The 144,179-nt window shown below is 38.8% G+C and overlaps 1 protein-coding gene across 1 annotated transcript; it reads right to left on the reverse strand.

The window, feature by feature from the left end:
- Nucleotides 1–47,374: 47,374 nt before the first annotated feature.
- KITLG (KIT ligand) lies at nucleotides 47,375–92,139 on the reverse strand. The gene is made up of 10 exons (XM_072146532.1): nucleotides 91,945–92,139; nucleotides 74,544–74,645; nucleotides 67,631–67,693; nucleotides 61,866–62,027; nucleotides 60,182–60,338; nucleotides 60,035–60,100; nucleotides 53,835–53,950; nucleotides 53,360–53,433; nucleotides 53,205–53,263; nucleotides 47,375–51,921 (listed from the first exon to the last, which is right to left on the reverse strand). The coding sequence occupies exons 1-9, from the start codon at nucleotides 91,957–91,959 to the stop codon at nucleotides 53,224–53,226; spliced, it is 795 nt and encodes a 264-aa protein (XP_072002633.1). The 5' UTR covers nucleotides 91,960–92,139; the 3' UTR covers nucleotides 47,375–51,921; nucleotides 53,205–53,223.
- Nucleotides 92,140–144,179: the final 52,040 nt, after the last annotated feature.

The raw sequence follows: 144,179 nt of genomic DNA on the forward strand, positions 1-144,179 counted from the left end.
CCTCTACACCATCCCCTTTCCTCCCATGCCTGCTCATTGCATAAGACAGGAAGTGGGGGGAGGGAACTGGATGAGTGTGGAGAACACAAAGAAAATGAGTGGAAAAATATATTTCAGAAACAAGGTGATACAAGCTATCATAAAAGCAATAATTCACAAGTAGAGAAAGATATATAGTGTCTTACCAATTTGTTATGTTGCCTGAAGCAATGGGATCCTGGTTTGAAACTGGCGAAAAGCAGATTCCTAAGAGTCAAGGAGCCTCAGTGATAGTTATGTAATTTGGCTTCTTAGCTTTTCTTGCATAACACTAATGTCCACCAGCTGTACATTCTGCGCAGCAGGTGGAGCGGAGATGAAACATGTTAAAGATAACTTAAACCATTTATTAGTACCATCAATTTTTGTCCCAGAGACTTGATTCACACTGCCTGAAAAATCCACACAGAAAATGTTAGCATTGTGCCGTCACATGATAAGATAGGAATAGCATTTGAAAAATGTCAAATTTTAAAAAATAAGAAAAATCTGATCAAAAATAGAATAAACCCATGAGAATGTTTGATGTCACCCTACTCCTTTAACCCAGAGACAGGTGGCCTCATTGCTTTATTGGTAATTGTTTTTCTGTCGGTTAGAAGGCAGGGTGCTATTGTTCTAACATGCTAGATTTTTATTTTCAAAAAGTTTCCCCAACCCCAACTAAAATAAGGGGAAATCTAGCTAAATTAAGATGCAGCCTTATAGTACCTATACTATTGGATAGACACAGTATTATCTATCTAACTTTGTCCAAACACCCTTACCATTTGCGACTAAAAGAGTTATCCCTGCCTCAAAAAATGAAGAAAAATCCCTGATGTGTGATCATTAGGGATCTGGGCAATTAGTTTTGTCATTTATATAAAAATCTAGAGCATGTTCCCATCCACAGTGAAGACAGATAGCGATACTGGTTAGTAAAAGCCACTATAAAGCATTGTTTCAACCCCTACAGTCTCAGGATAGGAGGGGTTCCATGCGCTACACCTTTACTTTTTGTGATGAGTATAAATGAAAGTGCTTAATTCATTTAAAAGGTTGTTTTATGGAATAAAGTTACATGGGTGCCTATTTTGCAAAATAAATGATTGAATAAATGATGTGTAAATATTCCATTACAATACTTATTATATATATAAAACAAGACTTTCTTGCCAAAACTCATTAATAGTATCTTAAACCGTGGCAGACATTTGTATGCAGTCAGCTTTAATGTAAGGGGTTATCAATCTCTTATCATTTGTTCCAACAAGTACATTTATCACAGTCTCTGAAGTGCCGGTTCCTGTCCATGTGCATCTGGATTTGCTGTGTTAACTATCAAAGGGATTTTTTTACTTCTCCTGCAATTGTCACTCCCTAAAGGCAACCAATCCCACATCTCCATCTGTGTTTCTTTACACTGTGAGCTCTGAATCTGTTACTTATTACCTGTGCTTCCTTCTTGACTGATTGCTTGACCTTTTCTTTTTTTGCAGTCCTGACCCTGGACTTTTTGATATGGCATGCTCTTTACATATATTTCACTATACAGTTTATCTAATGCTGCCAGGGTCGGATTAAAACTGCCATGGTCCCTGGGCTGTATGAATATTATAGCCCCTTCAGGTATGTACATATGTTACTAGAATCGGGCTACTTGGGGGATGGAGGATGTGTTTCTTCTGCCTGCTTTCAATCTTTGGTTTCCGGAACTTTGGAGGACCTTCAAAGATCCTGAAATGGCTCCTGTGTATATTGTCTATTGAGAACATAAACAGATATATGAGGATATCATGGGTGAAGACCCTTTAAAAGACTTGGGCCCCGGGCAACCACCAAAATTGTCCATATTAAAATCCACTACTGAATGCTGCTTGTGTGTTGATGGTTCTGCTTTACTTTTATTGACTTTGTACTATTTCTTTGTCATTTGGTACATAAATAATAATTCTTTATTTATAAAGCGCACACAGATCATGCAGTGCTGCACAAAGCATGACAAATTGGTCCTTGTCCCCATGGGGCTCCCAATCTAAACAATCTACCAGTATGTTTTGGAACGTGGGAGGAAACCAGAGTACCTGGAGGAAACCCACGCAAACATGGAGAGAACATACAAACTCTATGACCTGGGTGGGACTAGAACCCAGGACTCCAGCGCTGCAAGGCAGAAGTGCTACCCACTCAACCACCGTGCTGCCCTTAAATAAAGAGGTCACTCTTCAGATATTATCTTATAATGTGCCTAATAAAGAGACCTAAGTTGTCTTAAAATCTTTCTTTTACTATCATCATCTAGTAAGTCATTAAAAACTATACTACTGAAACTACTGCCATTTTATTGCAATATTAATTTATTGCTATTAGAAATTTTTAACATTAACACAAAAATTGTAATTTTTTTTTTTTTAGCATATTAACACATGAAAATCTTATATTAAATATATTAGATATAAATTCTAATATACAATTTTGTAGAACTTGGGGAATCTGCAATACTTTTGTATACATATGGAGTAAGCTAAGTCAAAGTCATTTCAGTTCAGAGTTGAATAGCATACTTTATCATGTCCGATTAGCTATACAAACTAGAAACGTGTAGAAAGACTGCACTTCTGTACCTGTTGGATAATATGTATTTACTGCAATAAAAGAATTGTTTTTAACTTAGATGAAACTGCATGATCGGAGGGGAGTTGAATTATTTTCCTTTGAACAGCTTTCCAACATAGCCATGACTATTGTCCGTATTCACATTTCTAGTACAGCGAACCCTCTGATGTCCTGCATTGCAGATGCATTCTTCTATATGGACTGTTTATAGAGTAATTTAAATTACCTACCTACCAGAAGTGCACATTTTATTTATCATTATGACTTGTTTTACTGTTTACCGAGACACTGCTATCAAGTACTAGCAAACAGAAATATGTTAAATTATTATATCCATTAATTTCTGTCTTTTATTCTACCGTTCTCATTTTGTGGTCATCTAAAAAAGCTGGTAAACATCTTTTTAAACACAGTGACCCCATTATTGATAGAAAGTAGAGGAATGTAACATTCATGCAGCTATTTAGTTAGTCCAGTGATGGCGAACCTTTTAGAGACAGAGTGCCCAAACTACAACCCAAAACCTAATTACTTATCGCAAAGTGCCAGTATGGCAATTTAACCAGAAAACTGATGGTTTAGTTTAGAATCAATTTACACAGGACTGACTGAGCTCTGATTACAGCAGTCCTATACACACTGAAACACCACTTTTACACCATTTTACATCACATAAAAGAGTAATAAAAAGTTATCAAAAGGTCACGCAGTCCTCAAAATGGTAGCAATGAAAACAACGGCTCATTAAGGAAAAAAATCACACCTCCCCAGCACCGTGCACTAAAGTTATTAGCGTCACAAGATGGCGAAACTATTTTCTTTTTCGTACACTGTTTTAATTATTGAAAAAGTATTAAAACACAATAAAACCTACAAATCTGGTATCACTGTGATTTTACCGAACCAAAGAATAAAGGAGACAAATGATTTGGAGCGCACAGCAAAAGTATTAAAATCCAGCTTCCCAGTACACGACATGGAATAATAAATGAGAAGTAAAATATGTTACGCAGAAAATAAGCCCTCACACAGGTATAAATATATAAATGCACATACAAATATACAATATAATATGTATATACATAAATACATACATAGAAATACATATGTTACTTGCTCTTTGGTTGTCCAAGGTGGCGGCCATGCTGGCGGGCAGAAGTTCAGGTGTCTGTTGTTCTGGGGGTGGGGGGGGGGGGGGGTAGGGTAGATGGGCAGAGGGTGGGCGGCCAGAGTTAGGGCTGGGAGGGGCGGGGTAATGCAGCATCTGGAGTTCTGGGCAGTGGGGCTATGAGGCATGAGTTCCAGTGGAGGGGATGATGGGGGGGCAGTGTAACAGGAGTTGAGGGGGTAGCCAGAGCGGCCGGGGTTCGGGTGGGCGAATTGCAGTAGTGGGCAGAGTTCCGGCAGTGGGGGGGGTTTGGTTGTGATAGCGGGCAGAAGCGGGCTGGGGTTCAGGCGCAGGGGGGGCTTGTGGTAGCGAGCGCAGTGAGTTTCGGGCCAGTTGCTTAGGGGAGGAGCGGGAGCAGGCAGGAAATCAGGCTTCCTGCTGATCTAATATGCCCTGTGGATGCCCTGAATAAAAAAATAAATAAACTCACCTCAGACTCCGCCTTCCTCCAGCTGATCACTGCAGCGCACACGGAGTAAGGTGCCCAGCGCTGGCAGCGTTAAGACTTCATTACTCCGCCAGCACTGGGACGCTTACCTTCCTGTGCGCTGCAGTGATCAGTGTGACAGAGAAGGCAGTGTCAGCCATGACAACCAGGTGTGGACAGTGGTTGTCCGCACCTGGCATTGGTTAGGAGGATGGGGCACGTGCCAGCAGTGAGGGCTCTGCGTGCCATAGGTTTGCCACCGCTGAGTTAGTCTATACAGGCTTAGAATACAGACATCGCCATTTTAGGATCTGTGTAATTTCCCTTAAAGTTTTATGATACAATTGATTTATTCCAAATATCTTCAATATAAACAACTGTTGATAGGGTGGTAAAGGCACTTGCTGAACCCCTGACATCAATAACAAATTTATTGTACTTTTTGGGGGTACTGATTTAAATGTACCCAAGGACCCTCTACCGCTACAAAGTTAATATTCAGGCATTTTAACTGTCCAACAATAATCAGGACCTTGCTGAGTAAGATCACTCTTCAGCACTCTTAAAAGCAAGAAAATCAATAAATATGTATATTACTAGGTTCCTGTAGTAAAATAAGATTCACTTAACTGTTCACTTAACTCACATGGGCCCCCTAGAAGGCTTGGGCCCTGGGCTACTGCCTAAACTGCCTATGATTTAATGCTCTATGATATTATCATTAGAATGCTTGGTGAGGGCCCAAGAACATCTGTCACAGGTGCTCCCGCGATCCCTGTCTCGGATCGCGGGTGCCCCCGTGCCTCTCCAGGTTCCGGTGCCCAGCGGCACTCACCTCTCCCGGCTCCAGCGGCGTCCTCCGCAGCTCCCGCGGCTCGGCGCGCGCGGCCCTGTCTCCTAGGGCGCTCGCGCGCTGGCTCGCTGAGATTTAAAGGGCCAGTGCGCCAATAATTGGCGCTGGCCTCATTTAAATTCCAGCCTCTTCCTTCTGCCCTTGCTGGATCTTTATGTCTTCCCATGAAGTGAAAGCTCTCCTGTGATTCCTGCGTTCCTGTGATTCCTGCGTTCCTGTGATTCCTGCGTTCCTGTGATTCCTGCGTTCCTGTGATTCCTGCGTTCCTGTGATTCTTGCGTCCTGTGATTCTTGTGTGCCAGTCCGTACCTGTGGCCCTGCGTTCCTGTGTGCCAGCTCCTGCGATTTCTGATGTGAGTGGTGTCTCCTGTATAACTACCTTGGCAGCCACCGCGGGCTAGTCGCACCTGTGGAACGACCTGGTGGAATCCCGCCGCAGCAAGTCCATCCAGCTTTGCGGCGGGCTCTGGTGAACACCGGGGTTCCACTTAGACTCCGGTCCCAGGTCGGCTAGTACCACCTCCCGCGGTGGTCCAGAGGGTCCACAGACTCCCGGCCCTGACAGTAAGATCCAGCGATGAACCCCGCCAAGGAGCCACGTCAGATACTGGCTGAACTTTCCGCTGTTGTCGCTCAGCAGTCGCAGCAGATTGCTGCCCAAGGAGAACTTTTAGGCCAAGTTGCTTTCTACTCTACAACAGCTGCTTGACTCCAGGCCTCAGCATCCTGTTCCAGTGACTACTCCTGCAGCAGTTTCTTCGACTACTCCTGCGACTTCGCCTGTCATCCTGGGTTGTTCCCCGGCACCAGAGCCTAGGATGAGTCTCTCTATGCCTAACAAATACGATGGCGATCCCAAACAGTGCAGAGGATTCATTACCTTGTGCTCGTTGCATATTGAACTTATCTCATCTCAGTTGGTCAGCGAACGTTCCAAGGTGGCCTTCGTCATCAGCCTCCTCACCGGGAAGGCCCTGGCCTGGGCTACGCCTCTGGGGGACAGGAACGATCCAGTTACGGCCACCCTTACCAACTTCCTGGCAGAGTTCCGGTCCGTGTTTGAGGAGCCAGCACGAGCCTCATCTGCAGAAGCAGCATTACTGAACCTACACCAAGGAGACTCCACCGTGGGTGAATACGCTGTCCAGTTCCGCACTTTGGTGTCTGAACTCTGTTGGAACGAGTGCAACCTTTAAGAAAGGCCTGTCCTCACGGGTTAAGGATGCTTTGGCTGCTCATGATCTTCCGTCTACTCTGAGTGGTCTTATCACCTTGGCCACCCGGATTGATGTGCGGTTCCTGGAAAGAGCTGAAGAATTGCGGCACGAGCGATCTCTAGTTCGGCTCCCACGTCTGCCACGGTTGGCTCTGGTTATCCAGAAGCTATTCCAGCCTCCCGTTACTCAATCTGCTGGTGAACCTATGCAGGTTGATAGAGCCAGACTTACACCTGGAAAACTAACCAGACGTTTCCAAGAACGCCTTTGTCTATACTGTGCCAGTCCCAAGCATCTCATAGGGACTTGTCCAGTGCGTCCCCAACGTCCGGGAAACGGCAGCACTTAGGGCTTTTGGGAGAGGCGTCCCTTAGTGTGAATTCAGCTTCTCCACGTCTGATTATTCCGGTGCTTCTCAGTATTGGCACCGGTGCTCCCGTGCCGGTTTCAGCATTCCTGGATTCCGGTTCGGTGGGGAACTTTGTGGATGCCGCTCTCGTTTCCCGGCATCACATTCCAGTGGTCCCTCTCAAGTCTCCTCTCATAATTTCTTCCGTAAGTGGACAGCTTCTTTCCGATCCGATTCGGTACCGCACGGAAGCTATCTGACTTCAGGTGGGAGTCCTACATCAAGAAGATTTGGTCTTCTATGTCTTGCCTCGCTCCACATCAGCTCTTCTCCTGGGTCTTCCCTGGCTCCAGCTACATGCCCCGATTCTCAATTGGAAGACTGGTGAGATTCTACGTTGGGATCCTGAATGCCAATCCCGATGTATGGTGGTTCCACTTCCGGTCTTATCCTCTTCTGTGTCTTCCAACTCTCTGGAGGGTTTGCCAGCTTGTGACCAGGACTTTTCTGACGTTTTTTCTAAGAAGCAAGCAGAGACCTTGCCACCACATCGTCCCTATGATTGCCCAGTGGATCTCCTGCCTGGCACTACCCCTCCCAGAGGTTGAGTCTATCCACTTTCGGTTCCAGAGATGGCTGCCATGTCTGAATATATCAAGGAGAACCTGCAGAGGGGATTCATACGCAAGTCCTCCTCTCCAGCTGGTGCAGATTTTTTCTTTGTCACCAAGAAAGACGGCTCCTTACGTCCCTGTATAGACTATCGAGGGCTGAACAAAATCACAGTTAAAAATCGCTACCCTCTGCCGTTGATTACGGAACTTTTTGATTGCCTACGCGGTTCCAGGGTGTTCTACAAGCTGGACCTTCGGGGTGCATACAATCTCATCCGGATCCGCAAAGGTGACAAGTGGAAGACAGCGTTTAATACCCGTGACGGGCATTTTGAATAATTAGTAATGCCCTTCGGATTGTGTAACGCCCCGGCCGGTTTTCAAGAATTTGTGAACGATATTTTCCGGGATCTTCTCTATACCTGTGTTGTGGTCTACTTGGATGACATTTTGGTATACTCTCCAGACCTTGAATCCCATCAGAGACACGTACGTCAAGTTCTTGGTCGACTTCGTGCCAACCATCTGTACGCCAAACTGGAGAAATGCCAGTTTCACCAGCATAGACTTCCATTCTTGGGTTACATAATTTCCAATAGAGGCCTTCAGATGGATCCCGCAAAACTGTCTGCTGTTCTTCAATGGCCACGCCCTGAGGGTCTCCGAGCCATACAGAGATTCCTCGTGTTTGCAAATTATTATCGACAGTTCATTCCCCACTTCTCCTCTGTCGTGGCTCCCATCGTGGCACTCACTAAGAAGGGTGCCAATCCACGTGTCTGGTCTCCTACTGCTGAAGAGGCTTTCTCCAAGTTGAAGTCCGCATTTGCCTCGGCACCAGTCCTCTCTAGGCCTGATACCAACAAGCCTTTTTATCTTGAGGTGAATGCATCCTCCGTAGGAGCTGGAGCAGAGCTCTCCCAGAAAGGGCCTAAGGGCTGAACTTCTACATGCGGCTTCTTTTCCAAGACCTTTTCCCCAGCTGAAAGAAACTATTCGATTGGAGACAGGGAGCTCTTAGCCATCAAGCTTGCGCTAGAAGAATGGCGCTATCTTCTGGAAGGTGCTCTCCATCCTGTGAGTGTGTACACTGATCACAAAAACTTGTTATACCTCCAGACAGCCCAGCGCCTGAATCCCAGGCAAGCCTGGTGGTCCTTGTTCTTTTCCCGTTTCGACCTGCTGATACATTTTCGTCCCGCTTCGGATGTTGTCGGAGAAGAACCAGCTCCTCGACACATAATCTCTCCAGACCAGCTTGTTCTTGCAGCTCCTGTGGATCTTCGGCAGCTACCTCCCGGCAAGACGTATGTCAGACCTGCTCCCCGGAGGAGGATTTTATCTTGGGGACATTCTTCTCGTGTGGCTGGGCACCCGGGGGTGCAGCGCGTTGTGGCCTTCATCTCCCGCTACTACTGGTGGCCAGACTTGGTCAAAGATGTTCGGGAGTTTGTGAGATCCTGCTCCTCCTGTGCCCGCAACAAAGCCTCCCGTCTCAAACCGGCTGGACTGTTGCTGCCGTTACCGATACCCAGTCGCCCGTGGCCCCACGTGGCTATGGACTTTGTCACCGATCTGCCTGTTTCCTCGGGCAATACTGTTATCTGGGTGGTGACGGACCGGTTTTCTAAGATGTCCCATTTTGTTCCCCTTCCTGGTCTTCCGTCTTCTCCACAGCTTGCCAGTTTATTCTTCAGACACATTTTCCGGTTGCATGGCCTTCCATTACACATCGTGTCCGATAGAGGAGTCCAGTTTGTATCAAAATTCTGGCGTTCCTTATGTCACCAACTGCAGGTCAACTTTGACTTTTCCTCTGCCTACCACCCGCAGTCTAATGGTCAACTGGAGAGGGTGAACCAGACTTTGGGCTGTTACCTCCGTCACTTTGTTTCAGCTCGTCAGGACAACTGGGCTGACCTGCTATCTTGGTCTGAGTTATCCTACAATTCCCTGGACTCGGAGTCTACTGGCCCTGCTCCATTCTATGTGGTCTATGGACGTATTCCTCGCCCCCCTCTTCCGTTGTCTACTTCCTCTGATGTCGCTGCGGTAGAGGAATTGGTACAGGACCTCCAGTCTATTTGGGATCAAACTCGCCAGTCTCTTCTACGTGCTATGGACCGTACTAAGACTCAGGCTAATTAGAAACGTCGAGCTCCTCCTGTCTTCTCTCCTGGCGACAAAGTATGGTTGTCCTCCAAATATGTCTGCCTTAAGATACCCAGTTACAAACTTGGTCCCTGGTTCCTTGGTCCCTTTGAGGTAATCAAGCGCATCAATCAAGTGGCCTACAAGCTCCGCCTTCCTCCATCTATGCGCATCCCAAACTCCTTCCATGTCTCCCTCCTGAAGCCAGTCATCTTGAACCGCTTCTCCTAGCAATCCCCTCCTCCGGCTCCTGAGGCGGATTCTCCAGATGTCTATGAGGTTAAGGAAGTTCTGGACATGAAGTTCATTAGGGGTAAGCGGTTCTTTCTTGTAGACTGGAAGGAGTTCGGGCCCGAGGAGAGATCTTGGGAGCCCGAAGAGAACATTTTGGATCGGACTCTCCTCCAGAGGTTTCTTGGGACCAAGAAGAAGAGGGGGAGGCCGAAGGGGGGGGGGGTACTGTCACAGGTGCTCCCGCGGTCCCTGTCTCGGATTGCGTGTGCTCCCGTGCCTCTCCAGGTTCCGGTGCCTGGTGGCACTCACCTCTCCCGGCTCCAGCGGCGTCCTCCGCAGCTCCCGCGGCTCGGCGCGCGCGGCTCTGCCTCCTAGGGCGCGCGTGCGCCGGCTCGCTGAGATTTAAAGGGCCAGTGCGCCAATAATTGGCGCTGGCCTGATTTAAATTCCAGCCTCTTACTTTTGCCCTTACTGGATCTTTAAGTCTTCCCATGAAGTGAAAGCTCTCCTGTGATTCCTGCGTTCCTGTGATTCCTGTGATTCCTGCGTTCCTGTGATTCCTGCGTTCCTGTGATTCCTGTGTGCCAGTCCGTACCTGTGGTCCTACGTTCCTGTGTGCCAGCTCCTGCAATTTCTGACGTGAATGGTGTCTCCTGTATAACTACCTTGGCAGCCACCGCGGGCTAGTCGCACCTGTGGAACGACCTGGTGGAATCCCGCTGCAGCAAGTCCATCCCGCTTTGCTGCGGGCTCTGGTGAACACCAGGGTTCCACTTAGACTCCGGTCCCAGGTCGGCAAGTACCACCTCCCGCGGTGGTCCAGAGGGTCCACAGACTCCCGGCCCTGACAACATCAATGTCCAGATCATTCAAAATGCCCCTGCAAGCCACTGTATTTTACCAGCAACTCAAGCCAACTAATTTCTGGTAATAGTTTTAAATGTATGAGAACGAGATTACAATGACAAACTTGAGTATTTGCATCATTCTTATAACAATGTGTCAGTTATCATATCATATTGAAAATACTGAAATACTTTATGATCACATGTGTTTAAGTTATATAAGTAGAATACTTCCTGCAGTACCATGCTGAAAACAAAAAATAGCATTTGTGTCCCCCATATAAAAGGTCACATCCTCCTTTCACATAATGTACCTTAATTTGGGAAAAAAAACAGGCCCATGGGCTTCTTGATAGTCCGAGTGAACTGAAAGAGCATCTAAAACTGAATTGTCATGTGATTACTCCAACTTAAGTCTAAAATAGTACTGGGAAAGATGAATCTATATGACAGATAGGGGATAGTGAGGGATTTTGGATGTGTAGCTTCATTGTTAATATTCTTTGTTGTCACAGTGACGTAAAAAGGGTTAGGCTTAATGGGTGGGGCATCAATGCAACATAGACAAATGAAAATGTGATACTTCTTGAAATTAAAAAGACAAACAACTTCTCATACATACACAGATGATTTCATAATTCCTACATTTAAAGCCACCTTAAAGACATCATCGATCTCTATTACAGCTGCCAAAGTAGGGCAGATACAGTGAGTATCTACCTTTGTAGATAATTTTTTTGCAACATTTATGCTCAGTTCAGACACAAATGTATGTAAGGATTTCACATCAAAGTGATAGTGATCCAAGATATTGAACTAAAACTGGGTTGTTGAATTGTTTTTACAATTTACCTAATCTCTGAGATTACTATTAGATACGCTGGTCATATAGCCTGTAGGCAGTTTCCCCTGCTTTTGATTTATAACTATGTTAGTTCTTGTAAGTGCTTATTACCTGTCATTCAAATGAAGAAGAAAATCTATAGCAATGACAGCAGATTTGCCTGCTTTGTCAGTATTTTACTGTTAGTAATCAAACAAATAGTCTTTTCGGGAAAATAACATATTATAGATTTTTTGTATACGTGCACTGCTACTGTGCGACTTTGAAGTAGTTTTACAATCAGCACTATTCATTTGACTATAAAATACAATGGCAGTATAAAAATTGAGATGTTCATTAGATATGTATAAATCCAGAAAAGGATGAAGATAATCCAGCACTGTATTAAAAACTTTTCAAGATTTATTCATCAAACATAACCAAATTCTTGACACATAGCACGTATGACTGGCGCGCTTCTAGCACTTAAATGGCCCTTAGTCGTAGCCTAACTAGGTACACACGAACAAACAATATATACACATGAGCATCCAATGTAAAGGTTATATACATCAACTGATGGATGGTTCCCAATCACATGATATTCACACCTCCTACGTAACATAAAAGGGGAAGAACCCAAGGTTTAAATCTGTGCTAATACATATGCCTTATAAAAACTAACTATATTTAGTGAAATGGAGGGAGAAAACTACACACCTACAGGTAACATGCACTCCTCAGATAAAGACATACAAATATATTAAAAACATAATAAATGTATAAAAGGAACAGCGATTGAAGTCTTGTGTTGGTTGGTCACATATCATTTATATTTATGTTTCTATCTGTACATATATATATGTGCACCCGATTTAGTGAGAAATAAAAGAAAGGAGACATGCTATAACCATGTCTCCATTGGATCTGTTCATCAGGGTCATAGGGACACACTCGTATATTTGTGTTTGGTGTATCCCCATAAGACTATAAGCTGCACCAAAAAAAGGACCTGAATGAAAACCAGCTACACTGTATCAGCCAATAGTTTGGAACAAAGAGAACCCCCATCTCAAAAGACTTTATTGGAGAAAAGGATCATCCCCAGCCATATAAAGAGGGAACATTCCCTTGACACGATGAAGAAAGCTTAAAGTAGACAATTCCTCATCAATAATAGAGGAACAATTTAACCTATGGTTTAAACCCGACGAAAACTAGTGTTTACATGGAGAATCCAGAAGGCACATCTTTGTAATTACAACTTCCACCTCTTTGCGGTCAAAGAACCTTCTCTATTCGATAAAAGCTGTTGATGCAACCCCCATAATGATTCAGGAAATATTTGACAGCTCCTGCTATGCCTTTCTTAGAACCATTGGAGCTGTCACTGACATGTTCTCCAATGCATACCTTTAAACGTCTTGAGGTACATCCTACATATTTTAAATTGCATTCAATAATATAAACAACATATGTGCTCTCACGAGTGATGCAATTTTTGGTACAAAAAACTTAGTTCCTGGTTGTATTCTATTTTAGATTTATTGAAGTGCTTCTTGTTTGGAAGGGGAGGGTCTTTGTCAAGAGGAGGTGGGGATGGTGGGGATGTTAGTATCGTGTGCTAAGATCGTGTGCCAGAAATCATTAATCTGGCACTTCCCTGCATTGGTCCAACAGAGATCACCATCTTTTTTGTGGTGCACCTTGAACAAAGGGTGTGAAACCCAATTTGAAAGTTAAATACGGCACTGGGTCTGAACTGACCGAAGGCATGAACACTAATTTGTGTCACAGGGAAGCCAGTGCAGCTGCGCAACAAAAGGGCCACGTGCGACACAATCTCAGCGCAGACACTTTAGCCGTTTTAGCAATGATGAACGTGCACGGTCATACAAAAGTGCCGTGAGTGACCCTTGGTAAATGCGCGCCATAGTTTCTAACTCCCTATAGTCTTATGGGGATATACCAAATGCAAATATAGGAGTGTTCCTATGACATCGGTATGTTATGGAAATTCTCCCCTCTCTCCTTTTTCGTCCCCTCGGTTTTTCCTTCAGGTCCAATGGAGACTTGGTTATAGTATGTTTCCTTTCTTTTATTGTTCACTAAAGCAAGTATTGTAGATATATACAATACAGACCAAAAGATTGGGCATACCTTCTCATTCAAAGAGTTTTCTGTATTTTCATGACTATAAAAATTGTAGATTCACACTGATGGCATCAAAACCATGAATTAATACATCTATTATTAAATACTTAACAAAAAAGTGTGAAACAACTGAAAATATTTCTTATATTCTAGGTTTTTCTAAGTAGCCATCTTTTTGCTTTGATTACTGCTTTGCACACTCACTCACCAGAAAAGGTTTTCACATCACAGGTGTGCCCTTTCAGGTTTAATAAGTGGGAAACCTTGCCTTATAAATGGGATTGGGACTATCAGTTGTGTTGCGCAAAATTCAGGTGGATCCACAGTGTACTGAATAGACTGTTAGAATTTGTATTATGGCTAAAAAGCAGCTAAGGTGACCAGGTGACCACCTCTTGAAGCTCATTAAGAGAATGCCAAGATTATGCAAAGCAGTAATCAAAGCAAAAGGTGGGTACCTTGAAGAACCAAGACTATTAGACATATTTTCAGTTGTTTTAAACTTTTTTGTTAAATATATAATTCCACATGTGTTAATTCATTGTTTTGATGCCTTCAGTGTGAATCTACAATTTTTTTTAATACATGTGTATGTCTTTGTCTGAGGGGTGCGTGTTTCTTGTAGGTGTGTAGTTTTCTCCCGCCACTTCATTAAGTATAGTTAGTTTTTATAGTGCATATGTGTTATAGAGCAGATTTAAACTGTGGGTTCTTCCCCTTTTCTCTTATGTAGGAGGTGAAGCATCTATTAGATGATGTCTTTGTAACCTTTACATTGGATGCTCACGTGTATATATTGTTTGTTCCTATGTAGCTAGTTACAGGGCCACGGGCTGGCTCATATATTCACTTTCTCTGTTACCCTCCAGCAATACGTTTTCTGAAGAAGGTCATGAATTGACCTAAATGTCAAAATTGTGTGGATTGCTTTTTGATTAAATAAAAACACAAATCAAGTTATCTCTTTACTATTTCTGCAACTGCCTTCAGTTGTCGCTTCTTTGTGGGTCTATATTTCAAGTTTTTTCTTAGCACTTCCAGAACAGAGGACTTTTTCCATTTTTTTTTGCTAGATTCCAGAAGACATAACTTTTTCTTTTATAATCTGACATAGGCCTAATTTTTTGGGTAATATAGCATAATGCTAAAAAAAGGTATTAATTGTTTCCTGCTGGGAAACAGAATAAAACATCTATCCCGCTAGTTGTTTTTTATTAAAACATTTTTGTGGTTATTTCTTGTTTGGTAGCAAATGTAGATATTTTAATGATTTAAAATGATTTGAATAAAAAGTATTTTTTTATTTAAGAAGAGGACACTGAAATGTTGTCTTCACGGTATGGTTATAATAACATATCCTCTTGGCCAAGGTCACTACGTACACAGCAATACCATTTTGTGGTATTTTTTTCAATTTTATTTTTTAACCTACATACTTATAATAGGGCAATTTTGGGGCTGTTTTTTAATTTATTTATTAGGCTAATAGGCTTCTATAGTTGGCAGACATGGAGGTCTTATTCAGGTCTTATTGCAGAATAAATCAGTGTTTTAATTGGTACTACTTCACAATTTTGAATTTTTTTGTTTTTATTTTTTATGCTCTTCACAGTATGTCATATAAGTGAGAAAAAAATTTAAAGATCTCTTGTTTGGTAGCAAATGTAGATATTTTAATAATTTCAGAATAAAAAGTATTTTTTTATTTAAGAAGAGGACACTGAAATGTTGTCTTCACGGTATGGTTATAATAACATATCCTCTTGGCCAAGGTCACTACGTACACAGCAATACCCATTTTGTGGTATTTTTTTCAATTTTATTTTTTAACCTATATACTTATAATAGGGCAATTTTGGGGGTGTTTTTTAATGTATTTATTTGTTATTTTTTAAAACTATTATTTTATTTTTTTTTACTGTCCCTATAGGGGGATCCCTGTTACAATACACTACTTAACTTCTATAATGCAATGTATTATAACTGTCAGGATTGCACTCTGTCCCAAGCTTGGACTGGGCCTAATAGGCTTCTACAGTTGGCAGACATGGAGGTCTTATTCAGGTCTTCGGCTGCAATGGTAAATTCCAGGAGGGAAAGTGACAGACGAAACCCTTTTCCTCAGTCTCTTTCCTTAGCTGCCAAGATCAAGCTTCCTAGTTAAGGGTTTTAACTGCAATGCACGGAACAATCTCTGCTCAGGGCAGATGCAGCAAGGACTGTATAACAGTCTGTGCTTGCCCAATTACCAGGGCGAGTATGCTCGTCTTAATGTGTCAAGTCACTGCTAATTAGGATGAGCATATTCATATTTTTTCCTTAAGCTGTTAGCAAGTGAAATGCATGCTTGATCAGGTTGAGATCTGGTGAATGACTTGTCTATGGGAAAATTATACTTAAAAAACTCCTGGGTTTTGCAGTATGTTTTGAGTCACTTTCCATCTGTACTGTGAAGTGGCATCCAATCAATCTGAGCAGAAAGTATATCCCTGCACACTTCAGAATTTATCCTTCTGCTTCTGTCTTCAATCACATAATCAATAAACACTAGTGATCCAGTATCATGCCCAAGCCATAACACTTCCTCCACCATGTTTTACCCAGGATGCGGTGTGCTTTGGATCATGAACCATTTCATTATTCCATATACTGTAAGAAATTGGTTAGGGATCACCTTTGCTGGAGTCAAAGGTCACGCTTCTTTTTCCATCAATTCGAGGCAAACAGCAGCAGGTAGGTATAAGCTGACTCTGGGTCAGGTTTATTGCAGAAGATTGCAAGAAAAGTATCAAAAAACATTCACAAACAAAAATCCTTACCTGTCCGGCACTGACTATACAAAGTACAGCCCTAACTAACAACTGGAGGGCTTCTCCCTGCCAGCTAACAAACACAGCAATATTGTGCCTTACTTGCATGTGTCTCTCCCACAGACAGGCCCTGTGTCTCCAGGTAGAGAGAGAGAATTTCCCACCTGACTTTCCCTAAATACCTTCCTTCTGAACACCTCATTAATTAGGCAGCAGGTAAGTCTCTGGACTGCTACTTCACATATGAGAGGAACCTTGGAGAAATATACCTCCCCTCCACAACCTGTCCTGCACAGGTATCACAATTCTTTCTTTTCCCCATAAGTCTGGTTTATCCAAAGAATTTTAGACTGGCTTCTTTAAATATTTTTTTCCCATTGAGATTTTCTTTGACTGCATGTTGTTCGTTGATAGCAACAGCTTCAAAATGCGATTTCCACACACTAGAGACCTTTTACCTGTTTAATTGAAGATAGATTCATGATGGAATAGCCCATTAAGTTGCATTTGAGATAATTGTCCAATTACTTTGGGTCCATTGAAAAAGAGGTAGCTACTTTATTAAAGAGTTATAGTTCCAAAAGCTGTCGTATTAGCTATTTACCAAATATCTAAAATGTTAAATAGCTAAAATTCTAAAAAAAAGTATGTCATTGTCTGCATATTTCTTAACTGTCTAAATGCAAGTTAAAGCAGGGTATAAAACAGTAAATATGGCACATATTTCCTACAAGTAATAAAGTTAATGGAATTTTCTACAAAACAAGCAATGAATGGCCTGTCTAGATTATGCTTGGCATGTATTCCATTGCTGTCTATGGAAACTATTTGCTTCCAGTAGTTAGAGTACCTATAAATGAATTCTACTATACATCACACACTAGTTAAGATTGCAATTGTATAATACATACTGCATAAAAGCTAAATCAAAGAAAGAATTTACATATAAAAAAATAAAATAGAGTTATTTATTTTATTTTTCAAGCATACATTTTTCCACATTTTCATACTTTGCAGATTTGTCTCACTCACCAGATGTTACTGGCAGTCAGAGGCAATTTATAATCTGGTGACAAGCAATGGTACACTGGAGCTCTAGACTCCATGGGAGTAGCCACACATAAAGCAGTCAAGATGCTAGACACATGCAAGGAAGTATCGGGATTCAAGGTGTACCTAATCTGTAAAATCTATGCAGCAGGGTCTTACTTGAAGTTATATGGATTTGCAGTTCAGCCCTTGATGATGGTATTTCTAAGTCTATGTTCACAACAGTTCAATAAAGAGAATTCTAAAAATGTCTAAGTAAATTGACTAGTGGGTGCCTCTCTTGTCATAATAACGTGCACAGACTTCCCCATCTTTAAAAAAATACCTAACTGTATATATTCACAAACAGTGCAGATTCCTTTTTTCTATCAGGCGACACTGATTATATATCCTTTCTCAAAGTTCTTATGATACAGGGCCTTTAAATGGGTTTTCCCATGAACATGACCATATTTGAATTTGTAGGCAATGTAAAAGTTGACATTTTTTTCTCAAATATGATTACTAACTTTGCAGAGTTTCAAAATTTTTCATTTATCATCTTTTGTCTTGATTGTTTTCAATGGAAATGATCATGAATATGGAAGAGCTGGATTGCTTTTTAAGTTTGGGGTATGGGTTCAGGTGCATCTCGTGCAAACCGGATATATTGCCAGATTGGCGCCTGTGGAGCCAATCTGGTAAATTGACGCCTCTACCTACTAGCCATTACTTTGATTGGCCAGGGCTTTGATTTAATTCGGATGCTTTTCACAATAAACATGTGACTTTCCAAGGACCTGCTACAATCGCAGCATTTTTGTGAAAAGTGAAGATGCCAGGAGTAAGGTTGACCAGGAGGGGTTTGGCCCCTTTAAAGCCCCAAATATTTACTATAATTTTCACTGGAAAGGAATTATTGTCAGGTGCATCTGTCAGATCTAATTTATTAAGTGCTATACACCTTTAAGAGAATAAAGTGTATATTCTAGAGAGAGAGCAAAGCTAGTGTTAAAAGAGCTAGAATGCTCCCCATTATATTGTTGTTTTCTGCACCATCTGCATCAACACTTTTATTGCACAGGAGGGAAGAGTGGATAAGGTCATTTTTCATACTCAAATCATTGACCTAGTTTTTTGTTTGTTTTGCACACGCGTTGAAAAACAATTTATTTACCTGTCATAGTAATTGTCTTGTTCTCATTCATGCTGTGTGAGCATTTCTAAAGATTTATTAATTTGCTGCTGCCAAAATCTCAGAATGGAAATCGAAGATACTGAAACAAATAGCTGTTAGTTTTAGGTAAGTCTGGATTAACATGTGTTAGCACTATGGTATTTATTCCACAAATTACAGTAAAAAATGATGCAGTTATGTAAAAGCACATCTTTTAATTTGGTACTGTATAATGGAACTTTTGTAGCAGATTTTATGCAGCAAAAATATTGCCAAGCTCTGTACTCGGCTATCTCCGTCAGCTCCATAGAGATTAATGGAGCAGAACGGTCATGCACAGCCGTCTGCTCCATTAGTCTGAAGGAGCGTTTTTGTGATCTGTGGGGGGTCTGTGGGGGTCTCCACGGGATAGGGCCTAACTTTTCTTTGTGGGAAAACCCCTTTAAGAAAATCACAGGTTGAAACATCTTTATGATGCAAAGGACAGTGGCTCAGGTCTTTCTTCTTTGTACTGATCATAGATTTTTTGACATTGTTACAAGTCAAAGAAATGAGGGGTGGTGCACATCTGCCACTATGGAAGTAGTATATTCATGTTTGGCATTGTCACAGCGGCACCATGTAGTTGTTCTACTATATGGCGAACCTTTTAGAGAGTGAGTGCCCAAAGTACAACAAAAACCCATCACAAAGTGCCAATATGGCAATTTAAGTAATAACATATTGCTCCTTGCTTTGTCACACCTTTCAACTGTATTGGCATCCTGAGGACACAATAAAGTGGGAAATTATTATTTTTATTGTAGCCACCCTCCAGGGTTCCCTAAATAGGAAGAATTGCAAGACCTACAACTCCAATTATAATCCAGCCCTGTCTACCACTTTTCCCTCCTCCTGGAATCCCAGATAGCCAAGGATGTTTTGCTTTAAAAGCATTAAGCTGTGTGGAGTGGGACTGCAGGAGAAGGACATAAGTCTTGTCTTGTGAACTCTATGCTGGAATGAAGACCTGAGTGCCACCCCTGGCACCCATGCCATAGGTTTGCCACCACGGGTATATACTATACTAACTATAGTAACTCAGATGGTCTGAAGGTGATTCACATAATAAATATTTACAGGGCATCATTCATTCCATGAAGTCATACATCCAATAGAGGTTTGCATGCATTACATAAAAACAACACACTAGATACAAATCTAGACATAACTGGCACAAGTGGAAGGAAGATCTTTCCCTTTAGTGCTCACAGACTGTATGACAGGTTTTTAATCTTTGCCATGCACTGACCACTTAAATGTTGCATTATCCATAACATAGTGCATCCCACAGAGAGTAAGACATATTTTTTTACATTCTCTTCATCTGTAGTTGTCAGCAAAGAGCTCAGAGTTGGATACACATCGGTGATGAATGCCATGCATAAAAGCCATCGTTAGCAGCTGCCAGTTGAAACTTTGGAATGTGTTTCTAGCTTGTTTTAATTTGAAAGAATTATGCATAATACTTTCCAAGAATCTGCAGAAATATAATACATGAGTTCTAAACAAACTTTGTCATACATTGAAATCAAGTATTTACCTGACAGCTAGCTAACAAATGACCCACATTCATCAAAAGACCCAAATTCATCAAAACTGGTGCGTAATCCTCATTAATCTGGTGCCCCCTGCACTGCTCTGGAAGTGTGCACCAACTGTTTTTGGGGCACTTCGTTCATGTTGCAGAATTATGGCGCAGACGCAATTGGGGCGCGCGTTGGACAGAATTGTGGCGCATGGTTCAACTAATCTCTTCCACACCACTTTTGGTGCACATTTTTTCTGTCTTGTCAGACGCAGAGTAGCCTCCACACAAAACTGGTACAGACACTTTGTAAATACATGTGCACGCAGTTTACTTTTCAATGCAAAATCAGTTTACTTTTCAATGCAAAATCAGACAGAAAACTGGTGCAAACACTTTAGTGAATGTGGGCCAGAGTCTTTTAAAATACATTAGTTTACTACATTTAATCCTTATTCTAGAACTGCAAATTAGTAGCTTCTATGTGCTCACCCTATGACTTACACATAAACTTGACTACACTTTGAGACTCAGGTTTTCTGCTAATTAAACTACAGCACGGTTGAGGAGGCGCACCCCATTCCATGCGATCTACATGGCTCTAGGGGCTGTAATAGGAAATGTTCTTTCACAAGCTCTTGATAGGTATCATCATGAGGCCAATCGTGAATAACAGCTTTCATTTCTGTACTGTACAGTATCTGAAAGATGTCTCTTCTGATCCTAAAGGATTGCAGCACAAAGTTGAAAGATTGTGAAAATATTAGAAGAAAAATGATTAATTTACAGCAGTTACCAATTACAGAATCCATACTAAGGTTGTACACCGTAGACAGCTGTTGTCCATATAGTTATCTCAGTTCTCAATAGGGAAAGGAGAGTAAGTTTCAGCCACACACATTTAGTGGATTACAGTATCTCCTCTGAGAACAAAAGGATGGAGCTAGTTGAAATTCCACTGACTTATCCTTTAACATCTGTTCCCACACACTTTAGATGTTCAGATAGTCCTGATAAAATTTCTGGGTTTGCCTAACATAAATCTGTGATCAAAAAGATTTAGTTTTATAAACTTGTTTTTTGAACAGAATGTACCATAAATGCTAAATTATTTCATGTTTTTAGTTATAGGCCACATTTGTGATACAAAAATCAAATAAATCTAAATGAGGCAGAAGAAAATTTTTTATGGTCAAACTGATATAAAAGACTGGACACTGGACTAATAACTATATAAACAGGTCATATCTTACTACCATAATAGGTCATACACTGTATGTAAATATTTTTATATGTCAAGCCTTTCCTTTTTATTTTCTGCACGGTTCAACATTACGTTTGCAGTTTAAAAAATGGAAAGCTCTGATTTAAATTGGCATCTTAACTTCTTTTTATACACAAATAAAGGCTATGGAAAGAAGGAGGACAGAGAAAGCTCTCATAGGGTTATACTGTGTGGTCACTGTGGTACTGTCATGTGCGTATACGCTCACCTGGGGTAGTTTTGCTCAGCGTATAACCACTTTGTAGGTATATTGATGAAGGATTGCTGCCGGCTTGGGTCTGCTCTGCAAGTTACTTGTCAAAAAGAAGTAGAGAATACAGAGCACTCCGCGTGTGCACCTCTTTCTAATTAGCGTAGCTTTAAGCCCTTCATGCTCTGCAACGGATATATCTGCCGCAGAGCCATGAAGGGCGTATGAAGAGGGATCACGGGCTGAGCCCTCTTCATACAGAATATTGCAGCAAAGACCCATCACTGTCACCGGGGGCACTTAAACGTGGCGGCACATGGGTGGCGCCATGTTTCCTCCGATCATCACTCCCCCGAATGTCATCATGTGGCGATCGGTTGCCATGACAGCCTCGGGTCTGCATGGTTTCGAGGAGATTCGTTACAATGAGCCAGTGGCTCATTGTAATGAATCATATGCAAAAACTCATTATACTGCAATACAGTACAGTAGTATTGCAGTATATGGTAGGAAAGATCCAACTATCTAGGGTTAATGTACCCTAGAGGGGCTAAAAAATTGTGGGAAAAAAAATGTAAAAACTTAAAAAAATTTATAAAATATTAAAAATCACCCACCTTTCCCTAGAACTGATATAAAATATAATAAACAGTAAAAATCGCATTAGGTATCGCCGCGTCCCAAAATGCCCGATCTAACGGTTATAACCGGCGGTGACCTCCGAAATGGGAAATGTCCGAAATGTCCGAAATGAAAAGTGATCAAAATGTTGCACAGTTTTCAACATGGTAGCAAAGAAAATGTCGGCTCATTTTGCAAAAAATGACATATCACACAGCTCCATACACTAAAAGTATGAAAAAGTTATTAGCAAGTTATTATCAGAAGATGCCAATTTTTTTTTTCCTTTATCGTACATATTCGTTTAATTTTTGAAAATGTATTAAAACACAATAAAACCTGTATAAATTTGATATCACACCGAACCAAAGAATAAAGTAGAGGTGTTATTTGGAACGCAGAGTAAAAACTGAGCCCACAAGAACGTGACGCGCATGCATTTTTTTCCCAATTTTTCCACATTTGGAATTTTTTTCCTGCCATTTTCCCAGTACATGACATGTTATAATAAATAACATCACGTGAAAGTAAAATTTATTACGCACAAAATAAGCCATCATACAGCTCTGTACAAAGAAAATGAAAAAGTTATGGATTTTTTTTTTAAACAATTTTTATAAAATTTTTTATAGTTGTACTTATATACTGTAGCATAATATAAGTTGCCATACATATCATAACTTTCTTTAAGAACGTCGTCTCAATGTGGGTAAAGTCCATCTTCTCAGCTGTTTTATAATAGTTGTGGAATCGTAATGGAGAGCGAGAAATGAGCAAAAAAACCTTGACAATGTACTGCTGCACAGCAAGCTTCTGTTTGAACACTTCAGCAGTTACTCAGTGGAAGTGGCTCTGCTGTGTTCACAGATATCTCACAAATCAGTGCCACAGAGTAGTCTTAATCCGTCTGGAATACAATATTGTAACACTGATTACTCCATGGTTGCAATTTAACACTGTCTTCAGCTTTGTATGGTCAAAATTTCTTACTTAAGCCCTTGTAGCCCCTAAGCTGTCCTCTTCCTTTTCATTGATCTGTGGTGGTACTGCTTGTTGTATCCCCCCCACCTCCCCCATCTAAAATTGAGGAGCTATCATTATGATGAATCATCAATACCTTCAGTTTGGAAATACTATTTAAGTCCTGTTTGTAATTTGGTTTATAAAGATAAAGATTAAGATATATATAAATATCAAATAGAATTATGCAATAAAGCAACTTGACCATCTTACAAATCTCTTTAAGTGAGTTAGGGATTTCTAATGAGGTTAAAAAACAAGGACAATGAGAAATACAACATTTCTAGAACCACATGATACTTATTGCAGTGTTTGATTGATGTCTTACATAGCGTGTTTAGTATGCATTGGCAAGAGATAAGAAGTGATGGTGAACTAGACTAGATCAAGCAAGTTGTACAGTAAGTCATCTGATAAGCCTTTAATGATTTTTAATTTGATCCAATTATTTTCATGGTAGACAGAATTCTTAATGATTTTGACATAATGTTTCATATTATTTAACCGCTTCACGACCGGGCAACATATATATCGGCCAGAGGGGTCTATGGATAGGGCTCATGTTGTGAAGGGGTCTATGGACAGGGCTCATGGCCCGAGCCCTCTCCATATGCAGCTGATGTCAGCTGTATTACACAGCTGACACCTGCTGGTAACTGCTGCGGTCAGTGCTGACACCGATTGTGGCAGCTAACCTGTTAGGTGTTGCAGAGGGACCTAACCGCAAAATCTAACAGTGCTACATTTAGGCACTGCCAACTTTGATGGCTGATCAGCACCTCTTGTGATGTTATGACAGCTGGAAGTCCTCTAAAGGTTTCCATAGTTTCCCTGTAATGCAGGAGCAGTATATTAAAGGAAAATACCACCCAAATGTCTGAATCACCACTTTTTTCTGCAATTTTGCCTCCATTAAAATTTGAATAAGTGATCAAAAGGTCCTACAGTTTTCAAAATGGTATCAATGAAAACATTGTTCCATAAACATCATCATATAAATTAGGGAGCTCTGTACATATGTAAAATCATTTGGGATGGTGTGTATATGCATGTAGGGATTGGGGACGGGTCCTGGTTCTGTGTTTTTACATGAAGCTCAGTTCTAGTAGTGTACTTATTTATTGAACTCCATACTGGTGGCATATTTATGTATTAAGCTTTGTTCTGGGGAAGTATATATGTAAAGTGCTATTATAATACTTCATGACAGACACAATATTATAATTTGAAATACATAGTATAGTGCATATATAGTGCAACTGTGTTTTATTCCAATTCCAAATTCTTTATTTGTAATTTCTTTCCAGAATGCATTTGTGGGCAGAGGTAGTGAGGGATTACATAGATAGGAGGATAAAACCGGGCAAAAGTTACATGCAGTTCCTAATTGTAATAGGCCTACTGGAAGAAATGGGATTTTAGGGCACATTTGAAACTTTGGTTGTTGAATATTAGTCTGATCATCGTGGAGACTTGAGTGGGAGGTTCATATTGTAGAATAGAGTAATCTTTTATTAATGGCAGATTGAAGAGCATGGGTGGGTGATAGTCTGAGATGAAGAGAGGTGGGGTGGTGCATTGTCAAGAGATTTGTGGATGAGGGTGCTTTGTTTGAATCAAATTCGAAAGGTGGTTTGTAATCAGTACATTGACTGGCGCATAGTTAAGGCATCTGTGTTGCCTGATCTCGGGAGGTTTTTTTTAAATAACAAGATTTTAACAGCATGTTTGAAAAAGGTGAGCAAGGCACCAGATGTACGAGACAAGTGAAAAATTTTAGTGAGGTGTGAAGGGACTGTTGGGGAGAGAGACTGTCTGAAATGTGAGGGGATGGGGTCACTGATGCAGGTAGTGAGGAGAGCTGAGGAAAGGAGCTTGGACACTTCCTTTGTGACTGGCTCAAAGAGCAAGGGCAATCATAGAGCTAGTGTATTGGGCAATTTCCTGTTGGATGCAATAAATTTTGTCTGTAAAATCTGCACTTTTGGGTACTTTTGACAATATGATCATAATGGTTAATAGCCAGGTTTTTACAGGTGAAGGAGGAATTTGTTACTTCACAAAAGAACAAGATAGGTTTATACGGTTACATAAAGTATAGAGTGTGTGAGAGGTGTACAAATGTGAGTGAAGAATGGAGGTATTGATGTTGATAGTCATTACTCCTGGATTAGATGGACAGTAGGCATGTAAAAACGACAGCAAACATTAAAATGGTAACAGAAAATATTTTTTTTTACAAACATAAGTGTTAGATCTTTACCAACTTACCAGTCTACTGCCCAGTCTAAGTGCAATTTTTGACCTATTCAGAATATGGCACTTCTTCAGAATACCCTGTGCAAGCGCTAGATGTACGCAAGCATCCAATACTACCACTTAAATTATACAGAGTAGACAAGAGAACTAGTTCAAAATAACTATTAATTTAGAAAACACATGCTATTAATGTAGTTATATTTTTGAATATCCACCTCATCTTAGTTGAAGCTTTCACATAAGTAATAAGGTAGCAATAAGTAGAGTAATGGGTAAAGCATTGTTGCAGCTAGGATCTTTTAAATATTGATTTGTTTTGCTCCTCTCACATGTTGCATATGATCTTCTAATTCCAGTCTGCAGATCCTGCATGTACTCCTTGTGGAATTGTTTCACCCTGAAGAGCTACCTGTTTACCATGCAGATCTGCTTTATATCGTCTCCAATCTGTTTCAAGTGATAGCTGTAATATACAACCAGAGGCCTACTACAGAGCACAAAGAAGGGGCTGTGGAGTTGCTCAGTATAGGGAGCAGATTGCTCTTCACGATGAGACACCCCCCCAAGTAGCAATAGCAGAACTCCTTGGATTAAAAGTTAATATTCACACTGCTGTTTACTACATATACAGTGAGCAAAATAAGTGTTTGTAGCAGTGCTGATTTTGAAAATTTTCCCACCGACAAAAAATGGAGAAGTCTGTAATTCTTTTTGCTGGTACACTTCAACTGCGAGAAACTTAAAATTATCCAGAAAATCACTTTGTATGATTTCTAAATAATTAATTTGCATTTCATTTTAGGCGAGATGTTGTAGTTTTTGACAAAGTTTGCATACACTGCACCAGGGATTTTTCCATACAGATTTTCTCCAATTCTTCAGATTTTGAGGCTGTCACTGATCGACATTGAATTTCAGCTCCCTCTCAAGTTTTTTTATTGGGTCCAGGTTGGAAGACTAGCTAGGCCAGTCCAGGACTTTTAAATCCGTCTTATGGCACCACTCCTTAGTTGCCCAGACTGTGTTTTTCAGGTCATTTTTGTGCTGGAAGACCTAGCCATGACCCGTCTTTAATGCTCTTGTTGTTATTGGTCAAAGTCTTGTGAAACATGACATTATTCATTCTTTCTTTAATATGGTCCAGTCCTATCATTTTGCAGAAAGTATGATGTTTCTAATCCCATGCTTTACGGTTTTCTTCCTCCAAACATGGTAAGTTAACCCCTTATTCCCTTTGCACCAAGACCCTTTTTCATTTTTGCGCTTCTATTTTTTAGTTCCCCCCCCCTTCAAAAATCTATAACTTTTTTATTTTTCCATGTAAAATTATTCCGTGCTGTGTATTGGGAAGTGGGTTGAAATTACAAATGCAGTTAAAATGCTAAAAAAAAATGCATTTGCACCATTTTCTTGTGGACTTGGTCTTTATGGCTTTCAATTTGTGCCCCAAATTACATGTTTACTCTATTCTTTGGGTCAGTGCGATCACTGGAAAACCCAATTTATATAGGTTTTATAATGTTTTCATACATTTACAAAAATTTAAACCTCCTGCACAAAAAAAATCTTAATTTTTGTCATCTTCTGGTGCTAATAACTTTTTCATACTTTGGTATACGGAGCTGTGGGTAATGTAATGTTTTGCAGCTTTTGATGATGTTTTCAATGCTACTATTTTAAAGACTGTACAGCCTTTTGATTACTTTTTATTGAATTTTTAATATTTTTTACTCAAATCCCCACTTCCCTCCAGCCTCATCCCAGTTAGCAAAATGGAGCTAGCTAACATTACTAATGCTGCAGAGGAACTCTGGCTCTGCAGTGCGTAGTGATTAACTAACACTTTATGCAGCCATGGCATCTCCAAAGGCTTGAACATATTTTTTCCCCCATTTTGAAACAGGAGACAATGGGGCACATTTACTTACCCAGTCCTGTCCCGATCCCCACTGTGCGTTGTCCGAAGATCATGGACTCCGGCGCAACTCACTAAGATCGTGCGCCCAGTGTGGCTTTCCCGCTGAGTTCTGGCGTATTTTACCTTCTTCTTCCTGGTGCATGTAAGTGTATGTCTTGCCACACAATTTAAATGTTAAATCCCAGTCCAAATCTGTCGGATCGTCCAATGGCCCGCTCCCCGATTTCTGTCACATGAAATCCTATGCGCCAAAATCCGATCGCGTGCAACACAATCCCCTTCTTAATTCCTGTCCCTTAGAAAATAAGACCCAATATGTCATAAAACTCTTAGACCAATACATTGATTAGGGACAGTTATGGTCTATCTCAGCCCAAGGGCAACTACATTTTTGGATTGTTATTGTCAGGAGATCACAGTGCCCCAAGTTCCAAAGCTATAGCATCCTTGGGGCAAGATATATAAATATCTCAGGATGGGACCATAGAAAATGGGTCAGGTTTGGTATCAATACGATCCAGGGATTCACTCAGATCCAATGATACCAGAATCATGATCCTACAACCTTCCCTTGAGAAGATATTGCTTCTCCAAGGTTCTGGACTGAATACCAGGTAGGAGGGACCCATGACCCCTCCTGAGGGTGGGTAGAGGTGTGTTGGCACCTGATATAATCAGTCACCTCTGCTGCTCCTTGTCTTTTGTCTGGGAATCCATTTATCATCAAGTTCAGAGGAAGATCTGAAGGTGTGGACTATCAGGTTCCATTAGGCCCAAACACATGGTAACTAACTTACTGAACTGCTAATACTTGTAGTGCTACCTTTGTATTTCATACTCTAACTGTATATATCTCTATTGCAGTGATGGCGAACCTTTTGTAGACAGAGTGCCCAAACTACAATCAAAATCGACTTATTTTCCCGTGAAGTGCCAACATGGCATTTTAAGCAGTAACTTTTTGCTACCTGTTCTTCCACATCTTTCAATTGTATCGCCCCTCTGAGGCAACCAATACAGTTGAAAGAAGGAGAGCAAATTCAAACTCTCATTGTAGCTTCTCTCCAGGGTCTCTCCATAGAGAATGAATGGTGGGTCCAGCAGGAGGACCTTCAAAGATATTGCAGTTCTGTCAACACCTTCTCACTTTTCCTGCAGTTCCTAACAGCCAATGAAGTGTTGCTTTAAAATAGCGCTGAAAGCAGCATCTCTTACGTTGCCTGGGACTTGGTGGATTTGGTCTTATTTGGTGAACTCCGTCCTGGGGTGATGGTCTGAGTGCCCACAGAAATTGCTATGAGTGCCACCTCTGGCACCCGTGCCATAGGTTCACCACCACTGCTTTATTGTATATATTGTTTTGTCTAGTGTGTCCTTAAGGCAATTAAATATAGCTTGGATATTTTGGGATGTGGTGATACCTAATATGTATATGTTTTTACTGTTTATTTATATTTATATGAGTTTTAGGGAAAAGGGTGATTAGAATTTTTAGTTTTTTACTATTTTTCAGACCACTGAGATACTTTAATCCTAGGTTGTTTGATTGATCTTACCATATACTGCCATACTACTGTATAGCAGTATATGGGGATTTTCCTCATCCTTCATTACAATGTGTCCACACGACAATGGGATTTAAGTGCTTCCCGCAGCTTTTCCAGCACTGACCGCGGTTGTTACCAGTGGGTGTTTGCTGCAATTTTCCGTTAGCCTTCTCCATACACCCGCAGTTGACACGTGACGTAATAATATGCCACATGTTGGTAAGGGGTTAAGTTAAAACTAAAAAGGTCTATTTTGGTCTCCTCTGACCACAAGAGTTTATCCCATGCCACGTTTAGATCATTCAGATGGTCATAGGTGTACTTCAAATCGACCTGGTGAGGGGGAAATTGCATTCCCTGCAGGATTTTAATCTATGATGGCGTAGATCCTTTACAGATCCCAGCATGACCACAATTGAAGCTTCAGTTAGTGTCCTGACTGTCATAAAAACCATCCAACTCTCATCTATGGCTTCAGTAGGGAGTCTGGCCAGATCCAAGATGGTGGCACTGATGCAGTGGCATCACTTAAGTGCTGTCATCACTTAATAACCCCACACATACGGATATGTCACATGTCATTATAGTGTTAAACAAAAATGAGGTATGAGAGAGACAGAATTATTGCTGGTTGATGTTAAAACAGCTAGGATTTACAAGACCCGAACATCCCAAAACCTCTGTGCCTGACTTCTTCCTCTAAATTGGAGCAACAACTGGGCAATATTTCCTATTTTGGGTTCATGCACAGAACAGAAAGCTACAGAAAGCATACAACTAAAAAAGACAGACTAAGCAAAAGTGAGATCAAGCAAACTGTGTTAAAACCAAGATGGTGGTGAGGTACAAAATCATAAAGCAAAGAAGGGGGAAATATAAATAGCAAAGCAAAAAGAGTATAAAAATAAACAGAGCAAAAAGATTTGTCTAACAAGAACTGAATGAAGTGATCGGTGAGTTGAAATTAAGTGCTTTGAAGCTGCCAGACCAGCGGATTTTGCATCCATCCATCACCACGACTGCCACCTATGACATATACGCCCAGCTCTGACATGCAGCATGATGTTATTCACTGTGGTACTCATCCATCAGAACTCTGGACCTGTATCTTATGGAGTGGGCTTGGGGCTCAAAGCATGAAACTTCTTGAAACAAGGACCATGATCTCTAGAAAGTACCAATGTCCTGGTATGTACTTATGAAGTGTATTGTAGATTCTGATGGACCCATACATTTTGGGGATGATTTACCTGAGGACACTTTCAAATGCAAATTTTTTGTGGAAAGCCATAACTTTTCCCCTTTCATAAATCCCGACCCATAAATACATTTTCTTTCCACCTGTTTGTGGATAATGCCTTGGGCTTTCAACAGGCTCTTGCAAGCCTGAATGCACATGTGGGAAACAACAGTTTCAGACTGAGGATTAGTAGACGGAATGGTAGACATGAATGAAAATGGAGGATTAAAGCCATAATTACAGAAAAATTGAGACATGGCGTATGATTGTTTTATGTATTTGTATGATTATTATGCACAAACTTAGCCAACATTAAATATTTTCCCATTTCATTCTGGCAGTCAGACAAACAACACCTAAGATAATACTCTAAAATTGACCAACCTGCTTGATCTGCATGTTAGTCTCAGGGTGAAAGGCCAATGAGAATTATAGCTGAACTTCCATCCTCTTACAAAACTCTCTACAGAAGTACAAATTGTACATTGCAGTCAAATACTATAGTCTTAGTCTTAGGTGCCCAATGCAGTTTAAGGACATTATTAGGACATTATTTTATATTTCATAAATATGTTAGTTTTCTGTGATCAGTGAGGACGACAAACTGAAGTTGAGATCCTTGCAAAAAGTAATGATAGTTTTCAAATATCCACTTGATGGTGAGGAGTTCTTTGTTCCCAACATCATAGTTTTCCTCAGCAAAAGAAAATTAATGAGAGAAAATATACAAGGTCTAAGATTAGTTAGGACAGCATACCATTGATACAAATCAGGAATTTGTTCCTGGAACCAGATCAATGGCACAATCAATATCTGAACGATGTGGAGCCGGACCTCAGAAGCCTGTTAGAAAAATCAGCAAAATAATCTGGTACTGTATTTTCATAAATCCCCAGACAGCAAGTACAGTGGGACCCCCATATAATCAATTTACCTGTTCAGCAGTCAAAAAATGGCTTATGGGTCCTATAATGGATCCTTCATTATAAATAAACAGCATATATGAATATGATCAATATGAAGTAAGCCTACTGACATACAAACCTCATATAAACATTAATCACTACTAGTCCCACCCAATGGGGCAGCATAGTCACCTGGATCGATTTGGCAGGTGTTGTAATGTAATATAACCAAAGTGAAATTCTTATTAAGAAAAGAAAGACGTCTTAAGATTTTGTTTGATTACAGCCTAGGCGGTGATACCGCCACACTGATGCTCTACAATGTGCCCATCAATGTCAAAGGGGGCTCAAGAAATGTCTCTCCTTTTCTGAATTGAAGAACTGTCGGTGGAGACACTACATGTTCATGAGAGGTTTTTGCAGCTGTGGACACAATGGATGATATTCAGAGACTCTCAAGACTTAGGGGATCTCTTTAGAGGCTAGACCTACTGATTAGCCTATCTGTTTGCCCTCACTATTGCTTCAGAATACTCTTTCTAGCATGTGGGTGTCCCCACCTTTCCTTCCTGATTCCATCGGAGGTGCTATATAGAGATTCCGTCCTATCCTTATGTTTCTTCCCTTATGTGTGTCCATTCTATTCTATTGTATTGATCGGGTGCTGAGATAGCTACAGGTTTTCAGAAATCAGGAGATCCCTCTTATGCCCATGATTGGAGTGCAGGATCTGATGTGGGGAGCACTAGTGTCCAAGAGATACTATTAGACATGTGAACAGGCACAGGTGGGTCTTGGATGCCTTTTGAGCTCACTGATTTTATGATTGCATGATTATTATTCCTCGTTAAGGATGATGCTTGTTCCACTTTCTTTAGTTAGGTGGGCCTGCATGCCCTGACATACTTATTTCGATTTACTACTGCTTGAATGCAAATGGATCTAATGTTATATAATGGTCATCTTGTGATATGTTATATGCTACTTGTGGGAAATATGGGAAATGAGTATGTAAAGGAACTCTTCAGCCCAATCTGATACACTATTATACTGTTATGCCCAGTACTCCTCAGATTATGTAAGTGCTAAAGTAGCTGCCTGTGCTGACAAGCCCTTGAGACCCTCCTATAAACAACGCTACAACAAATCTACAGACTCATAATAGGGGAGGGGCAGCTGCTCCATGTTCACATAGGAGAAGATCATGTGACAGAGCTCTCTGTATGTGTAGCAGAACTCAGTGGGGCAGATTTACTTACCCGGTCCATTCGCAATCCAGCGGTGCGTTCTCTGTGGAGGATTCGGGTCTTACGGCGATTCACTAAGGTATTTCCCCTGATGTCCACTAGGTGTCGCTGCTGCGCTGAATTCCATCGGAGTTCACTGAAGTTCACCAAGCCAGGCTGGGTGCAGGTAAGTGCGTGTCAAGCGACACTTCTCCGATATCCGTCACGTGCATGCCGGCATCGATGCGCCACAATCCGATTGCGGGCACCAAAATCCTAGGGCAATTCAGGGAAAACCGGTGTAGAACGGTAAAATACGGGAACCCGATGGAAAAACGCGATTCGGGCCCTTAGTAAATGACCCCCGACCCCCAGTGTGTTCAGAGCTATGGATAAAGATTTCTCATATATAGAACAGTGAGGTACAAGATCTCCCCTGTTCCTTATCAGTTCCTCCATTCAAGTCTGTGATTCTACAGAATGTTCTCTGTCTCTATATTCACCTTGTGCTGCAACCCTCCCCACTTTGTACTTGGCAGTATAAACTCTATGCCAAGAAGCTATCAACCCTTAGTGATCACACAGTACAAACATTACACTTTATTTAACTGTTTGACTTATGATACACTTATTACATGTTCCATGCTCCTCGATGTTATGAAATCTGCAAGGCTAGTCACCATATACATCCTGTATGTACTCTGTGCAGTGTTCAGTTGATATATTTGTACTTACAGGATTTGCTGCTAAATTACTTTGAGAGAGAACAAAAGCTACCATGGGATCTGTGGGGAAAATAATTAAACTCAGCTTCAGGGCGGATACAGGAAGACATTAGTCTCTTCCCACTTCAACACTGGAGAGAAAGATTTTCGTAAAACACTTTCAGAACAGAAAATGCCATAACTATTCTATTTGTTCCATTTGTTTTTAAAGGGGGAATCATATATGAAAATTTGGTAACATCATTATAAATTTACAGTTATGCTTCAACTACCTATGTGAAACTGGGAACCTCTAACGATTATCTATTTTTAAATATATAATTTTAATAAAATAGTTTTTAGAAAGTGCACCTGTTCAGTTAACCAACAAACTTAACTTTCTAACAACTGCTAACAAAACACACTACAAGCCTATTGTTATAAATGTCTTAAAGACAAACAATTTGTGCAGGATGTTTTATGTTTCCCTGATGTTAATATTTCTCATTGGAAAGAACAATCTTTTATAAGGGTTCTCTTCTTTGGACAATGTTAGGGAAGTCCCAGCATATTAATAGAAGCCCCTGCTGAGACCTATGCAATCATCAATAATCTATATGAAAAACTGGCAGTAAATATTCCTTTTGAGTGAAGTGATAATACATTACATTATGCATATTCTGTTGTGTGCATATTCTTTGTATGATGCTTTTATTAGTCATTGTTGGGCAACAGAAAAGGACTGGTTGGTATGGACAGTGATTATTAATTATATATAAAATTAGAGTAACAACACCTGATGTATGAGATGGAAATAGGTACATGAAAGAAAACAAGCTCTTTAGGGCTGTGTGGTAGCACTAAAAGATTAACCTTTTCATACTATTTCAGATGACAGACAAAGGTCGAGCTTGTTGATTCTTCACTATCCCCCATCCTTTTTCCTGCTCCTGAGAAAAGTAGCCTTCAAAGCTGCCGCCTGACATAAGTTTACCATGCTTCCCTTTAACCCACCATAGATGTGTTTTGAGGAGATTGGAAAATATTACAGCTATTAATAGTGCATGGGCTCCTTAATACTACATTTGCTTGCAGAGAATGTAGCAGGAGAAATATTAGCTCAGTGCCAGCACTTAAAGGGGTTGTCCACATTCAGCAAATAATTGATATGGTTTGTGCAAAGAAAAGTTATACAATTTTCCTATATACTTTCTCTATCAACTCCTCACCATTTTCAAGATTTTTTGCTTACTCCCATTCCACAGAAATCTGTCCTTGGTCAAGTCAGCAGATGCACGTTATTATCAAAGGCTTGTTATCAGAGCTTTGTCTTATTATGGCAGTAAATTAATGAACCAGAAGATTCTATACCAAGCATGGAAACTGATTGCACTACACTGCTAACCAGAAGAATCCTGTCTTCCATTCAGAAAAATATTCCTATCACGGTAATTATTTTAAAACATTAACTTAAAAATGGAGTGGATGTATGTTGAGTTTGCCTTCAGTATCCCTCCTTGGGGAAACCACCTTGTTGCTACAATATCTGGGCTATTGAAACCCTTAGTGCAAATTATGTTAGGTAACTAACACTACTCTTTGGGTTGGGCAGGGTTAGTGCCCTTGATTGCTTGCTCTTCCTAACTTGTGCCACGACACGCTTCGCTCTCTTTTCTGCAGCTGTGTGGAAGGTTTTTGCTTGTTTGTGCTTTTGTTTGTTAGTTGCAAAAAACTTCAATAAAAAAATTGAAGTTTGAAAATTCATTCTACTCAACTACTAGTAATTTCTAGTTAATTACTATTACTATTGACACTTCTAGCAACAAAAGATTATATCAATATATAAAAATATCTCTGTTTAGGCTTATCTTTAACTTACATTTTACAACAATGTTATATGTCTATAAACACTTTATGTGCTATTGGAAATACACTTAAATTATGGTTCCTTTTAAAGCCTATTGGGCTTCTGTTTGTACTAATTGTTAATGTGATAAAATCTGATAAATTAAAATAATTAAAAAAATTATAAAAACTGTTTGAAAGGAGAAAACAATACATCAGACACAACTCAACATTTTATGTGATCTTAGAAACACAATTGGCCAGTATCCTGAAAGACCTTTGGCACACAAAAAGGTCAAACCATACCTTTATCCAAAAAAGGCAACTCTTGAAATCTAAACCTGGCATAGATATCTCCACATTCCTTATTACAATAGGGGCATATATACCAGCAGACCTGCATGACTTCCATGTTCCTTTCATGCAGTGACCATTATTACCCTAGTGTCAAAGATCAGATGATACTTTCTTTTTCTAAACTTATCTTAAATTCTAGTGTGAATTGTCACACACACACAAAGACAAGTTTACATTAACCACAAAGAAATCTTCAATATGTGCAAAAAAAGTTTTCAAATACTCTTTCAACTTTGGAATCTTTGAATTTTGTTCAATTTAATTTAGTGCTTAACAGGTCACACAGCCCTCAGTTCCCAAAGATCAGCGTGATACAATAGACTTGCTCAAACACATCTTTTTCTTACAAAACCAGTCAAACTTACTGAATTATTGGTGTTTCTTTCTCTGCAGTAACCACATATTACACAAAGGGAATGAGAGTATTTCATTCATATTCCTCTTTTATTTTTCACTCAAGCACACACTAAAAAGTGCTTAGCTTTATTATCTTTTGTAAATGCCTACTGTCCTATTTACCATTGATAATGTTAATCATATTAGGTTATATCTTTATTTTGCACAATGGCTTTTAACATTTGAAAAGTGGGAATAAAGATCACTAAAGCACATCTTTCTCCACAAAATACCTATACCAGTCCAGAGAGAAATTGTGACAGGGGTTCAATTATACCAAGTTTATGCATTGATCTGATAAGTAGCTGGACACCAAATTAAAGAAGTTGTCTGACTCAAACTCAAAAGTTACTTTAAAGCTATTGAGTTCAGTCAGTGATGTGTCATGGCTACAATGTTGACTTCTCTTCCCCTCCTGGCATCACATTACCTAACTGCAGCTTAAGAATCTGAAACAGGTAAGTTTATTCAACTTATTTGAACCCCTTTGCACTCCAGGACATTGTATTAAGCCCTGGTTCTGCGGGGGGTGTATAGGGAAAGCTCACAGGCTCATTGCTGGCAACAATTCATCAGTTAACCTCGTAAGTGTCGTGGTCGAACCCAACCGTGGCACATAACGGAGCTGCCAGTGGGCACCGCCATCTTGAATGGCCGATTGCCACCCTATGATGTCATAGCATCATAAACATAACTAAATCTCATTTCACACTGAGTATACTATTTCATAGCAAACAACATTTTATAGGGTTCAAGGTGGTTTTCAAATTCCTCAGATTTCAACCTGATTATGGTACATGAAACCTACACAATAGGTCCTATGGTGGAAAGATGACTGACCTCTTTCACCATATGGTCTTTACTTTGTAAGTCTATTCACAGTATATTTAATGGTTATTAATGGACAATTAATTTTTTTCTTAATTTTTTCTTTATTTTTGTAATTTTGTAATGAAATGAAATCTGTTAATACTTAGACTGTTACAACATATCACAATGGCTTCTTTATTCACTGACATTACTGTAGGTCTCTGTATTTCAGAAGTATTTTGCAAACCAATCTTTCAGATGAACAAAAATCTCTAGGCTACAAAGCCAAAACACTATTATACACAACATCTAACATCCGTTGTAAAACTGAAGAAATGCTTAGGGGGATTTGATTCAAGGGATATCTGGATCTGCTTTTACAACTTTAATTTTCACATTGGTGATAACTGCCAAAATACAATTAAGAAAATATTGCCTTATATAACATCAACTTTTCGGAAGAGACTTTTTTTTTTTGCATGTGTTACATGGTTAACTATACAGATGTAGCACATTTTCTCACAATGTTATATTAGTGTTTTACATACTACTGCAGGATAACCTACAGGATTCTGGGTTTTAATCCCACATGGGTCACAGTTCAATCTTAGGTCTGTGCTCTTGGATATATTTGTTTTCAGAGTTTGGAAATCTTTACTCCATCCTTCCAAGATTGCACAACTTGGGGAAACAGAGTCAGGACTATCCCTGTATCTGGCTCCTGGTGTCTGCCCACTCTCCATAAACATACTGCTTGGCTAATTGGTTTCCTGAGAGTGAGCTACTTTATAGGAAAATTAGATTATGCTTCCTACTGCTTACATGGATTATGCGCTGTATGCATAATAGTGTGTAGAGAAGAATTCTTTACAGCATAGATGACTTCCAAATGAATTCCCCAGTCACTAAGAAACATTAAACTATAGCCCATTAATGTGTTTGAGTGATTCCTTCATGTTAGCATAGAGTAAGTTTCTGATTGACTGTGTATAATGGGTGTCTCAGATCAGCTGACATCCAAGTCATGTTTTAGGGATTAAAGGGTTATACATTGGTGAAATTAGTACATTTCTGCATACATTTACCAAAAAGAATCTAATTTTAAGTACCGTAGATCTTTTTGAGGAGAGTAATTTCATTCAGTGTTGCTGTGGTAGTATATTTCTTTATTTAAACCATGGAAATAAATATTGCATAAACCGTAATACTAACATACTCTATTGAAAAGAAACACCATAGACTAAATAATCAAGTTAATCTCTAGGACTCAAAGTCCATAATGTCAATAATGCTTGAGGAAGGAATAGGCAATGCTCATCTGAAATAGTCTTTTATTATTTTATAACTTCAAAGCAGCATAGGAGACATCAACATCCTGGCCTAAGGCTTTGTAGCATTGACCTGTCATGTTATTAAGGCTCTTCAAGACCATGGATGGTATCAGATAGACATTTGAAAATTAGCGGCTGAGTTGCTGATATTTTTCCTATAATACTTTGAAACTGTGTGCCCAACATGCAAACATTGAACCTTTACTTTTACCAGCGTTGCTACTTATATTGCAATTCTTGAATCTCAGAACCTTAAAAAAACAAGTAACAAGAAGTAACCTTCTTGAGATTGTGATACCTTTTAATGGCTAACTGAAATATAAGATGTTACAAGCAAGCTTTCGATACGAAAGCTTGATATGAAAGCTTGCTTGTGACATCTTATATTTCAGTTAGGCATTAAAAGGTATCACAATCTCAATAAGGTGACTTTATTTGATCAAAAGCAACAGGAATTTCTTCAAATGGGTTACAGAGTACAAAACTTTTTTTCTTGTGAAAGATTTTTTAATAAAGGTCATCAGGAGCTGACTGATTCCACCTTAGTCACAAGGATGATACAAGTGAGGTCGACATGTCTAACTGGATTTTATTTTCAACATGAATTCCATCATTTGTATTTCTTGAATTCATCCAGTGACCAACAGTGTTCAACAGTTACCACTCACATGTTTCAGGATATGCAATATCCATGTATCATAAGGCTTTCGAAATAGTATAAGCAATAGATGTGCATCTGGTAAACATGTGACCCATGGGCATACTAAGTAGAAATTCTGTGTTCATATTTTCCAAATCCCAACGTTGATACATTTTGTTTAACTGTGAGGAGGTGACTTAAGTAGGTCACTGTAAACAATGAACTGTATTCTAATTTTCTGGCTCATATCACATCATATGGATGATGTCAGTCAGTAAAGATTAGGATGGAGCTAGAGATTGCCATTTAGACATTGGCAGAATAGGAAGCAACAACAGATTACAGAATGTCCAGGGGCATTTTACATTTAGCTAAATCATCAAGCAGACATGCAATGACAGCTGAATGTTCACAGTTCTCCCACCCCACATAAAATACACACAATTCAAACTACCTTGATGCTTTCTATATATCATGATTATGATTTATGATCCTAAATAACTCATGAATTCCTACCATTTATTATTGCAGAATAAGAGGAAACAATTGAGAGGAAAATGCATATTGGTTGTTATATTCTTTCTTTTCAAATATATATATATTTTTTTTATTTTTTTAATCATACTAATAAAGAAGTTATGGTAGTAGCTATACATAGGTTGGGAGCAGAAGTAATGACAACGATAAAGTTTGTAAGCACAATTATGACAAAAACAATACCAGAAATGATAACACTCATAAAGGAATAGGCCTAACACCAATAGAAGATGGGAAGGGGATGAGAGTCATGTTTGAAGAGGAGATTACATGGAAATGGAGTCAAAAGGAAAAAGTGATGGAAAAGTTTTGCCTTCAGATACTGAGGAGAATGGAGATAAAGAAAACATGTTGGGGGAGTGGATTAACCCCTTACTGACATGGGATGTACTATTACGTCATACGGCTGCAAGTGTATGGATAGGGCTCACGGGCATATTGCATCAAAAATCCTCCAGTAACACCTCGGGTTGGTGCTAGTGGCCATTCACCCTGTAAATTCCCTGGCAAAGCTGCCGGAAGCATTTAAATCCTGGTGGCACGTGGGCAATGCCATCTTGTTTTCAATTGACGCCCCCCTCTGAGGTCATCAGTGGCGGCGTTCGTTTGCCAAGACAGCCCTGGGTCTTACAAGGAAATGAAAACCTCAGGTCTTACGATGTATGAAAACTTTATAAAACCTATACAAATTTGTTATCCCCGTGATGGCACTGACCCATAAAGTAGACATGTCATTTAGGGCGCACAGTGAAATCCGTAAAATCCAAGCCCACAAGAAAATGCCATAAATGCATTTTTTTCACCATTTTCACTGCATTTGGAATTTTTTTCCTGCTTCCCAGTACATGACATGGAATATGAAATACCGTCACTATGAAGTGCAATTTGTTACACAGAAAACAAGCCATCACACAGCTCAGTACATGGAAAAATAAATAAGCTATACATTTCTAAAGGTGAGGAGTGAAAAATGGAACGCAAAAACAAAAAGGGCCTTGGCATTAAGGGGTTAATAGGGACAATAATATTATGTTTTTCATATTGTGGGCAGTATTTTAATTTGTCTATTCCATTCCAAGTATGGAATTTCTGATCTCATCTGCCAGGGATTAAAGGGGAATATGCAAATATTCCTGGATGAGACAAGGAAAATCACGCCTCTATTGCTACCTTGTAAGGCAACCCCCTTACTTAATTGACATTGTTTCCATAAGAAAAACTCTTATTCCCTGACACCAAGGATTAAAAAGGTCAATAAAAGGAGTAAGAAGTGTCTAGGTCACGGTGCTGTAAGGCAATGTATTCTCAGTGCACCATGAGCTAGTGTCATAGATCTCTATGGGGGCTGTAAAACAGCTGGCAAATGTGTGGTCATGGGGCTTAAGACAACATTAGAGTTAGTGGCATACAGCAGAGAAGGATAGACAGGGACTTCTGTTTCTAATAACTGAGTATTTTAGTTGTATGTTGACAGACAGTGCCAGATTGGTATATGCAGAGATCATGCAGTATTTTATTAAAAGCCTTCGATGAACTTCACTGCAGACTACTCGCAAGTCTATATTTTTAATTTTTTAATTAATATTATTTTTATGTAATGGAATATAATAGCATATGTAGATAAATATGTCTCACAGGGCAAGTACAGTTTTGATAATCGTACTTATGCAATATATTTTATGACACATCATATTGTAACAAATAAAAATTCAACAAAGGAAAATAACATTAGAACATAACTTTCGGTTATTCCTGTCTTAGTGTTGTCCATAAGTATATGGTTAATTCTGTGAACAAGGATAGTCCATGTCTTAAGATGATTGGTTAGGAGAGTCGTACTTAATCCATTTAGACCAATACATTATTAAGATTGAATCTACTATAAGTTGTTCAATTTTAAAGTTGTATTTAATTTTCAGCATTAGTTCCAAAATAGTAAGGCTGCATTAACTAAAATGGCCGTATGTTACCTGTACTGTACAGTTTTTTTATGGGTTACATATGGCCACATTCATTTCAATTGCAGTTACATTGCAGTTGTTTACACTGTACCATACCGTACCATATATGAGTCGTTCAGTTCCATATGCCCTTAGAAGTCTATGAGAACGTATAAATACAAGTTAAATACATGCTGCATATGGATGAAAAAACTTAATGTATGCACTCATAAGGCACGGAAATACGGGACTGGAGAAATCACGCGTTCATGTGAATGCAGCCTAAGAATATATGTACACAATTTGTCCACCATTGAAATCTTGCCTACTGTGAGCACATGGGATATAATGATCCTTTCTGATATGGGTTAGTAATGCTAGGGAGAGTAATGCTACCTCAGGTCCCCAAAAGAATCACTAAGATGTTTTTTGGAAGGTTATACATTTTCTTTTATTGAAATCAAAAACCAACAAGCCAGTCAATAAAAGTATTTGACTGACTGATGATCTACTGAGAAGTAGGGTCCTTCAGTATTGGGAAACGACCCATTGTCGTGGGAAGTTTTGGCTTCTAGAAGTTAATACAAAATGAATGCAACATCTAAATTATTGATTATTGTGGCTTTGCCCTTTATTGTTATCAATCATAAATCATTCAACTCTACTACTCTTCAGCCTTGTATTATTCGATTTAGGTGAAATTTAAATAGAAATGCTTCCTATTTTTTTGAGAATTAACTGAACTGTCTGTAACATGGAAAACAGATAGATATGAGCTATTATTTACTTACCAGATGCTGGATCCTCCACCCACTCCCATGGGAAGTGACCAGGGAACAATGGCATTTCCATCCTTAACACAAAGATGAAAGAGAAACAACAATTGCTGCTTCTACTATATTAGTCCTCCTCAGAGATTTGTCCTCATACCTTACAGTATATGACAGTTCTATTTTGTTTAGCTTAGAAATTAGTTACTGACCACAATGTAAATCAATCTATTAACACCCAATTTCATATAAAAAACCCATCAAGGCCTATGTTATTGTGTTAGTAGATATGTTTTATTATTTTAAATTGAATACAGTTGGGAAAAAATATATATTTCTTTGTAATTTTTGAAGAATTGTGAAAGAGAATTTTAAAGAGAAAAGAAACTTAATGAATCATAAGGTTTAGTGTTATTAGAAACACAGCTTAATATCCTTTGTTACATCTGTTTAAATAACATCAAATCAAAACTTTATACAGTTCTAAGAAATCTATAAATAGTAGTTTTTTGTGGGTTGGCTCTGAGGCTCAATGCACAAAACAATTGTCTTGTCATTGCTAGTCCTCGGCTGCTACACAGTCCTAAAATTTTTGTGTTCTCATGTACACAACCATAGTTTACACCGCCCCATGCATGAACCAACATCCTGAGCAGTAAAACTCAGCGCCAGTCCTATTCCTATCCAAATTTTGAACTTTGAACAGTTTTTTGTGGCTATCATCAGTATGTGATGGGGATGGAAACATCCCCTGTGTGATGTGGAAAGCTGGGATCAGTGGCAGATTAAGAGTCCCATGAGCCCTGGGCTGTTCACATGACTAAGGCCGCCCAGCGTGCAAACCAACATGTGCTCGGATGTTAGGACTTAAGTACTACATTATATACTCATTATATACTTCAATCACGCTCTTATAACTCATCTATCTAGGAAAGCCAATCACATTACCTAACTGCATGAAACACTCCACCCTACAACCGTCCAGACCAGATCTGCCAGACAGTGTAGGAGATGTTTTAATGCTACTCCTAGCAAGGCCTCTGTGCATTCTGCAGATGACAACCCCCCCCCCCATACTGTAAATACTTGCTAATAAGCCGATTGGCCAGAGAAGAAGCCAAAAAGTGAGTATAGATTTTATTTCTTTTTTAACCCCTTACCGTCATGTGACGTAGTATTATGTCACATGCAAGGCGCGGGTGCATGGAGATGGCTCACGGGCTGAGTAAGTCTTCCGATGACCTGAGGCTGTCTCATTTTAACCCCTTCATTACAATGTGCTATCAGCACATTATACTGAAAGAGGAGGAAAATCCCCATATACTGCCATTCTGTAGTATGGCAGTATAAGGTAGGATCGATCAGACAATTGTAAAACAATAAGGGTTAAAGTAACCTAGGGAGTCTGAAAAATAGTAAAAATAAAAATAAAAAAAGTTAAAAAAATTATGATAAGAAAACATAAAAATTCAAATCACCCCCCTTTCCCTAGAACTGATATAAATATAAATGAACAGTAAAAATCATAAACACATTAGCTATTGCTGTGGCCTAAAATGCCTGATCTAACAAAATATAATAACGGTTTTTCACTGCGTTTAAACCCGTAACGGAAAACAGCGCCCAAAGTCGAAAATGGCACTTTTTGCCATTTTAAAAAATATAAAAAAATTCTATAAAAAGTGATCAAAAGGCCGTAAAATGATAACATTGATAACATCATCAAAAGTCACAAAAAAGGAAATTTTGGAAAGCTCTGTACACCTAAGTATAAAAAAATTATTAACGCCAGAAAATGGCAATATCCCAAAAAATTTTTTTTAAATGTATGGAAACATTATAAAACCTATACAAATTTGGTATCCCCATAATCGTACCATCCCAAAGAACAAGGTAGACATGTCATTTGGGGCGTAGAAATCCCTAAAATCCAAACCTACAAGAATATGGCGCAAATGCCACAGACCACAGGTTCCTGAGATAATTGATTTAATAGGCAATATATAGGGCTACAGAAAGAAAACACAGAGGTTGCCATCCTTAACATGTGTTTAGCAGCTATTATAAGGAATAAATAAATGAGTTTTGGGCCTGAAAAATCCCTTTAATACTTAAAATCACCAGCCCCCTCCAACTCCAGCTAACTCATGTGCACTGTAAACTTGTTGGGTAAAAACTGTAACAATAGACATCAGGGGAAGATGTCCTGAATGACCTAACATGTGAAAGGTAACTTGTTATTAACTGTGTGCTATAGGAACCTCTTGCTGGGACCCCCTTTTAAAGATTTTATGTTTTATTTCATTTTCTAGGGTATAGAAATAAATATGTGTTGAACGTAACACTGTTTTGTGACTTGAAGAGATATATATATATATATATATATATATATGGGAAATATGAATATTGAAATATGGGAAACACTCAGAGACATTATTTTTTTCTGGTTGAAGTCAAGAAGGGGTTAAAAGAGTGCTCATCTCCAGTACTCTTGATACATCGGTAATACACTTGTTTGTATTTTTTTTTTTAAACTATGCTTTATTGCATTTTAACCTTATTTTTCTTGCTATGAGTATAAATATGAATAATCCATTCTATTTCATTAATTAGCAATTTTATTGCGGCAGTCAGACTGAAGACAGTGCACAGCTTTGTTAATTTTATTCACATTTGGGGGGGAGGAATTTTCAAAGGTCTTCACTTGATGTAATAGGCAGAAAAAAAGTGATAATAGCTGAAGGCACCACCAACATACTCTATACAAAGATCCCTATTGTAGGCAGAAGGAAGTGCCGCAAGACTTTCCATAGCTGTGGCTGTCTTCTTCTTACTGAGATCTACTGTAGGTGCTAAATCATTTTACAAGTGAATCTTCATCATCAACAATGTTTTTATACAGAAAAATAATAGATACTCCATAAGTGTTTTGAAAATGACTCCAGGATAGCACTTGACTCATCTTTACCAAGGAATACAATATATCTCAATTAAATTTTGTGCCCTTACCAATGAATAGAACATTTCATGCCTCCCAGCCATGGATGTTAAACTGGCGCCATGTCATATGCTGTTGTTTAGGATGCCATAACTTTGCACAGAGAATAATGAGGCCTTCATCCAGTAAGACTTTTTTTTTACATGCAAGCTAGTAAATGTGCAGTATAATTTATGACTATGCCAAGAATAAATACAAAAAAAGATGTTCCTGTTTCTAACTGGCTGAGTGCCCATTCTGCTTGACACTTATCTGGATATTGTCCTTTTTTGTTTTGGATCTCTATTGATTTTCACATAATATTTTGCAGGAAGACACAGCTAGTTCTGGGTGGTTAATGGCTGCTTTCTCAATTAGAAAATGTATTTTTGTTGGCTTTAGAAAAATGTTTATGCATTATTACGCAGTCGGATGGAGTTTATCCTTCTTCCTGCTTCTTTTATTGTTAAAATTTCTAGGTTAATTGGAGAGTCATTCATTAAAGGTGACACCTGTTAACAAAAAAATATTCTTTAGTTACTATTAAATTCACATTTTTTGGGGAGAGTTGTGACCTAAAGTACCTGCAAAGACTAAACAAGAACAAATACAGGCAAAGACAAGTACAGGCAATTTCCGGTGGGAAATTCAGACTGCCATTTAAAATATTTTTTCACATGTGATCTAATATTATTTGTTTTCTGATTTCATTCACTTGCCTATAGACCTTTCATGCCTATGCGGACAAAAATCTGCTCATCTGCTGTACATAAGTGACAAGTTGACATGCATCACACAACAATTTCTGCTTGGAATAAAAAAATTCAACCACCTACATTACTTTGGCAAAATTACATTAACTCGAATGCCACAGTATTACAAGGCACGGCTTCTACTTGTAAAGCCATGGATCAATGCAATAGCTTCATCCTAGCATGCATGCTTCATTTATAAGTATATTAGTTAGAATTCATTTTTAAGGCTTACAAATAACATTCAAATCAAAATATTGGTTTACAGGTTCTCCAGAATGTAGTCATAATTTTTGTATTCCTTTTTTTTGTCTCAATTAACACATATTTGAATTTCAGGTGAGATAAATAGAGCATAAAAAAGTAGCACAAGAAACAAGACAAAGTAGTCCTGAAAAAGTTCAGAAATGATAAAAGCTTTAAAAAAAAGATAGTTTACTTTAATGTAGCTACCTTATTTTTTTAAATTTTTTTAAAATCTACATTTATTTATATGTATATGTTATACTTGCATCCTCACATGATGGCTGTTATGTTGGCTAGACAAAAGTGTTAATCCACAAAACAAATATTGAAACTAATGTAAAGGCATCTGATGTGAGTTGTCTAAGGGTGTGTTGTACGTCCTTTACTTACGGGCACCTCGGAAATTTTTGCCCTGATAGGCAAGCTCATACATAGGACCATGAAATAGACTGCCGTAAGCGTGAGGCAATTGACATACATGGATACATGCATACCATTCTTGTGCATATAGCCTTAGTATCCTTTTTCTCTGGAATGGTGGAGGAATGGAAGAGGAAAAGTGATGCAATTACAGATTTCATTGTATTTCTGGTATCCTTTGGCAATCCAGCCCAACTTGTTGTACTTTGTGGTGGGAGAACTAGCTGAATCAGAAAGTACATCCTGCACAACTGATTTATATGTAAACCCACCCTAATATACACTATATACTTTCTATATCTGTTACTGTTTGAGATCTCTGTTTGCTGTCCTTCTACAGAAAGCTTCTGTTTACTTCCAGTGGACAGAAATCTGATCATGGTCACACAGGTTTGCGGCTCGTTAAAACCAGCCATGCACCTGTGTGACCATGGTCAGATTTCTATCAATTGGAAGTAAACATAGAAGATTTCTATAGCAGGAAAGCAAGCAAAGATCTCAAAAACAGTGAGGAATTGATGCAGAAAGTATATTGGAAAATTGTTTAACTTTTCCTTACACAAATTATATCAATTATTTGCTGAAAGTGGACAACCCCTTTAATTATTCATTTGCCAATATCTCAAATAATTCATGCATATTAAGCTTAAATAAATTCTTCAATTTAGAGAAATATTTTGAAACATTTAATGCGAAAATATGGTTACATTTGTAACCACACAAATACAACTTGTCCAACTTCTGTTCAATTCTGTGTTAGCATTTAATCTGTGAGCATGAGTTGTGACCAAAAAAATCAAATCATTGTCTATGCGGAAAAGACCAAAGTGCAACTGTCTGATATGACAGGTCAGGAAAAGTTCAGGTCATAAACATTCTAATTCATAAAAAAAACTTGCTGTGGCTTACTGTTCCAATCTGTATAATGTCTGCTAAATGTGAATAGAGTTTCACTGTAGACATAGCTGACATTGCTAGGATGTCTTACAGACTTGGTTCATAAATAATGCAGAATAAACATATGGAACTCTGAACCATGTTATATTATTCATGAAAACATAATTGGTAGGGTGGCTTTCTACACAGTAAAGCTTCAATGTACCAGAGTTTGAAATAACACTCTTTAAAGAGATCTGCAAAGCAGCAAGTAGGACCTCAACTTTTCATTAAAGCCGGGCTATTTATTACCTCCAAACAGGAAGAAATGCCACTGATGGCTTAATGGCTTATTCCATTCAAGTAGTTAAAAAAAAGTTTTCCAATGTATGCACATGGACTGTGTGTTTAGCTATGTTGTTGAAGCTGGTAATAATAATTGTGTGGTACTCCCATAGAAATACATTTACAATATTATATATAGTTATGATGAGATAATACACCAGCTTTATGGCAGTGCATAGAATTCTTTATTTATAACAATAAAGTATATGTATACAAAGCAATACCAAATTCAAACCAGTAAAAAATAAATCAGGACATACATAAAATTTAAAAACAAATATATACATATCACAATATATAAAAGATTGACATTATTTTTTTTCTTTTGGCTTGCAGTCAGAATATAATTATCCAAACCATAACATTCAATGGTTCTACTGCTCATACCTGCACTGTTGCTGTAAACATCCTCATTATTTCAAGTGCCACAAAACATTTAGGTTACCACAAGTAAAAATGGCAATGTTTTGGATATATATATTACCATCATTCCACCAGTAAAAAGAAAAATGGCAACATTGTGATTATAGATGATCATGCAGCCAGTAGACAATTGCCATTGCTTTGGATCTGCTAGAATACCTTACTTTTGCTTAAAATATCTCCGTTATAGAAAATAAATTGTAACAAAACAACTAAAATAGAAAGGGATAGGATTAGATGAACACAGCACTCTTTTCAAAGCAAAAAAATGAAAAAAATCTCACAATTTCACAGATTCTTTAGTTTGTGTGTTTTTACATTGCAGTAAATCGTGTATCTTGGCACTTCTCTTTTAGAAGCAGTTTTTAAATGACATATCCATACGGTACTTTAGACAGCTTATGCATTTCGAGCATACAAGCTATGGATCTATGACTAAGAACGCGTTCCCTGGGCTGTGCATGTCAAACATACAAGGATCACTGTGCAAGGTTTGCGTGTGCGGTGAGCTGATGTCATGAGGGGGAGGGGAAAGAAAGGGATGATGTGGGAGGGGGTTTGGGTGAATATCGATGACCGGGACGGCCAGTGGATCAATTATGGAGACAATCACGTTATGATTGGAAATGCACAACCCCTGGGACTTGGCTGTAAGTACTGGCAGGGAGAGTCTATTGGAACCTGTCACCAGTGAAAAATACCCCTCTGGTGACAGGATCCCTTTAAACCTGCATTGATAAAGAAGTTGTTTTTCAAGAGTGCTGTGATTTCCTATTTTCTGCCATTGGATACCTCTGAAGGTTCAACAGGCTCCCCTGCTGAACCTCTGCGATACTACTCACAGGACTGTTTGATTCATACTGCTAAAGCATCTTAAAGTTACAGGGATGAGCTGTATCTTACTTTTTTTTTCTTTTTTGTGTGGTTTTTTTACGTTCTTTTTAAACAAACAGTCTTAACTTTTAATAAATGTTACTTTGGTACCAATTTGGTTTAAAGTCATATAAAATGAAAAACTTGCTTTGAAAGTTAGGTTTTTAATATAAAAAATATGGTTTAAGTTTTTTAACCTCATATTTGTTTGCCTAGTTGACAGGAATAAAACGGAAATGAAAAAAAGGATGCGGTTGTATATTGTGATACAACCAGAGGGAAAAGGCAGTGTACACCAATGTATACTACTAATAGCCATTTTAAAAAAAGTATTGCATGCAAAAACATCCACACCTTCCTGGCTCAGTAATAATGACTGTACAAACCTATATAAACTAATCTATATTCTTCCAAAAAGAGCAGCACAGAAGTAAATGGATTGTGTTTACTGTTGCAGTTAAGCTCCAGTGATATACATGGTGATGATGGCCTACAACAATTTCCGAACAGGTGTGAGTTTATTTTTTGTGAAATACTTTTGTAATTCTGTACAAACCTTTAAAACTCTTGATTATATTCTGTGTTGTTCCAATATTTTGGGCAAAGAAAATCTGGTACACCATAGCACCTTATATTTAACACTGTCCACAGGTTTTTATTGAAAAACATTTCAAATTAAGCTCCATGTTTTTATCTATTCTAATAAAACTGAGCTATGGGTTTATGCTCAATATTTTATTGTTTTGAATATAAAAATTTACAGTAGACGTTCTTGATGTATGATTATAACCAAATCCAAATTAAAACAAAAACTGTGATCTGAAATATTACATTTGTATCTGAATATTTATAAATGTTGCCATGTGCTAAACATTTTTCCACAGAGTTACAGTTCAAAACATTAAATGGATGTACAAAATTTCCTTTCTTTGGTGTTGAAATAAATACAGATATTATGAGAAACTGTACAATATAGATTGTACATGGTAAGACCTGTTTTGGTAATCATAAAATGACCCTCTTTTGTGTACGACGTCTTAAAGGGAACCTGTCAACCGTACCTGGCTCCCTGACACCAATGTATGGGGAGTCCGGGGAAAAGAAAAATTTAAACCGAGAATTGGTTTTGGAAGTGAGCTGATGTAAGCAGGGGGAGGGAGAAGGGGATAGCCTGAGGGAGTGGGATGGAAATTAGAGAAGATGAGAAGTGAAATGGAGGAGAAGACAACTTGTGCCAGAAACAATTAAAAACCAGGGGAATTATTGAGGTGCACCACAAAGGCATATTTGAAATCAACGTGCTAGAGGCTATTGGAAGCTGTCATCATGTAAAAATGACTTTCCTAATGACAGGTTCCCTTTAATGCTCAGCCTCCCCACACTGAAACTTGGTGAACTGAAGGCAGAATTGAATAGAACAGAGCTGCAATACCAAACACTACCTGTAGACATGTATGGCACTGCTTCTGGGCCAAAACAGCCACATTTTTCTTTAAATTTACATCTGCTGAAGGGTTTGATATAAAAGTAAATTAATTTGGGTTATGGCTATGAGAACTGGTTCAATAAATGGCTGGCACCATTATATGTTATTATAATACAAATGATAGCTAAAATGTAATTGGTTTGTGTGGGTTTTAGCATGTCCTTATTTGGACTAGCTTGTTATAATATGATGTATTTTCAGCATTACCACATATTAACAGTAACACAAACTCTACTATAGAAGTCATCTAGTCTAGTGTGAAATTGTAGTATTTGTTTTAATTAAATATTACAAAAAAATTTCACCTAGTGAAGCCAAAAGTTTCCACAGGGCCTGTTTGGCCTTTAGACCGACAATGAACATGAAAAGAAACAAACTCTGAACATTTGGCTGATGCATTTTATATTTACCTATTATCTTATTATATCTCCGTATATACCCTTATCTTCTGCGATGATGGACATGATGATTTGGATAATTATACAATACACTGTTTGTTATTGTGACAGTTGGATAAGTAATCTTGATTTTTATCGTCACAATTGAACTTTTTTTTCCTGCTACTACAGTGACAAGTTATTGTAAAATAACTTATTGTTAAAAGTGAAACCATAGAAGTTGCATACAGTGCCCAGCTAGGAGGTGCACAGTTAAAAATCTGATACTACTAGGACGTGGTAAAACTCTGGAAAATTGCTATGCAATAGAAAAATAGAGGCACGAATATTTAGAATTTAAAAGTTAACACATTTAGAACATATTAACACAAAATTAAGAAAAAGATGATCATTGTTTTCATGTTGTGGTTTTGGTATATGTGAAAGATGAGCAAAATATAATAACAGATTCCATTGAAGCACTACAAGCAAATGTTACTACTGGCATATGTTGTCAAATGAATTATTCATGTTATGACATCAGATTTGTAATAAAGTATTTAAGATCATAATTTCTACTATAGTAAATGGTTGCAATAAATAATTTAAATTGTATATAAATACAGACTACTTTGTTATGCCATTCAATGCATAACCAAATGTATTTTTACACTGTCACCAGCTCCAGCACTAATTTCCCATGGTACTTTGCTGAAGAAACATTCTTGTGGCAGAAATACTGTCATTAATCCTTTGTATGACTGCAATCAGAGCTATGCCACTATGATTCCAAGTGAAATGGATTTAAATAGATGATGTAATGTCTATCTGGTTATATTATTACTAACTATTTTGTATTCAATTATATCTAAAAGGCCTGTTCAGCCAACAGAGTCACCAACTCAATGTAAGTGGTACATATTATAATACTTTATGTACAGAAATGTGAGTCCAATATAAAAAAATATATTTATTATGTGAACGTTAAAAAGTATATACGTATATCCTGACTCTTGTGCTAGGAGAACTTTGCCCTATATATATATATGCTGCTATGAAAATTTCTTCATTTTTCTTTATGGTACTGTAGAAGGAATATATTGAGACATTATTCCAGGAATCAGGACCAAACGGAGCGTTACATACTTTCATCAATCTATTATATTTTCTGTTCCATCAACAATGGAAATGGTAAACTTAGAAAAAGGACAAGACAGACTAAATAATCCAGTAATCCTTAAATCTGTTGGCAGGATAATGTCTCTACCATAGACTTGTTCCCTAAGCAATAAGTGTTTGGCATAGCTCTGGTTCTCCATGTATCTTCAGTTGCAGGTTCTCCAGAAGTTCTAGCTATTGTCTTAAGCAGAGAGATGGGGCAAATGTGCATGGTAAACAATCCAGTGAGGCACAAACTCTTGCAAATGGTGTCAATTCAGGTGGCAATGACTGAATTCAACTCAAGGTAGTCCATATAACAGTTTGTTCGATCACAAGAGTAAGAGTCTGTTTTGACTGTTCCAGATATAAAGCTAATTGTGTGTTGACCCCTGGAGAGAAAATGGAGAAATAAAATAATAATAATTGGTTAATATTTTAGTTTGCACGCTATGAATATACTTTGGTGTCATCTTTATGTATCTGTTTGCAAGGTCATTGAAGCAAAACTAATAAACTAGATGCAGACTGTGGACAAAGGCCCAGGGCTTCTGGGCCATGTCAGTGGCATCAAAGCCCTGAAATAATTGTAAATGCTAGCTTATTGCAAAAAATCAGCGGCGGGGCTAACATACACTGGCGCATGAGTGCCGTCGTATGATAAATATCACCCATTTTATAAAATTGAGCAAACTACAATCAAGGGAGTCTACCAGCCAACAAATAATCAGAAGAGTAAACAGCCCTTTAGAAGGTTTCCACTTTTACATTTGTCCATCTTAAGCATATTATTTTTCTTTTCTTTCAAAATAAAAAAGCATTCATTTAGTCTCCCCAGATACTGCAAGGATTGCATGCACAGATTGATAGAAATGTAGTGCATGCAGAGTGCTTTGTCTCTTCGCATTGTAAATTCCAGTCCTGTACTGGACACATGTTGGAAATGCACTTATTGGCGCATGTGCCAGATTCCATACAAAACAGCGGTGATGTTGGCTTCTAACTACTATGTTTCCCCAAAAATACGACTAGGTTTTATTTTCAGGGGATGTCTTAATTTATCATGAACAAAAAAAAAAAACAACAACTTCTCTGACCATTTAACACTAAAAACTCTGTATTTCATGCTGAATTTCTTGAGACTCCATTTCTATTGGAATCATGGACCCCAATCCCTCATGGTTAGCCTTAAATGACTACTCACTGTCTGGAAGCTGATCGTATCGCATTTGCAATGTAACAATCAGTGATTTTATCCCATGAATTCTTCCATGTCACAACTTCTTGCTGTATCAAAATGATCAACTAATGTTAATGTTTGGTGTGTAGGGGACTGTAGCAATGACTGCCGTTAGGTCTTATTATTAGGGGAGGCCTGAAGCTGAGCTGAAATATGTTAGAAAAATTGTACTAGGTCTTATTTTCGGGGAACAGAGTAGGTTGCCAACATTATTTGAAGAGATACAGCGGCTAGTAGGTGGCAATGAGAGCCAATAATTGATGTAGCAAAAGATAAAAAACTAATATTGTAGATTTTGTTACCATAGTCCACTTGGGCAATTTCTCAATATTGTAAGCAAAATTTTAACCAATATTTGCTGAAAACAACCTTACAGTATCTGTACAAGTATTTATGCAGAATGTATAATATGACATGTAAAGAGTAATTACTTACCAGATATTGCTGAAAATGTCTATATTACAGAGACTTCTCTTGCTGTCTGCTGTAGCATGCTAAAAATGATATAACATGAAATGTATTAGGTTAAATATATTTTAGGAAATATGTATAAGTGTTCTATAAAATTCAGGAAAGATTATAACACATACTTTTCATTAGCCCCTCTTTGATCAACGCAGATGTCAGGGATTTCACTTTCTGAGTGACCACTTCTGTGCTTTACCTGAACAAATAAAACAAATAAGAGACTATAATGTTAATAAGAAGATAAAATACACAGAGTTTTATTTTTAAATCAGAACCTAATTCCTGAAATTTTACTCTATGAAAAATTATATCTTTATTCAGTTAAGAGATACACAAAACAATGTCATACTCAAATTATTCATTATGGGTTAGTCTTGAGCTATAAAGAAAAGCTGCTCAATAAGTGCTTGCCCTCTCTTCACCGCAATAAACATGGCCCGGGCCAAGGTTAGTAAGTATAGCTGTCGGACAATAGCCTAGAGCTGCATTAAGTGTATAAGCAGATTTAGACATTAAACACTAGTAATATTTAGACTAACACGTCTATAAATTAATTCTTGATCACCACCTTTAAAGGAATTAAAACTGACAACTTACCTTCCAACATAAAACACCAAAGGCAAATCCAACAACTAAACTCATCAATGCTATTGATGCTATGCTTGGCCATTGTAATGACAGTCTGCTGTTCATTTCACTTGGCTCTGTGTACCCTGTAATTAAACATAGAAAATAGTTCACACATGAAAATAACAGCAACCCTTAAAACCATAAACTATAATAAACACAACTGTACAATTCAAATATTAAAGTATATCTACAATCAAAATGATAAACCCGGGGATTTCTCATAGATCCAGGCACCGTAACTGTAATAATAATAACCATTGGCAAATAGATGCCCTAGTTTTAAATGACTAAAAGGCAATCTGACAAAGGGACATCCCTAGCAACTAGTCATGACAATGATTGTTCAGGGGGGTACCTGTGGCCAATCATAGTCAATAGGGGTTTCCATATGCAGCCACCAATCTGGCAATATGTCAGGTGGCGAACCCTGAACGCCAAACTTTAACGTAGGTTCCGTTCATCTCTACTCCACAATCCTTGTCTGCTGGGAAAATAAACATATTTCAGCCCTCTAATACTTGATACTTGAAAAGGCTTTAAAGATGTAGCACCTTTTGTGTTGTAGCAGTTTAATAGCCGTTACTTTTTTATTTAATGCACTTTCAAAAAATGTTTGCATAGTTTTTTCATGAAACATGGGGCTACTTAATAGCTGACAATGAATAGACCTATGAATGCCTATGAATATATAGTACCTGAATTTTCATAATGAACATAAAAATAACATCAAAAATTGATTCCATGTTGTGGTCTGGTCCTTCTGATATAATATATGTATAATCCTGTGCTAAAGGGGTGACTATTTGTTTTGCATTAGTTGGAGTTGTTATTTTATTTGAAAAAATGTTGTAACTTTTATGTACTGTATGTGTATGTGTGTTTTTTTGATAATTAATATGGAAGAATTTTAAAGTGCTAAATTTGAAGTGGTCTTCATTTATTAAATGGGTTATCCAGAGCCAGGATAGGGTCTAACTTGCTGATAGGTGAGCATCTAACCTGTTGTCACTGGAGAAGCCTTTTAAAGTGATTTTCGTGTTTACCCATTTTAAATGTGTTGCACATTACTGATGAACATACTAGAAAGGATATTGTCCTGAAATAATCATGGATTACAGACACCATATTATACTTCGAAACATCACTACCATGCAAAAGACAAAAAATGGAAAACAAGTATGGATATAATTTTTGGTACTTGTGAAGAACTGTAAGGTTAAAGTTATTCTAAGGTATAGATAATCTAATCTTGAATATGAATTTATTCCTAAATTGTGTACTCATTTTTTTCTAAATTAGATTTCTTCCATTAACACCTTTTATAAGCTAGCTACATTTTTCGTCTACAGCTATTATATGCTCTGGAACAATGCTGAACGTGTCAGGATAGCTGGAGGAGAGATCATCATCATATCTAATTACATCCGGAACTAATAAAGCATGGCAACGAGAGAAGCACAGACGGTTTGAATGAGATCAAACTAAAGATGAACCTTTAATGAGGATGTAGGTTTTACAGTGAAAAATATCCCTAGTACTTTAACTATATACAGATGCTTAATAACAACCATCCCATACAGAGAACAATATGGCTCTTTTATAAGACCAATGGAAAGAAATGTGGTGGCCTCACAAACATAAAAAACCCAGGGCGGACATGGGCGACATCGGACTTCTGTGCTACAAAATACGTAATGACCTGCATCTTCACCAGTGATGATGAGCCATGGCTGTCAATCATAGAGAATAAATGGCTTGCTTTAGATATTGAGGAACATAAGTATTCCCTTTATTATTTATCAGACACAGCACTGCACAGTTTGTGGTGTCTTGTATTTCAGCTCACAATTACTGTTAAGGGGATTATGTTGAAGGGAACTGCAATGTCAGACACAGCCACTATAGAAGGTATGGCACTGTGCTTAGTGATAGAGACAGTTGATGAGAGCCAGACCCCACCGATCTGATATTAATAACCCATCCTATCTGGGGAACAAGCAGTTGAGCCCAAATGCACAGGTTGACCAATTGAAACACATTCCCATTTCTGAGCTTACTGAAGATGAAAATACCCTGTGGAGTTCACATTCCACTATGTAACAGCGGGAACACCAGGTCCAAATTAAATACCAAACATAGCAGTAAAGTGGGAGCTACACTATGACACTACATTCCATCCTTGCCAACTAAAATTCAGTGTAAATATTTTATAAATAAGATGAATAGATATAAAAGATTGCCAGAAGTATGATGTCAAGTAACGAAAGGAACCAAAGGGAAAAAAACAGACTTGAAAGTATTTGAAGTACTGCAAATGTCTCTGTATTTAGAATGTGGAAGGTGAAGTGTATAGCACAGGGATATGCCACAATGTAAATATTTGGAGTAGGTTAATCTGATATAGAACACTGCTTATTAAACTGGATAACACTAGTACATGGAATATAAATATCAATAAATTCACAGGGTTTACAGACACATTAAAAGATGTTTTGTCGAGCAGGTACTTTGGGAAAATTGTGTTGGTATGATTAATAATTGTAGTGGATATTTTTCTGTGTAACAAGCTGGCTGTAGTTCTGGTTTTTTAGCTATGTATCCTTAACGTTATAGGGGTTTTCCCCTTTCAGCAAATAATTAATATAGCTGGTGTAAGAAAAAGTAATGCAATTTTCTAATTTTTCAATCTTTATATATAAATTCCTCACGGTTTTCGAGATCTCTGCTTGCTGTCCTTCTATAGAAAGCTTCTATGTTTACTGTGAGTGGATCTGACCCTGGTCTTGTGATGGACATACACGCACAAGTTGTTAGCAGAGAGTAACCAGAGCCGTGCTATACCCATAGCCCATCACATGACAGATTTCTATCCACTGGAAGTAAACAGAGAAACTTTCTACAAAGGATGGAAAGCAGAGTCCTTGAAACTTTGAGGAATTTATGTAAAGAGTATATTGGAAAAAGGTACAAATTTGCCTTACACAAACCATTTCAATTATTTACTGACAGTGGACAACCCCTTTAAATATTGTATATTAGGGGATTGCTATTATATCCTATTATATCATGTATTTATTACAGATATTAAATCTTTTGCACTGGTCTACTTGATATATATCATATAGAATAACCAGTATTTGGACTGAAGTTAATCATTCTTCTTCTTTTTAGTTTAGCCTGAATTATCAATAAGTAAAAAACCCTAGATGTCTCAGAACATAGTACAAGCTGTGTGTAACCTCCAGGGAAGTGGTCTGTGTTGCTCATCGATGACTTTCCTATACCTGTAATGTTTATGATGGCTAGTGCCTAGAGGTCCTTTCCCTAGCATGTATTGCTGTATTTCCCCTCATTATGCAAATCTCATAGCATTATACATTAATACAGGAAAATATACTTATATCAACCGATGCTCATGGCAATGTCACACCTTAACTGCGCTAAAATATTTCTATTCTAAAAAAAATTCTTTGATGTTTATAGCTTGAACATGATGAATTGATTACAGACAAGTTCATAAATGTGTCTGAAAGGCAAATTATTCACCTTAAATAGCATTCATGTTCTTTAGGGATATTAGGAGGATATTATCACAAACGTATATTCGCTAATGGAAAAAGTTGCAGCTCCTAGGTTACAGTGAGAGAAAAAGCTGCACAATGGGGAAGATTTCATAGCCTGTCTAGGAGGAAAACTGTCTGTCCATAGAAACCAATGACTGTGCAGCTTTCATTTCATATACTGTGTTTGAAAAAGGAAAGCAGCAATTTAATTGGTTACTATGGGCAGCAAACATAAATTTTCTTAGTTTGCCTAAATGTACCATATTGTGATGTACTTTAAACCTTAGGGTGTAAAAGGTATGACTGCGCCTCTATTCAATGACCTTATAGGGCCTATAAAGTATCTCTTTCCCATATAAGACGACTATTGTTATAAGGTTTTATATAATATTATAGTTTGCAGGTCCAGATTTTACATTGGTGACTAGCAGGTTAAAGGAAATGTGGTGCCAATTTTTAAATCAGATAACAAATTGCCGGATTGTAGATTTGTTGTCTTCCATTTTCTCACCATAACTGCAGGGGCTGCCATCTTGCCTTAACTCTGGTCCCAGCCTTTCATGATAGCCATTAGCGCAGGCTTAGGCCTCATGCAAGCGAATGTGTGCTTGCTTGGGCCGTAACAGCGGTGCCAGCACACATGAGTACTGCACACCCCGACACTCTCCATAGCCAAGTGGACACTGCTGCTAAATGGTAAGATATAGGACATGCCGCAAACTTTGCCCCCCGCGTTCATCTGGCCAGGTTCGCCGTGCAGTGAGAGAGTCCTCACTGCACCGTGATCCAGTACCATAGACCTCGACGGGGGCTGTGATCTGGCCGCCAATATTTCAGTCAGATTACAGCCCCTATAACGGTCATGTTCACGAAGCCTTATAGTCACCGGTAGCAATAGTCTAAAGCTCACTTATCAAAGTCTTTGGAAAAACGATCAAAAGATTAATTTAAAATCTTTTCACTAAAAATAAGTTTAAAAAAATAAGTAATTTTCTGGTGATTCCTTCACTGCAATGGTGAACCTCTGCCTGCCTTCAGCACATTATTAGATTGCAAGGGGACATTTTTAAACTGTTGTTGATAACTTATAATTTTATTTGTGGTATTGATAACAAATGATTACTTAAAATAACCAATATATAAGCATCAGTTTACTTTATATAGATATATACCGTGATATAGCTAAAGCTGTAATATAGCTAAAGCTGTAGGGGCCCTAAGTACCCAAAAGGAGTAATTTATAAACACAAAGAATCTAAAAGAATTTTCAGCATTAAACGATTGTCTTAAAGTAAATATAAAAGTTGTCACAGCTGTGTAATAGGCTTTTTTTGGCAGGGAACCTGTAAGAAGTCATTTATTTTGTACTGCAATTTGGAATGAATAGTTTATAGTATTAGAGCACAGACAATACAGTGAAAATGTTACAAAATCCTTTTTGTTATATGCCAATATGAAATTTACTTTTACAACTTATAATATTAAATTGCATTTATGTTTGCCAAATTTAAAGTGATGTGCAACTAGTTATAAGAAGGGTTTACAATTCTTAACATGTGCAAAACAGAGAGGTTTTACTTCAATTTCATCTTTTCAGATATTGAGGACTCATTCATTCGATATGTCATCAATATCCAAACTGTGTTAAACACTTACACCTCAACAATCTGCTGATTCTGGCACATAAAGGGCAGAAAAGTACAGCAGTTTTGTGTGTCACTGTCAGCTCAGGGAACTACAACTAAGCTCAAATACATGTAAATGGATACGTCATCAATATCTCAGGGGAGGAAACCCCTGTTCAGGAGGGTCTCTGATCATAGTGATGGCCATGACATGCATGTCAGAGGTGACACACCAAGACATTTTTGATGACATGCAGCAAGCTGACAGCATCTGGAGGCAGGGTTGTTTTTCTATTGTGAGCGCATGCAATGTCCTTCACTAACAGAGGTAAGATAAAAGACACTGGCTGATTGCTGCTCTATCTTCACTACCTGATAGTATCACCATCCAGAGGTGGGGCAACTCAACTGCTGTGAGTTCTGTGCAAATGGCGGCCATCTTAACTCTTTTAGCAAAGACAGCTTGACAGACAATGAAGCCACAGCTTCCACCCATAGTAAATTATTATTATAATTATTATCTTCTAGCAGCTACAAATATCTCACCCTGTTGCCAGTGTACCCACCAGATTTACCGCTTGGCAATACTGGGGGAAAAGAAGACCACATCAGAGACAGTTAACCCTGCCAAGACCTCATTGCGCTGCCACTCTACCCCAAAACAGTTGAGCCATCACTGTCCTCTTACAGTATGATGCCCCTCTTCCACATTCTCCCTACATTGTATGTATGTAAACAGCAGCAAGCTGATATCCATTACCGGAAGGGTCATGCGGGCTCGCACTTTTGTCATAAATACACTAAAGTCATAAACCATCTGTCTAGTAGTGTCTAATAGTCTAGTACTAGTCTTTAATAACACTTAGAAGCAGCCATATATCAGCAATTCTTTTTCATGGAAAAGATAAATAAAAGTAAAGGGGTTCAGAGAGTGGGAGAACTGTCTGACCTTTAACATCAAGCTACTCGATGTACTTACCAAGTCTAGTATTATTTCGTAAATGACTCGATGCATATTGTGTGTTTCTATTCGTGACATAATCCCCTAAAACAGGAAACATGTATAAGATGTCTTTTTTATTATCTGGATGAAAAAGATACATCAACCAATTTCAGCAGTACTCACCTAACTCAGGATCACTTGTAGGCACCACACATGTAGTATTATAATTTGTATTGTTTATATCCTTGAACACATCAAATGTGCTGGTCACAGAGTTAAAAAAATCTCTAGGTACAAATTCCCCATCTGAAACATTATCTAAATATTCTTCTACAAATTCCTGTAAAGAGAAAAGTAAAAGTTACTATACAAGTCCACTTATGTTTCTGAATTATAATACTTACAACCTGGTAGACTGAAAATGTAAAGATTTGAGAACCTTCTATTAATCCTCCCCAGCTGGGTCATCCACCCCCCTCAGTTTTAAACATATTTTATTTATAGAATGAATTTTAAATATTTAAGTAGAATATTCACAGAATGCATATGAAGTCACAAGAGGCCATGTTTTTGCTACTAGGTTAAGTTCTTTCACCTATCTGCACACGCAAGGAAGAATGTGCTGCTTATTCCAGCAATTATGTCTTTGCCCGCAGCTACATTCTCTACTCTGTGGGGGGCCCTCAGATTTCTTCATATTTTTTCAAGGAACATCTATTACTGTTGCGTTTTAGATTCTTTTCTGGTAAATTAATGTTGAACTTGTCCTTATTGTATTCTCTTGGCTTGAAGGCAGAAAGGAAATAGAGCACTGAACCATGTTACCCATTGTTAGAGACAGGAAGGGGAATCTTATTGACCTCCTTAGTCATAACCGGAATAAACTGAAATCTATTCCTCCAAATCCTTATCTGTATATATGTCATACCTGAATATGAGACATGACCTCAGAGGTTTTGAGAAGTTGCCATACAAGACATCACTTTAAGTTAGCTTTATTTTGCGGTAAGGAGCCTGTATTTGGCGTTAGTAGATGAATAAATATCTACTCAGCTTGAAAAGCTGATAGTATCACTGATTCTATGTTCTGTTAACTTGTCAATAGAAAGTAAAATATATATTTATACTAGTGAATGTAGATATGAATAAAATAGAAAAGATTTAAAGATTTACTGCTAGTATACGGGACCAGCTTTATGTCTGCATTACTTTTTCCCAGTACACGGGGCACTATTGTTGCCAATAGAAATAAAGCCCTGAGGGGATTATATTGGCTTTTCCTTTCTCATAAGAACATCAAACATCAGTGGCCATGAAGTAGTTGTGGGTAAAAACAGTTTCAATAGTAATGTGGACATGGTGCCACCATTTCAGTAAGGCATTTGTCCTATAATGGAATGGAGGCCAGTTAAAAGGGAACACTCTAAAACATACTGGTAGGTTGATTAGATTATGCGCTCCATGGGGACAGGGACTGATTTGGCAAGCTCTGTGTAATCTGTAGGCAGTATATAAAAATAATTATTACTATTATTAATAATAATAATAATTATCATATATGAGTGGGATTGCTTATGGAGGTGAATGAGGATATTGGGGAACTTCTCTAGGGGAAAGATGATACCTTGGATGGATGAATACATGATATTGAAGTGTTTGGTACTTTACCGCCACTGAGAATTTATAGCAAGGATGCATAGGCACTTAATCCCATGATTCATCTAAAAACCATTTTTACCAATAGATATCAAGCTGATAATATGAATAAATTTAATACTAGCAATAATATGAGCTTCACATTGAAGACATCAATAATAAAACAATAATTTACCAACTATTAATAGAAACATATGCTAATATTAATTACCATTTGCTCATTGAGATGGACACAGTTCCTGATCTCTCGAAAAATTAGGGACAGGTCTCCTAAGATTCTATAATTTTGTGACGTAGTAGAGAATTTGTATACAAGTAACTCAAGGCGATTTGACAATTCATGCACCATCACGTATAACCAGCAATGTTTTGCCTGCAACAGAAATAAAGAATATAACTATGTACAGAAACAGTCATTTATAAGAGAACATACAATGTACTTGTTAATCTAGCTCTCATAATTGTTTTAATAACAAAATGATGTCGGCTCAACATTATGTCAGAAAAGCCAAATTACATTTCAGCTCAATTGTCAGCATTTTATCTAGTACAGATGTTCATTATTGATGTTCAAATGCCAAATCATTTACCAACTCTGTACAGTATTTTCAGGTAATGAAAAATAATCAGCAGGTTCGAATTTATAAATAGCACATATAAATATAAAACAAGGCATATCACCTATCTACACTATGTATTAGATGAGCCAACTGTAGGTTAATCAACTATAGAAAAGCTTAATGTTGTGTGAGACACTGAAGGGGTTAACTGTGGATGGGCGGTATGTTTCCCCTAGGTTTTCCTACTATGCAAGGCCTTAGTGCTGAGGTTGTGTTGTCCAGCACTTTGGACACAGGTGGTGGGAACAGCCTAATCAGCCTACATAAAGCCGCTGAGCAGAGCTGAGAGTGTTGTCTCTGACTGGAGGCTGGAGAGCACGCAGCCTTGACCTCTGTGCCTGGAGCAGCAAAGTATTTTTGTTAGCGGTGAGTTAGAGAATCACTGTATAGTTAGCACCCTGACGGGTAGGATATTATTTGTTTTGTTGCCTAAAAAGGGAAGGCTGTTTTATTTTGTTCTTGCTGCAATAAACACAGGCTAGACCTGTTTTGGACTGTACCCTGGTGTCACTGTCTTGAACTGCAACTGAAGTTCTTACATATTTAACACTTGCCCTCCTCTGTAGTTACGCCTAATCTACATATGAAGGTCCATCATTTGAAAGGTGTGACATTCAGGAATTCAATAAACTTGGTGACAAACATAGTGGGAATTTCCCATCTCCTCTGACCCAAAAAACAGATTAATGATTTCAATTAGCCTATTTTTACTACTAAACCCACTACAAGAGACCATGGAATGCAATATTTAAATATAGTTTTTTGGGCCATTAAATAACAGTAAATAAATAAGACTTTTGAAAATAATTCTTCAGCTTGGTAGGCAGAGGTGAAACTATAGGAGGTACAAAGGGTACAGTCACTTTTTAAATAAATCTTTCTTGATGCTTCTATTGCTGGCCTCACTATGTAGATAAACATTTAGGCAAATAATTCTCCTGAAAGTGTCCCAAAGGTAGTCCCTCATTCTGAAGGGATCTTGGAGCTCTACATTATGCTGCATGAATATTAAAGTTAGCTTTTTACAGTGCTTTCATTAAAAAACACCCAAAAAGATATATAGGCATAGCTCGCACCCAGTACAACGCTGACAATACTACCTTTACATTTATTTACAATAGCTAAAGAGTAAAAATAAGCTAAGCGAAAGAGTGATTATGTGGCTTTCCCTATGGAAAGCCACAATAAAATGTAAATTTATGGTCTGTTAGACCTACAGTAGCCGTCTGCAAACCTTTGTTCACTGAACAGTGAAAAATGCCCCTATAAGAAGGTTTTGGAATTTTGAGAACTGCAGGTCAAAAGGAAAAGGAATGTTTGTGAATTCCACTTTAATTGGCCTATTAAAAAAGTTGATCAACTCGCATTTCAAGTTTAAAGGTTTCAAGATTTGCATAAGACACATGTCTCCATTTAGACAAAGCTTTCAGTGTTACTATAATAAACATTATACAATCACATATAAATAAAAAGCATGAACATTTGCATGTTAATTATATGTATCACTGTTTTATCATTTTACATAACACTGGGGATTTCCCTGATTATAAATGATGAAATAACAGAAGTTGTGAAGCGAGGAAACTTTAAGGCGAAATGGGTCACACATACAGTAACTTCCCATTGGCCTTATTAATGTACTGGTGAAATATATAAAATGAAAGGGTTGCTTCAAAGAAATAAATGGAAATGCAAATATAGTGCTTGGTTGTATAACTAAAGGAAAGGTATAATATGTAAACACAGGGAGATTTGATGCCAGGGATTTTGATGTGCTTTAGCGAGAAGAGTCTTCTACTGCACCAGATCAAACAAAATGTTCCCCCATTTATCTTGTTTCTTTCTAGTTTTCCTGTCGTTCTAGTCCCTTTTATGTCTGGTTTATTAATCTAATTTGTCTTGCATGGATTTTTCTTGTGTTACATTGAATCAGTGCTGTAAGGAGGTTGAAGGATGCAACTTTTTAAAAAAGTTGCAGTTTTTTTGGTAAAAAAAAAAGTAGCAAAGTTGATTGTCCAATTTATTCCTGCCAAGTTTGCAACCTCAGACCAGATGAGCTTTCGTACTTTTTTTCAGACTTTTAAACATCTGAAAACATAGCACCAGTTGCGAAAAAAGTGTAAAAAATTTGCAAATTCACAACTTCTGAGAATTCTTCAGTACTGAGAAAATGAAGAAAAATAAAGATAAACTTTTCCCAATTTCTAATGCTAAATGATAAATCTGACAAACTTTGCACTTCCTATAGATATGCTCAGATTACACCAAAAACACAGATTTTTTGTCCCAAAGCACTTATCCCAAAAACAATGCCCCATTTCCCAAGGACAAGCCTTACTGGTTGTCCCAGTCATAAAAAGGGTCTAAAAAGTTAATTTAACCCTTGATAAATGTGGCCCATGGCATTTAAGATAGTTTTGTGGAACAATTTACAGCTGAATTCTGTCGCAAACAGACTGCTTAACCCTCCCCACTATGCTCAATTCTGGAAAACCAACAAAAAGGCATTCATGAAACATATTAGGTTCAAATACAGGCTTTAAAATTATTGGAAGGCCTTAGGCATAAAATGTCTCAGGAAAGAAGGGAAAAGATCATGAATGAGATATGTCAAAAGATAAAATAAAGTTCATGTGTTGACATGAAACTTTAGAAACTATGCAGAAAGATGTGTAGGAACGAAGAGGCAAGTGTTGGTAATGCAGAAAAAACTTGTGCCATTGGAACGTAAGACTTGGTTGAAAATGGAGTACAACTTCGTACGGCGGAACAAAACCTATAATATTTCTAATGTTATCCCCAAGGGGCAGCTGAATATAAAACACTCAGTAGATTTTATGCTTATTGACTACCCTCCCCCAACCCCGTCATCAGGTTCTGTTGGAGTACATACACAGACATAATGAACCATTACCGAGCGACTTAAAATTGTAAATGTGGTACCTTCTCACAAGTGGTTACATTCTATGAGAAGAAGTAAAACAGAAGGTAAGTACAACAAACGAGAGTTGTTATTCACCAGATAAGCTGTATAGTTTACCAAGATAACACAAAGATAACTGAAAATCTTTTAAAAAAAACTTGAAGTCAGAGCAGAAGAGTTTATATTTTTGGGGAAAATGATGAGGAATGCATTGTATTACCATTTACCTAATCTGTATTCAGAATATAAATTTGTTACTAAATAATAGTTCACATATTAAATTATCCTAAATTGTAGATTAAAATATAATTTGATATAAAGTGTCAACCATGGAAGTGGAAATAGGACAAATGACAAACGGCTTACAACACAAAAACTAGTCGAATGATAAGTAGAGATTGTGTGGCTCTTTGGCCATGGGCGAGGTTGACAGATATGCATATTGTTATATCCCAGGAAATATCAAGAATTAAGTCCAAAGAGCAAAAGTCACATTATTAGTGTGGGCACTTAACTTGCTTTTTCTTTGGATATGCCCTAGTCATTTTCTACATTACTTTATGACAGTTCATGGTACCATTTGCTAGAGGTGCCACAAAGAAAGGAATTCCTTATAAAAACAATCACATTATATATAACTAAAGTTGTAATTAAAAAAAAAAAATCATTCGTAGATCATAACTGTAGGTTAACCATCAAATGACCTTGTACAAAAAATACAGACATTTCTAAGAACACAATAATCCATCTGCATTGACCTGTTGGCCTCTTTGGGTATAAGCATCCTAGACACCACCATAAAAACTTGTGTTATTTATTACTAGTCATGCCCAGATATAGTACCTGATATATTGGAGACAGACTGTATGTATAGCGGAATATATGATGTATATAATTGTAGTAGGTCTGAGAGTATAGACTAATGTGACAATTTAGTGATTAAGAGCAATGACTTTTGATGATACTATCGACTATACTCACATTCCACAATTTTGCTAACATATGACCTTTTGTTCCTTTTCTAACACGTCTGTTTTAGCAAATACATTTCCAAAGAGGTCACTGAAGCTACTTGCGTGTTACTACATATTTCTTTGTTCGTATGATCCCTACCCTTCATACTCACTAATCTTCAAGTAGCAAAGCTAAGGATCAAATACATTAATAGATCAGGACGGAATATGGCCAGATTTTCATTTCATGCTTTGAACAACTGGTTTTAATGTAATGTAGTCTATCACGTAGCACCCAATGAGGTTGTACATTATGCTTGTAATAGAAAAAGTAATTTTGATAATTTTATTTTAAAAATTGGAACTAATCATCATCAATGTTTATTTATTTTGAATTAATAGAGGACACTACCAGTCTCCAGAGTGCCAATTTTTTTTATTTACATACAAATCATATGTAGCAGTAGTATGAATCACATGGATGTCTAATTGAATTCAAGAGAAGTTATGCTTGTGGTGGTACCCCATGGAACCGAAAACTTGGTTCTCTCACAATTTCTGCAGATTTTAAATTGATGCTGTTGTGTATGTATTTAATATATGGACACAGGTATGGCAACCAGAATGAAATATCTATTGCTCACAATGCTGAGACATGATTGATAAAAATAATAAATGAGTTTAGACTACCACAAGATACTACAAAATGTACAACTGGCAGGCTATGCTGGCTGGTATGACTGGTATGTAATATGCAGAGTATAAAATGTTATTTTCCACCCCTGTAATCTCAACATCCAAACAGCAGATAAATCTAAATTTTACACGCTAGCTCTCATATCATGTAGAAATAGCTGTTAATAATTGTTAAAAAAACTTTTGGAAATTTGTAACACAAATATTACAGATGTGTTAGAATAATATGGTTATTCTACATGTGATATCACCAACATTTGAACAATGACACCCAAGACGCATAAGGTATTACCCACAATAACTGACCCCAAATCAAATATATAAAGCAGCTTGATGTTATTAAAAGGTGCTGTTGACCCATAATAAGAGGATGTGAAGTGAGGTGTCTTAGGAAGGCAACCATCAGACAATCATTTACAAGCCACATTCTCTCCAACAGTGGTCAATAGAATGTTGTTGGGCAAACTCTCCGATTTCAGCTGCAGTCTCAAACCATTTAATGTTCATGGCTAACCAATGATGGTGGAGGTTGGTTTTGGGAAGGAGTAATACATGTCCTATCCTTTCGTTTAAAAGGACATTAGCCACTAATAGTGAATTTCCTAGTATAAGGAGAGGGAGGAGTAGTTGCAGACCCAACACTGTGCATGTGCATGGAATGTCTTAGCCAGAATGAAGATTTGCCAAGACTTAGTTTTTCAAGGTCAACCTGCAACACTTAACAAATAAACAATTCGACAAACAAACAACTACAACAACCCAAATACTACCAGATAACTCTTACCAGATGATCCTTCGCTGGAACACGTTTTAGGCGCATAATGTAATCATTTGGGAGATTTCCAACCTGAAAATGACAACAGAATTAGTTAGCGATAGTAAATAATTTTTTATTGTAACTCTAAAAATATTGAATAATGAAAGAAATCAAAGGGAATTAAGTGTTTATTTTTGGAAAATGCTACCAATGTCATGGCTGGGAAGCTTGAAAGTTCTACCAGAAAACTTTCAACATTACAACAAACATCCGGCAAAATTTTAACATGAGGTAAACAGATGGCTTGCCATATAATAAAGGGATCGCAAATAGGTACCAGGGTGATTCTGTAGTCTGGATTTTAGCGTGCTAATTTAAAGAGGATAGTAGGAGGCACAAAGCACCATTTTATAGGAGATGCAGAAACTACAATAGTTTCTACTGTACTCAGTAGTTACTTGATGAAGCATCAACAACTGGTATACAATACGGGATTCGTTTTCCTTCCTAGTACAGGCAGTCCCCGGGTTACATACAAGATAAAGTCTGTAGGTTTGTTCTTAAGTTGCGTTTGTATGTAAGTCGGAACCGTATACTTTATCATTGTAACCCCAGTCAAAAATTTTTAAGTCTCTGTGACAATTGGATTTTAAAAATGTTGGGTTGCCATAAGAACCAGGATAAACAATAAATCTTAATTACAGGCACCATTGATAACTGTTAAAACTGTTTATTGTAGCCTAGGACTAAAGTACAGTAAATTACCAAAATCCAGAGGTCCGTTTGTAACTAGGGGTCGTATGTAAGTCAGGTGTTCTTAAGTAGGGGACCGCCTGTAATCCAGAATGCTATATGCCTAATATAATGTATTATTTGTGAGGGAAATTAGAGTTAACAACTTTTACTGCTGTCCTTCCTGATGCGTTCTGCAAGAGACTTCTCCTGGAACTTGAGTTTTTCCCATCTCCAGACAAGAATACATCTGCTTTTCCTCTGATTTTGCTATTATGTTCCAAAGTTTCACCTGAACCTCATCACATTACTTGCCTTTGTTTATAGAAGCCATGGAACAATTCTGCTGTCCATTTTTTTGGAAAAACTTTATAGTATGGATTTTAGTGGGAAATTTAAGTAGGACACACACACCATCCATCCCATGACATCAAAATGCCCTAATAAGTCTGAAGACAACTCTTTGAAATCACTGAATAGTTAATATAGTCTAATGCTCGCCATATACACAAGTATCATATTTTTTTACAGATGTAAAGAAAGGCACTAGATAGTAGGAGAGGTCATCAATCTCAGTTTGGTTGGGATTCATATCCAACACACTCATGAGCTGTTTGACAATGCAGTCCTAGTAATTTCCTCAGGGAAATTAAATCTTGTCACTTGGCCATCCTAAAGCTCCTTACCATTTTAATATATGTACTATATAATGTACAGGACTATACTAAGTATGTAGTAAAATAGCCACAGTATTCATTTTTCTTTGGATTCTTACTTTTGGGCTACAATTTTCTTTAAAAACCACATCAAGGCCAATATGTACACGCACATGTTTAGTATAGATTAATGAATAGATGTTGTGATGATTAGTAGATGTGATTAGAAATGAATTACACAGAAAACCTGTCACTCACACATGTAACCTTACTGGTTTTTTTAAGAAGAAACATCTATAGGATGTGCACACAAGGTCAGCCTGCTGTCTTTCTTCTTATCCCTATCATATACAGATCAAGCACCAGCATATTGCAGAGCACTTTACAACTGGAAATATTTTGAGCATGCAGAGCTGAATAAGCCCTAAAGTCAAAAACAGATAGGTCAAGCTACAAAGGTTAAGTGATTCATATCAAATTACATTTTTTAGCCAGTCTAAGCGTGGAACAGCTTGACACTGAAGAAAAGCATGGACATGATTTACTGTATGATGCAAATGTAAAATAAACGCAAGGTGGATTGTTGTTGCAGAGTTAAACATTTCCATAATTCTAACAGGATTTTCATAAAGATGTCTTCATTTTAATGACATAAGGATTGTAATCAATAATGAAGATTATTTGAATAGAGAATATTTGTTCTCTATCCCACCAAATCGAAGTGGTACTTCAAAGATAAACTCTAATATATCAATATGCAACTGATCAATGCAAAGCAAAATGTGCATGAAACATAACTAATTAATCACAAATAGTGTACTACATGGGTTATTAGTATGAGCTGTTAAAAAGGACCTCAATTGACTTTGCTTCTTCAGTTCTTGAGTTCATTTTCTTCAATTTCTGCATTGCTCAGAATGCTCTGCATTGCTCAGAGATGTATAAATTGTCTCTATGCAGTCAGGTACAAACTGTCTGTTTTTATGGTGTGAGTGTGTGCATCCAAAGTAATAAAACTCCGGGTTAATTTATTCATTAATTTCTTTAAAGAGTAACAAAAGAAAGTTACAACACAATTGTTAGTTTTAATAAATATATAAATATTCCCCATAATCTGACACAATTTTAAGTAATGAAAGGTAAGAATTCATTATTCTTTATGCCATTTCACCCAGCAGTATTTTGGCCAGATAGTGATGCTTAAGTATGCATCAGCAAAAAGCCGTAGGGGAACATAATCAGGAAGATAGAATATTTCAGCCAAAACTTGCAGTAGCTACAAATTACATATGAGGTGCAAATCTAAAGCAAAATGTACATCAAAATACACAGGTGTGAAAGTGACCATAGTTTATATGGTGTCTCACCGTTATGTGGGTGACAAGTATATATCTAGTATAATAACTTTTTTATAGGAAACTTTTGTGTTACATTAAAGCCTCACTCTCTCTCTCAACTCCATAAGTAAAATGGGCAACCATTCTTCATTACGTTTTGTAATGCATGTAATGTTTTAATACTTAATGTCAAGCAAGCATATAACAAAGTTGTTTAATCAACGGTTATTCAACACAGTCCATTCATGTGAGTTATAGAAGAGAGCCAAATTTCAGGATTAGGATTTTGGCTCTATTACCTTCATTATGAATTTGTGTTTGCAATGCTATTTTTTTCAAAGAAGCTGGCAAAGCTTGAGGAGTGGATGCAAACAAACCGTTCCAAACCATATTTATTCACCAAACAAGGCAAATGATTTTGATGGCCAGGTAACTTTGTATAGCTATGTTTTAAAAAGGTCTTGTGCAATGCTTGCAGTTCTACTGTCATGTATACAAAGTACAGGTAGCACTTAAAATACTAAGTAAATATTTCCGAGAATGCCTAACGTCAATTTGTAAAAACCTATCTTTTAGTAACTATATGTTCACTGGAAATCAAAAACCAGTTTGACTTAATCATTGCTTCATATTAAAGTCTGAGTTATACCTATAAAAGAACAGAAACTCAAAAGACTGTGTTCTAGTACATTGTAAATGAAGACTCCATTTTTATGTTAAACTTCTTTCTCGACAAGTGAACCGTCTGTTTTATCTGGCAGTCAACATTGCACTGCAGAGAATTCCCTAGTCAGCTCATCATAGTTCCAGAGTCCTTATTTTAATGGTAAACCCCTAAAAGCCATGACTATAAAACTGAGGAGAATCTGGCATGTAATCCAATGCTGTTTTATTTCATGGATTGACTGCTTTGACTGGGTCTGCAGGTGACTGTGTATCTAAAACAACTCTTGCTCTTTCAAATATTTGTTGTAAAAACACCCAGTTAACAAATGTTTAAAAACTAACAAATGTTACAAATGTGGCACCATATTTGTTTATCTTAAACTTTCTAAAAAACCTTGAATATTGTCCTTATCTGTTCTGAATGGATTTTGAGGGATCTAACAGAGTAGACATAGGATGAAAGAATCCATATCGTAAAAAGTTAGCATGAGGTCTTTTTGGAAACTGCTAAAATATGGTGACATCTTCAGTTTTAAACGACAAACCAAACCCTATAAAAAGAACATATTTTCCACAAAACAAAATTCACTTTAAATGAAAAAAGGATTTCTATGAATCCAGGTCCAATGCTTGCAAAACTAATGTTCTATGTCTAATGCTTAGGCAGACTTTTGTCCTACAAATTTTTCATTGATTTAAGGCTCCTTTCACACAAGCATTGTGGAGCCAGATGCCATGTGTGTCACTGTACCATCGCCAGGAAAAAGATAGAGCATGCTCTATGTTTTTCGTTAAGTAAGGCTGGGCAACAGACTTCCCTATAAAGAGGGGAGGGTTAAGCAGCGCTTATCCCTCTGCCTCTCCAGCCAAATGTGTGCTACGCCTGGGTCCCAGCCCAGGCGTAGCAAATGTTCTCGTGAAAGAAGCCTTAGACTTTAGAAATTGTAGGCACCCTACGGAGTGTCAGCAAACCAACAACTTTCTTGTTTTGCCAAAAGTCTAGGCTACTAAAAAAATCAAGCCCCATAAATATTTTCTACAAAACAAGATCCATTTTTTTGAAATTAACAAAGTATTTCCATGAATCAAGGCTTATATAATACTAGACTTTTCAAGCAACGGCCATGAGCAAGTAAACCTTTAAAAAAATAGGTCCCTTTTTTCATACATGTGTTCCCTTGCATAGTGATAGAACCAGGAAGATGCTTTAGCTTTTATTCCCTACATTCTTATCATAACAACAAAACCCCTAACAACTGCTTGGAAAATAAAGGTCAATGTCATAACTTTTTTCATTTCAGAGGAACCGACTGTTTTGATGTGTTTAAACAAATTCCATACTAAGCTTGATGTATTGATTCTGATCTATTGCTCTCCACACCATGTGATTTATCCTAAGACAATAGAAGGACCTGTCATAGGAGGCAGGATAAAAAGGAGCAACAGTTGTCTATAACATGGTCGTGTGTTTAATATAAACCAATCAACACTATGCGTACTGGAAGAGAGTGGGTACCCACAGGATAGGTGCCATAAAATGTTGCTAAATTAGTCATACCAAAGTAGACACACCAACTGTTTGCAACAACTGTCTGCTATGCTATACTAATGTTGTATGTCTAATGCTTAGGCAGACATGTGTCCTACACATTTTTTATTGATTTAAGACTTGAAAAATTGCAAGCACACTATGGAGTGTCAGCAAACCAACAACTTGCTAGCTTTGCCAAAAGTCTATGTTACAAAGAAAATCTGAGCACTCATATCAAGGCTCGTAAAGAAAACCTACCAATAAGCAGGAACATGTAACCATTTATTGTATCAATAAAGTGAAGCAAAAACTAAAACCAGCAACACCTGCAATGAAGAAAATCAGGAGTGATGTTTGATCCACACATCTGTTTTTATCACAAAAAGTGAAAAGAAAAAATGTTGTAACGGTTTTGTTCCAGTCAAGGTAAGTGCAAACAGCCATAAAATAAGTCAAGGGTAGTTGAGTCCATAAATTTCCCTTTAAGGACTAAATAGAGTGCAAGAATATTAAATTACATTAAGTACAAACACATGGAAATTATTCTTGGTAAATCCTGAGATATGGAAAAATGTGCTGCTAATTTACAAATTTTAATCAAACAATATAAAAACAAGCCAGCCAACTTAAAGAAAGGTTACATCTGGAATTCAATCGTTGGAGAAATATTGCCTACTGTATACAGGCAGTCCCCGGGTTAAATACAAAATAGGTTCCATAGGTTTGTTCTTAAGTTGAATTTGTATGTCGGAACTGTATATTTTATAATTGTAATTATACAATTTATTTTTTATGACAATTGGAGTTTTAAAATGTTTTGCTGTAATGGGACCAAGGATTATCAATAAAAATTCATTAAAGACACCTTACAGCTGATCATTGCAGTCTGGAACTATAGCAAAGCATCCAGGGAGCTTCACCAAAGGGTCTTTAACTAGGGGTTGTCTGTAAGTCGGATAAAGGTAATACCTTCTTCTTTTTATTTATTTTTTCAATGCATTTTTGCACAAAATATGTGCTTACTATTGGGGTGATATAGAGAAGTGGTGGTGAACCTATGGCATGGGTGCCAGAGGTAGAACTCAGACATCTGTGTGGACATCCAGTGACTCAAGGCTTCCTTTCCTCCTGGGGTCCTAGATAGCCCAGGAAGTTGTTGTTGTGTTCAGCTCTATTCTAAAGCAACACTGCAAGGACTGCAGGATGAGCAACAAGGTGTGGACAGGGTTGGATTATCATTGGAGCTCCTATTCTTTCTGTTCAAGGGTACCCTGGAGAGAAGCTACAATGATAACCCAAATCCCCCCCTTCTTTCAACTGTATTGGTGTCCTCCAGATTCCAATATGATTGAAAGTTGTGGCAGAGAAGTAAACAATAAGTTGCTGATTAAACTGCTGTGTCAGCACTTTGTGATTTATATGAGGATTTTTGGCTGTAGTTTGGTAAATTGGCCTATAAGAGGTTCATTGTCATTTATATAAGGGCTGGGAAACTCACTTTAATATTATATAGACAGAGCCCTCTTCATATACCCTTCATAGCTCACCGGTGGATATAACCGTCACAGAGCGTGAAGGGGTTAGTTGGGTGTTTAATTTAAACTATTATCATTTCCAAAACATTTATATACAAAAGGCATTTTTGGATGTAGAAAAATGTAAATAGATAAAGTCGAATTTTTAGATACTCTTTGATGTTCCTGTTTGTTTTAATACAACCTGCTGGACACTGTGGACATGTAATCTTGTCCTTTTATCCAGTTTCTGACATTCCATCCATATACATATTACATTGTCTAGAAATGGTGGCACTTTTACACTAAGGTCATCTAAAGGCATGCTAATGCTAATGCTGACCTGATAAAACTAATAGTAGGGTAATCTGACATAAATCTAATGTGTATGGGCATCTTAAGAGGATGATGTTGCTACATTATTATTTCATTGATGCTGTAGGCAATGGTTTACATATTATTAATTTTTATATGGACAAAGTACAATAAAATGATAAACCTTACCAGTTTTTCAATGTCATTCACAGCATCTGTCAGAGGATTTGTACATGGGCTTCCAAAACATACAAAAAATAGTTGAAGATAAATACATGTGATAATCCAAGTCTGAAAGAAAATAGAGAAATGACTGTCAGGAAATACAGAGCCACAAAATAAGGGTTTTTGAAAAAAATTGATGCTGGTAAATAAAATAAAAGAACTCTTGACAAGTTTCCATGCCCATCACATCAGTTTTTTTTCCTTAACATTTGCTTTCATACAATACATGATTCTTCAAATATAAAAGGAAAGAGAAATTCACATTATATTATTGTTCAAAGGGTTGCACGAAGGTTTGTTGTTATTTTGTGTGTATGGGGAATAACAAACAAGACACATATTCAACATGTTGCTTCATTCAATTTTTCAGAATGGGACCCCTGATCTCATGAATGGTGGGGCTGCCAGCAGTCTGGCCCCCAACAATCAGATTGTTTCTTATGGATGTGCGATAACAATAATAGTTGCTACAACACATTTAAGCACGTTAAAACTCCAAATTAGATAGGTAGCCATATGAAATAAGCAACAAAACGTTTTGACCGTTTTTAAACAAAGTTTACATGACTTTAAATGTTTATATTATTAATAAAATACAATAATCTCTCCTTATGTGCACTTTGACACCACACGTTCAATAATTACCCACTATTATATTTAAATCCCTAAGTGACAAACCTTACATAACTTCCAACAGATTCCACACTACATTATTAGCAATCTTTTACGCATTTATGAACACTTTCAAGTAAATTATAATTCAGAGCCTTCCTCACATGAATTGCATCTAATGAATGGCCTTTAGCTAATGCTTGATGATGCTTCTACTACATTTTTCTGGCACAAACCACAAAATCATGGCTAATCCACAATTTTCTTGAATTAACCAGATGAAAGACAAGTGGGTGTCTTATCTAGGGAGGAATGCTTTACTATGTATGAATGAATGTGGCTTGCAGCAGAACGAAACTAGGAAGGCCTGGAGGAAATACCTTGTCTCCTGTTGGAACAGGGTACTGCCCAGCTGCTCACTTACTCAGTACAGACGTGACTTTTGTCACTTTGCTAACAAAGGAACACGTTTTTAATGATGACATTAAGATAACTTATTATGGAGAGGATTCTCATTGTTCTCACAATCTATACGACATATCACAGTTTATTTGTAAATATTTGGACCCCTTGAGGAGGAACTCTAGAATAAATTCATAAAATGGCCTGTATTTTAAAATATTGTACATGCAGGGAGATGCTTTAAGTCAACAATGATAGTTGTCATAATTTAAAATGCTCTGTAACAACACTCAGTCTTTAGGAATGAAACTATATGATGGAGAGGTTTATCAGCTTCTACCAGTGATGACAAACCTTTTAGAGACTGAGTACCTAAACTGCAACAAAAAAAAAAAACATATTTATCGCCAACATGGCATTTTAAGAAGTAACTTATTTCTCCCTGCTCTGTCACAGCTTTGCATTGTATTGGCGTCCTGAGGACACAAACACAGTAGAAAGAAGGAGGAGAAATGTGGAATATTATTGAAGGACCTCAAGGATCCTCTGACCAGTAAGAATCGAAGGAAACCAAGCAGGAGCTTCAATGATAAACCAGCTCTATCCACATCTTCTCAGGCCTCCTGTAGTCCCAGGCAGCCAAGGATGTGTCTGTTTAAAATAGCACAGAGAATGGCATGTCCTTGACTAACTCAGACTGCAGAAAGAGACCTTAAGTCCTGTCTGGTGAACTCTGTGATGGCCTGGATGCCAACAGAAAGGGATCACAGTGCAACCTCTGGCAGCCATGGATTGGCAACCACTGTACTAAAGTCTGAAGTTTAAGAGGGCCCCAAGTCTGCTTTACTACTAGATAAAAAGATACCAGTAGTATCATCAGAGCATGATTGAAAGGGTTTCTATTACAGGTTTTGTATTTGGGACCAAGGGGCTTCAAATTATTGGTACACTAATTCAAAATGGGAACTGGAAATGCTGTCATCAGAATCTCTCAATGGTACAAGCTAAAACTTTAGGTAACTTAAGTTCATAAAATCACTTGACACATAATGTTCAGGTGATCGTGAGACTTGTTTAAAGATAAGAATTTATAGTTCATTATATTCTGTATGCCTGGTTTGTAACATACCTGGTTTTCTATACGTGTTCATCAGTTTATATATTATGAGTTCATTTCTCTATGTCCTTGCAAGGTTATCTACAGCCATATGTTTTTAACTTGAGATTGTTGGTGGGTAGTTTCGCTTGAAGATGTTTCCAGCCATGTCCTCAAAACAAAATATGCTCTCTAGATACACCGAGCAAATTGCTTTTGGCATTGTTAGGTACAAAGTGAACAACACATTTTTGGGGTCATGGCTAAAAACCCCTTGGACAAAGATCTAAAGATCAAGAGCAATATCAATTATTTCTTTACTTGTTAAAAAATAAAATGAAATAAGCCCTAGAATATATTGTATAGCATATACCATTTGTACAGAGAAATGAACAGTGATGGACTGAACAGTTGGACTCTGCCTTATACACATTTCTTCTCTGACCAGAAAATAAAAGGCTAACACGTTTACAGAAAGCAGTAATTCTTCACTCAGACTTTTGAACCTTGGCAGTAGAATTTCCATTAACATGACAATCGCTTGTCTATTACTACACTTTAGATTTCTTTATTAACAAGGGCTGCTATTGTCAATTTATGAAGGTAATTATGTCCATATAAATAATTGATTTTTATTTTAAACTCACAAAACATTTTAATATCTAATTCAACAAGATTCTTAATTCTGATCACATCTCTGTCCAGTATTAAAGGGGTTGTCCGGGATGAAAGAAATAGCTACAACAGGTTGTAACTGGTATTGCAGCGTGGATCCAGGTATTTAGATTATTTTCATTTTAAATGATAATTCTTGTTGTACTTTTTTTAAATTAAAAATTATTTGCCTAAAACATTCGTAAACAGAAGAAAATTTGAAGAAAACATGATATGTTATCGCTTTAGTTTTCTAAAGCAAATGCCATGCAAATTGTAGTTTGCATTTGAAGTATTATTTCAACACAACCCACATATCTGGATAGGTTCAATAAAAACAATGGGAATGGTTTCAGTAACATTGCCATTTGATACGCAAAGCTGAGCAAGGCGACTGACAGCTGGTTGGCCTTCTCATTTAAATACTTAAAGAGGTCCTCTTGAAATGACGATTCACAAATAATGACAATAAGGTCACAGCTTTTCTTATTAAATATGCCCTTTCATGGCGTTTCATAATACAATACAATGTTTTAGAGTCATGAAAGGATATAGCTCAATAAATTATAAAATCTTTTTGTTATAAGTTGTTCTAAGATATCAACATAGTTTTCATCAAAAGCAATAATTCATCTGTAAAGTTACAACTTATCACACATAATTGGTTGAATAGTACTGATAATATTGGGCAAAGTATCAGCACGGATTCATAGTAAGACAACTATAAGACATTGGTGGAACTGGTGAAGTGCTTAAGTAAAAATATTGAAGGCTACAACACATATATATATGGAATTGAATAATGGGTAAATGACATAACATATTCCAATACATACCACCTGTAAACATTATATGACTGCTACAAAGGATTTGTATTAGAAACAATACACTATCGTTTCTCTACAGTCTGTATAGCATCATTTTTAGATTCAATGGGTGATCTTGGACCTTGTAAAAACATTAAAATATATCCTAACATGTAAAAGTAGCAGCAAAAACCAACTACATATTGGAATTGACCAACAGATTAGTACTACTTTTTAAGGCTACAGTTGAAATAATTGTGATTCCTCTATGGTTATTATATTGCCATTACTATGCATTATCCATAACTCTTTCCTAAAATTTCATTGGGTATTTGAAAAAAATCTATTAAGTCAGTTATAATTATGAGCATTCCAAGACTGTCCGTAACTATACCGAGAAGATAATACCCATATATATTATTAGTTAAAATATAGTGTGATATAAAATAGTAAGGTACAATCTTATAGACAACAACAGCAACTTACTCCCCTATCCCCTATGAGAGGGTGTGCTTTAAAAGGGGTCGCAAACCGGGGGACGTTTGCAGCCTGTTGCAGACTTCATAGGGTCCGGGCAGTCTGCTCTATAATTTGTATTGCAACCACACAGTTTGGTCACAATGCAGTAAGACAGGATATGCTCACCGTGAACGTGTATGATGCAGTTAATTGTGGCCATGAGCCGGCTGCAGTTTAGGCCTCAGAAATGTCTAGTCTCCTAACATAAGCCCCTTAGGCACATTTATATAATTTTACAAGGCATTTTTCTAAAAAACTAAGCTATTAGAAGCCAAAACTAGAATGGATCCTGTTTAAGGAGGCACTCGCCAGCAGTGTACTTGGTTTAGAGGCAAAGCACGTGGTAGATTTTAAGCAAAAGCAGTTATGGTTGATGGTGCAAAGTCCTGAGTCTACTTACAGGAGGCAGAATTGTTTAGCAAAAAGATATAAAAGTTGATAATATGCATAGAGAATTTTCCTAAAATGTTTACCTGTTATTATTTTTTTGTATAGATAGTATATGTATTTTTACAGAGAATACCAGTTGTATGATACATTATATTGTGTTGAATGAGTGTTTCTTAAACATGACTTTAGCAGTAGAAAAGCGTAACCAAATTATAAAAAGTATCACTGCACAGAATACAGTGTGTTATTTCCACATCCACCTGAAAGTGGATAGTTGCTGCTTAGTTTGCCTTGATTTGCAATGAAATTGAATATTCTATGTTTGGCCAGGAGCCTTTCCTTGGAATATGACAACTGAATTTGATGAATTCCATTTGCAAGCCACTCATATAAAACATACACACATTGGGGGAGATTTAGCAGTACTTCTAGCACAGTTTTCTGGCATAGAAGCACTGAAATAATCACAATTGCTTGTGTACTGCAAGACATTGCAATTATTCTTGCAACTATGCCATCTTCATACACACATGCAGCCACCAGCAGAGAGGGCAGGTGTGGGGCATTCCTGCCCAGTGTCTGTGCACTTGGTAAAGTTGAATGTTTTCAGGTCTTTACGCAAAAATATACCAGGTTGGGCCTCGGGTAGCATTGCCCACCAATGCAGTCCCCCAACGGATACCGCGCAACGGAGTGCCGGCTATGATAAATGTACACCACATATACTTTCATCTTAAAGCATTCAAGTCTGATGATTTAGTATATCTTTATACATAAGTATTTTATTATGTACCAAGCATCTTCTTTTTCTACACAACATTCTTAGTTCTAATACTCAAAACCAATGAAAAGCTAATTTGCATGTTTTTAGTATTGAACTCTGCCTACAAGTGAGCCTCCATACAGCAACATTATGGAACCAGAAGCATCCATCGCACAATATGTCCACAAACCTAACATTACATAGTTGTAGAGCTATTATCTCAGCAACAGAAGATCTATGAAGTACTAGATTCTGAAAGAAACAAGGCAACTCCTTTAGTCATTGTGCTTTTCTTTGTCTTGCTGCCCCAACCTGTAATTCCCAGTTGCTGCTGGAGGTGCACATTCCGTGTAATGAGTTTTCTTTGTCGTATGACAACATGGCTTTCCCCCCCTTCTTTAAACTTTCATTGTTCTTAAGTTACACATTTTATTACATTTCTTACAGGTGCAACTTAAGAGACCGTACAATGCTTTAAGTGGAGTTACTTCAATCATCACACTTATTCCCAGGACAGCTAATGATGAAGAAAGATATGAGATTTGTAACATGAAATGAGCCAAGACAGAGCTGCCTATTTAATTGAAGTCAGCTGGAACAAGTCATTACCGCCATTAATGTCAGAGTTGCTCTAGTGGGTGTACATTTCCCAGTGTACTTATTAAGGTTGCCACAAACCCATACTTATTTCCAATTTCTAAGGTTAATTCCTTAGGGAGGCTTAGCACTCAATTTACTACAATAAAAAATCTTCAATTGCATTCACAGATCTTGCTCCCCTTTTGTGGTGTGCATTAAGCTCATATAAATAGAAGACCGTCTTCTTACTAATTGCAACAGACCTAAACCTCCTGGCAAATACGACTCCAAGGCCAAACACTTGTTTTATGGTGTCACTGAAACCCACCATCATAAAGCAATGAGATAAGTGCATATGTTTGTCTGACTTCATTTAGAATGGGTTTAACACATCAAAAGTTTGATTTAAAGTCCAAATGACATAAATATTAGACTAAGTTCCTCAGTAAAGGTTAAAAGAGTGTTATTTTCACTTAAATTATGTTCCCAGTTGATAGTTTTATTTAATCAGTAAATCTAATGGTGGTACTTGATGTCACTTTAAGACAGAACAGAAACTGATGTGGAAAATGTTTCAAGATGTTTGCTTTTTTCATTCCTTATAACAAATTTAAATGATTCAATGCAATTTTCATCAGAATATCACGGCTCTGTTTATCCACATAACACATTGACTTTAACATTTAACAGACCCTCATATAATGTCTTCATAGATCTGACATTCATGTTTCCTACAGACACCCTAATCATATAAAGAGGGCTCGTACCAATTAGGAGAAATGTTCTGCTGTTTAATGGCCAGTTTTTTGCTTCATAAATGTGATGCAGACAAGCTAACTAGGCTTAAAAGTCAGTGGCCTAAAAATCAAAAAATACTTACCTATATTTAAGGTAATACCTGTGATTATTGGTTGAGCAGTCTGAATATTATGGTCAAAACTGCATGTTATTATGATACTAATCATCTATGTGTTTTTACAATGTCTACAAATGTTGGGTTTCAGTTTACTACGAAAAACTGGGCAACATTTGTCTAGTGTTTTTTAGAAGGTTTCAGACACTTTTACATCTTGTATAACCTATGAGGGAATAGTTTCACAGATAGGGACTCAGTTTCAGTTGAAAGAGATGTGGCCCATATTGGTACAACATTCATGCCAAATTTTTTATGTTTTTTTTGCATAACTTAAGGTAACAAATAGGAGGTGCAAATTTTAATAGGACATTTAAACTTCAGGATAGATGTAAAGATGACGTGTTCTTTAAGTTGGCTTACTCCTACCTCCTTTCTAATTTTGTGGTATTTTTAACAAGCTAGAGTCTGGAGCTAATGCCACTTGTGAGGAATAACAGTGAAGAGGAACACCTGACACCTTATAAAAGGGATAGTAGGACATCATAGGTATGAGGGTTCTGTTTTCGACCCCCATTATTACCATGTATTACTCATTTGCTTATTGAAGTGAATGGGCATTGTGTAATATAACTTTTCCTCAGTGCCATTAAAAAAATGTCTTCCAAAAACAGGAGCTGCAAGGGATCATCTATTGAAAGGCAACTTTTTTTTTAGAATAATTACATCTATAAAATATAATAAAAGGTTATTACAGCTGGCCATAACATACAATAATTTGAACAAAATAGTTGAGATGCTTTTTTTCTGAAAGGCTTTGGAAATGGTTTTGGTTGGCTCAACTTCTGTTTTAGTGGCTTGCATACTGGGTACATTAAATATGTTCTACTGTTGTAATGGTTCATGGCAATGGAGCGGCAAGGTTTAATAATCCTTCATTATGACAACACGTATGCATAAATCAGTAAAGATATGGACTGAATTCCACTTACAAATTTCAATATCACAAACATAATGGTTTACTTTCAAATTGACATTTATATAGTAATCTAATTTCCATTTAAAAATGCAGATGTTATATCATTTATTCAGCTTCCCTTAGGTTGCCAGTAAAAATGTAGAGTAATAGTGTCTGTCAAATTTGTCTCTGTGGATTTCGGATGCTTCCTTTTCAACTACAAAGTGGAGAATGACTCTAGGGAAAAGCATTTGCTTTCTACCAGCTGAAATCTGTGTGTGGGAGTGCTAGCGGTACTGCTGCCAATTCATCCTTCAAAAGAATGCAATTGCTTACCCTTATACTTGGCACGGTTTTAAGAATTGATACAATCTTAAGTTTTAACTTGGGCATGGCAAAACATGCTCCCAGCAGTATGCACTGCACAACAGTAACAGCTTGACAGTCTAAAAATGAACTACTCTGTACAACTATTTAGTAGCGATCAGAGTGGTACAACATACCAAGTAAATGTGAGCTTTACTCCCTTTAGTCAAATAATTTTAAATTCACAAAAGTTTTGTTTTCTCATATATTCTGGAATACCAAATCTGTGTTTGGGGTCCTTACTACTAAATAATAAACATACCACTATGCTCTACAAATTATTATCTAATATATATCTATATCTAAAAATAAAAAAATGGTGGCACTCCAAGTTCTTGTGAAAAAGGAATTCTTTTATTCCAAAAGTGCTACGTTTCAGCTCCCATATCTTGTGAAAGGAATTCCTTTCACAAGAACTTGGAGTGCCACCGTTTTTTGATTTTTATATGTGAAAGGATTTAACAAACCTGAAGGTTGAGCACCCGATTTTTCTTAACTGGTGCAGCTGAATTGTTTTATTTTTTCTATATCTAAAATATATATCTATATATCTATATATCTATATATATATATCTCTAAAATATATCTATATATATTAGGAAAAGATACAGCAACAATAATCCAAGATGGTGGGTGCAAGTTCAATAGAAACCGGGCAAGGGTCCTTCAAAAAATATGAAAGTGGAAAAAACAGCACTCCCACAGGCATGGATGAAGAAAAAGTGGATCCTTTATTCCATCAAAATTGCGACGTTTCAGCCCCTTGAGAAAATCTCCATAGGGGATTAAACGTCGCAATTTTGATGGAATAAAGGATCCACTTTTTCTTCATCCATGCCTGTGGGAGTGCTGTTTTTTCCACTTTGAGATATATATATATATATCTCAAAGTGGAAAAAACAGCTCTTGAGCTTGAAAAAGGCTCTCTCAGGGCCGAAACGTCGCTACTGTCACCTTTGATGGAATAAAAGGACCACACTTGGTTTACACCACTAACAGAGTGCTGCTCATTCTCTTGTATATAATATATATATATATATATATATATATATATACATACACACACACACACAAAACAAAACTAAATTAGTGGGATGATTTATTGTGTGGTCAATTTTTCTGCTATATATTACCTAAATTTGCACCAAACTTATCAAATGCCGAACAGCATTTGATACATTTGTAAAGTCTGTTTATACATGTGACTTCTGAGTGTTCTGTGTGAAGCTTCAAAATGTCACAAAAGTTTTGTACAGGTAATCTCATAAAATCACAAAACCCCATATTGAGACTATTTTCTGCCAGAATTGTGATAAATCCCCCCATTGTATGCTCTATATCAAAAACTTTAGGATTTCCCCACAAAAAGACCATGTATAAACGATATGTGAAGCTGTTACAAAGGAAACCAAATGAATGAACAATGGTGGTCAGACAATAGGCAGTTATGTTGTTATCACATAGAGTCACAGGCAAAGGCAGTTGGGAAACAGGTGCATCAAAAGTTTTATTTTTTTTTTTTTTTACTAAATTGTACTGGGTTGACTCACTTGGGGATATTTATTATTCCACTTACACCAGAATTCTGGCATTGTTCACATCAAAAACTAAAGTTCGACAGTCTTGCACAGTGATAAATCTGGCACAGTAGTCTTGTCTAACTATGCACTGACGTACCCTCCGGCACATTGATAAATTCTTCCCAGTTTTTTTCTTTTACTCAGCTCACATTGGGTACTATGCCATTTATTTGCCACTGCAGAATTTATCTGCCTTGTGTTGCTACTAACACAGCTAGTGATGACCAAACAGAGCTGAGAAGTTTGGACACATGACACAATTGTACCACCATGGTTTATTAGGTACCTAGTCTAGAGTTGGTTTACTTGGTTCAAATGCGTTACTGGGTGACCTGATAAAATGCAGGTAGGGGATATAATTGTTATTTTTATGAGGTTATTGACATCTTACTCTCTTGTGACGTACTGCAGCATTCTTATCCTAGAACACATATGGAAATCAACATGAATAAATCTGAACAAATGTGTCCAAAAATGCTAAATCTACCAATCTAAGTAAAATTAGGTGAACACCATGACAAAAAAAACCATCTTTCAGTCTAAATTGTTGGATTTTCACCATTTCATCACCCATAAAAATTGATTAAAAAGTGATTCTAGAGATTGTACATTTCCCAAAATGGTACCAATGAAAACAGCAGCTCATCCCACAAAAATACGTCTTACATAGATCTGTACACTGAAATGTTAATAGATTTCGGTAGTCATAAAATGCCAAAACACCAACATTTGATGATAGAAAATATGTGAATACTTTTTCATCTATATAAGTTCAGAAGCTCGGTCATCATTCTGACCCATGGTCATGTAGAAAGTCATAAAAACAAAGCTGTAACAATTAGCAGTTCTGTGTATTTTAGTCAATGCCTCTGCATTTAGAGCTGTACTACAGTTTTTTGAAGAAATTATTAAATGGTGCCACTGGGAGGTACAGTTCATCCCACAAAAAACAAACCCTATTATGGTTCTCTAAATGGAAAAAAAAATATTAATTATTAGGCATAAAACTCCTGATAAAGGACCTCTGTGCACTGCATTTGTCATTACCTATTTCTACAATGGGTCACATTGTTCAGATTTTACATAAAGTACATCTTATACTGAACATGTTTAACAGCTACTACCATACAAGCTTTGTAAAAAGTTTATTAAAATACCAGCAACCTCTCCTCCATGTTATTTCTACCTACACAATTTACCCGTATATTCAATTTATTCAATGACCTACAGCCCATTCAGATATTAATAGTATATTATTAAATAAGCATTAACATGCTTGGTGCCTCTATTTCATGGTCAGGGAGTGAAAGCTTTTACCCAGATGAAGCATTAACCAGATTTTAAATACTCAATAAAGTACTTAATGCATTTTCCAACCTACTTGAAGCTTTGTCAAGGATCTCTTTACCATAAGTCTGTACGTACAAGTTGATGGGAACAACGCAGTGATCTTCCCATTAATGAACGGGAACATTACAACAAGCATTTTAAAGCAATAGACAGTAATTTCCATGTTTTATGTTTGCCTTTTTGTGTTACGACAGTGCTACTATGTAAACAGGAATGGTCTCTAATCTACTGTAACTAGCGACAGCAAGAAAGCTTCCGAATTACAAAGCAGATACGGGAACAGAGATTGAAACAGATTCTATAAATGGTGGATTGAAAAATATCTTTAAACAAATTTCCCATCAACCATCAAAATCAAGCATGATACACCAGGGACACTTATTCATAGATGTGGGTACTGTGGCTGTTTTAATCAGCTTATATTTTTACTTCTAAAATCAAGTTTTAAAATTATACCAAGTCTGTACAGCTCCAGAGGGTGTTACCCCCTCCGTGCTGCTGCTTCATAAAAGGTTGTTAGACTGTCTCACCCTCCCCTCTGCTGCCTCAGCATTTCCCCCCTCCCACTGCCTGATGTAATCTCACTGTAGAACAAGAAGTTTCAGTACACAGTGGGAGGAGGGAAGTGCTTCTTGTAACAACCTGTGAATCTGCAGTATGCAGGGGCTCTGGTAACACACCTTGGAGCCCAGCAGGTTCATTAGCATAATTGTAAAAGGTGGTTTTAGAACAAAGGAGGCCATGGTTAAGAAATATAAGAAGATTACCACAGTCCCAATACCTAGACCTATGAGTAAGTGTCCCTGGTTTATCATGCTTGATTTTGATGGTAGATTTCCTTTAAGAATCAAAAAGGTCAGCATCCTAGTCTCCAAATTCCCCAATCACTCCAATTTGCTACAATAAGATTTTCTCATATCTAATGCCAAACACATGTATTCTATGACTGCCAATATAACTAGTTATTTGTCAATAGAAGCCACAGTTATACAAAATTCTTCACAATCATTGGAACACAAAGCAGCTAGAGCCAAAAACAACTTATTTATTAATTAAAGTAATCAACCTATCCATTATATTGAATGTGCCACATGTATCCTAATGTATTTGGAATGATTTTCTAACTAAAACCTGGATGTTCTCCAGGGCAGCTCAAGAAGTAGCACATGGAAAACTATGCTTTTTCAATTTAATTCATGTAGCTCCTCCATTGTGTTTTTGTTAGCATAGAAAGCGTCAGGTGAGGATATTTGATACCTGTTGGTTGGGTTAAGCAGCATTAATACATCCTCTCATCATGTCCCTTGAACAATGCCGCTTGAACAATAAATGTGGGTTAAAGGATTTATATTCACAAGCGAGTTTTACATTTCACCTTAATGGTCTGCATTCTTTCCTTGTATACAATGTCATTACAAAAAAATAAAATAAAGATAAAAGTTTATATGCCCTTCGGGATCATAATCTAGCTTATGAGAAAGTAATAGATTTGGATAACAGTGCAGCAGGGGCAGATCTAGGGTGGGAGTCTGGCAGGTCTGACTACTCGGCATCCATTTACAAAATAGGTCAAATAACCATTGAAAATCAGGTTTTATAGGAATTTTGATCTGTGAAGACCTGGAGCCATTCACAGTCAACACCTTCTTTCATCAGACCTTTCTTCAGTACACTCACAATTAATTATCATGTACTTACAGTAGACATGATAAGACTCTTATGCAGATGAGCTATGAGCTGATTCCAGACAGACATGGGCGTATCAACACAAAAAACCCTGAGGAACCAAGTGCTAGGGCAGCTAATAATGGGCTGGTAAATAAAAGGTTTAAGTTTTTTTTTACTATAGAGTAATGTTTATTGGAAAAGTATTTCCGCCTTTATCCAAGAAAACACATAATTAGATACTATAAATGGATTGAATATATTTATACCTAGATGATGACACAATCATTGCGGAGTCTCGAATTTCCAAAACATGGAACGTTTTGTAAATAGCAATAGGCCAAACTGTGGGCCCCTCCTCTTTGTCCTAGTAGCATGCACGCAATATATGACATTTAGCTTGGCTAACACTTCCTCAAACATAAGCACATCATCTAGTTTAAGGTTCTGAGCACAGATTGCCATTTCTGTCTACCTCAATTTTGAAAACATAAAGCAGTTTGACCAGAAACTTAGCCTGGTGATTTATGGGATAATTATCCACAGATGCAAAATGGTGACTGCAAAGTTACAAAAAATAAATTAGTAAATGTATAGGAAGTAAGCAGTGAATGGAGACAGAGCTGTCCAGGGTCATTTAAATTTGACCATTTATTTCTCTTATAATATAAAGGTATATAACATATAAAATGAATAACATAAAATAGCATATGGTTTCATTGGAAAACATGCCTTATCACCCAAAATAAGGAGAGGTTATGTTAGGCCTGAAATATTGAGAAGCACATCATAGGGAGCTGCCTCATCTTCTATATGTGTAGATAAGTCACTGATCACATGGAGAAAAGGACTGGATGGCCTACTACAGAGGCAGCTGAAAAGTTGTAGAAAATAGATGAGGACACCAGGACAGGAGATGCACTGGGACATAGAGGGGGAGAAACTGGCACCTCCCTGTGACAAAGCTTCTCAGCTTTCCCATAAAACTACTAAACACCTGGGAACACTTGATGGCTCTTCCATATGGGTGATTACGGCATCTCTACTAAAGGAAACTAATTTGTGGTTTACTTTAATATTATAAAGGCTAATGGTCAGATTTTATGTTCCTCCAGATAACTCCTCTTAGATAAATGACACACTTAGATCTTATCATATGGGCAATACTTCTTAGTTCCACTAAGACACCAAACAGGATCTTCTGCCATGTACTTTGGAACTGCCTACATATTTGGAGTAATGTCTGCCAGATTATCACATTCCAGCTCAACAGGAGGCATTTTACTGAGTTTTCATGGACTGCACTTTATTAGACCAGTATGACCTCTTCTTGTGAATACCTGCTCCTGGTTAAGATATTTTCTAAAGATACAGGCCGCTCTTTTGTGTGACAAGACAGCAGAGGTCTGTGTGTGTCTCAGATGACTTCAATAACCCTGAATGATGTGGAACTCTACTGGGAGTAGAACCACAGAACCATACAGAAAGGACAACCAACGAGTAGTCATTACAACGGCATCTGTGTCCATCAGTCACTAAAGTTTTTGTAAAATGTAACTGGTTTAATAATAAAGCAGTTACAATAATTTCCGATACTTTACGTACATGTACACTCCAGATGTTGTTTCATATTAATGGATACTGTTTGACAGTGCTTGCTTAGGCCTGCAGGCCACAATTGTAAACTTCTTTAGAAGAATTATGTCTCTGGGTTGTCCTACCGACTTAAGCATATTGCATGGTATATACTACGCTGGGATATGCCATAGCAGATATCTGCCTTAAAAGATGACAGTGAGACTAAACATTTTACATACCAAATGTATGCTCAGCACGTATCTATGCATAGCAAAGGTCACGATTGTAAGTCTAAGCTAGATGGTTGCAAAAAAAGCTAAAATCATAATGATGGAAAAGTCCTTGGTTCCCTGGGAGATGAAGTGTTCAAGGATTACTGTAAATAAATTATCTCTATCTGAAAATTGGTGACAACCTGGGCAATGTCAAGTTGACTATGTGAGACACAGCATGGGCCTATTTCACAATTATGAACAGAGCCGATTTATAGAACTTTAGCGAGTAAAAACCAAGTTGGATATTCCACGATCTGGCATGAGTTTCATTGATGTACAATGTACGTAAAGCAGAATAAAAGTGGAGTAACTATGGGATGGGCCTGTTTATTGAACACATCCTAGTGGATAGTTGCTTTAGACAAGGACGATTACTGTTTTTCTAATTAGGTAATATGCCATCGGGAATCATTTTCCTGTTTAATACCACACCCAAATGCTTTGCGAAATGAGAGCTTGACCACCTCCAATACCAAAATAGTCATCAGGAAATGTTATGTAAACTGCTTCTCATTCACAAGACTAGTCCAAAGCAGACATATTATTATCTATGGATGTCACATCTTAGCAGTGGGGCATACACTGTCATAGGCATTGCTGAAACATCATTCGATGACTAGTAGTCTATTCCTTAAGCTTGATTTGTTCAAAATTCTAGGACTACAGTAGTAGTTTGTTACATAGCTTAATTTATTCACAACTGCAGGAGTAGTAGCCCTTACATAGGTTTAGCTTATACACAATTCTAGGATAAATGGTACTGCACAGAAGTCGAACTTATGTACAACTCTAGAACTAGAAGTTTATAACATAATCATATCTCTTATACCATTCTAGTACTTCAAATGTTAAGCTTAGACTCTTATCAATGACTAGTAGTTCCTCACTTAAACCTTTTCAGATATGTAGTTCCTTACATACACTTAGATTATGTTCCATTCTATGACTAGTAATCCCTTGCACAGGCTTCATTAATGTGCAATTCAAGGACTAGTTGTTCAACATTTTAAGACCAGTTATATTTTCTCTCATAAGACTAGTTGATATAACATTCTAGGATTAGTAGTTCCTTGCATAGACTTAGCTGATACAACCTTCTAGGAGAAATTGCTTTATCAAGAGCATATTTCCAGTGCATTGCATTTATCTACTACAAGGACATGAAAAGAACCCATGACTTTGATAACTGATAAGTTCTTTGGGCATAACCAAAGGAGTTTAACTCGTTATGCACACAAGGTCACCCACCAGATGTGGGACAGAAAATATTTTTGGTCATTATATACCGGAGGTGAATTTTACCTCTCACCTCTGCACATTCCTGCTTTGATGGTAGCCCTGGCAAAGTAGCAAAGTTTCATATGTAGATGCAACCTTTAATCCCATTTGACTTCAAAGTCATACTGGGCTAATGCTTGTTCAAGTATTATAAAATCATGTAACTTATTACCAGCAAGGTCTATAAATCCAGGGTGTATGCAGCTTAATCTTCCGCAAAATTCAGATATAGTTTCTTAAGAGGAAATCTTATCAGCTAGGAAATGTAAATCATAAGCAAACACACTGTAGATCGGTGAAGGACTGGCATGCCACTGTTTATTTAATAAAATCCCTGCACCCTAGAGTGTTGTATGGGGATGGCCTTGCAGATAGTTTTATTCAGAAGACATCAGACAGGGCTTTCAGCCTCCTATTGACACAGATTACAGTAAACATCAGTCACTGCCTGAAATCAATGCCACTGCCAGCCCTGCGCACCATGCAAGTGGGAGCAGGACCCCTACCTATAACGTACAGATACACTTTACCCTACTTGACGTTTTATATTACTGACTTTTTATGAACATAGCTATATACTTAATGCTTTATTATAATATTAATATTATGTCATCTCTGCCATTTGAAGACTTATAGAGAGTGTAAAAAGTACATTTTAGGTGATGAATGCTGTTCTCATACATTTATAGCCACTTTATACCTAATAAAGATGCATGACAGCATGTAACACAGAATAAAACACATCATCACCAGCTTTAAAAGTTTACGTCAATGTCAGTCAATGGCTACCCCATTTCTATTCTGCCGCCTGTGTACAGCCACTCCACAATGAGAATCGATATTAAATGCATTCATATTTCCAGTATCACTGTAATCTACAGAAATCACAAGTTTACACAACACAGAAACACCCAGGGAGTTCTAATTTACACACCTCTGGGTGTAAAGTCTCCCAATCTCATGAAAACTTTTGACACATTAATTAATACATCCACATATAGCCACAAGTCAAAATAAAGTTGCTGACACCATCCAGCTTCGTACTAAAAAGAATCCATACAGTGCTGAAAGTGGCAGGTGCTGCAGAATTTCACAGCATACTTTAGCATATATTAATTTATGGATTTATCCTACTGCAATGCAAATACATGAGATTTCTGTTACAATGCTGCATGCATCTGGCTGTATACTGTATATGCAATGTGCAGATTATATATGACTGATGGCTTTCCACTATAGTCATAATAATCAGCTGACAGCCCAAGGTGCAAGAATCATTCCCAATAGGAACATAGCCAGAATAAAATCACAGGAGCAGAATGCAAATAGCAAGACCACAGTCCTTCCTTGGGGAAAAAGTCCCCTGTGTCTTCTTTCCATGATGAGATTGCTGTGTGACTGGACACCTAACTCCAGGTGCTCCTTGTGTCCATCCAGCTGCTCCTCCAGGAGGCTCTGACATGCAGATAAAAGGAGCCCTTTAACCCCGGACGTCTAGGCTTTAGCTGTCCAGGAATATGGCTATGTTCATATTAATGTTAAATGACAGGACAGCTATGTAAAGTGCACTTGTCCAGAACATCTCCACTGAGGACTGGCTCCTTGTGCACCTCTGCTATATGTCAGTGGGCAGCTACTTACTTTTGTCTTCTTCATAAGGAAAGGATGGAGCTCTCCAGTTCAGGTAGCTTGTATAATATCCGTTCAGCTGTTGTGGAGCCCCAGCATATTTCAGCTAATCCGTGCATTGGCTTTCCCTGTCCAGGAGTGATGATAAGCACTGAATCACTTTGCAGTAATCCTCTCTCATAGTCACTTTGTGGGATTGTGCACTCTGATCCCAGTCACTAGTTATATAGCAGCCTTCCCCCTCCTGCTCCTGCCGGCCCCGCCTGCTGCCTGCTTATTAACACATTACAATCCTAGGCTGGAGATAGATGACTGATCTGCACTACTGTACGTACAGTACTGGAGGACAGGCAATTCACAGATCACATATGAGCTGGATTGTAATGTTTTCTAGCCCTTAGGAATTACTTTCATTTTGTGATTGCAAGATTTTTTATTTCTGAAGTTTTGTTAATGCTATTAAAGCAAGAGACAGCTAATAATAAATAATGTTATGGCACTGTTGTTACTGTTATTTGACCACATCAACATAAAATAATGATAAAATATATATTTTTTTCTACAACAAAACAACATTCTGGGGCACATTTACTTACCCGGTCCTGTCGCGATCTCCGATCCGGATGGTTCGACGAAGATGAAGTCCAACGCGTGCATCCAATTTCCTGCATGTGTCGCTTTCCCCACTCAGGTCCACCGGAGTTCACCATCTTCTTCCCGGTGTACGTGAGTGCTGACACAATTTCGTTTTTAAAATCCGCTTTTTGTCTGAATCAGTCGGGTTGTCCGACGTCCCTACCCCCCCGATTTCTGTTGCATGCAAGTCGGCGCCGATGCGCCACAATCCGATCATGTGCAAAAACCTGTGTCAATTCGGCAAAAAAAGGAAAAATTCGGCAAACCCGACTGAATCGCGGCCCGCTGACCCTTAGTAAATGTGCCCCTCTGTGTTGAAGAAAAACAAACACAAATACATTTAGGGGCATTGAAAAGAAACGGAAATCAAGCCTTCAAATTGCTTTTAATCTATGACTAAGAGCCATTTAAAGGCTCACAACATGTCAGCTACATGTGTTATAATGACATGCTGAAGTTTTAAATGATTGAAGAATAAAGCTTTGGAAACTTATAATACAGTGGTTGATGAGTTCCATTTTTTCTAATACCCATGTGGATATCCTGGAGGCCAACCAGCAACCATCCTTGCACATTGACGGTGTTACCTCCCATGTGTGTCCCCAAATTTTGAGGAGCGGGATAGCGGTAGCGGGTTCTTTTGTATTATGGATTACAACAAATACATTGAGGGCAATGTATTAAGAATTGTGTGTTGTGTTCCATTCTTAAGAATGGAGTGCACAACATGCCAGAATTATTAAACAGTTCAGACCACTAGGCTCCAGATTTTTGGCCCAGGTTATAGTGTATTTGGCTGCACAGGACAAAGGTACCAATGGGGCAAAAATTGTGAATTCTATGCCGTACTTAAGGAATTCCAACTTTTTTATGCCTTATACACCCCAAAAAATGGCGCATAAGGCAGGATTCATGAGAGATAGTAATGAGCGAATCCGTACCCAGACTTCAGACAGAAGTTTGTGTTCAGTTTTTGGGTCATTTCCTCACCCCGCCATTAACACTCTTGATCTGTGGCGATGGCACGTGTGTACCAGTAGTTTAATGCAGCGGCATGTGCGCTCCTTGTGACGTCATCCGCAGCATTAAAACATTCTTTATTTGCAGCTTACATTTGCAACTGCATATTAAGTGTCTTTTAAGTGACATTCCCCCTGAAGCCTCTAACATTGACATATCTTGAGAAAAGATGAGTTTTCCCTGCTCACTGTAACTAACTAATAATCGTTTTTTCACTTACTAAATTTTCTACTCTACTATCTATTTTTATTGCAGCAGTCAGATTTGCCTTCAAGCCCTGATACTACATGGATGCCCCCAGTCTTATAGGTCACTGCACTGCTTCCCATCTCCTTCTGAATACAGTTTAAGTTAATCTACCTCTTTCAAAAAGCTTGGCACAATACTGAACCACCTTACCTTTCCTCTCTCATCTCAGTCTATCACCCAACATGTGACCTTAGATTATTATCTCCTTATACCTCTCTCACGTCTCCAGGGCTTTTCCCGAAGTACACCAGTTCTCTGGAATGTGCAACCCCAGACTAATACCCAACCTCCAAAGCTTCAAACATGCTCTTAATGGATATCCACCACCAGGATGAAGGATTTAAAACCAAGAACACTGACATTCTGGTTTGTGCCCCACTGCCAGGATCCACTCTTCTTTTAACTTCCCTCTGCAACGTTTTTCACAAAAAAGGCTTTTAAAATGATGCAAATGAGCCTTAGGGGCTTCGCGTTTAATATGTGTTAAACCAACCTGGCGTCCCTCAGGCTCATTTGCATAATATTTAAGCTTTTTTCCGTAGAAAAAATAGGAAGAAGAGAGGATTTGTCAGAGGGGGCACACACCACTATGTAAGTGTCATTGGTTTACAATTCTTGATCCTGGTGGTAGATTTCCTTTAAAACCCAACACTTCTAGCAGGCATATCACATTCCCTAGCTGCAGGTAACTCCATCTCTCTTTTCACTAGCCAGCCATGTGTACTTTTCTGTAATTATGCGAGCACTAGATACCTATCTACAGGCTTTGAACTCTTGTAAAGATCCATTTTGTAAATAAGATGGTAGCTGTTTTTTATTCCATTATTTTATCCAATTAGTTTAATACCTCATACAGAATGGCTGAACCATTGTACAAGCACATAAAAACTTTAATAGATAATATTTTTTACTGAACCATGGGGTAAAAAAACCCCACAGAGACATGCTCTGTTTTGGATTGCATTGGTGACCAATTACTGCAAGTCAATGGATACATGGTGTGAATCAAACATAGCCTAAAGTTAGCTATAAAGAGCTCCAAAGATGTTACCACAAAATAAACTGCAATGGTTTATGGTAATGCGAATTTGAAAAGAGATCATTATTTTAAGAATCCTAAACAATGGGTTCATAGGACCCATTAGCCAATATTCTCCCATGTCCCACAATTTTTGAAAGTGAAGAATGTAGGTGACTTGTATGTAGATACATAATGGCCCGGATTGTAATTTAACATTGAGTATCTAATAGAGATGAGCGAACATACTCGTCCGAGCTTGATGCTCGGTCGAGTATTAGCGTACTCGAAACTGCTCGTTGCTCGGACGAATACTTCGCCCGCTCGAGAAAATGGCAGCTCCCGCCGTTTTGCTTTTGGCGGCCAGAAACAGAGCCAATCACAAGCCAGGAGACTCTGCACTCCACCCAGCATGACGTGGTACCCTTACACGTCGATAGCAGTGGTTGGCTGGCCAGATCAGGTGACCCTGGCATAGACTAGCCGCTGCCCGCGCTGCTCGGATCATTCTGTGTCTGGATGCCGCTAGGGAGAGAGCTGCTGCTGGTCAGGGAAAGCGTTAGGGTGTTCTATTAGCTTACTGTTAGGCAGGAGTGATTCTACAAGAACCCAACAGCCCTTCTTAGGGCTACAATAACGTTATACTTTTTTTTTTTTATTTGCAGCTAGTACCATATTGTGAGGAATTTGCAGGGGGACTTGCTACCGTTGTGTTTAGCTCTTAGTGACACACATATCCACCTCAAACACCAAAGTGGGAAAATTTATTAGGGGTTTGATTTCAATTAGGCACAGTCTGCCATTTACTTTTTATTTTACGTTTATTTTTTTAATAACTCAGTGTCATCTCATCTTGCATAGTAGTGTGCTTTCATACTTGGCTAGAAAATAGCCATAGGAGAATCCAAACGGCTTACTTACGCCTACAGTAGCGTTATATATATTTGATTTCTGGTTGATCTGCTGGTGGCTGTACTTGCTGCAGTGCATCTACTAGCAAATTGTGAGCAATTTGTAGTGAGACTTGCGACCGCTGTGTTTTGCGCTTAGTGAAGCACATATCCATCGCAAAGACCGAAGTGGGAAAATTTATTAGGGGTTGGATTTCAATTAGGCACAGTCTGCCATTTCCTTTTTTATTTTACGTTTATTTTTTAATAACTCAGCGTCATCTCATCTGGCATAGTAGTGTGCTTTCATACTTGGCTAGAAAATAGCCATAGGAGAATCCAAACGGCTTACTTACGCCTACAGTAGCGTTATATATATTTGATTTCTGGTTGATCTGCTGGTGGCTGTACTTGCTGCAGTGCATCTACTAGCAAATTGTGAGCAATTTGTAGTGAGACTTGCGACCGCTGTGTTTTGCGCTTAGTGAAGCACATATCCATCGCAAAGACCGAAGTGGGAAAATTTATTAGGGGTTGGATTTCAATTAGGCACAGTCTGCCATTTCCTTTTTTATTTTACGTTTATTTTTTAATAACTCAGCGTCATCTCATCTGGCATAGTAGTGTGCTTTCATACTTGGCTAGAAAATAGCCATAGGAGAATCCAAACGGCTTACTTACGCCTACAGTAGCGTTATATATATTTGATTTCTGGTTGATCTGCTGGTGGCTGTACTTGCTGCAGTGCATCTACTAGCAAATTGTGAGCAATTTGTAGTGAGACTTGCGACCGCTGTGTTTTGCGCTTAGTGAAGCACATATCCATCGCAAAGACCGAAGTGGGAAAATTTATTAGGGGTTGGATTTCAATTAGGCACAGTCTGCCATTTCCTTTTTTATTTTACGTTTATTTTTTTAATAACTCAGCGTCATCTCATCTGGCATAGTAGTGTGCTTTCATACTTGGCTAGAAAATAGCCATAGGAGAATCCAAACGGCTAACTTACGCCTACAGTAGCGTTATATATATTTGATTTCTGGTTGATCTGCTGGTGGCTGTACTTGCTGCAGTGCATCTACTAGCAAATTGTGAGCAATTTGTAGTGAGACTTGCGACCGCTGTGTTTTGCGCTTAGTGACGCACATATCCATCGCAAAGACCGAAGTGGGAAAATTGATTAGGGGTTGGATTTCAATTAGGCACAGTATGCCATTTCCTTTTTTATTTTACGTTTATTTTTTTTAATAACTCAGCGTCATCTCATCTGGCATAGTAGTGTGCTTTCATACTTGGCTAGAAAATAGCCATAGGAGAATCCAAACGGCTTACTTACGCCTACAGTAGCGTTATATATATTTGATTTCTGGTTGATCTGCTGGTGGCTGTACTTGCTGCAGTGCATCTACTACCAAATTGTGAGCAATTTTGTAGTGAGACTTGCGACCACTGTGTTTTGCGCTTAGTGACGCACATATCCATCGCAAAGACCGAAGTGGGAAAATTTATTAGGGGTTGGATTTCAATTAGGCACAGTCTGCCATTTCCTTTTTTATTTTACGTTTATTTTTTTAATAACTCAGCGTCACCTCATCTGGCATAGCAGTGTGCTTTCATACTTGGCTAGAAAATAGCCATAGCAATAGGATAGCATCGTTTGGTTTTAAAAACTAAAAAACACAAAAAAAAAACAAAAAACACAAAAAAAAGTGAAAAAAAAATTAAAGTTATAACTCTCATTTTCAAAATGTTTAACCCGAGGGCTAGGGGTAGAGGACGAGGGCGGGGACGTGGGCGTCCAACTACTGCAGGGGTCAGAGGCCGTGGTCCTGGGCGGGGTGAGACACCACCTGCTTATGAGGGAGCAGGGGAACGCCGCAGAGCTACACTCCCTAGGTTCATGTCTGAAGTTACTGGGACTCGTGGTAGAGCACTGTTGAGGCCAGAACAGTGCAAACAGGTGATGTCGTGGATTGCCGACAATGCTTCGAGCAATTTGTCCACCAGTCAGTCTTCCACGCAGTCCACCCATGTCACCGAAATCGCCACTCCTCCAGCTCCTGCACCTCAGCCTCCTCCCCCCCAGTCTGCCCCCTCCCAGGAAAATTTGGCATTTGAACCGGCATACTCTGAGGAACTGTTTTCTGAACCCTTCCCACACTCACAAACCACTTGTCCGGTTGCTGCTGAGCAATTTTCCGATGCCCAGGTTTTCCACCAGTCACAGTCTGTGGGTGATGATGACCTTCTTGACGTAGTGGAAGAAGTGTGTAAAGAGGTGTCCGACGATGAAGAGACACGGTTGTCAGACAGTGGGGAAGTTGTTGTCAGGGCAGGAAGTCCGAGGGGGGAGCAGACTGAGGGATCGGAGGATGATGAGGTGACAGACCCAAGCTGGGTTGATAGGCCGGGTGAACACAGTGCTTCTGAGACGGAGGAGAGTCCTCGACCAGAACAGGTTGGAAGAGGCAGTGGTGGGGCCAGACGGAGAGGCAGGGCCAGAGCTGGTGCATCAGCGCCAAATGTGTCAACTAGTGAAGCTCCCGCGGCGAGGGCTAGATTTTCAGAAGTCTGGAGGTTCTTTAAGGAAACACCGGATGACCGACGGACTGTGGTGTGCAACATTTGCCAAACCAGGATCAGCAGGGGTTCCACCACTACTAGCTTAACTACCACCAGTATGCGCAGGCATATGAATGCTAAACACCCCACTCAGTGGCAACAAGCCCGTTCACCTCCGGCCGTGCACACCACTGCTCCTTCCCCTGTGTCAGCTGATAGTCAGCCCCCTGCCCAGGACCCTGCCACAAAAACCCCATCGTCGCCTCCACGATCCTCCACAGCATCCACCAGCGTTCAGCTCTCCATACCCCAGACGCTGGAGCGGAAACGCAAATATAGTGCAACCCACCCGCACGCCCAAGCCCTTAATGTCCACATCTCCAGATTGCTTAGCCTGGAGATGCTGCCCTATAGGCTAGTAGAGACCGAGGCCTTTCGCAACCTCATGGCGGCGGCCGCCCCTCAGTATTCGGTCCCCAGCCGCCACTACTTTTCGCGATGTGCCGTCCCAGCCCTGCACCAGCACGTGTCAGACAACATCATCCGTGCCCTGACCAACGCCGTTTCTGACAAGGTCCACCTGACCACGGACACGTGGACGAGTGCTGCCGGGCAGGGCCACTATATATCGCTGACGGCACATTGGGTTAACTTGGTGGAGGCTGGGACCGAGTCTGACCCTGCGGCTGGTCATATACTGCCGACGCCGAGGATTGCGTGGCCTACCTCGGTCCAGGTGTTTCAGGCCTACTATGCCTCCTCCTCCTCCCACCCCTCCTCCACCTCCTCCTCCGAACTACCATCCGTGGGCACGGCGCCATCAGTCGGTAGCTCTAGGCACAGCAGCAGTGCCGTCGCTAAGCGACAGCAGGCGGTGCTCAAACTGCTGAGCCTAGGCGATAAAAGGCACACCGCCCAAGAGCTATTACAGGGCATCACGGCGCAGACTGATCTTTGGCTGGCACCGCTGAACCTGAAGCCAGGCATGGTTGTGTGTGACAACGGCCGTAACCTGGTGGCGGCTCTGCAACTCGGCAGACTGACACATGTGCCATGCCTGGCCCATGTGTTAAATCTGATAGTTCAGCGTTTCCTCAAGACATACCCCAATCTGTCAGATTTGCTCACGAAGGTGCGCCGCATCTGTGCGCATTTCAGGAAGTCCAGCACAGATGCTGCCACTCTCAGGGCAGCGCAGCGCCGCCTCCAACTGCCCGCTCACCGACTGTTGTGCGACGTGCCCACGAGGTGGAATTCAACACTGACCATGTTATCCAGAGTTTACCAGCAGCGCCGAGCGATTGTAGACTGCACGATGTCAACTTCCACCAGAACTGGTAGTCAGGTCAGTCAGCTTCCTCAAGTCTACAATGAGGAGTGGACGTGGATGTCTGATATCTGTCAGGTGCTGAGTAACTTTGAGGAGTCAACACAGATGGTCAGTGGCGATGCCGCCATCATCAGCCTCACCATCCCGCTGCTTGGCCTGTTGAAAAACTCTCTGATCAGCATGAAGTCGGAAGCTTTGCGCTCGTCACAAGAGACGGGGGAAGAAGATTCCCTTGTTGATAGCCAAAGCACCCTTAGGTCTGTTTCTCAGCGCATATCGGAGGAGGTGGAGGTGGAGGAGGATGAGGAGGAAGAGGAGGAGAATGTTGGCGAGACAGAAGAGGGGACCATTGTTGAGTCCTTCACTGTTCAGCGTGTATGGGCAGAAGAAGAGGAGTTGGAGGAGTTGGAGGAGGAGGAAATGGACAGTCAGGCCAGTGAGGGGAGTGAATTCTTACGCGTTGGTACTCTGGCGCATATGGCAGATTTCATGCTAGGCTGCCTATCCCGTGACCCTCGCGTTCAAAGAATTTATTCCAGCACCGATTACTGGGTGTTCACTCTCCTGGACCCACGGTACAAGCAAAATCTTTCCACTCTCATCCCTGGAGAGGAAAGGAGTGTGAGAATGCATGAATACCAGCAGGCCCTGGTGCACAAGCTGAAACAGTATTTCCCTTCTGACAGCGCTAGCGGCAGAGTGCGTAGTTCTGCGGGACAAGTAGCGAGGGAGAGTAGGCGAGCAGGCAGCTTGTCCAGCACTGGCAAGGGTACGCTTTACAAGGCTTTTGCCAGCTTTATGTCACCCCAGCAAGACACTGTCACCTGTCCCCAGTCTCGGCAGAGTAGGGCTGATCTTTACAGAAAGATGGTGAGGGAGTACGTAGCTGACCATACCATCGTCCTAAATGATCACACAGCTCCCTACAACTACTGGGTTTCAAAGCTGGACATGTGGCACGAACTGGCGCTGTACGCCTTGGAGGTTCTTGCCTGCCCTGCCGCTAGCGTCTTGTCCGAGCGGGTTTTCAGTGCAGCTGGTGGCATCATCACCGATAAGCGTACACGCCTGTCGACTGACAGCGCTGACAGGCTGACGCTTATTAAGATGAATAAAGCCTGGATTTCTCATAATTTCCAATCTCCACCAGGTGAAGGAAGCTCAACCTGAATAATTTATGCACTCCTCCTCCTCCTCATTTTCCTCCTTCTCCTCCTCTTTGTACAGTAAAGCAGAGGAAACTGGCTATTTTTTGACAGGGCCCACTGGCTCTAGCTATAGTACTTTATGCATTTAATTTTTCTGGAGGGCCACCGACCCGGTCCTCTGTTTTAAACAATTTTTGGGAGTGCCACATACAGGCACTCAATCTATTCAATTTTTCTGGAGGGCCACCTACCTGCTCCTCTGGTTTGAAAACTTTTTTGGACTGCCACATACAGGCACTCAATCTATTCCATTTTTCTGGAGGGCCACCTACCTGCTCCTCTGGTTTGAAAAGTTTTTTGGACTGCCACATACAGGCACTCAATCTATTCCATTTTCTGGAGGGCCACCTACCTGCTCCTCTGGTTTGAAAAGTTTTTTGGACTGCCACATACAGGCACTCAATCTATTCAATTTTTCTGGAGGGCCACCTACCTGCTCCTCTGGTTTGAAAACTTTTTTGGACTGCCACATACAGGCACTCAATCTATTCCATTTTCTGGAGGGCCACCTACCTGCTCCTCTGGTTTGAAAACTTTTTTGGACTGCCACATACAGGCACTCAATCTATTCCATTTTTCTGGAGGGCCACCTACCTGCTCCTCTGGTTTGAAAACTTTTTTGGACTGCCACATACAGGCACTCAATCTATTCCATTTTTCTGGAGGGCCACCTACCTGCTCCTCTGGTTTGAAAACTTTTTTGGACTGCCACATACAGGCACTATCCAAATTAAATTGTCTCCATAGCAGCCTCCACACGTTGTCTCCATTGCTACCTCCAAAAGTCGTCCATATAGCTGCCTCCATACATCGTCCCTTTATCAAACGAGGTGTGTCAGGCAGAAATTTGGGTTGTTTTCATGGATTCCACATCAAAGTTGTTAACTTTGTCGCCACCCAGCTGTGTTATCCACAAAATATACTGGCAAACTTTTATCATTTACCAATATTATTTCAGCGCTTCTTGCGCTTCTGTTTACATTCCCCTCACCCGCCATATCCTAAACTTATAAGAACGCTACTACACTTGATCTTATACAAAAGGTTCTTAGAAGTGCTGTTTGGGGAGTAGCCTAGAGACACGGGCTTGGATTGGCGAAAGCTCGCCTGGCAGCGGAGCGCCAGCTCCATGCCAAGATCCAACTAACATAGTTTTAACTGCAGCACCTTTAATCTACTACTAGTTCACTGCCTCCATACATGGTCCCCTTATCAAACGAGCTGTGTCAGGCAGAATTTTGGGTTGTTTTCATGGCTTCCATGTTAACTTTGTCGCCACCCTGCTGTGTAATCCACAAAATATACTGGCAAACTTTTATCATGTACCGATATTATTTGAGCGCTTCTTGCTCACCTCCGTTGGTTCCTCTCTGCCACCCATTGGTTTGAAGCCTGAGTCCATTTAGGGTATGTCGCCATGCCACTCTCTAGCCTGCCGCTGCTGCCGCTGCCTCTGCATGCCGTTCCCTATAGTGTCAGGGTCAATTATTGGATGTTTTACATGCTATCTAGCTTCATTCTGTCACTCTGTCATGGCCATGCTGTTGCCCATAGTTTTGGCATAATGGTGCGATTAAGCAGCCTCAGAGGCATCCATGCATGCTGCCCCTGCTGTTTCCTGTCCATTTCCGTGGTGTTTCCATCCTTTTCTGAGGTTCCCAGGTGTTTGGCCAAGCTTCCCTGTGCAGAGCCTTGGTCCCCTTGAAAAATGCTCGAGTCTCCCATTGACTTCAATGGGGCTCGTTATTCGAGACGAGCACTCGAGCATCGGGAAAAGTTCGCCTCGAATAACGAGTACCCGAGCATTTTAGTGCTCGCTCATCTCTAGTATCTAATAATGCCAGTATCCAAAGAGCCAGCAGAAGACAAAGCCAATAAGAGCCAGTCATTTTCCTAATGGATATACTTCATGTGGGTTCATTTACATATGCCCTGTCTTACTGATGAAACGTCCTATGTGTGCAATGATAACAATGTTTTGTATTGATGTTGGGTGGACTCTCAGAATCATTATATCTGATGATCTCAATAACATCTATGCTGATGTAAAAGACTGCTTCACATTGAACTAGCACCTCGGCCCTCTTTTTCTCAATTCATTTTTTTTTTCACCTTAAAGAAATCTTGTCAGGCGAAATAATCCCTCTGGGAGGGAACACAGGAGTCCGAATGCAGGATCAAGCTTAGTGTATTCATGAGGGGTGGTTTGAGGCACTCACCTCTCATCAGATTCTGCCCCGGACCGACACTCCTACACCTGACATCGGCAGTGACAGCCAGGCTCCATGCTGCAGTCACCGCCTCCTCAGACCGCCCCCTCATGAATACGCCAGTCCACTATGTACTGCAGAGTTTTCTAGCTTATCAGTATGTTCCGATAAAGCTTGCAATTTAGCACTGCTACAACTGGGGTAGGGCAGGGGAGCCTGACATGTCCTCTTTACGTAGAAACATGCTCTGGGTGAGATAGGAAGGAAAACTTATTTAATTGGATCCTTCTACTGGGTCTTATTTTTATTTTTGGTGAAAAACTTCACTAGTGTGAATAAGACCACTAGTGTGAATAAGAGAACAAGCTGTTGTCTTCTTTCTTCTGCAGAACATTGTTTGTTTGAAAAAATGTTAGTTTGTAGTACAATGTCTCTGGGGTTTTCAGCAGGAAAAGTTTTTGGAAAGCACCAAAATGGCATATATGGTCTTCCAATTTATTTCAGACCAAAAAAAATTAACAAATTAGGATATTCTCAGAGACTTGCTCAGCTAAGGTTTTCAGGCATTTGATTTAACCCCTTCACGCTCCGTGGCGGATATATCCGCCATGGAGCTATGAAGGGTGTATGAAAAGGGCTCATGGGCTGAGCCCTATTCATACAGAGATGGGCTTTGCTGCATATCGCAGCAAAGACCCAAGGCTAACACCCGCGGTCGCTGCTTGTGATTAGGTGCAAAAACTGGCACAACAAATGTGAAATATGAACACACAGTAATATTAAAAAATACAAAATGGCTTCCTAATAATCTACAATTTTATATTTTAACATGCCACAGAATAAAACTTGTCACAAAAACATATATTTCTGTAGCAGTAAACAAAAACAAGTATATCAAATGTGATTTATTATTTTGAATGCTAAATTACTGCAAAGCAAATTTTATTGCCTTCATTCTGCACTGACTGTCTTCCAATGCATACGAGCTCTTGTAATTAGTCAATCATTCAAGAAATATCGAGTCGATATTCAATGTCTATAATAGTTGGCCTCAGGACAATGGCAATAACAGATATTATTTAATTTGTAGTATGTATTTAATTTTTTTATATAATATGCACTGCTGATCAGAGTATTTGTAATGTAAACCTAGCATGAAAGTAATGTAGGAACATAAGTTGGGACAGAAGATAACACATGAGCCTACAGGTGGTTGCGTGCCTGTGTATGTTTTACATCACAAATTACATACACGCTCTCTCAAACTATCTCTCCCTCTCCATATATATATATATAGGCTTCTGGAGGGATGAGTGAATGAGTCATGGTAATGATACATCACTATTTATTGTGTGACTGGTTTAATGAGTATATGACTATAAAAATCATTATTCATTGATAGATTTCCATCCCTCATTTACAAGTATACACAGTCAAGCCATATTCATGTTGTATATGTGCTATGTCTTCTACAAGTAACACATTTACCAGTGAATTAGCTTTACAGATAATATTTTTAGAACGATGTTTCTGTAAGGTATCCTGAGAAACAGAAATGTTCCCACAGAGTGTACATGTATATTTTCATATGAAGTGCCTGGGGAACAGTGCGACTCACACAGTAGCATCCTCCGCTGGCAAAGATGTGAAGCAGATGTTTTTTTTGAGAAGTGGTAAATGTAATTGGTGAGCTATGGCGTTTATGTGTAGTTTGTGTGTGTGTGTGTTTAACAGACTATGTTTGCTCTCTTTTCCCAACTAATCATTGAGGGAAATTACTTACATTCTGAATTAATTGTATCTAATTCAGGAAACTGGAACAATTTGACATCTATTAGAGCAATACACACAGTAACATAATTTGTCTCCATTAAGTACAATGTTTCAGTAAATATCATCCAATTTAATGCATAATGGATTCTAATATGTTTTCTGGGAAAAATTGTATAGCATTGTTTGTAGGGTTTGTCTATGGCATGATATAAATATCCATACAAATAATTTTAAATTTTAACTAGATTATTTTAATATTACCAGGCCCACAGAAGAACTGAGAACCAGTGGACCCCTGAGCTTGGTTGGCCCTGAAGCCCTGCATGAGTTGTGCAGAACCCTCACACTAAATCATGCAGAAATTTACATACAGAATTTCATCCACCCTATAATAATATGGGTAGATCATGTAACAAACTATTCCATTTATTCTTAGGTGTTATAGATGCATTGGTTAACTGAGATGATATATAAATATAATGTCAATCAGTATACTTCCTCCCTGGATTCCACCTTCTCAATCACACTGCATAGCTCAATCACATTGCAGCATCTTACTACTGCGGGAGACCTGCTACTCTATGTAAATATATTCCTGGCTCACAGAGCTAAGAGGGCCGAAATTACAGACAAACGCCCCTCAGCATGCTCACAGGATCATAACAGTTCAAGGCTACAAAGCAACTATTTGTCAGATATGTTTTAGGAATTTGTAATGGGTATCATTAGTGATGAGCAGACCTGAACCACAAAGTTTAGTCAGAAGGGGTGCACCCCCTTCCCCCAAGGCAACACCCCTAATTCTTTACATGTCCCAGGCAAAGTCGGCTCAGGAAACACCTTTATGGCAGCGATCTTCTCTCTGCATGTGATGTCACGGCAAGCAACAATCACAGCCAATGTGGTGGAGCGCATGTGCCACAATTTTCTCAGGGAATGTCATGGGGACATCATGGGTAGCGACAAAATCACTAACAAAATGGCTGCCAGCACCGAGTTACAGTTTCTGCTTGGTGATAGAACCAATTTAAAGGGTTAATACCAACAATTAGGTGTTATCACGTGTATATTCGGGTTTGGGTCTGAAAATACGAGACCGCCAGACCGCCAATACTTATGGGTCCACTCATCAGTAGGTATAATGTAATATTTGCATGTAGCTGTACAGTGGTGGGCCCTATAAAAAGCTCTTACTGCTAATTTTGATCATTGAACAGTATAGATAAATAGTGTTCATTGCCTTGTAATAATTCTGTTTGTTAACATCATTAACAAAAGAAGAAACTCAGAAGCACTAACCAGTTTCCTAGTCTACTCTGCATCCTTCACGTCTTGCATCTCTCTAACATGCTACTTAAATTTTCAGGAAATGTCTTAATATCGGGACCTAATTTAATATAGGTACCTATTAACTCAATGGTTTGAAAGACGTGGATGTATCTGATGTTTTAATAGTGTAAACATTAGAAGTGATTAACCCCTTCGGGACCCAGCCTATTTTGGCCTCTAGGACGCAGTTTAAAAATTTGCATGATATCTTTTGTGTTTAGTTATGAAAAAAACTAAATTTGGCAAAAATTTGAAAAAATTCTTTCTAAATGTTCTACTTTTGATGCAGATAGTCACAGCACCGAAATACATTCTTAACTTACATTTTCTAAATGTCTGCTTTATGTTGGCATGTTTTTTTAAGGTTCCACATATTTTACTAGAATGTTATGAAGCTGAGAATTTGGGTGCCATTTTTCAAATTTTTGGGAAAATCACCAAAACCCGTGTTTAGATGGACCTGCTCAACTTTTAATTGACTGTGAGAGGCCTAAATAATAGCTAGACTCGTAAATGATCCCATTATGGAAACTACACCCCTCAACGTATGAAAAACCACTTTTAAGAAGTTTGTTTACCATTTAGGTGTTTTATAGGGGTTAAAACAAAATGGAGGTGCGGTCTACAAATTATAATATTTTTTGACAATACATTCATTTTGGGTGGAAAATTAAACATTTGCAATGGATAAAATAAAAAAGGCTGCACAAACCCAATTTCTCCCGAGTACACCTCATTTATTAGATTTTTTAAATTGTTTCCCATTTTTACTGAGTAAAAACTAATCTGGAGAAAATCTTGTTCATTTTAGCATCACCATCTTTTCATATGCATAACTTTTTTATTTTTCGACTGACAAATCTGGTCAGGGGCTTATTTGTGTTGTTATTGTTAGTGGTCTTATTTTAGAGTGTGTAACATTTATTTATCACTTTTTAGAGCACTTTTTGGAACATTTTTTAAGTTTTTTTCCCTAGTGTTTACCGTGCAGTTCCAGCAATGATTCTGTTTTATTATACAGATTGTTACCGACGTCGCAGTACCAAATATGTGGGTTTTTTGTGTGTTTGTGTTTTTTATACTTTATTAAGGGTTTTTATGAGAAAGTGACATTTTAGGGGCTTACCGTATTTTCTGGACTATAAGACACACTTTTTAGCAAGAAAAAATCTTGCTAAAAAGTCTCTGCGTCTTATAGTCCGGAGGTCAGGAGGATCCAGCGCTGCCAGACCTCCTGACCCCTGTAAGGCAGATCGGGTGATGCTCTGATATAGAGCTGCACCCGATCTACCAGAGAGGAGAGGCTCCGTACTACTCTTACCTCTCCCCGATGTCCTACTGGTACAGGACCTGTGGTGATGTCAGAATCATGTGACTGATCACATGATTCTTACATCACCGCAGGTCTCATACTGTCATGCTGCACTGGGACAGGGTAAGAAGAAGGGGAATGGGGGAAGTGTGTGTGTGTATGTATATGTGTGTGTGTGTATAGGTGAGCTGTGTGTGTGTATAGGTGAGCTGTGTGTGTGTGTATAGGTGAGCTGTGTGTATGTGTGTGTATAGGTGAGCTGTGTGTGTGTGTATAGGTGAGCTGTGTGTGTGTGTGTGTGTTTAGGTGAGGTGTGTGTGTGTGTATAGGTGAGCTGTGTGTGTGTATGTGTATAGGTGAGCTGTGTGTGTGTGTGTGTATAGGTGAGCTGTGTGTGTGTATGTGTATAGGTGAGCTGTGTGTGTGTATGTGTATAGGTGAGCTGTGTGTGTGTATGTGTATAGGTGAGCTGAGTGAGTGTGTATAGGTGAGCAGAGTGTGTATGTGGATGGATGATGCAGAGCTGAGTGTGTAAATGTATGTCTGTGTGCGCTGTGCTTTAGTGCGATCAACAGGGATATTTTAATTGGTATAAAATGTATTTTTCCTTTTTTGGAAGCCTAAATCTGGGGTGCGTCCTATAGTAAGAAGCGTCTTATAGTCCGAAAAATACGGTATATTTTTATGTATTTATTTTTTATTTATTTTATACAACTGACAGCCACTGTTTCTGGTGCTGGCTCCGTATGTGAGCTGGTGCCAGAAGCGGGTCATTATAGAACATCCCCTTGCGGGTAGTATCTTCCCACAGGGACGTACTATAATGTCCAAGTGCACGTCAGGGTTAACGTAAATGTCCACTTGCTTTTTGTTAGCCTCGTATACTCCTGTTTCTCCTGTTTTGCTCCTGCATTTGTATAAACAGTCTGCATCTTAAACCTTAGTTTCTATACACATTGCATTTGTAATTTGAGATTTAACAGTCTACTTCAGACAGAATTCTGGAGTTATGTGCTCAAAAACTAAAAAAAAAAACATAGACCTCATTTATCAAAGCTTTTAAAGGAAACCTACCACTTGTAGTGGCAGGTTTCCGATGAAAATACCGGGCACCAGCTCAGGGTGAGCTGGTGCCGGAGCTTATTTTAGTTAGTGTTTTAAACCGCGGTATCGCGGTTTAAAACACTTTTTAAACGTTATAGCCGGTGCAGGCAGGTACGCGCTCGGCGCTTACCGTGCACGCGGCTACATAGGAAGTGAAGGAGAGCCGCGCGCATGGTAAGCGCCGAGCGCGTACCTGCCTGCGCCGGCTATAACGTTTAAAAAGTGTTTTAAACCGCGATACCGCGGTTTAAAACACTAACTAAGATAAGCTCCGGCACCAGCTCACCCTGAGCTGGTGCCCGGTATTTTCATCGGAAACCTGCCACTACAAGTGGTAGGTTTCCTTTAAACAATTTTTGACACTTTGACACAAAGGTCAGTATGACAAAAAACTTAAGTTGGTGCGTCAAACTTTGGCCTAGACCAACCATAAATGGAGCAAAGTATAACCATACATGAGTCTTGAACAACACCACATTTATCATCCAGCATCAACACAGTGATAAATCTGGTGCAGAAGCAGGACTGTCTACTCTAATTCCGTACTTTGATAAATCTCCCCCAGTATGTCCATGAGCCCCAACACTGTTGATGGGAATACAAAAAAAATGGCAGATAAATCATATTTTAAGAAAATTGATATAAAGATATGCAATAAATGTCTAAAATGGAAATTCTGCTTGAAATGAAATGCAAAACAAAATCTCAAAAAAGATTCTATTTTTAAATGAAGTAGCAGCTATTTTATACACCAACACTAACCTTGAGGTTAACAAAAGCCTTAAGCTTTGCCATAGACAAAAACCTAATCCAATAAAATAAGAGATTGCCTGTCATTGTGGCAAAGTAATTTTAAAGCATCATAACAATGATCAAATGATTGCAGCCTCAGGGAAAAAAATCATAATAAAATTGATAGTGTTATGTATATAAAACAAATAGAAAATGATATATGGTAACCCTCCAATCATAATAACCTGCAGATAACTTATTTAAAGGACACTACACATGTTCTGTTATTTGCCTATTCTTTCAATATAGAAAGCAGGACCTTTTACAGCCGTCACAACTATCGTATTATAGCAAAAAAAACGACTCCATAAGTTTGGTATTGTCATATCTTAATGAACAACAGAATAATTGACAAAATCCAACGTTTAAGGTATTGCCAGAGAACATGCTCTAAATGTGTTATAAGTGTCTACCATAGTATATTGAGTGTTACACATAGCTTGACTCTCTCCATTCCTTTTATTAAGAGTTACAGAAGCTCATTTCATTCTGAAGATGGAATGCTCACCAACCTATCCTGTGGATATTCCATAAATGTCTATGAAAATGTTTAGCTTTTAAAACTGGAAAACTTCTGGGTGGTCTAATTAGTTCATGTATAAATGCACAAAAGTTATACTGTTTCGTATCTTATCTTCTTCAATGCTCTTTCCATAAAGTTCTGAGCTTATCTATAGATTCTTTATCTAAATGACAGACAACTGTTTTAATCCAGACAGTTCGTGGCAGTAGGATAATTTACCACATAGAACATCAATATTTCACAGAACGAGTCTACATGTGACTGGCTAATCTATAAATTGTAGAGGGGGAGTGTATACAAATCAATTCACTTTTGTATGGTAGGGTAATCTAAGGTCTTCTCCTTGAAGTAATACATCTTTTCCTAAGATATTGGTAATATAAACAGAGATATCAGTCTAGCTCAAGTAATTGTCATTTATAGTTGACCAGTTAAATAACAACATAGTAGTTTTGAGCTGTTCTACACAAAAAATAGAGGCAATGGCCAATTTTATCTGAGCTCTGGTCATCTATGGCACCTTCCAATCGATTAGTACATTAGATTAGCCAGTTTTTGCTAAAGCATTGTTCCTCCTTGTTTAGTTGTCTCTATGTGCCTTAGCTAATTCCTTTATTATGTCTGTGTCTCTTGACCAATCTGACTCTCAACCTTGCCTTAACACCACCTACTCTTAGTGGCATCTGTTGATCCACCTTGGTCAGCTTCCACCTACAATGGGACTACTTGAAGTGGTAGTGGCTTTGTTTAGTTAGTATCCTTCAGGTGACAGCATTTAGTGCAATGTTATTTTTCTTATCTTTTTAGTGCTGCACATATATAAAGAGGGCTTTTCCTTTATCTCGGATAAGAAGAGCAAGGCATGACCTTGTTATAAATAATCCGTGTTCAAGAGGAACTGGTCATTACAACAGTCTTCCTATTCAAGAAAAGCTCAACATTTATATTTATGGGGCAAAAGTTGAAAAATTGTTAGCTTGTTCCTATAGTTTGATTAATACTATGTTGAGGATGTGTTAAGAGTTTAGTATCATCGTCCCTACATGTAGGTACATGCTCTACATTGTAAGTGTTCAGCTACTTTCACATGACTTTTTTGCTAATAATCTGGTTCCTTCAATCAACTAAGGTTGAGCATGTTCTCTCTTATAGCCTATAGTCCTATAGCATGAAAAGATGTACACAGGCCCATACATCATATATATCTACTGATTTGTGCTTGTATAACTATATAAAAGCATTTTTAAAAATCTAGCTAAATTTCTATCTCATGTGATGTACTTTCATGTAAAAGGATAAGTAGTTTAGTATTTTCACTGTTTACAAAATACATTACATTCACAGGAAGTTGGCCCGCACCACTTATTAGGTATAGATTCATTTTGAAAGAGTGCATCATTCTCTTAAGCTTCTTCAGATGGATATCACATTAGCGAGAGCAAATTAAATTTGGTAATCTTATATTCCTAGAAATTTAGTTTACCTGAGCCCTCCAGTTAAGTCATCCTTTCCAGTACTATTAGCAGTGTAATATGAATAAATGGAAAGATGAAGTTCCATAGACCTGTCTACATAGCCATTTAATCATTACCCAGATGTAAGGCTTACAGGTTACCGAGCAACAGAGGAGAATGTACAAAGAATAAATATCTTTCTGATGAAAATGCAAAGATACATAGAAAATAATAGCAATTGTTTTACTGCCTACTGATAAACAGCACCATATTAGTAGAAGATGAGAAAAAGAATCACATTACTGCACATTAAGCTAAGTGGTCAACGATTACAAAAAGGAACAATGCCAATGGACTATCTATGAAGCTTAGTCCCTTTATGTAAATACATCTTAAAAAGATACTATGGATCATAATAAGTGATCCACATTACTTACATGATGCACAGTACAAATACCCAGTACCCATCCATTTATTTTAATGTGGATCTCAAGGCACATTTTATTGTTGGAAAATGGCAACGGACCACCAGATTACCATGCACACTATACTTTGATAGAACTAAACACCACCCCCTGATCCTGTATGGATGTCAGGGAGATAGTTGTGTGGAGGATGGGGCCCAAACTGGCAATTACAAGAGAATTTTAGGAATCTAGGGTCATTTTACAGTGTCTTAGCGCTCAGTGTCCAATATATTGGACACACTCACTTCCATGTTCTCTGACGTCAACCTGGCTAGGCGCGATGCGTCAGGATCGATAGGAGACATCCTCCCTATGACATCATAGAACCAATTTGATTGGTCCTGCGATGTTGATTGCTGCCATTGGCCAGTTAATACAGACCTAGACCTACAGATCTACAGTACAGACATGAGTCACGACAGATGTAAGTATCCATCCAATCTCCAATGCCACCATTCTGCATTTGTTTTTTATTAGAAAGCGGAATAGTTGTGATCTGTCCTGTAGAAACTTGCATTATTCCCAGCACCGTCCGTTTTTCTTTGTGTTATGCCCCCATTGTCCATTTTCCCTCCCAACCACACTTATAAGTGCGTTGTTATAGTAGGAGTAGTGCAGGCATTGTGTGTGGAGGAGGTAGTAGTGCCGGGCGTTGTTAGGGTAGTAAAATATCTGGGGCACGGGCCCAAATTCTTATGTACCGGATTCTCAGTAGTGTCCGGTCCTGCATCTACCACCATAATACGTGGTTGCATCAAAAACTGTTTTTATGTACGGCTACAGAATACCCAGGAGAGCATTTAGTGACTGCTTTATGATGGCCCACATTCATTAAAGCCCCTGCCACAGTCAGACCGTGCGCCACATTTATAGATCAGATTATGTCTGACAGAATTGAATTGCATGCCCTATGTTAAAGGTGCAACAAGAAAAGTCGGTGCACTCTGTCAGGGAGTGCAGGGGGCGCCAGATTCATGAAGAACGTGCGTCCTCTACACTATCTTCAGGCAAACTGCACATGGTACACACTGCACTGTTTTTGATAAATGTGGACCGACGTGTCTTTGCATTGTAGTTGTTCTTGTTTTTTATTTTCTCTATTAGGTAAAGACTACCATGTCTCCTCTCCCAGCCACACATTGTCCCTGTGGAGTTAACCACACAGACAGTAGAGCACATTTATTAAGGGCCGTATGCCAGTTTTCTGTTGGACTTTGCATGCTCTTTCTAGTGTAAACTGCTGGCACATAAAGTGTCCGCACCACATTTGTGTCACAAGTGACCCTTTTGTGTCACAACACAAATTTCTGCACCGAAGGGAGTGTTCTGGTGCTCAGTCGGACCGTGCGCCACATTTAACATGCAAGTCCGACAGAAGTGTGCTGCACGCCCTATGTTAAAGGTGCACCAAAAAAGTTAGTGCACTCTGTTGGGGCAGTGCAGGAGGCGCCAGATTCATGAAGAACGTGCACCACAAATCCTTAATCTGGCGCCCTCTGCAGACTACACAGGACACTGCACAGAGTACAGACCGCACTGTTCTTAATAAATGTGCTGCACTATGCTCTTGGTCCCCTAGTAGTGTTATCCCCAACACCGCCCCACCAAATACTGCAATGCTGCTACAGAGAGAGCCTCCTGAAAATAGTAGTAACACATAAATAATGTTCCCTAGCATAACCTGTTGTAACATCCCCCCATTTTATTCCCCACACTGTAAAATGCTCTTTATCATTCCTTTCCTATATATTTCCTATATATATTAGGGAAAAGAGGGGCGGAGCTAAACGGAAGGGCGGGGCCAGCACGCTAAGCGTCCCAAGTCACACTGTGTAGGGCAGAAGCATTGAGAGTGAATAGAGCAACACTGTGCCAGGGCAAGTACTCTGCTTTCTCAGCCAGCTGTGCCTCTGTGTAGCTGGGGTGCAGTATATTCGTGGGCACTGGATAAAAGATCCAGGGCACGTGCCCCGGATCTCTTAGCCTAGCGATGCCCCTGTAATAGTGCATGCAGTATGTGGAGGAGGTAGTAGTGCAAATGATGTAATAGTGCGCGCCGTGTGTGGAGGAGGTAGTAGTGCACGCCGTATGTGGAGGAGGTAGTAGTGCGAAGGATGTAATAGTGCACGCCGTGTGTGGAGGAGGTAGTAGTGCATGCCTTATGTGGAGGAGGTAGTAGTGCGAAGGATGTAATAGTGTACGCCGTGTGTGGAGGAGGTAGTAGTGCATGCCATATGTGGAGGAGGTAGTAGTGCGAAGGATGTAATAGTGCACGCCGTGTGTGGAGGAGGTAGTAGTGCATGCCGTATGTGGAGGAGGTAGTAGTGCGAAGGCTGTAATAGGGCACGTCGTGTGTGGAGGAGGTAGTAGTGCATGCCGTATGTGGAGGAGGTAGTAGTGCGAAGGATGTAATAGTGCACGCCATGTGTGGAGGAGGTAGTAGTGCATGCCGTATGTGGAGGAGGTAGTAGTGCGAAGGATGTAATAGTGCATGCCGTGTGTGGAGGAGGTAGTAGTGAATGCCGTATGTGGAGAAGGTAGTAGTGCGAAGGATGTAATAGTGCACGCCGTGTGTGGAGGAGGTAGTAGTGAATGCCGTATGTGGAGAAGGTAGTAGTGTGAAGGATTTAATAGTGCACGCCGTGTGTGGAGGAAGTAGTAGTGCATGCAGTATGTGGAGGAGGTAGTAGTGCGAAGGATTTAATAGTGCACGCCGTGTGTGGATGAGGTAGTCGTGCATTCCGTATGTGGAGGAGGTAGTAGTGCGAAGGATGTACTAGTGCACGCTGTTAGTGGAGGAAGTAGTAGTGCCGAAGATGTAGTAGTGCATGTGGTGTATGGAGGAGGTAGTAGTGCGAATGATGTAATAGCGCACGCGTTTTCAACTTGAGATCTGGTGATAATATCCTATGCATATAATTTAGGTGTACATATACAAAATCTATTGCACTGCATTGGTTTGGGATGATTATCCTCTCATCTGGTGTCCACAATAGAATACAGGAGTCAGGGTGGTTCCTTTATTCTACCAATGGAGAATGTCGTAAATGACACCCATTTTCTAAAGATAGGATCACCTCTAGTTCTTCTTGTGATTTAAGCTATTTGCTCTTTTTTTCAGGTTTTTTGATTTTTTGGGACTTTTTTAGGTGCAGTTTTGCAACTATGCCAATAAGTTAGCCGGTGGTTGTGTCTGTTGCAGTGTTCCTAAATGTATCTTTCCAAGACAGATGTTATCTTTGTTTTGTGAATTTTTAGGTGAAAATTAGAGACTTAGTTCCATACATGCACCTAAGTCGCAAAAGATTAAAAAAAACCCTGCAAATCAGAGACAAAGAAAAAGAAACAGACAAGTATCATAGATACATAGCACAGCTAAAGTATGCTGACTTCAACCGAATTTAAAAAGTTGCAAAGGAAAACAAATGATATATGCCCACAGAGTATTAATTCACATTAAAAGTTACTCTTTGTGTATCACCTGTCCACACTCAGATTCATAACCACATGATAAAGCAAGATGATAAGTGCAAAGCCATGGATTGGAAGATCCACATTCTCAGCCTTTGTGCTTAGAGTACCTTTATTCCTCTTTTACCTAGGTCTGTAAACACTGCTGTTTTGTTGCTATATAGAATGACTGTCATATATATATTCATTCAGGACTATATTGTATTATACAGCCTTAGCCTCAGGAAACATTAGTCATTTATTTCATTATCTTCAAAGAAGTGCTTGACTGTTAAGGTTAGAGACCCTTATGCATTGTATTTTTACAGATAAAGACATATACAGTCATTCTTCAGAATATGAGCGAATATGAAAGAGTTAACGCAAGACAAATACATACCACATTACAGTATCCATGAGTTACAACAAGAATGGTAGGCACTTCAAAGATTAATGGCTTTATATTAGCAAAGAGTCATGGGAAAAGATGCTTGGAGCTCAAATAACCATACGAAAAGGTGGCTTCAAGTTAAAAACCTTTTATAGCTGTTGACAATAAACAAACGTGGTATTGTTACCAACTGTTCTTATTGTGACTGTAGTTGAGTCCTGAATTAACACTTGTAAGGAATGTGGCAACACTCCAAAGCAGGGTCTATCCATTAGCAGCCATTCTGACTAGGAACATGCAAAAGGAAAACTTATGCTGACCCTGTATGACCCTGTTCATCATCACACATGTGTCAAAAATATCCTGAAATTATCATTTACTTCTTTTAGTAATCAATAATCTGCACAATATCCTGCAGGGAATATATTTATGACAGTTGCTGTAGATATATTGACAAATCAATACTTAGAGAAACAGGCATTGCATTGTATGGCAGGACAAACTGCAGAGTATAGGTTTTTGGCACAAGCTTCCCGGCCATATGTTATATGTCACATACACACTTTCAAGTATATCAAGTGAAATGGATATGAAAGTTACAAAATAATCATACTTTCAACTATAACAAATATTCATCCTTCCTCAGAGTCTGTTAATGCAGAATTATCACATAATTCTTTTCTGCCTCTTGCATGAGTCTAACAGCTTGTAATAGCACTAAGACTACAGACACTTACGTTTCACTAGTCTTTTTTTAACCCAGGTGTGAGATCTATTTTAATTCTTGTAGATAGTGTAAATTTATCATTTACCAGGAAATCTATAAATGTCTTTGTAACAATGAATGAACCTTTGCCGTAGTATTCCAGCATCCATGACAGGCTTCAATACAGATAATATAAGTTACGCAATATTGTGTGTTTTTTTAATGTTTCATCAAAGTTATATTATATTTTAAACAAAAAACCAGTCCCTTGAGTAACTTTTAAGATCACTGTATTATAGGTGTATTTACGCATACTGTGGTGCTCTATGTCTGATTCCATATAGCCACTGGTGTATAGCAGTCTCGTACTGGGCTCCCAAGGGTCAGAAAGTAGGAGTTCCCCTTTTGGAGAGTTTGCCAATTAAGGCCACTTTATAGGCGTGTGGAAACTTAAAGCCATAGATGCTCCACTAGGAAATTCTGGGAAGTATGCAAATACATTTTCCATGGTATTAAATGAAAAACAATGCCTCTCCAAATGCCTATAATGTGGCCTTAATTGGCAAACTATTCATAAGGAGAAAATCCTACTTTTTGACCTGAGTCAATAGCCTCTCACACAGCCAAACCAGTTCACTCGGCATTGAGGAGATCCAACCAGGTCAAAACAGTGCTGTCTACAGTTGGGAGTCTGTTCCTTCTGGAATAGATATACTTTACTGGTTTAGCTTAATCCCACATCATGTTTTTAAAATTCTTATAGGTCGTACTTGATGATAAGGGGGCTGCCTTTCACTGGGCTCCTAATAAACATACAAGCTGCAGATTAGCAGGTAATAATCTTATACTATCTACATTTATGGCAAATTGGATGATATTTAACCAAATCTTATGCACATACTGTGCACAGTATCTATGGTACAAATGGATTTAAAGTGCAGGTCTTCATGTTGAAGTATGTCAACTCATGTTGTGAGTTTTTACTGTGCTTTTTTACCTTTGCAATGCAAAGTGAAAGTTATGGGATGTCCATTCTACATCAGACCACCGAGACGGCTAACTGCTATCTCTAGTAGTCCCATAGAAGTGAATGGAATGGCTGCTCAGTGATACCATCACTGTCACATAGGAACTGCAAGAGATAGCTAGAGTGCTTAGTATGGCTAAGCACCAAATAAATGTCCTGACTGGTCATGCAAATGCAGTTGCCAAGCATTGTACCATCTCCAACAGACCAATTCTAAAAGAGTGAATGGGTTCAGCCATCCCATCCCTTTCTGGATTTTGCATGGCTGCTCATGAAATCTGTTTCCTACAGCGAGTGCTAGCTCGCACTTATCCTGCATTTTGCATAAAAAATTTTTCCAACAAGCAGAGTAAATAAGTTTGAACATGAGCATGCTTTTGCCCATGCACCCTAATTCCTAACTATTCATTAATTCTGTTTTCAAAATTATAGTCCTCTGCTGGTCTGACCACATATTGAGTTTAAACTGAATTTCAGGTGATACAGGTCAAAGGTATGATGCGCTATTCACTTGTCTCATCTGTCAATTTAATCTTATAATTGCCTTGCTTTTCTGAGAGTATTTATTTTGGTTGTACTCCTTGTAATTACAAGTTATCCAAGCAAAAGGAATAATCCAGTGTTTTGCCTGAGAAACTCCTATGACCAACTGCACATAGTAAACACAAAGGGGCACATTTACTAAGGGTCCGCCGGATGCATTTCCATCGGGTTTCCCAAACATTTCCGAATATTTGCCCTGAATTGCACTGGGGTTTTTGGCGCATGCGATCGGATTTTGGTGTATCGCTGCCGGCTTTCATGCGACACAAATCGGGGGCGTGGCCGTCGAACAACCTGACTGATTCGGACAAACCAAGGAATTTAACAAATCAATTTGTGTTGCAAGACACACGCTCACATACACCGGGAAGAAGATGGTGAACTCCGGCGGACCTGAGCAGGGAAGCGACACATGCAGGAAATTGGACGCACAATCTTAGTGAATCATGGCAGCTCCGAATCCTTGTTGGACATTTTGGATCGGCGGCGTCAACGGGAAGGGTAAGTAAATGTGCCCCAAAGCCTTCTCGATCAATTCTACATGGTTAATAAAGGGAACGTGTCAGGTTGTCTTAGACCACTGAACCACTTCTATGTCTTATGCAGTTCCGGGACTCAAACCTCTTTAGTTCTTGGGCTTCACCAGGTACAATGCAGTAGCTAAAGTGGTCTCAAACAAGGAGACCACTGGAAATGTTCCCCTTTTACTGCCAAATTCCAGTGACCAGCAGCTGTAAGAAAAATAGATCTAAAGGGGCTGTCCACTTTACCTCATGTAATGTGTGTGTAAGTGTGGAGGGCAGGATATGAGTCAATATACCAACGTACATCTATGAAAAGTCCTGCACCACTTTCTTAAAATATGTACAATGAAGTCTCTTATCGCATCAGCCAGACATTCCTGTCCATAAAATCGCTGCGGATCACATCTCATGTGATCTCTATCTGTCCATGGACAATTGCCCTGCCAGGACCTTGATCTTCTATTATTATTATTATTTTATTCATGAATACTATTATAAGGTCCTGGCCGGGGCGATTGCTCATGGTCAAAGATCACATGACCCTCCATCTGCAGCCATTTTATAGACAAGAATGTAAAAAAAGTGGTGCATAACTTTTAATATTTGTATATTGGTAAATTACCTATTATACTGCTCCCACACTTACACACACATTACAAAAAACATGAGCTAAAGTGGCCAAAACCCTTTAATATGCTAAACCCCAGCTGCTTTAAGCTGTTGCTGTTAGTGGTCAGATGATCCTATACCTGACTAGTTGTAAATGGGTAGCATTGCATGTGCACACATTGGATGGTTATTTAGATTTAAGTGCAGGATATGTGAGTTAACTGGTGCCAAGGACTGTGAAGTCCTCGCGCATTGACACGAATAGAAAATTGTTATGGTAGTGGAACACATTTTTCTTATTTGAGGTTAACATTACAGAAAAGAAATAACTGAAACATCACTTGAAGGCAGAGATTCTGGCAGCAGTATATACATTAAACCAGTTGTATGGGTCTCATCAATGTGCATATCCATAGCATATGGTAATTTGTCAGAATTCCTGAGTTGGCATGGGATATTTATGGTAAAAATATGTCTAAATATAGTCATCTAGTTTCAGCAAATCTGTAAGTTCATCCCTTGACCTGAAAAGCTTCTTTTCCCCCAGTAGTAAACATGGAAGACTTCTTCTGAAAGACTGGAAGTAGAGATCTCAAAAGAATATTAGAACTTAGACATTTTATATACCGTATTTCCTGGAAATGTAACACGCATTTACATTTCTGTTTTATCTCATTCTGTCATCAAGCTTGAAGAGCTAGAATATCAGAATACAGTATTATATACTGCACATTCATATGATAAGTACAGCACGAAGCAATAAAGGCCCTGGAGATAGATGGAAACAATGTATCAATGTAGTAGCACTTATCCAAAGGAAGCAATGAAATAGGGTGTAGAAAAGAAGCCTGTGTAGTAACAGTCACCACCCTCTAATCTCATTCACTAATACAAACTAGGTTACCATTGCAGTGATTTTTCTATGTACCATATAATTGCTCCCTATGGGCATGAGCTACACGTGATACAGTATCATCCATCTTTCATTTGGACCTGTAATTTCCTGTGTACTTGATATTTGTGTTGGATGAGACATAAGAAGTGCTCCTCGTAAGTGAGCATGTATTTACCTCATAGATTGTAGGCTCTCTTGACCAGAGCCCTCATTCCTATTATTTAATCAATTGAGGTAAATACACAAAAGAGAAAGCGATGCAAATATATGGCCAATACAAAATATTTATTAGAAATAATTGATAACAGAAGAGAGACACATAATCCTGAGATAAATATAAGAATACTAATGTATATAATACCTCGATGAGGAAAACGTATGAAAGGCAAATAAACCGGTAGAAAAAGGAAGTCACGGTGACGTGACGCAACTCGTGGGGTTCTTTACCCTCACCCAACTCACCTTCCCTCCCCCACCTGATCTGCCTTACACTTATTGTTTTTCTACCGGTTTGTTTGCCTTTCATATGTTTTCCTCATCGAGGTATTGTATGCATATCTCAGGATTATTAAGCACATTTTTTTTTTTGCAGTGACTGGGGTCTACTGTAGGGAGGGTTAGTGAGGGTTGTGAGGTGTCCCTGGGCATGGGACTTGGCCCCTTTTCCCATTGGGGGATATTGTGCTGGATTGCAGCACATTTTTAATTGATTTTATTCTGTATGTGTCTCTCTCTTTGTATTGGCCATATATTTGCATTGCTTTCTCTTTTGTGTATTTATAGTATTTTTTTGGTGCATTTGGACTGGGTACGTACCTATTTATTGATGTGTTGTTCTCTTGCTTGTGGTATCGCTCTGTAAGGTCTTATCTGATTTGCGTATGTGCCCCATGATTTGTAAAACACTGTGTAATATGATGGCACTTTATAAATAAAGATTTATTATTGTTATTACACATTAAATTTTCTCTCACCAAGACATTCAGCAACAGACTATTACCCAATCACTTCATTTACCAGATATTTTGCTTAAGAGAAACAAACTGCTTCTTTCTGGACAATAAAGTAAATCTATGAGATGGATAGAATATTTTACACCAAGAACACTTACACACTGGTGTGCGTCCCCTGAAACATGATCCGTTTTCCTTCATCTTCTAATGGCCTAGTTTTGCAAAAAATAATCTTTGAAAGTTATACAAATGAGCCTTGGGGGCTCCTGTCTATATCACAGAAACCACTTCTGGCTCCTTCTTCTGCTAATTATAAATTCCTCTTTATGGTGTTCCTGCCCACCTCCATCCCCTCCTTAGCCAGAGAGCCAATGTTGTCAGATGGAGCCGGAAGGGACTTCAGTAATTATTATGAATATTACCAAATACTTATTATGTGTATGATCTAAAATTGATGATGGATTACTAATTTTAAAATCATAAAGGAAGACCCAGCTTTTAACTGTATGTTAACTGTATTACCTATGTCTTTTCTTCCCGATTCCCACATATCAAGGTGCACTCCCCTCCCCATAAACATTATAAAAATTTCCTTGATATTAATTTACTCATGATTTTTCAAACCCAAAATGACACATTAATGACAGATTAGGCGCTTTCCAGGAATTTTATATTGATGTCTTATCATTAGACTGCATTCACACGACCGTCAGAGGGACGTATTTCCGGCCGCAAATGATATATACATATATTTTTTTTACATACATATATATATATATATATATATATATATATATATATATATATATACACATATCCCCATATACAAGGATATACGTCCCCATAGACGGCTTTGGCACCCAGGCTTGGTATAGTGAACACAATGGGGCTGATTTACTAAGGGTTGCGCTGCTTACTTTTGTCAGCCTGTTCATCTTATTCTGGGATTGCACATGTTGGACAGGTATTTAACAGGTGTCTATTCTGGGATTGTATTACAGTATAGAATCCAGTCACACTGATTATTAGTTGAGTTTTTAGTTTATTTTGCAAACAATTACATTTATGTGACGTTTCGGTCAATCACTGACCTTCTTCAGACACTGCAAGTAGTGAAGTAGAAATAAGTATAAATATTTGTACATAACAAGGAGGAAAGTGACAAGTAGTGAGAGAGATATATATACAGGCATATTTACATAACCACAAATTGGTGTGATAATCTCAAAGTATACAAAGAAGGTACATGTAATATAGTCTCAGGGAGAGTCTGGATTATTCTCAGTGACGTGTTAATATTACAATGCATCAATTTACATAATCATTAATGAGCAGAGATATTATGGAAGGTAATATTGGGTTCAGTGGTGGTGGAACTTGGTAAAGTAGTTGAGCAGTAGATGGTACCTGTGGAGAGGAAAATATAGAACAGTAAAACAGTGCTTACCAGTTTGCAAGTATATACGGCAGTGATGGCGAACCTTTTAGAGCCTGAGTGCCCAAATTTTAACCAAAAGCCACTTATTTATTGCAAAGTGCCAGCACAGCAACTTATTTCTCCTTGTTATTTGACAACTTTCAATCGTTCAGCCTCCTAAAAACACCAACACAGTTGAAAGGAGGAGGGCAAATTCGCCTATCATTGTAGGAAGATTCTGCAGGAAGATTCTTTGAGTCCTGTCTGGTGAACTTCATGATGGGGCGATGGCCCGGGTGCCCACAGAGAGGGCTCCGAGTGCCGCCTCTGGCACCAGTGCCATAGGTTCGCCACCACTGATATAGGGCATAAGGAGCTGCTGTGCAGGCTTGGCGCTTTAGGGGGAGAGCGGGAGTCCGCTCGCTGAGAAGAAGCGCTGTGGTGGTAAGCGCTGTAGAGATTTAAATAGGATTTGAGCTGGACCAGAAGTGCGTCATAGCTTGCGTTCCACTCGTATTCGCGAGGTGGAATGCATACGCTGATTGGTGCTGAAACTCAAACTAATAATCAGTGTGACTGGATTCCATACTGTAATGCATGAATGGGATTGGGACCCTATCCAGAGCACCTGAACAAACAACTCTAGGTGTGCGGTACAACTCCTATATGAAAAATATGCTGGGATTGTGTTGCACACAATAGTTTTTGGTGCATTTGCACTGGCTTCCATTCAACACAAATTGGGGGGCATGCCGTTGGATGATCTGACTGATTCGGACTCAGCACTTACATGCACCACAAAAAAGATGCTGAACTCTGTTGGACCTGAGCGGGGAAGAGAGACACGCAGGATATCGTGTGCACGATCTTAGTGAATCATGGCATAGTGCATTATCGTCGGACAATGCACCTCCAGTGAACTCCAGTGGACGGGTAAGTAAATGTGCCCCAATGTGTGCTCACCATTCCGTGCTCACAAAAATAAGATAGAGCATGCACTATCATTGCCGGTAAGAGCGACCATGCAACGCTATTTCCTATGGATAGGAAATATCCACAACAGTGCTCATCCCTCTTTCTCTCCAGCGCACCTCCTGCTGCCCGCCCGGCTTTGGCCGTGACTACTCTGCGACTTTGCAGCTCACTTCCCATTACAGTGAATTGGAATGGAGCTGCAGACTTTAGAACCACCAATCCGTTGTTGATGACTTTTCCTGAGGATACTGTAGGTTATAAAAATCCCATAAGACCTCTTTATTTATGAATTCATTGTTAGCATTCCATATACTTTTTAATGCTGAAAATATATTTATAGAAACAATATAAATTATGTGTCAGCTAAGCAGTGCTACTGGTTCAGAGGCATCAGGCAGTGAATACCTTACAGATTATTAAAATGTCTCTACAAAGAAATGGATGTATGTAGTAGATCTGTGTAAACCTGGCTATGTGCACAATCTTTCACCATGATATAAGCAATGCATTAAACTCTACATCTATCCCAGTAGTGTACTTTGATCTTCATTGTAAACTAGATGCCCATCATACAGAGGTTTTACTATAGGACCAACTCACAGTTCTATAAATGTAGCATGAGAAGCAGCCCATAACTATGCAACAGCTGGGAGGCCCAGTGAATGATGTCTGTAAAAGCCACATACCACTATATCTACCATGTAACATTCCCCATAGTACTCATATATAGTTCCAGTCACATAGCAGTGCCCACCAAGTAATTGCAGTAATAGCTGCTTCTAGCCCTTAATATACCAGGCAGAATATTACAACCATGTGCCACATGTATTTCCTCCATAATTACACTATTTTATACTCCTTGTACATGCACGTTAGGTCTCAGAGCCAGTAAAGCATTGCCCTTTTTGGAGACAACATTATGTTTATATATACAAGTGGTTTATCTAACAGGCACATGGTGGCCAAACAAAGTATTGGCAGGTTTGAAACACTAAACCTCTGGTATAAAAGAACGTGTTGGGGTTTAGTTTCATCAAAACCACTAGCATTTTTCCCTTCAAGGGGTTTTACAAGCACTTTTATTACCAATGATCTTTCCATAGGAAGATAGGTCATTAGTAGCTAATTGATGGAGATACAACTACCAACACCCCTGCTGATAAACTGAGTACAGTGTTCCTGGCACACTACTATTTTTGGACCCAAAACAACTTTACTACATCTCTCATGGCAATAGCCAGAACCCTTGGCATCCAAATGAGTGCAGTGATGCCAACACATCACTACACTACAGTTGGAGCAGGAAAAAGACAACTCCAACTGCAATGTACTATTCAGATGACAAACCTCCAGATGCAGCTCTCATAAAATTGAATGATAGCCAGTCAGTGGAAGCTCATGGGCCCCAGTGCAAAGTCTGTGCCAGGCCCCGACTATAATGTATGGTTTATAGTAATACTCTTCTCATATGGGAAAGTGACACCATAAGGGGCCCCTAAACCTATTGGGCCCAGGTGCAATCACAACCTCTGCACCCCCTCAAGTTACACCCCTGCTGATAGCTGCATCTGCAGTGGCTGTAGTGGAGCTGCCTTTTTCCTGATCCAACCGTAAAGTATTGTAGTGCTGGAAACCCTGCAATCTTTCAGTCACCAGGGGTGTTGGGATGTTGACAGGAGATATGTAATGAAGATGGCAGGGAAGCAAGAATTAGTTAACTTTGTTATCAATGTCGATAACCTTTCACGGACCTGACCAATGTACATATAAAGTATACCTGTCACAAAGTACATGCTAACTAACTACCCTTGCTGCTAAGTCCCTGATCAATTTGGTGCTGTTTTTCATGTTAATCTTTATTTATTTGCTATAATACAAATCATTCTTCTGCAAACCAGTTTCCTGCAAAGTTGTTTCTCGGTCATTCCTTACATTTCTAGATTGTGGATCTAAAGAAAACTGTATACCAAAAACAGCTGCAACAAATATATGGATCAACCCAGAAAAAAATTGAATTTGATGTGGGATAGACTGTTCTTGCATGGTATGACAATGAAGAACAGTAAGAAGAAGAGAAGATCATGGCACAAACTGGTCCACATTATTAAACAGAGTAAGTTTTTTTGAGCATTTCTGCGAGACATCTCATCAATCAACTGTAGATATCTGCTGAGGAAAACATAATAACTGCTATGCATACCCCATTTTCTTCCACTCTTCCTTGTCTCATAATATTTTGAGGAACTGTTTGTTACTGAAACTTTCCAATCACCAATGGTCATTATCCTCCACTTTTACTATATGGAATGATGCTACTTCCACATTCACCTCATCTTTGGATTTGTGATCATTTGCCCTGTTTATAGTTTCTAATGTTTTATGTTACATATACATTCAAAGATGGACTTTTATTTTAGTGGAAAGAAGCAGGACTAAGACAAGATGCTCAGAGGATCTGGTCTTGTTTCTGTAACAGTTTAGGGGTTACGGTTTTAGGTCTGTAGAAGTCAACTTTGGGATCTTGTCTAGAGTCTACAAGTAATTTGTCCTATGTACTTAATTAGATTTTTACTCTTCATTTGTGTATGGGGCTTTTTTATCACATCTTTGGTTTGGGGAGTTGCTTATTAAGATGGTCTTGGGGATATTATTATTATTATTATTATTTTATAGCTTGATCTGGTATATATATTTTTCTGGCATTTATCGTTAAGCAGAAGTAATTATTTTTCCATTATAGAAGCATGATCCAAGTCTTTTGTATGAGATCTTAAGTGGAAAGCCTCCATCTGCCATCAGTATTTTATTTCTATTATTTTCCGCCACAATGAAAGAGAATAATGAAAGTTTCTATGTGAGATATGAGCTTTGGAGATTTGGAAATATTTAATTTCTTAGGACAGGACAGCATTCTTGTAATAACAATGTCAGAGTCATTCTTGGTTCGTGCTGTGTGGCTGAGGAGACGCTGATTTTATATTGTACTCATTGGGGCTCACTTACTAAGGGTCCGTGGACCGAACAAATGTCAGATATTCTGCCGATTACCGATTTGCGCCACATTTAAAAGGGTATTGTGACGCACGTGATTGGATTTTGGCGCAATCGTGCCGGGTTGTCCACTTTCAATTATTTTTGTATATAAAAGTTATACAAATTTCCAATATATATATATATATTTTCTATCAATTCCTTGTAGTTTTCTAGATCTCCGATTGCTGCTTTAGAAAGCTTCCTTTTTTTTTCTTTTTTTGGACAGAAATCTGTCCATGGTCTTGTGATGGACATGCAGGTTCACAAGCTGTTAATATCACCTAGAGTAATCAGAGCTCGTGATATGGGTGGTGCACCTTGTTTCTTGACTTTGGCCAGTGTTTTTGACTATTCTTCTGTCTAGCATTTTGTACTGCCTTTGCTCTATCTGTTATGGCTTGGAGACCTTTCTTACCTGTTTGTATAATTTTTTTTGGTCCTTTTTTACATGTTTTGCTCTTTGGCATATGGAGGGACTGATGCCCAGTTACTGTCGATCATTTGGCATGGGTCTAATAAGCAGGTAAGGGATAGAGTTTAAGGCTCACTTTCCTGCTTGTCTCCCTTGACCCTAGTCCTTTCATTACAGGTGTGCTCCCAGTGTTAGGTTAGTTTTGGAATATTGTATTAAAGTTTTGCTTTTACCTGCATTAAAAGATGGGGTCTGATTCATCATTCTTTCCTATCTACATTTTCATTGTTCTGAACCATAAAAGGAGCCAAATGAGGGAAATAACGGCAGAACATTCAATGACCTGCATTTTATTCAACAAAGGTTTCATTAGGTGCTCAAGAAAAAAAAGAAAAAACATAGAAAGATAGCACTTCCTAGTGCAAGGTTACCCCTGATGACAGTGAGATAGTGTTTCTAAGAGATAGATCTACTAACCTCCTTTTGTTGTGCTGCTCATCAGGCAAATATAATATGCAGTTCTGTTGGAGTGATGCTGCCCCTAAGGTGTCAGATTACATCCTGGGTAAGTAGCAAATTTGTGATCGTAAGATCATATTGTCTGACCATGAAAGTAAACAAGACCGGGGAAAAAACGCGACGACGAAAGGCTACTCACGTGTTCGATAATGTCAGAATCTCGTTATTAAAGAATTGTTGTAATATAAATAATGGAGTCTTTCCAATGGGTTATGAGGAGTGAGGAAGTGCATCCATTATACCTAGAAAAAAAAGCCACATAAGTAGGAAAAATTACATGGCTTTTTTCCTAACAAAAAAAATAAATTCATGTTCTTGACACATTGTAAACAACAATGTTGTCTTAAGATAATTATTTATCTTAATTTAAAATGTAAGAAAATAATTATAATTTATTTATTAACATTGAAAGGTAATACATTTTCTTGTAAATAAGTAAAAATATGCCGTGTGCTGTTAGAAGTTTCCAGAAACAATAATTAATATAATTAATTGTTAATTAATAATATTTTGGAGACAGTTGGATACAAGAGTACACATAAAAACCATGATGAGAATACACTTTAGTGTGGTAACATTCACAAAATGACAGACAGGACAATTAAAAATACATAAAAATGGCACACATCTCACATAAACTGTCCATTCCCTGCATGCAGCGGATGCACTTTTTCTCATGGCTATATGTTCTGGTCTCTAGGTCCAGAATTCTGAATGTGGCAGGGTGCTCCAAACTGCCTCTCTATGACTGTAAACTACAAAGTGTGACTTGCTGTGCTATGCTGTTTATTTAACTCACCCTTTCAACCAGAGGGCACATTCACATGGCCGTCTGCGGGGACGTACATGCGGCCGCAAATTTGCGGCTGCATGTACGTCCCCATAGACGGCAATAGCGGCGTGGCGCAGATGCGGTGCCACACATGTGTGGCACCTATCCGGGCCGCACACCGCAAAAAGATAGAGCATGCTCTATCTTTCAGCGTGTGTGCGGCCGTGCGCCGCTATTCTCTATGGAGGGGCCGCCTCCTCTCCAGCACACAGCGGTATGCCCGCATGGTGGGCATACCGCCGTGTGAATGTACCCATAGATGGACACTCAAATGCTTATTATTATCTTAACTATAACTGGCTTAGATGAGAATTCCACTTTAAGTCTTGTGCTTATTTTTATATTATTGCATAACATTTTTCATGTTGAAATTTGATAGTGAATATGTAATAAAGTAGATGCTGATATATTATCATTATTGGCTCTATTTTCTTGTCATGCATATTAAATAAAAAATGTAAAAGAGTAGACCTCCTACATAATGCTGCAATATTAAGTACATAAATCATGGACAGCTTGATGTATTTTTCATTTGCATTGATGCTCATGTATTTTCTATAAGTCATAAATAAAGTGGAACAATCAAATGAAACACTCTTAGATCTAATGATAACTGGCAATATGAGCTGTACCTGCTAAGATAAAGCCAACACCAGCAGCACGTGCTATAGCATGAGTAATCCAGGCTGCGGTGTAACCTAGGAAGGCCATCTCATGTGCAATAAGTTGTGAAGACATGCCGAACAATATCTCTCCTTCTCTGCAAAAAAGTGTTGCAGGCATATGTCTACATTTCATTACATAATTTGATATCTGCCATCATGGTGGTAACAATGTTTATAGACCATACTTTGAAAAAAAATCAGAAATAAAACTGTAGTAAACTACATTCTTCTCTTACTGGTGTCTGGGCGGTCACAAGTGCTTCATGTGTTGTATAAGAGCTAGAGCCCTGAAGCCTTGAAGGGCTTTGGGAATTACCTCTGAAAATCTTGTGCTTCATTAAAATAATGTTAATTTTATAAGTAAACCACTGTAGGAACACTTTTAATAAACATATACCTGTATACATGGTATAGTTAGAATCTCATGAAAGATTTTCTTTAACATGTCTGATATAATGGGTCTCATTTGCTAAGGGTTGTGCTGCTCACTTTTGTTGGACTGTTCACTGTTTTCAGGGATTGCATAGCTTGCAAAGGTATTTAACAAGTGTCTGAGGTGGAATTTTGGCGCACGCAAATGTTTTTTTTGGCACAGCTGCGTTGGCTTCCATGCAACACAATTTAGGGTCATGCCATCGGATGACCTGACTGATTTGGACTGAGCACCGTATTTGACTTTCAAATTGTGTCTCAAGCCCAAGCACTTAGATGCACCACTAAAAAGATGGTAAACTCTGTCGGAAATGTGCTGACTTCCATGTGACACAAATTGGGGGGCATGCCATCGGACAATCCGACTGATTCGGACTGAGCACTTACATACACCACGAAAAAGATGGTGAACTCTGTCGGACGTGAGCTGGGAAGAGACACATGCAGGATATCGGGCTCATGATCTTAGTGAATCGCGGCTCAGTGCATTGGAGTCAGACAATGCACTTTCGGTGAACTCCAGGGACGGGGTAAGTAAATGCGCCCCAATTTGACTTTGGAGAGCCAGGAACCCTTAATACATATCGAATAGCCAGTTGGAATTGTTCAGTTGACGTAAATCAAATATGTATAAGAAGCTTTGTATTTGATGTTTTTAAATAAAATAGCAATTAAACAACAAAAAGTCAAAATTGATTTTAAATAAGTACATCAGCAATTATGGCAATGTTACCTGGTTACTTATGGTCCTCCTCAGTCTGTAATAATAAACAGAAAAGAGTTTATAATCTTTTATCTTAATTGTCAAGCTGCATTTGGGATAAGAGTCAAGACAAACTATGTAATTTTCAGTTGTTCGGCAAAGCAATTGTTTAAAAAGGAAGTTCTCAGTCATCCTTATTTTTGTTGGATGGTTATGTGGATGGCTGTGTTTGCTGATAGCTCGAGCTCTGAGTTGCCAAGGGCAATACAACTCTTTCCTCATTCAGCTCAGCTACTAGCAGTTGTGATATGGAACATAGGTAAAATATACTTTGTTTTACAAAGCATGTGTGCCAAAGAATTGGAACTGTTGAAGCTAAATACATTGTACTCAAGTTACTCTTCTGTCTTTCTTGTGTGTTCACAAGATACTAGAAGTTAACATATGGATCATTTAGATTGGCCTGACAGCTGTTAAAATAAATGACAAAATGAACAATCACCTTAGACTCACTGGGAGTGAGGTGTCACCTCTTCATTCCCCCAGGTAAAGGTGTCAGAATAGGTGAGGCTATTTATGAACTTATATGCTCTCTCAAGGGGAACTCTCTTTAAATCATAAGCTGTATATACTATATTGTCATTGTAGTTAACACAATAGAAGGTCATACATCATAACAATTGTAAGTGGCAACAAAATTATCCTCCTATTGAAATTTTGATTCGATTTCCTCTAGTTTTTTGAAAACTGTGTTTAAACATGGTCATTCAGGTACAATGATATGGATAATGGGTTAAAAAACACATCCATTGCTTACAGAACTTTCTGACAACATCTCTGGTCCATGATTTATCATTGCAGAAATTGCCACCAGATGTCCTTACCTTTTGCAGCACAACTATTTTGTGCCTAAATAAGAACTACCCATTGCGACTTACCACTCCATGCCCGCACATATGTATAAAAATTCTGTGACCCCTCTATAAATAGTCATCTATATTATACTCATTGAATATACACATAAAGATAAATTAGCCTGCCAACCCCCTGTAGTATTTAGCCTGCCACTGTAGTATATAGCCTGCCAGCCTCCTGTAGTATATAGCCTGTCAGACCCTCTAGTATGTAGCCTGTCAGCCCCCTGTAGTATAAAGCCTTCCATCCCCCAGTAAAATATAGCCTGCCAGACCCTCTAGTATAAAGCCTGCCAACCTCCTGTAATATATAGCCTTGCAGCCCCCCGTAGTATATAGCCAGGCCCCCATTTAGTATATAGTCTGCCAGCCACTTGAAGAATATAGCCTGCCATCCCCTTGAAGAATATAGCCTGCAAGCCCCTTGAAGTATATAGCCTTTCAGCCCATTGAAGTATATCGCCTACCAGCCCATTGAAGTATATCGCCTACCAGCTCATTGAAGTATAAAGCCAGCCCCCTGTAGCGAATAGCTTGCCTGTAAAAAAATAAACTGAGTACTCACCATTCCGATGGACCGGGCAGCTCTATTTTCATGTGCAAAATTTGTGTGGTAGGTCTGTGCCTCTTCTTTCTTGATGCTGGCGCCATGTCCATGACAACTCTGTGCGCATGGCCTGGCCGGAGCACTACTGTGATGTCAGCCGATGCGAACCGAGGTGTCACGGACCTGGCGCAGCTTGAAGAAAGAAGAGGCGCTGCCCAAGGAGCTGTCTCGGACCTACCACACACATGAAGATAGAAGAGGCGCTGCCCGGGCCGTCGGAATGGTGAGTTTATTTTTTTATATACCTGAGTAAAAGCCGAGTGGGGAATTTTCAGCATGAATTTTCACATGAAGGGGTGTGTAGGGGGGGCATGGCTGGCTGAGCGGAGGGTGCGGCCAGGAGTTGACCGGCATGGGGCGTTACTGTCCTGGCACCAGCGCACTTGCTGCCGCTGGCGACTTTTCACATGTGAAAAGTCGCCGGCTAAGTTTACTTCTACGCCAGGACCTGCCTTGTGTAGAATAAACGTTGCTCAGCAACCTTATCAATACATCAAGAGGTGGAAGCCTCTTCATGTATCTCACTAAGAAAAAGCAGTGGTGGGCATACCATACAATAAATATGATAAATATCCCCCATTGTCTTGTTGGAACCTTTGGCCCAGTGTGAGGTCGAAAGCACTCTGGAAGAGGTTTTTATCCAGGATATTTCTATACTTGGCCGCATTCAACTTTCCTTCAATGGAAAGGAATTAGCCTGTCTCTGCAGCTGAAAAACACCACCAAAGCATGATCTTGCCACCACCAGGTTTCACTGTTGGGATTGTATTTGGCAGGTGATGAGCAGTGCATGGTTTTCTCCACACATGCCACTTAGAATTAACACCAAAAAGTTCAATCTACATCTCATCAGACCAAGGAATCATATTTCTCATAATCTGGGATTCTGTCATTTTTTGTCATATGTCTTGCACTGAGGAGAGGTTTCTATCAGCACACTCTTCCATAAAGCCGTAACTAGTGAAGGACTGAAGTGATAGTTTACATTCTGGAACTTTCTCCCATCTCCCTACTGCATCTATGGCGCTCAGCCACAGTGCTCTCGGAATTCTTCTTCATTTTAGAATTATGGAGATCACTGTGCTCTTAGGGACCTTGATTCCTGCGGAAATTCTTTTGTAATCTTAGCAAGATCCATGCCTTTCCTCAATTCTTTCTCTGAGCTCCTTGGGCAGTTCTTTTGCCCTCATGATTCTCATGTGTTCTGACATGCACTTTGAGCTGCGAGGTCTTACATAGATAGCCGTGTGCCTTTTCTAACCAGGTCCAATTAGTTTAATTAGAGGGGTACACTGGGTGGGTAACGTGAGTTCCCAACCTCATCCACCTAGAGGGCTTAAGGGAGAATACAAATGGCGGATGTCTAAATTTGTGAGATATATGACTTTTAGTATACAATACTACTTTGTAGTATACAATGAATAGATTGGTAGGAACAAAGATTGTTAGGAAAAAAAGCCGAAGGTCAGAGGACCCGAGGGGCAAACCAGCAGCTATGCGTTGGGAAGAGGATGGGGGAGCGTCAGCCGTATTTTCAGAGGTGGTTGACGTGTTGCTCCGCAGTCGATCTGTGTAGTCACTGAAGAGTATGTAGATCCTGGGATGAACAGAAGGAGCCAGATGTGGTGTCTTCGTCCAGGTGGTCAGGAATACTCCGAGGTGTATACACAGTGTGGAGGTGTCCAGAGAGAAGGAGACGCACTCGTAGAGATGTGGAGTGCGAGGGGTCCCTGTTAAGCCCTAACATGAGCTGAGTGGGGGCCCTAGGTGTCCCTGGTTAGTCCTAAACTCGGGGCAGCAGCCCTAAATGGCTGCTGTCCCGACTGGAACCTTCCCCTGTCCTCAGCCTACCGACCCTAGATGGGGCGGAGAGGGAGGAGGGGGAATATTCTTATACTTGGACTGGTACTATGGTAGTCACAGTCATGTGCCCACAGTAATGAGACAAGTGCATTTGAAAGGTAGGAAAAAGGTTGATAAGACAAATTTAAGGTACGAATCCCTTAATGGTGTATATACATAGTCTTGGTATAAGTCATGCGACAGAAATACACTATGTGCTAAGTAGAGTAAGGTCAGCCTTCCCTACATGCCATGTTTCGCCTATGAAATATAGGCTCATCAGGGGAAATAGGACCCTTACTGTATTGAATAAATATATATATGCAGCATGCCTATTGAAATCGGTTTGGGTGCACCGGAGGAATATCTAAGGTCAAAGTGCAGGCCAATGGAGTCCTCCAGAATGGGTGCACAGGGAGTGTGAACACCAGGGCAGTATAGTGATGCTGCCAGGGTGAGCGCTGGGACACTGTGTGTCAGTGAGGCCGCTCGAGCAGTCTCACTGACACACAGTGTCCCAGCGCTCACCCGGCCATTGGCCTGCACTTTGACCTTAGATATTCCTCCGGTGCACCCAAACCGATTTCTCTAGGCATGCTGCATATATATATTTATTCAATACAGTAAGGCTCCTATTTCCCCTGATGAGCCTATATTTCATAGGCGAAACATGGCATGTAGGGAAGACTGACCTTACTCTACTTAGCACATAGTGTATTTCTGTCGCATGACTTATACCAAGACTATGTATATACACCATTAAGGGATTCGTACCTTAAATTTGTCTTATCACCCTTTTTCCTACCTTTCAAATGCACTTGTCTCATTACTGTGGGCACATGACTGTGACTACCATAGTACCAGTCCAAGTATAAGAATATACCCCCTCCTCCCTCTCCGCCCCATCTAGGGTCAGTAGGCCGAGGACAGGGGAAGGTTCCAGTTGGGACAGCAGCCATTTAGGGCTGCTGCCCCGAGTTTAGGACTAACCAGGGACACCTATGGCCCCCACTCAGCTCATGTTAGGGCTTAACAGGGACCCCTCGCACTCCACATCTCTACGAGTGCGTCTCCTTCTCCCTGGACACCTCCACACTGTGTATACACCTCAGAGTGTATACCTTCTGTTCATCCCAGGATCTACATACTCTTCAGTGACTACACAGATCGACTGCGGAGCAACACGTCAACCACCTCTGAAAATACGGCTGACGCTCCCCCATCCTCTTCCCAACGCATCGCTGCTGGTTTGCCCCTCGGGTCTTCTGACCTTCGGCTTTTTTGCCTAACAATCTTTGTTCCTACCAATCTATTCATTGTATACTACAAATAAAAGTCATATATCTCACAAATTTAGACATCCGCCATTTGTATTCTCCAATTAGTTTAATTAAACAAAGGTGAACTCCAAGGAAGGAAATAGATATGAGTGTCACAGCAAAGGGGCTGAATGCTTATCACCATGTGATATTTCAGTTTTTCTTGTTTAATACATTTGCACAAATATCCTCTTTTCTTTTTTTCTGCCAAGATCGGGTGCAGAGTGTACATTAATGAGGAAAGGAGAGGAAAGGAGAACCTTACCAATTGGTTGCAATGCCAAATACGCAAGTACACAACACTTCTTCCTAGTGTGTTTTGTCTATGTTTTGTACAGAGACTACAGCTTTGTTGTCACATCCATAGCACTGTTGCTCATTTTCAGTGCAGTTTCATCTCGTGTGCAGTTTCTGTATGCCTGATTGTAGTCTGGTAGTAAGGTGATGTGAGGAGATTTTTGCAATTATTATAGCCAACTTGAAATCTGGCCTGTCGGAAAGTTGTAACTAACAGCCAGTTATGCTTTCATGCACAATATAGAATGAGCAGAAACAGGAAAGACAGGAAGCACTAATCTGTCTATATGGTGTACTTTTGGCAAAATTAGTTAAAATTTTTTTTATCACATTAAAGATACAAGTTTAGCATGGAAACATATGTGAAAACCCTATCATTGTAGTAGGAAAGTAGGAACTGATTTTGTTTTTAAGTCTTTGTTCCACCTTATGAAATATGGCCTCTTCACCCTAATGTCCATTTATAGATTTTTACATAATTTGTACTGCATCTATCTAAAGCTATGCATAAACTGTAAGTTAAATTTTGGACACACAACTTTATATGTTTGCAAAATGTCTTCTCGAGTAATAACATGTGGTATCAGCTGCAGCCCGCCTTGGGATAAGGATGTCCTATGCCACCTGTGCTTTAATTCCTTATTATATTTCCTCCACAGAAAGATGTAAGAGGCAAATCTAGGTAACATTGTAGCAAACTCAGCAAAAATATTTCCTTAGCTGAGGGGATTTTCTTTGAAGACCATAACACTGAAATACAACTAATTAACGGCTGCAAATTATTATGATTTTACTTACACCCTGTCATGTTACATGTAATAAAGGCTGTCTGTCCAGATTACTTTGAAGTTTCACATTCTGTGAAGAAAAAATGTGCTGAATAGTTTCAAATGAAGAAAAATACATTTTAGGATAACATTTAGGCATTGTATATTTCATTTTGCACAAAAATTCTAGCATAAAAAAATCAAATCAAACTTACATGTCCCCAGAAATGTTAAGACATTTTTTCAAATTGCTTTATTAAACTGGGGAAAAAGTTGACAGATTTGCTGTAAAGTGCATAACAGTGTCAGAACTTGAACTACAAATTTGGAGCGGATGGCCACCTGAAAGTGTAATCTTTAAAATGTCCTGTGAACTATCTCTAAATGTTAAGATAAGATAATCCTCTATTAGTCACACAGTGTGGAAATTCACAGTGTTACAGCAGCAGAGAGACTACAATATAAATAAATACAGAAAAATAATATTAGAGATAAATGAACAAAAGGAAAAATGAGAAGAAGAAGAGAAAAAAAGAAGGCAATGTTGGTCAGTTTGGTATTTAGTCTTTGAAAGGGACCTGCAGGAACCGGTTAACTGGTGATTTAACCTGGTAACCATGTTATTTGAACAGCCTGATCATAGCGGGGAGGAATGACTTCTGATACCGCTCCCTTTCACACTTGGGATGAAGCAGTAGATCATTGAAGGTGCTACCCAATGCCACCAAAGTTTCATTCATGGGATGGAAGCTATTCTCCAGCATAATAGAAGCATACAAAACCAGAGTAAATCTTGTATATAGATTCTATAGATCCAAACCACAACAAGGCACCAGGGGTCATAACATCCAAAATTTTGCAAAACCTAATAGCATGATTTCAACAAAAAAAATGACCCAACAATCTCAACAAACAAATCCCCCTGCCGCAGGGTGAATCATAGATTTTACCAGTCTTCATTTGTTGATTGACAGTCACAGAACTGGATTAAGGTTGGTGGAGGCCCGATGGGCGAAAAATCTGGTGTGGGCCCCCCATCATGATTTACACCTGAGCTGCTGCAGAACTTCATGATACAAATGTCAGCTGCTGCAGAAGCTCATGATACACACAAAACTAGTGCAGTCTGTACTATGTATAGTTTGCCTGTGGAATGTGTAGAGTGCGGTAAATTCAACAAAACTGGCTTCATGAAAATGGGGCCCTCTGGAAGTGTGCACCATTTTTAATGGTGCACTTTGCTCATGTTGCAGAACTGTGGTGCAGACAGAATTGTGGCGCGTGTCAGTAATGAAAGTGATGCAAACTTCAACTAACACGCTCGTTTAGGTAAGTTGTTTCTGTCTTGTCGCAGTCATGACACTAAAGCTTTATAAATAAATGTGCAAGCAGTTTGAATGTTCTTTCTAGTCAGACAGAACATTGGTGCAGACACTTTAATAAAAGTGGGTCAATGTATGTGATGGATGAATATCTGTCCAGCACTGTTCTGATGAGCAAAAGGCTGCAGCAGAGATCCAGAAGCAAGCAAAGAATTTTTTTCTTTACAGTCTCCCCTACTAATGAGCACCATTATGGACAACCGTTTTAAGTATTAAAGTAGCCTAAAATGTCAAACAAAGTATATCAATTTCTTTAAAGAGAAAATGCATACTGGAGCAGACTTCTTGAGTATTTAAATCCCAAAAGAAAGCCGTGAATTTTCATTTAATATGTGGTGATTCCCCACAGATTTTTACCTATCTTTGGCCTCATGCATACGAATGTTTGGAGACGTGTTCTAGATATTGTATCAACAGCTAGCATGTCTCCATGTATTTCCATGGGCATGGAGTATGGTTTGGGAATCAGCTCACCTTCCAGCGTGAGTGTTCTTGTACGGCACGGATTGCCCCTCCGTATGGGCGAAGTATCATAGGCACACATGGTTTACACTGCCCCAAGTATAAGCCGATTGCCTGAGCCGCAAAAGATGAAGCAGGTCCTATTCCTGTATGTCTTTCTGGCTCCTACAGTCTCAACTACTGTCCTGGACGCGTGAGAAAACTTCATGCACTGTGACCATGTATAATGAAAATCTGTGGCAGCCATCAGTTGACCGCAGTTTGTGCAGCCAGTTCATGGCCCTCAAAAGACATTGTGGGTTATTTATTATATGGCGGCGCTCGTGCTCAGCGCTGCTCTGGCACAGCCTGATACATCAAGAGGCTTCGGCCTCTTGATGTATCCGGCGGGAATCCATGCAGCGCTTATCTCTACGCCAGGCCCTGCCTGTGATCTTTAGGACCTATTTTATGGATATGTCATCAATATTTTTAACCCAGAACCCCTAGGTTAAAAGTCATTCTTGCATATTCCCAAAAAAGATGGCTATTACATGACAAAATGACAACTTAGAAGCACAGACCCTGCTGACCATCAGATGATTGAGATGTGGTCTGTCTTCTGAGTAGCTCTTAACAGATTGATGTCATGTTGTCATAGGCTGAAATTAAAACCTTAATGTTGACAAGGGGTTCAATTCTTTTGTTCCTGAAGTAGGTCAAGCTTTGTAGAAACATGGTGATTACTTAATCTTATCAAATTATCCCCTTCAAAAAAAATGCTATACATTTTTTTAATATATAAAATATAAAAATGTTCATTTGCCATACAAAACAAGGGCTACAATTCTTCCAGATGTTGAAATGAACGCAGCTGAAGCCTATCATACCTTAAAGCTGTGAACTAATTGTGGAATGTGTACTTCCATTTCATACCGAAACTGTCACGAATCTGAAGACATGCTTATCACGTAGATAGGCTAACATTAAATATAATAGCACACATCTGTGTCCTGTATTTAGAAAATAAAGAGCTGATGATTAAATAAATAAATCAGGTCACTTTCAGCAACTGGATCAGTTTCTTTCCATGTGATGGATTCAATTTAAGCCCAGGTGTTGTTATATTACAGCTGGTGGATTTCAGTCTTTGCAAGTCGAAAAAACAGAGAAAAAAAGGAAATTATAAGGGCAAGTTTTAAAGGTAAAGGCCACCTTTGGTGGAACACAAATCTGTTTTACTAATGGTGATATATACGCAGGTGCAAAACAAAGGGTTTGCACATGGCTTTCAGACACTTAGACACAAGTCTTAAAATGTCAGTCTGAGGCTATAATGATGTTAGGTGGAGTTTTCTCAGCAGAACTACGAGTATGAATTGCCTAATAAAAAATGTAAGAGCTGATTGAACATCATTCGGTGTTACCCACAACACAAAACATCAACAGAAGCAAACATCTAAAAATATGATAGCACCTAACACAACAATCGCCTCGAAGACAAATATAAAAGAATCATAGTACCAAAATCAAACAACCCAGACTTTCCTTTGAGGTCTTCAAAGATTAGCAAATAATAATATCGGTGAATGGAACTGAAAGTCATGCTTGAAGTATCAGAGAATGACATGGTACCTAAGACAAAAGCCAGGAGTCATCAAAGTACAACCATGTGTAGTGTGTAACAACCTACAAACAAATTGTGGAACATTATAATGCACATGGATGCCTGAGAACTTGTGTTCTAGCACTTGAAGGTGTATTATATATTATTTTTGGAAAATTGTACCATAAAAGCTGACTTTGTTTACATACCTCCTTTTATGTAGTGTGCACACAATGTTTGTCAGTAGTTTTTTAATTAGAAAGATCTTTGACAACCAGATTTCATGACAAAATTGGATCTTCAAGGGGAATCTCACACGCGATAAGTTTGTTCAGCCAAACCCACTGTGTGTAACTGCTGAAACATGACTGGACTGTACGCTTAGCATATTAACTTCCATTTCTCACTTATACTGGTGTGTTTATGCAGCGACACAGTAATGTCACAGGGGATCACAGTACAATGATGTCACAGCACAAAATGATGCCCACAGAGTTGTCAAAGAACGGGAGTAATAGTGATGTTCCAGTACAGAGTTAACAAATGAAATGAAGTCACAATACAGGGATAATGCACACAGTTATGTCACAATGTAAGGACAATAGACATGGTAATGGTACACTCCAGGAAAAATAAACAAAGGGTGTCACAGTTCAGTGATGTCATAGTATAAAATCATACATAGTGATGTCACAGAACAGGGATAACAAACATAATTATGTCACAATACACGAATAATACACAGTGATGTCACAGAACAGGAATTATGCAAAATGTTATAGATAGTACACACTGTAATGTTAAAATATGTATTGAATTATAACCAGGGAAGTCAATATAGGATTAAAATCTCATTTCTAATGTTACAATACAGGAATGATTGTAATAGTCACACCCAGGGTCACACCACAGGGATAATATCCACCATGTCCTAGGAATAGCAAAAAAGGAAAAAAAAAAAAAAAGTGTGCTGCAGTGAAAGGATAATAGATGCACACAGGTAACATGGTCAAATTTAGTAGGCCTAAGGTACATTTTGCATACCACTAATTGATAATCGATAATCATGGGCTTTGTTGAAATGCGCCCCCTTGGTTGCTGAAACCCATTCCACAGCTGATCTAAAAGATTATGCTTTAACCAAGGATATGCTATTAATATCACCAAGCTGGAGACTCCCACTTTAGGATTGTCATGGTTTACAGTAAGAAAAATCAACCTATTTTGGATAGGTTTATGGATCATGGAATTTGCCCATCTAAAACCATACCAGGAGCAAACTCTGTGAAAGCCATAAGTCATATGCACATAAAAATAGAAAACCCCTAAAACCCCTCTGTGATCTTGAGTGGTGAACATATAAGGCAATACATGTTAATCTATGTCAATGACTTCTCTTAGAGCAGGTCATATTAGAGATTGCATGTTCAGAATCTTTATTTCATAAAATCTATAGTCTGTTTAACAAGCACATCTTCGCACACATTTTATGACAATGGTATTTACTTTGGCTGTACATGGTGTATGACACAATGTGTTCCATTTGCCAGGTTGCGCCTTGAATGAACTTTGTGACGATCCATTTAGATATGGCATTCTTGTTGTCAACAATAAGGAGGAAATAAAATATAATATTAAAGATGATGACTCCTATTTGCAGGTGTTTATAGTGTAACTGTAATAGTAAAATATAGTAGATACCACAAAAATATGTTTCCTTCTTTTGCTAAAGCTAAGTGATTGATATGGGAAAGGAAAGATGACAGATATCATTTGAAATCAATGCAAAAACAAGAAAAAAAAATCACACTGAATAAAATAAACCACACACGCCTGAAATCTACTGCTAAATATAGTGTAAAACCATTGGAGATGTGCAAATTTATTCAGTGAAATACTGACAATTTCTATAGAGTCATATTTATAGTCACTTAGTCACAAAAAATGTACGTAAAGGACATGGCCTATTTTTATAGTTGGGATTTGAACTGAAGTCCCACGTGCTAAATGGCAGCTCTGGTATAAAAACATTAAAAACATTTTGATCTTAATAAAGATGTGCTTCAAAAATCTTTCAATACTAAATTGTGTTTTTCATATAAATGGATGTCTAATTTAAAAAGCATATATTTTTTAATTGTAACTCCGAAATTACCAAGTTACTCGTGGCTTAAAGAGCCAATAGAATTTCTTTGTTGGCCTTTTCACATTACCATTATGAATCATCCAAGGGTTTTCTCTGAATATTTATATACAGGAGGTCCCCTACTTAAGAACACTCGACTTACATACGACCCCTAGTTACAAACTGACCTCTGGATGTTGGTAATTTACTGTACTTTAGCCCTTGGCTACAATAAACAGCTATAACAGTTATCACTGGTGTCTGTAATGAAGCTTTATTGTTATTCCTGGTTCTTATGACAACCCAACATTTTTAAAATCCAATTGTCACAGAGACCAAAAAAGTTCTGTCTGGGATTACAATGATAAAATATACAGTTCCAACTTACATACAAATTCAACTTAAGAACATACCTACAGACCCTATCTTGTATGTAACCCGGGGACTGCCTGTATATAGTATGAATATGGAAAACCAAGGTGGACCTGGCTTAGAACTCGGCGGATTTCTCATCATATGTTGGCGCACTTAGTGCAAGTGTATGATAAATGTGCCCCATTGAGTTCTTTCTATATAATCATCAGTAGGCAAAAGTGGTAAAATATGTTTCTGTTTTTCCCTTGTAGAGCCCTGCCATATGACTGACATCTTTCTAGAGTTAAAGGCAGGTCATTCAGATGTTCAAAGTCTGTTCATGGTTTAAACCACAAACATGACAAATAGCACATTTTTGGTGGTTGAATAAAAAATTAATTCCTATTACAGAATAATAGGGTATTGTAGAAAATAAGAGGATTAAACACGCTATTTGTCATATTGAATATGGCTTGTTTATATAAATTAAGCAAACATTTTTTCCACGTGCCCTTTAAAGAAGTATTCCCACGAAGACGATATTCTTAAATATACTCAGGATAACAAAATAACACATTCTCTAATTCACTGTTATTAACAAAAATACAGCATAATAATAATAATTCCTTTATTTATGTAGTGCACACAGATTATGCAGTGCTACACAAAGCTTGCCAAATCAGTCCCTGTCCCCAATGGGGCTCACCATCTAATCAGCATGCCAATATGTTTTGGAGTGTGGGAGGAAACCAGAGGAAACCCACACAAACATAGATAGAACATACAAACTCTTTGCAAATGTTGACCTGGGACTTAAACCCAGGTCCCCAGAGCTGCAAGGCTGTAATGCTAACCACTAGGCCATCCTTCACAAATCTAATTCCACCTGTCTCTATCAGTCTTGGTGTTTCAAATTTAGGATGTCCCTGGATGCGTCCGTAAGTCTTCTGACTATGGTCACATTCTTTTCATGAATAGCTTCTCTTGTCTGCAACAGCAGTGTGCACACTTACTCTACAAGCTATAGGCAGATACGGTCTTTATAGCAGATCTGACTATGTGTTTAATTGATAAGGTGAGTTGGCAGAGCTAAGAATGTCATTGTGTTTTATGTCCATCTCATGGATCTCAACTAGAGATGAGCGAACATGCTCGTCCGAGCTTGATGCTCGTTCGAGCATTAGCGTACTCGAAACTGCTCGTTGCTCGGACGAATACTTCGCCCGCTCGAGAAAATGGCAGCTCCCGCCGTTTTGCTTTTTGGCGGCCAGAAACAGAGCCAATCACAAGCCAGGAGACTCTGCACTCCACCCAGCATGACGTGGTACCCTTACACGTCGATAGCAGTGGTTGGCTGGCCAGATCAGGTGACCCTGGGATAGACTAGCCGCTGCCCGCGCTGCTCGGATCATTCTGTGTCTGGATGCCGCTAGGGAGAGAGCTGCTGCTGGTCAGGGAAAGCGTTAGGGTGTTCTATTAGCTTACTGTTAGGCAGGAGTGATTCTCCAAGAACCCAACAGCCCTTCTTAGGGCTACAATAACGTTCTACTTTTTTTTTTTTTTATTTGCATCTAGTACCATTTTGTGAGGAATTAGCAGGGGGACTTGCTACCGTTGTGTTTAGCTCTTAGTGGCACACATATCCACCTCAAACACCAAAGTGGGAAAATTTAGTAGAGGTTGGATTTCAATTAGGCACAGTCTGCCATTTTTCCTTTTTTATTTTACGTTTATTTTGTTTAATAACTCAGCGTCATCTCATCTGGCATAGTAGTGTGCTTTCATACTTGGCTAGAAAATAGCCATAGGAGAATCCAAACGGCTTACGCCTACAGTAGCGTTATATATTTGATTTCTGGTTGATCTGCTGGTGGCTGTACTTGCTGCAGTGCATCTACTAGCCAATTGTGAGCAATTTGTAGTGAGACTTGCGACCGCTGTGTTTTGCGCTTAGTGACGCACATATCCATTGCAAAGACCGAAGTGGGAAAATTTAGTAGGGGTTGGATTTCAATTAGGCACAGTCTGCCATTTGTCCTTTTTTATTTTACGTTTATTTTGTTTAATAACTCAGCGTCATCTCATCTGGCATAGTAGTGTGCTTTCATACTTGGCTAGAAAATAGCCATAGGAGAATCCAAACGGCTTACGCCTACAGTAGCGTTATATATTTGATTTCTGGTTGATCTGCTGGTGGCTGTACTTGCTGCAGTGCATCTACTAGCCAATTGTGAGCAATTTGTAGTGAGACTTGCGACCGCTGTGTTTTGCGCTTAGTGACGCACATATCCATTGCAAAGACCGAAGTGGGAAAATTTAGTAGGGGTTGGATTTCAATTAGGCACAGTCTGCCATTTGTCCTTTTTTATTTTACGTTTATTTTGTTTAATAACTCAGCGTCATCTCATCTGGCATAGTAGTGTGCTTTCATACTTGGCTAGAAAATAGCCATAGGAGAATCCAAACGGCTTACGCCTACAGTAGCGTTATATATTTGATTTCTGGTTGATCTGCTGGTGGCTGTACTTGCTGCAGTGCATCTACTAGCCAATTGTGAGCAATTTGTAGTGAGACTTGCGACCGCTGTGTTTTGCGCTTAGTGACGCACATATCCATTGCAAAGACCGAAGTG

Source organism: Engystomops pustulosus, chromosome 4 (genome assembly GCF_040894005.1).
Source record: "Engystomops pustulosus chromosome 4, aEngPut4.maternal, whole genome shotgun sequence".
In the NCBI taxonomy this organism is placed as follows: Eukaryota; Metazoa; Chordata; class Amphibia; order Anura; family Leptodactylidae; genus Engystomops; species Engystomops pustulosus.

Bases quoted from the DNA above. Each gene is read 5' to 3' on its own strand.
- KITLG (XM_072146532.1), bottom strand. The intron at 62,028-67,630 runs GTAAGAGTTATC...TTTCTGTTGCAG, and splicing joins TTCCAGCGAAGGATCATCTG to GCAAAACATTGCTGGTTATA. The intron at 53,951-60,034 runs GTAAGTACATCG...GTTTAATTACAG, and splicing joins ACGAAATAATACTAGACTTG to GGTACACAGAGCCAAGTGAA.